Source organism: Apteryx mantelli, chromosome 5, assembly GCF_036417845.1.
Source record: "Apteryx mantelli isolate bAptMan1 chromosome 5, bAptMan1.hap1, whole genome shotgun sequence".
Taxonomy (NCBI): domain Eukaryota; kingdom Metazoa; phylum Chordata; class Aves; order Apterygiformes; family Apterygidae; genus Apteryx; species Apteryx mantelli.
In genome coordinates, this window is record NC_089982.1 from 66,879,645 (window position 1) to 67,023,823 (window position 144,179).

Sequence of the window (144,179 nt, forward strand, 5' to 3'; positions counted from 1 at the left end):
ACAAAAAAACAGGCTGTAACTCCTCATGTGTTTGGCTTCACACTAAGTGTGCACTACTGGATATCAGAAGTAAATATTCTCTGCACGCATGCTAATCCCCAAACTGGAGCCTGTACAGTTTTTTATGCTTCTGAGAAGCACGCCACACCACAGAGAAAGGTGAGCTACCTGTCCCAGTTCTGTAATCCTCATGTTCTGAAATGGCAATGTTCAGTGTAATCCTCCTGTCTTTTTCCTCTAGCCAAATAATTCCACACAATTTTCCTTTTAAACCTTTACTCTGGATTTTAACAGGATTTTATTCAGACTACCTGCATAGCTAATTGGCAAGGTTTAGAGGGAGAGATTTCTTTTTTAATCGGTAGTTCTTCATGTAGGATCAGCACCCCACACCCTCTGTTTCTTCCAAATATACCAACATTGAAGATTAGCAAGTGACCCTTTCTTTTTGCCAAAACCTCAGAAGGGATCTAATTTCTACTGTCTTCTAGAAGAGTCTGAGTCAACTGCAGTCCATTTCTGGAATGATAAAGTCATCTTTTAAATACTTTTGAAATGTAACCTGCCCCTACTGTCCCTGTTACAAACAGCAGAAATTTATCTGCTCGACCAATGTTGAATTTTTATGCGTCTTAAACCATAAGAGCTACATTTACCCACACAGATGTTTCAAGAAAATCTATAATGCTTCCTTATAATCTATTTAAATCATCAAATCTCCCTCTCTCGCTCTCACCACACCTTCTTAGCAACCAATTCTGGCCCCTTTGCTGTCTTACAACTAAACTAGTAACTTTTGCACTAGCTTAGTACAAAACTAGCAGTACTTCTACAATGGTAGGAATTTCTACCGTTCCAAATTCTCTCTCTGCTGTGTCCACTTCCCATCTCTTTTCAAGTCTCAGAAACTTTTGTTTTTTACTGTCTCACTTGTGCTTGCAAGCCAAAGATATAATTTCCTGTTAGTACTTATGGCCCTACTAGAGTATTCTCTCAAAGCAAGAAAAAAGCCAGCTTGCTCAATTTCTGTAGATCTAATTATTAACCAATCAAAAGAAATATCAGACAGTCTGCACCCAAGGAACAGGATGAAAATAAATCAGATAAACTATTTGTAATAATAAAGTTGCTAAAGTTAAACAATTAAACAGTTCATTTTTTCTTATTTAATAAATAATATCAAAAAGTGAACCGGTTCTTTTTTTTTTTTTTTTTTTTTTTTACATTATTGGAAAAAACAGTCTCTTGTCTAACTCCAGCAATTATACAAGCCATTATGAAACAGATTTAGATTTGGAGACCAGCTTTTTGGGTGGACATTCAATATCCCGTTTAATTGGAGTCCAGTGCGCATAGCCTCATAACTACTGATGACTTCTCCACTCCTGGGCTTGGTCTTCTTTTTTGTTGTTCTGGTTCCACTGATGACCTCACTGTTCTTTTGCCAAAAAAAAAAAAAAACAAAACAAAAAACCCCAACTTATTTCATATATAACATTGAAAAAAATATGCAAAAACATGGCAAATTCCAACATCTGATCAAATCATAACTACCTTTATGCTATCATCATATAGATGTTCAATTATATTTGTTGCATCAACAGTAGCATGGCATTTTATCTTTTGCATTTTAAAAAAAATGAAACCAGATATTATATGCACATACGCACAGAGAGTACACTTGACAAAAACACTTTCATGTGGTTTACATTTCACTTTTATTTATTCCTCAAAACCGCCCATATTGCAGGGTTTTTTTTCTTGATGAAATATGGAACTGAGCAATTAATTCTACAAAATTACGGTAAAAACTTGCTCAATTTTCTACCTTATTGCTAAGAAACTTTACAGGTGCACAGTTTGTAAAAATAACCCTTTTAAGACTGAATGTATACACATGCTACAGGATAAAAAAAAAAAAGAAAGCAATTAGCACAGCACCTCCATATGGGGCAAATGCAGTGCTGAACATAGAAAAACGTTAACAAAGTTAGAACTGCTCATTTATTTTACAACTTTTTTATAAAGGGAAGAAATCGTTCAGTCCTAAAAGGGTTAAGTAGAAACCCTAATATACTTCTTTTTCTAACAAAGCTGCCACTCAATCCCACAGTACAGTGCTTGAAAACAAACTCAAAAGTCTGGCACAGGAAAGTATACACATTTGTTCAGTACTCATAAACACAGCTGCTTTTGAAAGAAAGTAAATAATATGGTTAATAATTGAAGAGCATTTAGTTTCAAAATGGACACCTCTATGGAGTCATTTAGTCTACAGTGGGTAGCTTACTTATGATAGCTAATTAGTTTCACTTGGCATTAATATTATGTGTACAGGGAATTCACAGATTTATTTCTTCAGTTCATGCCTTTTCAGGTAACCATTCTGATCTTATAAGTCTGTGCAATAAAAAGGATAGAATATCATTATTAACACAGTCGTGGGAAACCTTCAGGGGCAAATAATTAGGAAAAACATCAGCAGCAGGTTATTAAAGACTATGCTAGTGTTGAATTCTGAAATGCAGTTCCAAACAAAAAGAAAACAAGAAAAGGCATAGCTAAATTTGAGCACTTAATTTGCTTTTTCATCCTAAAGTTGGAACTAGAACAACATTCTGAACACAGACTCATTTTCTATGTACATAGAATTAACAGCAGACTTAACAGCTAAAGTTGAACAGTTATAATAGTTTCATACTGAAACATTCTAAAAGTAGTTTAATCAAAATCTTTAGATATTGTTAATATCATGAAAATTGATTAACAGCTCACAAGGCCAATAAATGTAACAATATCACCCCACAGGAAAAAGTTCAGGAAGATAATATATCTGAACAACTGGACATCTTAACAACAGTAAGGACCTGGAAGACCATTTCTGTACTACAAATTACCTACTGGCAACAATGGAGCCACAAGCCCAAGGAAAAATACAGGGTTTTAAATGGTCTTGTAAGCAGAATTTAATAACCTTTTTTTCACCCACTAGGCTGTAGTGTGTAAAACAGCAGAAATTAGGCTAAGTAGTTAGATTCTTTACAAGTCAAAGAATATTATAATATACTCTATTGGGCAAACTTATTGCAAGAAAAGAAACTGAATATAAAAAGTATTGCATTTATATGTAAAAATTTTAAAATAATGAATATAAAAGCAGGTGTCAAGTTCTGAAAAGCTATTTAAAATATTCTTTGAAGGTTAAAAGGCTTGTTATGGTTTACCTACTGTGTGTATATAATGTCTTGTTTTGGAATATCCTTCTAAATCTGATACATATCACTTATGTTAATTCTCAGTCTAATTAGTGCTGAAAAACTGTGGCCCTTGAATGAAGCAGTATTGTAAGATACTTATGTGCTTCTAACAAAAACACTGTGAAATGATTCCTGCCACAAAACAATTAAAAGAAAGTTACATAGCACATACACAAGTAAACAGATTTGCAAGTAAATGCCAGTAAACAGTTTAAAACAGAGATAAGGCCACAATGAATTCTGCCCTTGGTCACTGAAACAGAGATGAGGTGAGGCAGTATTCACTAGTGCTAAGAACCAGCATTGTGACTATGTCATGGGAATAAGTATCATAATACAGAATAGCAAATATGAAGGCCTGTGGTGGAATACAAGCACATTTTAGAAGGACAGTGGCACTGACAAACTATTAGCTAAATGTGTTTTGTAACTGATTTCTTCCTTTAACCACATTGTTTTCAAGATATACAAAACATGTTCAATGGAGCACTGAAGCAAGCATCAGAATGGAGCATCGCAGCAGACAAACATGGTGCAGAGACAATGCTTTAAAATGGTGGCGGTGTTGAAACTGGAATAAGTGGTCAGAAAATAACCCTATGAAAATGGTCAACAGATAAGCCCGAAGGCAATGCACTGTAGAAAGCCACAGGTTCATGTTTACACTGCAGTTGTGGCTCTTGCTTCAGGGTATAGTAAAGGCTGAACACACCATCAAATTTGTATTTTGGCTTTTAAAGAGGAAGGTCGCTATCAGAACTTGTCCTATGAGTCTATGCCTAGTTCTGTGACTACAAATGAACTACTGGGATATATTTTCAAATACAAATGAAGCAAGCAGGTTTACAAGGAGGGATAAAACATGGCAAGGTTAAAGTGAAAAACACACACAACAACCAACAAAGTCAAAGTGCAAATGAGCCTTAAATTTATGATGGAGAGAAGACTGGAACATTGCACAAGCTGTTGGCAGGGAAAGAGAAACCCACAGGAAATAAGGATGGGAGGAGTTGACATCTTGATAGTGCTTTTACCGTTTTCTATTTGCCCATTTCTAAGTAATAAAATTTACTTCTAGTTATTATGGTATGATCACTTCACAATGAAAGCACGTTCTCAGTACAAGCCTTACACCAAAGTCTGGCCTAATTTACTCAACAGTATGAAGAAAAACATGCTTTTTGTGATTCCCGGTGATGAAGGGCATCACCTACCAATCCCATTTGTAGCACATACTTCTCATGATATTTTAGTTACATGCCAACAAGACAGAAGACATGCTGCCAAATGAAGTTATTGGGAACATTCCACTTCTGAAATAAAACATTTAACTTACACTTAATACAAATTATGTACAAGATTAGAAAACCTGAACAGATCCTGAAACATTTTCTGATGCAATATGACTGAGCAAGGAAGAGGGGGAGAAACACAGTAACAACCCTTCAAAAACACCAACGTATGCCTGTGACGTGAACAATCATTAACATGACTGCTTGAGATGCCACTTTAAAAAAACCTCACGTAATGTTAGAACCTCATGAATTATCACTATAAATACATATTTTAAAAAAAGGAAAACAGAAATAACTATTAACAATGACTGAAAACAGAGCACTAAAGTTAACATACATTGCATGTATTGCAGGCAAGGCAGAGGCATTTTTTAAAGCTTTTGCACAGACTTCATATAATCTTAAAAAAAATATGCTGGCCTTTACAAGGTTCTACTTGCTGAAATAAAAACAATTTCAGTTCATAAAAAGTCACAAGACTTCAGTTTAAAAAAAGGAACAGTTCCAGCCACAGACCAAAAATATATATATTTTTTTTAAACTGGAAGAGTATGGTAATTAGATTATACAAGCATGGTCAGGCTTGGAACCTGAATATACTTCAGAGCAAAAGCTCAGAGGAAAAAAAAATATAAACTATTTGGTAACAAAAGTGTACTATATGTTGTGATACAAAAAAGGTATGGTGAAAATGTACCTTTTATACTAAAGCTTATACAAGTTCCTTGGTCCATAAAAACTATGTGTTCATGTTTTCTAGTTTGCTCAACATGTATCCCAGCCACATTTTTATTTCTTGCCCATTAAAAAAAACAGCTGAAAAATAGATTTTCAATAAAGTTATTATGTTTCGGATGTATTTTTTTTTATTGTGGCTTCTATATTTAAGATCAGCACTTGCAGGTACAAGGTTCAAATAACATCACCTAAAATGGAAAGGTGTTTTCCCATGAAACCACAAAAATTGTTCAGTTCTCTTGAATGTAGCACTTAAAAGTCAGTTAAAGTCCAAACAAACAACGGTAGTTAGGAAACTACAGTTGCTGTAGATGATGTGACATTGGTTGGATTTGTACTGACATTTGTGTAACTTCCCTCGCTGTTTGTATTTGTTTCACTAGAAGCCATGAGGCTTGAGTTGGCTCTGAGGATTGCTCCAGCAGCGCTGCAGTGTGGTCGTGGCCCTGGTTCCGGTGTATATGTAAAGGTAAGGCTGGTGGAGTAAATTATGCCATCATTACGGACCAAAGTTACTGGAACCTGGACTGGCTGACGGACCCACCTCCAACCCTCTCGAAACGCAGAAATATCTGGAACAACACATAGCATGCTCTCTGCACATCTGGAAAACAGGAGAGTGAACTAAGAATAATACAACAGCTTCAAAAATTATTAGACGCTATTCAAAGTATTCAGTAAAATGTAAAAACCAAAAAAGCAGTAGAAAATTCTGTACCTGTACATGGTTTCAGCTTCCACATCCCCAAACCAGACACGTAAATTTGGAGTGAAGTTCTGTCCTGTAAGTTCGAGCATTGCTACATCCCCGCCACCATTCAACTGGAAAGGGAGTGATGAGAGAAGAAAACTCAACAAAACCAGATATATTAGTAAAAATAAACAACCACTCCTCAAAAAACAGAAGAAATTTCTTCACAGGGCATACAAGAATTCTACACAATGCTGTTTTTATTAGCTGGATAAAACAGAAATAAACACACCTACACAGCTGAGCTATGAAGAAAAAAAGATACTGCCAAACAATTGGAAAGCCTAAAGTAACTTGTAGTTCTTCATAGTGGCCACTTACAATAAAGCAGTCAACAAGCAAGGCTTTGAAAACAAAGATCAAAGAATCTTTCACAGAACACATTAGAACTTCATGATTTTCAGCAGCAGAAAGCAGATTTCCTTAATAAGGATTCAGTCTGGCTCTGTTTGCTGTGTAATTGGCTGTTTTAAGAGCCAAAATAAATTCTAAATAATCCAACAGAAGTATAAGTCCTAAGGATATACCTATCACAGTATTTTAAGATAAAAAAAATTCTTAACATACAAAACAGTATTAATGTTATTCCAGTGATGAATATGCTCGAGTATTTTGGAACATAATCAAGAAAAATTATAGCAATGTCATTTCCTATTTATAAAACTGGTAGGAATGTTTTTCTACAATAATCCATAAAGGTACTAGGAAGGTTAAATCAGTACCACAAAATATTTTCACATTAAAAAGTTTATTTTTTAAAAAAAAATCACTTACTTGAAGACTTTCTACAACAGGCACAGGTGTTACTGGAGCATGGACCGGTCCCATCCCCTCATAAAATGTGTATTCTGCTTTATCTGTGCTAATGATTGTCCAAGAAGCTCCATCATTAATCATTTCTTTATTTGGTTCTTTTGGGCATGGAGTGGCCTTAGTAAGAAAAAACAGTTTTGCACCTGATCTGTAGATTCGTTTGACAGTTACAGAGCTAAAAAACAACTGAGTCAGTAACAACGTCTGCTATTTCAAAAATGTTTCGTATTCTTTTTCTTCTAACAAAATGCAATAGAGAAATAGTCGCATGCTGCTCAGCAAAACTGGTAAAAAACTAAAACCTCTGAAGACATTGTAACTCTTACCTATGATGATATAGCCCACTCTCCAACCTTCTGTTTATTATTTTAATTTTAGTTCTGCTTTCAAAGTATTAACATTATACAATAACCATTAACAAACACAAACTATAGCAAAAGGAGGAGCTACTTTGTCATTGATACAAAAAACCCTACTCTAAAGTGATCAAAACTGCTGCAGACTGAAGTGGACATATTTTATTAATTACGTTTTACATCTGCCCAAGTACCTAGATTTTTTTTTTAAAAGGAGTTCTTCATCATCCACAAAACGATGGAAAATACAAACTTATATTTCAGTGTTTGTACAAGGCCATGGGCAGAAACTGAAATGGCAAATGAGTCAGAAATTTTCCTTGTTTCCTTGAAAATATATTACCAAATTAGTCCAAAAAGATATAAAATACATTGACAGCTATATTCTTCTGGCAACTAAAGCTTCTCTGAACAATTCCATAGTCTAACAGTCAATAAGGAAATTCTGCATATAAGGTTTAAAAACAGGTACAGGAAAGAATGTACTCAGAAATTCAAATTTTAATACCTAAATTCTGTTTGTTTTCTTTCATAAAGCTCAGGATATCTAGGCATCTTTTCACTCTTTTTAATTGTTAGATAAACTTCAATTAGCACAAATTGCCCAGTTCAGATGAAAGGAAGTTGAGACCAAAGCTGAATTCAGGTGCACTCTTCATTCTGATATGATCAGGTGAAAAAACGCAGAAAACAGCTTGCAAGATAAGTGTGCAACTAGGATAGTGCCTAGAGATCTTTGCCAGGTCAGGACCCAATTGATATTCTTATTAGAAATAGAACCTTATGAGGCTTCTAAACTACTAGCTTAACTCTAAAAAGAGAAACTGTTATCTACTATTTTGAGGTATGACATTTCTCCTACATGTTATCAGAGAGACTACAATTCCTGAAGCTGAATGGACCAACATGCTTCAACTCAAAACAGATAAAAACTTGGGTATCAAAAATGAATGAGTTGAACTGGTAGTTACAACTCAGGTTCCTGGAGTCACCACTGACCGTCTTCTGAAATCACCAGCTCAATGTGCAGTGGCAGCCTAAAAAGTCAACACAATGTTGGGCACCATCAGAAAAGGAGAATAAGATATCAGATATTAGTTAGCCATTGTAGGACCTTGGTTAACCCACATCTGCAACAGTGTGCAGTTCTGGGTACAGAGAAGGGCAACTAAAATCGTCAAGGGGTTGGAGCTGCTGGTCTTAGGAGAAGAAATTAAAAAGACTGGGACTCCAATTTGGAGAGAAGAAATTAAGATGATGATGGGCAAGGTGAATGCAGAACTATTATTCACCAAATACTGCAAAACTGCAACTAGGAATCACACAGAGAAACTATTAGATTATTCAAAACACATACAACAAAAGCTCTCTACACAGAAGATAGGAAACCTCTGGAACTTACTGCCACATGAGGCTCCAGAGAAAGACAGCATCAGCACATTCAAAAGGAATCAGACAAGCTAATGGACTGCACATCTACAAACTGATACTAAAAGGTAGAGCAAAGCCAGGAATGTATCCTCCTACGTCCCTATGTGGATGCAGGTGAGGACAAGGGGAATTGACTGCAGAAAGTGACCAGGGTTTGCCTGCTCTCTCTAGACAGCATCTCTTATCGCTGTTATTAGAAATAGATGCTGGGCTCAAAATGGGCTATTGCTCTGAACCAGTAAGGCACTATTTATATTATTTCTGTATTCTCCAGAATATATGACCATCTTTAAAAACAGATCTGTCTGGTACTTCAAAAACTGAAGTTCAATTTTCAAGTAGGTTCATGTTGACCTTCTGACTTTTTACAGCCTCTCTGCTTTAATCTTCTAATTTCTCTATACTCAGCTGTTTCCATTCACCCAAGAAAAAACTGTCACCCTAAAGCAAAGCTTTTTACTCTGATCACAGTTCAGTTAGGCTCTTGTCCTAGGACTTATATTCAGCAGTGAGTGTGGAGCAGTGGGCAGGTGAAAGATGATACACATGTCCGTTTCCCTGGTTTTGGTCTTATAGTTCAAAGGAAGAAACAGATAAAATGGGACCTCTCTCCTGACACTGGCAGACAATGCTTATTTTTCATAGTGATTTCACTTACCAGACAGTGATAACAGCCCTATGTGCAAGTTTGGCAGATTTTATTCAGCAAGGAAGCAAGTGGTAGCCTTGCTTTTCCTACTCTACTAAAGAAATTCAGAAGAGAGGGTGGCCTTGTCCTTTTATCCTAGCCCTAGCCCTGTAAAACTCATAGCTCTTATCAGACTGAGCTCTATGAGTGCACAAACTGAGGAGTGTGAGGATGCCCCTGTACTCCCACATGCATTTCCAGGATACTGAACAGGCAGCTGTTAGAGAAGCAGGAGTTGCTTCTTCATGCAGCTCTCCCCCACAAAGTAGTCTGAGAAAGATCAAAGGGCAAGGCTGATCCTCAGTCACTGCAATTCCTGTTTCTTTGCTTTCTGTTCTGACAAGAGTCCATTGTCCATTATGAGAAAGTATGCTGCTAGGTATCTCTGCTATCTGTGGGCAGAACCGAGAGATCTGCTCTCTTCTGAGCCACAGGTCATGAATATGTTTCCTGAAATATGAACAAGGCCTCTGGTATTTTCTTTCCACAGTCTCAATTCAGGATAGAGGTCAGCTCAGCCCTCACCAGTCTTCTTGTCTCTTCCCTTAAATTACAAAAAATCTTTAAAAGGTTAGCTTCCCCCTTTTCCTACATCTACCTTTCCTACCCTTCTACCCCTAGAAGCTAGAGCTGTTCTCCTAGAAAGTCCTGAGTCTTTTCCAAGTGTGGCCATCTTCATAGATCACAGTGTCATCTCCCAATACCCTTTGCTATTTGAGCTGCCCTGGAGGTTTAAAGAGAAGATGGAGCAATACTCATGTAGGCCTGAACTTAGTCCCTGTCTTGTTACCCTGACGGGAATTATCACACTGAAAATCTGCTACAAACATGCTAACCTACACATGAGACTGAAAGAAGAGTTTGTTAGCACATTGTATAAGCTGCCAAAGCAGCTGCACACCATGACATTTTTTACAGCTCTTCCTTGGGGTTCATTCCTGTCACAGTAACTTGCTAGGGATATTGTTCTCCCCCTGCTGGAAAAACAAATAATTGAAGACAGAGATGGCTACATACTTTAAAGACACAAGATTTCATGAAAAGGTTAATTTTCCAAATCAAATTTCTTTGGCTTTATAAGTTACCATGGCCAACTACAGTAACTTCCTATGCTTATGTTCTTAGGCAGGAGCAAGACAGTGCAACTCTGCTAAGTTTCTAAAGAAGTAAGATCACGATGAGTTGCATCATTTCCTATTTTCTGTAAGCTAAGAGCAGACACATACATAATTAGTACAACTCTGTTGGCATATGTCAACTTGTTAAGCCAAGCATGCACGAGTTCATAGTTGATAAAATATAAATTCATTGTCTATACAGATCTGGAAGAGGGATATGAGAAAAGAAAAACAGATTTGAAACAGGACAGGTATTACTTTTCATCCTCTGTGTTTTCAAAACAAAATTAGACTCACATTCAAAAAAACCTGCAAAAGTGACATTTATACACATTTTGGGACAATTTGGAAAGACTCTGCAACCATACTTCTCATCTGGTAGAACAGGTTTAAACAACTTACTTGAAATTGTATGATTCTCTCCTGGGAAAGGCACAAATACATTCTCTCAGTGTCCTTAAGGTAGAATGCACATTTATGGAGCTGTGATACTGGATCATCTGCATCCAGTAATGCTGTTTGTTTATCCACTTTTCGAATTATCTGTGAATGAGAATTGCACATACATAGTTAGGACAATTTCTGTATTCCATTACACTGGAGATTACATAAGTAATGTTAGCAAAGGAAGTGAAAGGTCATATTTTTTTAATTCCAATACCTCACTGTTCTAATACTAACATTTGTTCCATAATTTCTAATACTTTTGACAACAAAGATACAATATTAAAGTGATGTTTGGTACTACAGCTTCAACGTAACAGGTGCTGCATGCATATATATTTTATCTTGTTTGCTATAAGAGTGGGGAAAAAAGTCCACGCTTCACAAAACAGCAAAATCTACTTTTGTTCCATTTCCTGATACAAAAGAGCAGGAGGTCAAGTACTAACATACTTTTACAGAAGCATGTGCTTCCACTACTGATAGCATTAAGAACAGACTGTGGCAGACTGGTTGCTGAACTAAAGTAGTTGAAAATAAAGAATTACATTATAAGTATTCAGATGTCCTTAAGTACAATTTTGCAAACACAACGATCATAGTGCATCTAATGATAGTTGGTCATTAAATGTTACTTAAAGACAACTGCAAAGAACAATCATTCCTTACATCTGGAAGTTTAATGCAAAAATCTGCTGTCTTAATTCAAAGCTGTTACAGTATTTTATTTTTTAAAAATTAAAAAAGTTATTCCCTTACAGACAGTGGAAATCTGTAGCTTGGAATTTTAACTCAACTTCTAGAAAAAAGTTAATACTTCATTTTATGCAACATCAGCAGAAGCAGCAGCCATAGTGCTTGAAGATTTCTAAGCCGACAATCAGAAAGCCAACCATGTCCTCTGGGATTTCTAATGATAATAAATGGCATTATTAGCAATATAATTTTCAAGGTTAACTTGTTTCTTCAAAGTTCTTCACATCAACCTATAAAAAGTCTGCAAGTTACCTTTAAATCACGTCACCTTCAATCAGTCTTGAAGGCAGCATGACACATGTTCCAAATAGCAAACACAACAGGAACCTTTAGCTTGACTTCTTTTAATCTATTTCTACCTATACATATGGTTTCTGGAGTCATAAATGACGGCATCTCCTTTAGGCAGTAAGCAATGTTTACATGAAGCCCATGAATAAAGTGGAATCCTCCTACTGAATTTCATGCTGAACCAGATCAGTAGCAAACAAGTCTGGATTTTCCTGTCAAGTAACATGATCTAATAAAAATTGAGATCTATTTAAATCATCATTTTATTCCATTTACTCTGAGCAGACTTATCTTCTAGCAGAGTCTGATAATAGGAGAAAAGTTCTCAGTACAGTCATAGTAAAATACCTCTGGGAAGGTGAAACAAAAGTCTGCCTGCAGGGAAGTTTGGTTTTACCTTGGCATGTTCTAAGAAAAACATTTCAAATTGAAAGTGGAATTAGCAAACCCTCATGTAGAATTCATAACAGGCTGACAAACCACAATTTCACCAAAGATCTCATGTGAAATATGGTTTATTATCAGCCATACAAAATTCCATTTAGGCTGGCATTTAAGTGCATAAAACAGGAAAAAAAAACCCTATAATTCCACTTAAATTTGTTTTAAAAATACACATGACCCAATGGTATCCACCAATGTTTATTTTTTTGGTTCATGAACCATAAGTGCTTCTAATCAGTTTTGTATCTGTGACAAAGACCAGGGTTGAAATTGTTTTTTTTTTTAATTGTTATTCAAAATGCATTTACAACGTTACATATTTAAAACAGCATTAGTAAAGGTCCAAAATGTTTCTGCACAATGATATTGGTATAATTATGTATCCTTAGAAGCACACAGAAGTGCTTTTAGATTCAAATCAGTAAAGCACTTAAAATGGTGCTAAACTCTTAACAAGTAGAGTAGTCCTATTGTCTGCAAAGAAATTACTCATCTATTTAATATCAGTATTTAAAGTATTTTGCTACACTAGGAAATACGTTACCATTTCTAAACTTGACTTACTTTTTCTTAAGAAGAGCCTGCAGAGTAATTTACTTTTGCAAGTTTGACTTTAGAAAATTTATCTGTGCTTACTTTACAAGCTGTTCGTCACTTACAGAATTAATTTGCAGATATAAAGCAAAAAATAAGATCATGTTAAAATGAATACGTGCTTTATATGGAAAACAGCATTATCAAAAGGAAACACATGAAACCAAAAATTATAAAGAATGCAAACTCAACTATGTAATTACACTAAGTAGCAAGCTACAAATTAATTACAGCATTGGAGAAATTAAACTGTACCAGTCTTGGGAGTGCCATGCCAGTAACTGAGCATACAAGTTTGACAGTCTGCCCGTAATGAATGTAGCCATCTCTCACTGTGAATTCTTCTCCTTCTGATTCATCATCGTCCACTGCATGAAACAGGAATTCCACATTATTTGTTTTAAAACATGTCTCTCTTGCTAGGAGGAATATTTAATATCACTCTATTACATCAAACATGCACTCAGCAACAAAACAAATCTGTACTTAGGCAATTAATAAGGAGGGAAAATGCAAGACTTTTTTGTGGGGATGGAAGGAGGGAGGTGAGAAAGAATATATTGCTTCATTTTTTACTTACAGAGGTGAATGTAAAATGCTCCCCACTGTTGCGAACTGGCATGGAAATTACCACCTTCTACATGCAAATATCTGGTGCTAACTGTTTGGGATCGAAGTCTATTAAATAGTGCCACTTTTGTCCCTGATGCAATACATACTGCAAGGAATACATACAGACTTGAGATTATAAAACACTTTAGTATTACATAGAGAAGCAATAAAAAGTGACAAATACAGTGAAATGACAAATAGAGGAAATCAAGAAATAATTCTTGTGAAGTACTTAGGCTACTTTTAGTGATCATTTTATTTGAAGTATAAGGAAAAATTATTCTTAGAAATCACAATCAATTGAAAGGAAGACAGACACAACTACATAAAATTGTAACCATGCAATGTGAAATTTTCTCAGATCTGAACTTATTTTATTAATAAGTTCATTCAAGAGGGAGAAAGGCTAAGTCTGCTCCCCTAAAAAAATTCAGCTTACCTATTATTTTGTCATCAAAACGGGCATGTTTCTTCTACTTGGTTCATATTTACTGCCCATCAAAATTGTCTGAATACAAAGTCAACAGTGCACAGTCTGAGCCCACGGGCACGAGCTGCACAGCAACAGACTGCCTTTAGTCATGCTGCAAGTTAGCAGCCCTGAGTCCACATTCCACAGGTGCACGGGTTCCAGCCCAACACAGACGGAAGAGCCTTTTAAAGCACTAGTGAAGTTAAAAAACAAAAGAGGGCAACTCTTGAAGTGCTCCAGTGGTAGGCAGGCAAAAACTTTGGAGGAAAAGTAAAAATGCTCCCAATTGTACATTAGCACCAGAAATATCTTTAGTTGAAAAACAGGGTAAGCAAAGAAATCTGCATGAAATAGCACTCTACAGATTTCTTAACCAAGTACTTAAAAGCAAACATGCAAGATATATTAAAAATAAAACCAACATGAAAATGGCATGAGACAGTAAGAAGCTGGCTGTGATGTGAAAAAGTGAGTTTGGTAACATGGTGCTACTCATTTATCACAATCTGAAAGCTATCCCTTTGCTACCAGTCAAGACATTCTAAGCACCAGACCACAGCAGCTTAAGAGATCCAGCAACTCAGACAGTGGAGATGGAACATTCTTGACGCATTTGTCTACACAGATTCACTCCTGAGAATAAAGATTTTTGATGGACCTTTTACATTTACTACATAAGACTGACTGCAAAAAACTCATTTACAGTATAATCTATTTAAACTGAAACACTAAAATACACTGATGTGCAGAGTTCTGAAGTACATTAGGAAAAACTAGAAAGTGATAATTTTATTGCATTTACTTCGACTTGTAGTTAAACCTCAGAGCATGTAAGAAAAAATGAATAGGAGGCAAAATGAATTGCTACATAAAGAAAAGAACTGCAAAACAAATACTTACAGTCTGCATTTTTCAGGGACTGTTTCTTTTTAGAAGGTTTGGAGATGACTTTGATCCGTTTGCTGAGGAACACACCAATGTCGTCACTATTGCCATAGAACATTTTTACTGATAACATGAAGTGCTTTCTCTTGTCTGAGTCAGATATGTACAATGTTTTGGCTGTGCAATAGTTCTGTAGGTAAAAACATACTATTGTTTCTTTTTTCAAATCAACTAAGTTCAAGAGCCTATATACATTTAATTATGAACAAAACAAGACAATTTCCTAAATCACGTCAAAAATTGCTTTCTCCATCTCTTACCACTAACAATAACACTTGAATTCTTTTTTCTAATTGATATGGAACACTTTCATATGGACTACTATTTAGTTTTGTGAATGACTTCAGTACTTTAAATTCTTTCTACAGACCCTGCTAAGACTGGAAACCAGATAATTAGAGACTACAGGCATAGCAAAGCCATGCCTGAGTGGATGAGAGCACTACTAAAAATATATTAAGTATAGCTATATAAGCAGTACAGTGGGTACACACAAGAGGCTGCCTGCACAGAAACTGTGTTTGAGTCAAACCTTTCAAGAAAGAAGGAGAGAGGATTGGGTTTTGAAACACTAGAAAGTTACTAATGGCCAAATGTTTAAGCTAGGTGACAACAGGAGCTTAGATATCTCAAAAGGAACTTTTCTCATCCTTCATTTTAAGAACTGAGCATTCAGAAATTGCACAAAATCAGTGTTTATCTTGGTATTACACCAAGCATGCTTCTGAGAAGTTATACTATAAATGTTAAAGCCTTACCATCTTCAGTAGGATCCTGTGAAATCACGTGTTTAAGCTAAAAGGTATATATGGCATGGGTATTTTGAGAAAACCACTTGAGATAGTAATGGCTCTTGGAAATAACCAGCCAGATTGCAGGACAGTGCAACAAATTTGTTCAGACCAAAATCATCTAATCTGTGGTGACCGAGTCACTAGCTTCCATGGCAGCACTATGATGAGGGGCCAAGACAGGGAACTCAGATTCTATTATATACTTGAAAAAAAACCTTCAGCAACATATGAAACATTTCTAAGGAGACTGTGCTACAAAAACTACAGTTATATAGCACTGCTTAATACAACACCAGCCAAAATAGGCATCTACAGGCTGTCAGTTTTATTCCAACTATTTACGTCATCAGAAATACCTTTAAAAAATTGTAGCAATTTATAGCACTGTAAAAAAAAACCCCTACTAAATCTATTAAAATGTTAACTTTATTTTTAATATTCTGATGCAAAGCAACTTAAAGCCTACCTCTAGCAACAGATGTTGTTCAGATACTTCCTTGGTAAGATTACCCATTCACACAAGCCAGTGATATGGACACATGACAAATGAAAACAGTTTGAGCTAACAACCTTACTTCAGTTAACTTTTGATGCCTACCAAATAAACTAACAGTTTACTGACTCAGACTTTGAATCAGCAATGCCGAAATGAAAAGTTAATATCCTATTATGATCCTATGACCCATCAGGTCCACTGATTCACACTGTCCCATGTATTTCTGAGGGATTTTTTTCTAACCACTTATGTAATATCTGCCACAGTATACCAGAGGTTGTCAATAATAAGCAAGCACATTCCTTGAAAGATGCACCACGTAGTTTTAATATCCTTTGCAGTAGTTTGACTGTTTCATTACACTTGCTCTACCTTTCCTTCCAAGTTCAGCTGCTGCATTTCTTGGTCACTGTTTCCTATTCCAATGAAGGCGCAAGGTTGTGATTCTTGCTCAGTGCAACCATCTCTTTCCATCTGCTCTTTTTTTTTCTTCCATCCGCTGCCCATAAGATACACACATGGAGGGGGACAAAAGAACCTGAAAATGAAAAATGTACGATAAGATTACATACAGCTTTTAAGAAAAAAAATATTTAGACACAAACTGTTGTGTACCCAAAGCTTTCTTAGTCAATTTATATTTTGCATTCCAGTTTATACATGCATACCCTTCACCTGCCTTGAAGATTTTCTAAAATGCAAGTCAAAAGGGGGAAAAAGTAAGAAAAATTAGCATTAGGTGCATTGTCACAGAGCACCTTTCCCATTCAATACGATAGCTAACACTCTGTATCTCTATAAAATGAAAATGCTTTATACCCTTGGAAAGAAAAGATTCTTAAAAAAAGAAAAAAAAGGCACCTTAGAAGTGATGATAGTATTGTGCTTTCATAGGTGGTTAATATGATGCAGTTCCTACTGCAGCAGCAGCAGCAGTTCCACAACCTAATTTAATGGGCGACTGTTGACTACAGTTTCTAAACATTTAGTGTATAATCATTAGCAAGGAGGAAGTCTCTATTCTACCCAAACATAAATCTTTTTTACAGTTTATAAATGGAATAAATGATTTTACATCTTCACTAATAACTGCAAAAGACATGATTTGCTCTCTAACAGTACTGAGTGAAATCAGTCTACTGATTAGGTACCATTTACATCAACCCGTTTAAAATTAAACACAACATTGTAATACCATATCTTGCTCCTTAAAGTTTCTGCAAACTATTAAAATGTAAATCCTGACTGCTTTTGGTTTTAGTCACAGCTAAACCATTAGCCAACAGCTTCAGTGTATTTTTCTTCATTTAGTTAAGATCAAAGTTGAAAAAGCAGTAGAACTATGAGTACATGCCAGTTTTGAGGTAGCTAAAGAGGTGTGAAGGGAAAGGATAACAAAAAAGTTTCTAATCATTCTGTTTATTTCAAATCAGAGTATAGCATTTAACTTGGCAAATCTGAAGTCCAAAGAGGACTCCTACGTTATTCCTGTAGGTAGGTAAAATTTTTTTGAAAATTTGGCCTGGGACGACCGAATTAGTGGATTGTTCATATTATTAAACACTATATAAACTTTGATTAGTATAAGTCAGCTTTAGTATCAAAACCAAGTTTAATATATTTCTTTATCTCATCTATTCAGTACAACTAATTTTATTTAACACATATAAAATACTTTTTTAAATAACAGAATTCTAAACAGGTGAACCCAGCTAATAATCACATAACAACACGTGTAAATACTAGGAATCTGAATAAATGCAAAGATTTGTAGTCATTTCAGTTAATTACACAGAATTAATGTATATTCCTTGTTAGCTAAACAAAGAACCAAATTTTAAAAGTTTTATTGCAATTGAAAATGTTTCAATGGTTATGATAACTATTCAGAATAAACCACTTCAGTCAAAAAAAAAAAAATCAAGTTTTCAGTCTTGCCAAATGAATTCACAGTGAAAATTTTTCACTTAATTTCACTCTTTTGAAAACACAGCACAACTGATAATACACACACACACATATATATATATACACACACACACAAATATATATTTTTATATATATATATATAAAAAACTTAAATATCTATGGAAGTTTTTCAAAAGCATCATTCTCTGGTTTGAAAAAATACCACCTACAGAAGAGAATTAGTAGAAATTTTAAGTCATGAGGTCAAAAGATATGCATGTTTGAGAAGCCCATCAAATTAGTTTGTGAAACTGCTCCTACAAATTGTTTTTTAAACTTAATAAATCTAAAGTGATAGAGAAAAAAAAGCTAGTTTGTCCCCATTATGGTAAGTCCTTTCAGCAAAGATGTATGTACCATAAAAATTACTTGCTCCTTCTGTTGCTGTCACGAGCATAGAAATTTTGATAAATACATAATTGTGAATTAATGGAAGCTACTTGTAGAAGTGAACTATTCAAAGTTCAACTACAAATATTTTCCACATTCTTATTTCACCAGCTTTAACTATTTGTATTTTATTCTTTGAGGGAATTATGGGTCATAGGAAGGTCTGGAAGTTTTTCTTGCAGTTGTAAAATGCAGAACACAGAGAACCAAGGCACCAGGTAGAAACATGCCAATTTGCAAAGCAGATGTTTCCTTATGGAACTGTCAGCTTGAGAAACTACCCAGTAAAGTATCTCAGAGACAATATTTTACACTTTCTGAGTAGCAGTGTAAGAGTATTGCACATTCACAAGCTAGGCCACAAATTACAAAGCTGAAAATTATCGTTATCTGACATAGGATGGATTATTTTAATCTTACTGCTGTAGGAATTGAGGTTCTGAAGTTTGAAAGTCACAGACAGGAAGAGTAAGCATTAATAAAAAAATTACATTATCAAACAGCACACATGGTATATTACCGTTCTGTTTACTATTTCTGCCTTTTGCTCCTCATCTTTTGCTACTTGACATCTGTTTCAGTTTTCTTCATAAAGATGCAGAACGTTGCAATAGGGGCATATTTAAGATCATCATGTATTTCTTTTACATATCATCTAAGTCCTTCCCATCCTGCTGTAAAGTTTTGATCTCAGAAACAGGAATGTATTTTCTAGTTCTCAACTGCATTTATTTCAAACATCAGATCAGTGCAGATTGCATGACCTAATTATGCTCAAATGCTTCTCTGCCGTAAAGGAAAGATGATCTTAAGATGACTTAAGTTTGTGAGAAAGACAATGCAATGAGAAAGGTCAAAGTCATAAAAATACATCAAAGTACAAGGAGTTTACTTTCTACATGTTCAATCTGATTTATTTTCCGTGTATCACCCAACATCTAGATGTGAATATTATAATTGAGTTAAAAATCTATTCTGAGGCTCATCTACTGCTTGCTGTAACTTCTGGCATGTTTCAGGAAAACAAACACAAAACAAAGCAAGAAATAATAGCTTTAGCATTACACTGAGGAAATTTTGGTTGTAGATAATTTTGACCTACACATAAAAAAAAAAAATTATGGACATACACAGATGGGAAGAAGAAAAAGTCACATTTTTGTTAGATCGGCAAGGGAGGGCAATGAACCTGCCCAAGTAATGTTTAGGAGACCTACTCTACCTTGACATCCTAGGGAGAGGGCCATTGTCATGTTTGCGACAACATGCAAAATACATTGAAAGGGGGGTTATGAGCTAAAACTACAGCTAGAATTTTTTTTTTTTTTAAAAGACTGAAGTAACAGATACATTTATTCAATTGACTAGCTTCTGGAAACACACCTGGACCACCAGAAAAAACACATCACACATCTAATCAACTTCTGAACTCTCAAACTCAAAAGACAGTGCCAGATCCCTTCATGCAGAACAGTTTTAATTGAAGCATTCGATAATTTCCTTATCAACAATTATAAGCTATTTCCAATTAAGGAATTATATAGAGATTAAAAATTAATATCAATGTTTATTAACTGAGCAATGCTTCGCAAAAAAACCCAACAAACTAAACCAAAACAAAAAACAAACACCTCAAGCTCTGCATTTCAATTAGGTATAATACAGTAAAGCCAATCACGCATTCAGTTTACTTTTCTCCCTCATGTACTCTTTTGTATTTATCTTACTGGCTAGAACACAATAAAAAAAATTCCAAGCCTTTTTCATACCCACTTTCATTTCAGCTTTGTTATAAGTCTAGCCCTTTGAATAACTACAACCTCTAGATGGCAATACAGACCTATAAGAAACAAATTTTAACCCATTGCCAAAGAGAAAAAAAGCCACAAGTTAAAATGCTCTTTTAAAATTAAAATACAGAGAAAAGCACTGGAAAACTACAAATTATGAACAAAGAAAGAAATTCTTGCAGCTTAGAGAATTTTAAGTTTGGTTAAAACTGTCAAACAAGGAAACTGTCTGGATGGTAACAATTGTGATGGGTTTTCTGAAGTGCCAGCCTCTTACTCAGTCTTCAGATATAGACAAGTATAGTCTGGTGGCTTTTTACTTCATATTTACAATCCCAGGAACTAATGTACAAGCGGTTAACTATAACTTTCCTATCCAATATAGTGCGAATAAGCAATGAGGATTCACAGACTTCTAATTTTCACAGAGGATTAAAGAATCTGATCAGTAAAACAATAACCGTTGGAAATAGTTTTTCTAATTAATAAATAATTTCCATATAAACAGGAATGTATATGTTTATGTGAGAGGCTGGCTTTCAGATAACTATGAAAAAAAAAAAAAGAAGAAAGACTCTTTCCCCCCCTGCAAAAAAAAAAGCTAAAGTAATTTCCAGTGTTACTGACTGAAAATACGGTAGGACAAGGTTTGGTGGAACAAATGAAAATACTCTTCCTTCAACCTTTGATTTACAGGGCCTACCTCTTTTTTCTTCAACCACAAAACTAAACTAAGACTGAGTGGGAGATAAAAATTTCTCTGAAGTATTAATCTGACCTGTAGAAAAAACAAAGTGATGGGTGTTGGAGGGACAAACAGCTCCCTCTGGTTCTTCTGAGCTTGGTCAGAATTTTCAGTACAAAAAGCAATGGTGGAAAATCATGTAGGGCATAATTTCCCCATCGGATTGATAACATATTCCCTTAATACCTCTTCTCAATGCCATGAGTAGACTGGCAAATCTTTGTTAAATGAGCAGTAAAACAACATGGAGGGGATGCATTTTTCTGCAAGATCTGTTGGGGATCAACTCTGTGAGTTCATTCACTCCTGGAAGTATAGCAACCAGGAATGTCTTCTTGAACAAAACCCATTCCACACCTGTTAGAGCTTCATTGACAAGATGCATGTTCAGTGCCTCCTATTTGTTGATGTAAAGCATAGTGACGGGTTGACTGGCCAAACTTGGATATTATTTTGGGATATCAGATCTCAGAAAACACTTCATGTATTTATTACTACTTATCTCCACAACATTTAGTTGTGGTTCTTCTGGACTCCCAGTTTCTCAGAGGAAGCTACTCTCTCTGTGATACTCCTCACATGCAGCTTCCAACTGGTGTAATTAAAATAGTGGGCAGCTTTAAATGAAGCTAACATTGGGACTGACATTAGCCAGGAAAGGGCAGAAGTTCTATCTCCAAATGTAAAGGGCATCCCCATAATGCCTTCTCCCACTGATCCTCTCAGATTCACAAAACAGTAACTCAGTACAATAAATGGAACCAAGCTGTTAATCTGTCTGTTCTGACAAGTCTTTCCATCAGACCGACTGGAAACTGAACACTTTTCCATGGCAAGAACATCAAGCTCAGGTTTGTCTAAAGATGCTCCCCTTCATTCCAAATGACTTCAGGGGAAGAGTAACAAAATTTACCACGAGTTCTAGTGATTCCAGCATCCTGACTGCAACAAAAGAAGGTGGAATAGGTTGAGTCTTCAGCATCATCTGGAGTATTGTTTCTAATCAGACAAAAAAACAAGGAGAGAACAATGCGTCCCCTCAGCCCCTTTAGTCAACTAAGGCCTATCAATACAGAGAAAATATGGTACTTCAGGTAGAGAAGGACTTGCCAGGGAGGAAGAGGTGGAATATAAAATAAACTAAGCTCATGTCACTGCTACCTAGTTCTGATACACTCAGTGTTCTTTTAAAACCACAGGCTTCTGCTCTCAAAGGTATGCTTTTTTAAACTGTCCAAGTCAGCCCTGCATTCATCTTACAGAAGTCTTTGCCTTGAGGAGGATTTAGAGGCATCTACCACCTTGTTTTCTTTATTTTCAGGGTGACATTAGCAGGTAAGTTGTTTTCCTTTGTACCTGTTGGTCAATTCGGAGTCAGTCAAGGCAGGAGATATGTTTGTCAATTACCCACACTGTTCTGAGCATGAACCCACTCAGCAGTCTTCTTTCCTTCTGAGGAGCTGAAGGAACTGACAACATCCACTAAAGAATATAATACAACAAGAGACAAATGAAAAATAATTAGGTGCTAGAGTGCGAAGGGTAAGGCAGGGGAGCCATGTGGCAAGCCTTGGAAAAGGCAATGCACTCAACAAGAATGTTAACAAGACAGCAGGCACACTCAGTGGGGCGAAGAGAAGTATTTGAGCAGAAACTACAGAAGCTCCTTCACTAACAGCTCTAAAACAAGATGCAGCTAGAACATCCAGTAGGGACAATGTTTAAACTCAGAATAGCTTATACCCCACAAGTGCCAATCTGGCTCACATTCTTTCACTAATCACATCCTGGGATCCAAAACACTTCAGCCCTTCAAACTGTTGAATGTTCATACTGTTCAAACTGTGTCCCTTCCACTAAGAACGCGAGATTCTGAAGAGACAAATCTCTGTGAATGGTAACTATGGAAAAAACACACAAGCACAAGCCTAACACCCATGCTCGTTAGGGCTAAACATCACCTGAGCCTCTAGTCTCCTGTCAGCTGAATGCCTTTGAAAGATGACAGCCATCCAACAGGAAACATTAGGCAAAAAGATTTAAACTCAAGTCCAAAACACAGTGTATTGTTTCTTACCTCCTGACTTCTTCTTCTTCTTCTTCTTCTGTTAAATTAAAGAGCACTGACTTTGAGAAAAGCAAGGCTAATAAGAAGGGCCCACTCAAAGAAGAAAGAAATCTCCCATCATTACTATACTGGTATTTAGGGTTTCAGAAAGACTATCAAACTAACACAGAAAGTCTCCCTCTACCTGGCAACAACCTGGAGCTCTATTTCTATGAAGCATATTTAAACCAGACCATAACACACAAGACCTGCACATTCTACAGTGAGTTTTTGACAGAGTATTTCACCACCTATTAAGCTTCATCAAAACACTAAAAGGTAGTTTTTGTACTTAACTTTCAATTTTGCTATGCAAAGTTTATTAATGATGAATATTTTCCATGACCTTACAACAAAGTTTAAAGAGTGGAATAGAAGGTGGACTTTTTTTTAGCTTCTAGATTTAACTGAAAGATACATCAAATTTAAGAAACAAGTCCTTTTGTCATTTGAATTTTCATTTATAAAGATAGTGTAATATAACTTATTCTTTATGTATCAAAAGTAAACTAGATTATATCCATGTTATACTGAAGCCCTATAAAAAAATATGAAGAGATATTCTTCCATAAAAATAAGTATGAAATAGACTGGTCTATAAAGCAGTAATGATGTATGCAAAACATTTCACTTCAGAAAAGCTATTAAATATAAAAAAAGGGTGAGAACTTAGCTGACCAATTGCGTAAGATAGCCTTAAACCTTTACTAACTTTGTTCAGTCCAGCAATGTGAAAGATCAAAGGCATGTTTTGGTATGAATAAAGCAGCAGTAATTTTTTTAAAAAACTGGATATACTTTATGAGGAGAAGCCGAGATAAGTTTCATGAAGCTACGCTGAGTTAGGCAAGTGAACTTCACCTCACAAACCCTACAGTGACAGAAGAATGCCTAATACTAGTTAGCAATCTTTCCATGCAGGGAGAAACCGCTTATAGAATATTACCAATACTTGAGAATTCAATAATGCATATGCTAAAGTGGTTTTAAAAGGATCAAGTAAAGTCTACATGTACATTCAAGGCAGTAAGAATTTATGGCAATGCTGACTATGAAGTGCACACAGGAGCTTTCAGAAACTGTTAACAAATAACAATTTAAAGCATTGATCTGTATTCTTCACAACACTTCTGTAAGTCTTCTCAACAGTAATAGAAATTTTAATAATCAAAACAACATAAGTTATTTTTGTATTTTCTTCCTTCTTTTGATGCAAACTATTCTCCAAAACAATGAGATACAGGGCAGATTTGTAAAATGTTCCTGTCCTCATGAACTGCTGTGGCCCTAGGAGAAAAAACTTACTGAAGTTACACTCAAGCTTTTTAGAAATTCACTTTCTTGTCTGCAGGCACACACCTCATTTTTTCAGAGGTAATATGCTTAATTCATCTGCAGTGAGCCTTAACTATGCTACTTTTGCAAGAAAACACAATCTGTGAAGATAACAATTGGAGGTTCCTGTAGAGTCATGATAAATCTTTTTGGCTGCGGAGCTTGCTGAAAAGGGTTAAAGGTGTTATTTATTGCTAGTAAGGCTTTGCATTGCAACTCCTTTGCATTACTTGTTGCAGTAAGCGACAGAGGGCTGTAGAGGTGTATTAATGCACACACAGTACACTACTTTGCTTTCGTGTCCTTCCTTCTTCCTCTTTCATTGATTTCACATTTGATTATCATCAAGAATTTCACAGAGATCTAAAAAGCACTCTTGAGTAAACAATTCAATGGAGCTGCAGAATGTGGACACTGCCCAAAAGAAAAGGCTTTAGACACTGGCTATCATGGAAGAAGACACATACTGAAAGACCAATATCCAGAGAGAGAATCCTGAAGAACAGTTAAAAATATAGTCTGCATCTCCATGATTCAGAAACATTAAAAAGTTATTTGATTGGTAGCATCAAACTAAGAATTTTGCAGGTTATTTCTGATGGATTCCCGTTTTCTAACTGTTTCAAGATAAAAATGCTAACATCTCCAATCTCTGAAAATTGTAGAAAGCATAATGATCCAGTAGGATATACATAAGAGTGAAGGACATTAAAATAATGATCAAACATTAATAGTAAATATTAATAATATTGATTTTTACAAGATGTTTGTCATAACTGTATTTATAAATAACTGACCTGTTGCTGTTTTTAAAGTTATCACAGATCTGATTCGGAAATCTATCTTTCTGAGGTTAGCAGTTTTCCTCTCACATCAATTTGAAGTGACTCTGGAAAAATGGTATCTCCTCTGTAAACAGCCACTATTAATCACCTTCTTTTCCTCCAGAATTGAAATGAAGGATTTAAAATTAAATGTTTTAAATATTTAATTTTACCATGAAAGATTGAATTATTAGGAAAGGTGAAAACACTTAAAGTTCCTCCCCTTTTTTCAATATTTGATTTTAAGATAGTCAATAAACTGAGGTCATCATCAAGCTAATTTGCAAAAAATGTGCTGTCTTTGCTCGATCATCATGATGAGTTCTTTTTACTTTTCAAGATGACACACAAAACTAAGAAGTTTAACTAGCAAAAAACTAGAGAAACAGCTGCAGTATGTACAATTCTACTACTACTATGGGATGTAAAGAAGGGCGACTAGCTTAAGTTCCCTATTCTTCCTTTAGGAAAGCAACAGTACAGGAAGAACCTACTTGGGCATCACAACATCCATAAGAGCTGTTTGAGTTCAGTGGAAGAAAAACTCCACCCATAGATAAAGAACCTGTTGGCAGAAGCAGGCATCACTATGTTGAATGCCACAGGTTTGTAACATTCATTATATAATTAAATGATTTACGAGGACACATTTCATTTTATGTATCTTCAGACTATAATATAGTTGGAGGAATTCTGCTCAGTATTACGCACCAGAATATACACTATATATTATTTCCCCCAGCTGGGATCGGTGGAGGGAAGACAGGAGAAGAAACTTACCTTTTTTCATTTCCATACGATTTCTGCGCAACTTTCGCATGGAGTATTAGCACTGTTTGATCACCTCGCTCCTTTAAGTAATTTCGCATTGCTTCCCTAAAAATTAAAAGACAAAGTAAACTTCGAAAGCTCTTTTTGTTTGGTTTATAATTATAATAATCCAGAGAGCTTTAGGAAAAATAAATATAACTGAAATTGGCAGGGGGGAAGGGCAACTGTCAGCAGACTAATAGGGTCAAAATAAGCTTGCATTATTTTCTAAGACAAGTGCACAGTGAAAAGAAGAAACTATCTTGTATTGAATTTGCAGTGGTCTTTTGCCATTTACCATTATTAGTACATTTTCCAGAAAAAAAAGATGATCGTTATGTAAAAATCATGCTGATGTTCATTTCAATGCCCATCCTCACACCATGTTCAAAGCCTGATTTTATAAAATACCATGCTAAAAATATTTGATTAGAACACACTTCATTAATTCAATGCCATCTCCTTAATCAATAATTCAGTCTCCCATAATAACGAAGACAAACGGTTCAGAATTTTTTCCTATGCTATTAACTGAATTAGTGTCATGTTTTTAGCAGTTTTCTTTTGATTGTGAAGATGCTGAAAAATGTTTAAATTTTTCAGAAGCCTATTGGTCTATTTTTCTGCACGTAATCAGGCAAAAGAATTTTAGATTTTCTAACATTCACCACTGTAATGACGGAAGACAGATAAAAGCTGTGATCACCTCAGACACACCAACAGCCATTCCTTGAGAGAAATAAGGGAATGATACATCCTATCATTCTTAGGTATAATAATCTAACTGTCCATTGAGCAGCTTGCCAAATTCAGCATGCGGGGGCTGAGCTGCCTTTGAGTGCTGGCAAGCACACCTGTAAGTCCCAGGCAGAGCTTTTGCAGGTTGAATGCCTATATTACACCAATGAGCTCGTCTTTAAAGTCATCAACCAGAGAAACAAATTATGAATTTAACAGGAAGTTATATGAAGTGTTGAAACTACAGAAGAGGAATTTTTGGTGAACTACACGCAGCTGTTGAATTCCCTTCAGAGAGACCTCGAACACCAAAATAAACTGATGCCTTGGCTTCCTAAAGAAATGTTTCCAGTGAGAAAAGATGCAAGATATAAGCAACACTTTGTTGACTCAAAATCCCCCAGATATATGTTCACAGAGCAAGTAGATGGGGGGGGAAAAAAAACACTTTGTTAACATTGCTTTGTAAATTCTTGCATTTGCCATGCCTGTGTAAGGGTGTGATCAGTGCGCTACGCATTCTATGGAAATAAGCAGGATATAACAGCAGAGAAAGAAGACCTGAATTGCTGTTTTAAATTTGGATTAACCCAATATATTTACACCTGGCTAATAACTGGTAACATGTATGTCTATACATGAAAGCACAGATGGTAAGAACTCTCTCAAAGTACATATACATACTTTCCTCAGAATCATTATTTAAGAATATATTTTAAATGACAAAAATCTAAGCACAATTCACTCTGAAATTATTATAGTGCATTTCATTATGACATGCATTAGCTGTTTTTAACTAGGTTTAAAAACTTTTTATATCCAAGCTCATAACTTGAAATACTCTATTAAGACCTGTTATACTAAATGCTTTTTCAGTTTGACTAACATTAAAAAAACAAAAACCAACCCCCCCCCCCAAAAAAAAAAAAAAAAACCAGCAACCTCTCCACCCATAATAATGCCAAGGTGCTATCTAATATATCACGAAGAAATTCTGCCCTTTCTCCCGGTCTGTTGCTACAGTGGACTCACACAGTTTGAGCTCTTAGGAGAACTGGGTATGTGTCCCCCCAGCCCCTCCCACTGATAAAGAAAACATAAAACTATTGCGATTCTTATATGGCATTTTTCATTATTAAATCTCAAAGGTTTTTTCAAAGGTAGTAATATTATAATTTACATTTTACTGCAAAAATAAGTGACACTATAAACAAAGTTGTGAATAGTTTTATTCTTTCAAGGACATTGTACAACAAAGAAAAAAAGAAAGTTTTAGTATTTTCTCAGGAAAACACATATGGGAAAGTTTTCCTGTTACACCGGAGCTTGCATGAGGATGAACACATTATTAGACACACAGGAGTGCCTTTAAAAATTCCGAGTAATTTTCCAATAATTTAACTACATGCCTTTAAAAGGATAGAGATATATTTTTGAGTGTTACATAAATGAATTAAAGATTTGCATGATAGTTTTTCATTTTTAGCATTGCCTCTTCAAAGGAAAAGTTAGGTTGCTTGTTTCCAGTCTCTCTCGCTTGGTATAGAAAACGTTTACAAGCTACTGCATTGAAGAATGACTAGCAGTTCCCAGGTGCCTACTCAGTACTCACAGGAAAAAGTACCTTACAAATCTAGTAGCTAAAACCTTGTACATGAAATGTAGACTCATTATACTTAGTAGTAAACTCTTGGCGTGAACAATTTTGTCTAAATAATCTTTAATTTTGTAGCTGCTGTCTTTAAATCGGAGAAGGTAAATTAGCAATTTTAGGGTGATACTAACAGCTGTTACTACTCAAAAAAGAAAACCGTCCCCGACTTAAAACTTAATTTCTTGAAATATCCCAGAAAATAAGCAAGTCAATAGGAAAGCGTTATGTTTGTTTAATTACTTATAAGTCAGTATGGATCAATTCCGCATTTAAATGCAAGTGTCGTACTTATCCAGAAATGCAGTGAGACAAATATCCCTGACATGAAACATAGGTGCTTTTTCCCTGGTGGTTTCCATAAAGTATCACAAATGCATTCAGAAGAGAAGTAGGCCAGAGCAACAACGGGCACCTGCGCCTTTATACACTGTTATCGCCACACAACTGTAAAAAAGATTGGAGACCTTGTGTGCTTCCAGCAAACAGAGGATTTAAATGCAATAGTTGCTTCTAATCGGCACACAGGCTGTGATATAGAACAATAAACATTTGCACTGACTTGTCACGACAATTTGCAAACGGCAATTACTTAAGAGCATCTATTACAAACCCTCTGCAGACGACACAGGACCAGTTCAGGCACAGTACTCCACACTCAACCTACACCCTTTTCAGAATGAACTGCCTTCATGGTACTATTTGACATTATCTCTGACTGTTCAGACTTCATCAAAATTTGATTAAGATAATTCTTTGACAGCACCATTTAATTTTGCTCTTAACTGCAGCACAATAGCACTAACAAAACAGTTGAAATTTGCCAGTAAAGACTGTTATTTTATATGACTTCACAAGTCACTTTTGCCGAAGAAAAGAAATTCGGCTCATCTCTGGGGATTTAAACCTAACCAGATAACCTAACTCTATTGAATAATACACAACAACTGATACATGAAATCAATACAATTTCTAAAAAGGCATTTGGAATTTCATATTAAAAACAAATAAGCCACTTACTCTTCAGCATTTACTTCTTGCTGACTGCTTACAAGAATCGCATTTTTGAAAAGCTTTGACATTTAAAATTCTAGGATTAGCAGCCCACAATTTGTTATCTATCTTTGAAATTCTTTTTGAGATGAAAAGGGTAAGTTTATAAAATTGATAAAAATGGAAATACTTTAATCTTACCTAGTGAGCCGCTTAGGTTGAGGTCGCTCTCCAAATTTCCTGGAAAAAAAAAGTGTTAATTTAAACAAAAACATTTAGTCATAGTTTTACAGCAAAATATAATCCCAATTCTACAATTTCTGAACATGTATTATAAATTGGTATATTTTCTTTGTAATTTCCTAGATAAAATACTATTAAAATACCAACCACCTCCTTGCAACAGCTTTTCCCACAATAGCAGAGGCATTTTTTATTCAAAACACCAGATAACTTTCTTTCCCAAGCATCTACAAAAACCAAGTGCTTCATTTATATAAGTTATTTTAATGCTAAACAAGTCTTCCATTTATTTCAAGCTTATAAACCAACAAAAAAATGCCCCCACCAGCTATTCTTTTTTTATTACACTTTCAGCTAGATTCGCATTTAGGTTCTCTCTGAATTGCTTTTGGAAAGTTCAGATATTACAGCTAAAACCAGTTATTATCAACATACAGAAATTAGCAGACTCTTCCCTGATTCTGAGTTGGCAAAACACAGCGAACGCTTCCCATTGGGACAATTTCTCAGAAATCGGTTTCTCCTCAGTGATTTCTTACGGAAAGGATGACAACATATTTCATACATGCTGGTTCAGACATAAGAAAACAGTATCTCCTATGAAACATAGCCAAGGATGATCTAAAAATATCTTGCTATACATTTAATGTTATTTACCCATAAAGTGTTTTCAGACAGCTGTATTTCCTCCAGTCCTTGAACATTGCCCTTGAGAGAATACCCTCTTTAAACTAAAACTTTTCATAAAAGTCTTAGCTTTCGTAAGACAATGAATTCACACAGCACAGAAACATTTTCACTAACAAAGACACCCCCCAAACAGATTAAACCAAAATGGTCAGGTAAAAGACCTGACAAAAGTCCGTACCCAGCAAATGCGTATCTGCTTCTCTGTTCAACCTGGTAAGGAAGTATAACCACAAACTAAAATGAGGACAAAAAAAGAAATGCACATCAGCTTTAAGACAAGCATCTAGCAGGCTTAGCTTAACACCTTTCTACCTAAAAATAAACTGAGGCACAAGAGACAGTACATCTGCTGACAGTGTTCATAAATACCTCTACGACTTGCCAAGCTCTTTGATAAGCTGGTATATTTTTCCCTTTATGCTTCCTGGACAATGAAATAAATTCTCCTCTAATATATCCCTACAACAGTGACGGAAGGTCCCTGGAAGAAGCAGCCCCCACAAAAAGGATAGTTAAAGGAAGTCACAAGAAATTCCCCTATTTATGCAGCAGATCTGTCCTGAACCCTATGGCAACTGGTTGCGGAATTATTTAATACATTCCAACTTCATCTCAGTACTTCTAGAAATGTAGAAAGTAAAAATACATAGTTAATGCAATTTGCATAGTTCGAATAGCACTCTCCTGATAAGACAAGAACATTCAGCAAGTTTTAAAGTTATTTTTAAAGACTTAAGAAAATTTTCTTCTTAAGTCCTATGGTCCAGTCTATGCAGAGGAATTAAATAGTTTTAATCTATATGAAGATAATGAAATTAAAATGTATTTTTGCTACCAGTCTTAAGTTCCTTTCGTGACTTCCTCTGTTGGTGTTAGTGTACTGCCTACTTGTTTGGCCTTTGTATTTTAGAAACCATTCAAAAGACTGTATTTTAAGTTTAAATGAAATTAAAATTCTTGCAGAAAGGTTTGTTTTTATATATTTTAAATTTCAAGGCCTACTGAACATGTATTTCATTTATATTTTTCTTTGTGGTATGCATATGCTGCATTGTTATAACGTAACTTAGGAACATAACTAAAAAAACTCAAACAATTGTGCAGTTTGGAAGTAATACCAGTTACATGCATAGGCAGCCACTACAAAGAGGAAGGTTGTAGCCCAGAACCTTTCTGCTTCCAGCACGTATGTCTTCAGAATCTGCCCAACTTCATTTCCCCAGCAGGTCATGTACCTTTGACTTTCCTTGAATAACAGTGTGAGTGGGCTCCGCCTGCAGTACTATCTCTTTAGTTATTGCTCTCCCCTGAAGACCAAGGATCATACCTGGCAAAGGATTCATCTGTCTGTGATTCACCTTGACTAGACAACAGATTATCTTTAATCAAGACTATGGACAAACAAAAGAAACTGAAGATTAGCTGCACAGTTTTACGCAGAACTACATTCTTTGTTTCAATCCCTCTGCACAATTTAATTCACAAAGACAAAAAAAAGAGGTAGTCATATTTGGAGCAAAGGAGGTATTACACATCCACTACACTTACTTGCAGTGTGGCCTACAGACCCAATCCAAGATGAGGACACTAGTATGCCAGAAGCTGCATAACACAAAGTCCCAGACGAAACCTTACGTTCTACTCAAGTATAACTCCGAGTTCAGCAGATTTATTCCCTTGCAGGTACACTTATTACTGCCTAAAAAGAGCTCTAAAAACAAGGTATCCATATAAAACAGTTGCAATTATTTAATGGAATGAATTAAATCTTTTTCTTTAGTTAAATCCTGAATATCCAGTTCAGAAAAAAAGTACTCACACCTCCATTCTTCAGATGCAGAACTAAAGCACTGCGTCATCCTCGGGATGCACAAGGTCTCGTTGCAGGTTCAGAAATTGAATCCTAACCATCTGACGCTCAATGTAGTACCCTTATAAACCACATGACAGCTTTCCCTAGTCTCCTCCATTCAAAATAACATCAACAATTTCACTGTAATCGATTTATGAACATGCATAATTGTTACTCTTAGCTACAGGAACTTTCTGAAGAGATGATGCCACAACTGGATTTGATAGATCTTATATTATTCTTTAAATAAACATGTAGGGTGAAGTAGAAGAGAAGGAAGTTACCTGCTCATATTAACTTAAAGCCTGATTTTTGATCATGTCTATTTAAATTCAACTTCTTTTTCCTCAACAATCTCAACTGTACTGATGACTGGTGGTTGCGTATCATATTCTTCAGTATCAATAAACAGCACATTCCCCTACTACCTCAAAATCTTTACAAGGATCCCATAAATGGTCTTCAGAAGCAAGACCTCTAAGTTTTGACTTACAAGGCACTTAATTTAAGAGAAATTTTGGCAGTGATAACAATATTTTAGGAAAAGTTAATGCGACTTTTCTAAAGGAATGTCATGTATCATAAAGAATTACTTAAATAAGTGACCAACACTTACATGGATAAGGTTGACTGGCAAAGCATTTTTAGGCATTCAGGAGAAAAAAATCTCACTTGTTCAAAGACAGCAACAGTCAAAGAAGTTAGAATTCAAGAATTAAGAATGGAATAGAAAAGACAGCAAATAAACATTACTATGTCACAGCATTATTCCATCACACATCCACAGTTCTAAATGCTCCCTGAAGTTCATGGAAAACCATAATGAAGGAGGTTATCTCAGAATAAGAAAGGATACCAAGAAAGTAAATAAAGATGATCAATAGTTTTCATATGCAATAGGCTAAGACCCCTTAGCCTTTCACAAGTGAGAGAGTGTGAGAGAGAAGTGACAAATGGATGTAAAGGCCTATAAGAATCATTAATGGTATGCAGAAGGCGAAAAGCAGGTGGCTAGTCACTAGTTCTCAGAAACACAAGAATTACAAAATAAACCTGATATCTGAAAGTTTCATTCTAAAACAAAAAGAGACTTCTCACCCTAAAACAAACAAACAAACAAAAAAACCAATACAAGTGGTGGAGCATATTGCTAAAGGATATTACTAAGGTAAAAAAATGGATTAAAAAAAATCATACAAAAATTTTGTACAGAACTCCATCAGTTTCCATTAAGTGTAATGATTATTTACAATCTTATTCTCAGGAAGACCTACACCATGATCTACCAGCAGCAAGAAAGTTACCAGAAAGAACAAACTGTCTAGATTTACCCCATCTTTCATCTTCTTTCCCTAACTGGCCATTACTGATAGCTAGTGGGCATGGTCCAGTAAGTATGCATTTACAAACACCCGATATTGCACAGCAGTCTGCTTTCTGCAGCACTTGCATCCTGGAGGTCAGAATTACTGCCAAATTTTCAGTCACACTGCAGAAATCAAGATACACAAACAGGATATGAAAATAAAAAAGAATTTAGTATTATATGTATTCTGTTTAACAGTTCATTTGGTTTATTATGTCCATACATTTTCAATTTGATGTAGATACTTGTATTGACAATGCAAACTGAAGTGCAGAAACTATCAGTGGAGAAACCACATTTTTTCTGATCACAGAGAGGAAAAGAGTAAGAGGCTTTTTAATTTTTGTGACATCAAGACAGCCAGTTTGAGAGTGCAAGCACATTATCTACAGTTTTGTACTAAATGACATTGAAACATCCACAATCATAGATTGTACAAACTTCTCTATTTGTCTGGCATATTGATGAATGAGCTAGTTCAGGCATTTCAAGATTACCTCTCAGAGTTGACAGAGCCTGCAATATTTTCCTTGAGTAGCTTTTCCTGGATTTTGCTGGAATTTCTTTTTATATTCAGCTTTTATTTCTCTTCCACCTCTTCATTTACATCTTGAAAGTATGCAGATTTACAGATTAAAAAAAATGTATATATACAGGAACGGAAACTAAATATGTGTCACAGTTTTATTCCTATAGTGGTTATTAAGCAAGCTAAATATATATAATTTCAAGTCCTAATTACAAGCCCATTCTTAAAGTCTTATTTGAATGCTCTCCACCATTTCCCTTCCTCTTTTTTTATTGTACTATTCAAGACTAAGCACTGTTTCAGGTGTACTATATTGGAATGCTGGACATACAGGCAAGTTGCCATTTCAGTTCACAAAACTAATTCAGACGAACAGTGTTTTTATTAGTATTTCCTTAATACACTGCTCTGCAAACTAGAGCGTGAGCATTAGTCAAACCATCATGACTTGCTGTTGTATCTAGTTGTATTCGTTTCAATAATTCTTTTCCCAGTCCTGTATTTTCTCCAGCCACAAGTTTATATCCTATTAGTTCATGAATTTTATCTGTCTTCTGATACCTTGCAGAAATTAATTTCACTTCCACATTTTTCACTGTAGAAATAACTTTACTGATACATCACATCCCAAATCATTCTTCTGGTCCAAAGACCATCCTTTTCATGTAGCAAGGGCCAGTTTACCATTCAGACTTCTACTGAAACAGAATGGGAAATTAATTTTCTTTATTTCTTTTTATCTTATTATAAAATTATAACTGACTGCTCCTCAAGTAACATTAGTTTTGTTAAAACTTTTAATATTCGTGGGTTATTTAAAAAAAAAAACACAAGATATAGGATAAGTTCCAAATATTTTCAGAAAATGTCAGAATTCCAGGTCTTTTTTGAAATTCTGAGATCAGGTACACTACATACTATGCTAACTTTTGTACTGCCGCAGGAGCGTGAATTTTCACTGTTTTTTTCCCAGCATCTACACAGGAGCACAAACACAAATCGAATCTATCAGTTATTATATGCCACTAATAAAAGTACTTAACTTTTTTCTGTTATACAATATTGCTTTCTGCTGCTAAACTTAACAGTTTGGGCTGAAACTTTCTTTGACAGTGTTACACCTCAAGCCAGCTTTGGAAGGAAAAATATCAGCCAGGATAGTTTTGCCATTTGCAAGAACAACAACAACAACAACCACCATATAATATATATATATAAAAGAAAAAAAAAACCCTCAACACCGTACCATTCCTCAACTTCCACTGAAAATCTGGAGTCACTCCAAACTGCTCTAGCATCCTCATGCCTTGAGAATGAACTTCAAATTTTTCTAGTATTGGCCTTGAGCCAAGAACATCTCTTTTGCAATCCCTGAGAAAGTCCATTCACCTTTTTTTACCCAGCTCAGAAGCCTTAAAAATATTTCCAAAACATTCTAATAAAGGTGAACTTTAGCAATTTGCCTTAATAATTCTATCTTCACTTGGCCTATAGCCTGACACAACTTTTGGCCTATAATAGGAATAGCACACCTCTTGCTGTAAATAATGCTCTCCAGAGAAGCAAAAAGCAAAATGGAGCTGTTGAATTTGAATACAGAAGGAATAACAGCTGAGAGGAATGAGAATATGTGGGTGATGCCAACATGTGGGGGAACATCAGGAAGACAGAGAACTGGGAATGGGAAGACATATTTGAGTGGCAAACTTGGACTTGCTAGCTAAGAAGAGTGGGCCTCAGAAGAACAGTATGGGAGATGATGCAACTAAAAAAGTCTGTGGCAAAGCAAAACATTCACTTTTAATGCTAGAATATAGAAAGACTAACAAAAACATACTACAGTTACCCTTTTTTTTTTTCTTAAGCTTTTGCATGGTGATCTAAAAATTTCAACAATGTTGAAAATAAAGTAAACCATTAGTCTTACCATGAAGAATACAAAAACATAGCAGAAACCATGTGTTGAGATCTTAATAATCTCCTCTTTTTTCCTTTTAGCCTTACACAAGTGTGAAGAGCTCTCAATGGGAAAACTACAGGAAAATAATATGCTTTCTACATGGGAAGCAAGCACCAGATTTTCAAAAGGCACAGACAGCCTGTTCCATTGATAAAGTCTTGCCCACAAATATCACACTGTCAAATCATTTTGAACAGGAGCTCCAAAACTGTCAGTGCTTTTGACTGACCTAGCAAGGGGCTAACGCTTTTCCATATCACAGAAGTTACTGAATAGCAAAATCAATTGCTTACTTATTCAAATCTCAAAGAAAATAGACCAGTAATAACACAGTAAATATCAGAGTCTTTGTTGCAGAATGTTTTAGAGGAACTTTTTCATAAGCTACAGGAGATGGTTGCAATACCTCAGTATGGATTGTGGAAACGGTCCCTAGAGAAGTGCTCAGCAGGAAACCTTCCTGGAGGAAGTTATCCACAGCTGTTTAATGCAACAGTTCCAGCTGCTTCTCCTGAAGCACAAACCTCCAGCAATAAGATACCGTCCGTCCTAGGTTGGTGATTGCCATGCAGGACCCAACAGCTGATTAAGTGGCAAGTCCCACTCCCATTAAACAAAGCTGTCAAATTAATGGGTTTTGAGACATGTGCAGTGTACTTAGAAGAAAAAGCCTACGGGAAGCATAGGCTTATTATGGGATAGATGGGATAATTAAGAATACTAAATTAAATACCGAACAGAGTGACTAAAAGTTTTACTTCCTCAGAGGTCTGAGGGAAATAATACAGAAACAGAAATCTAATGGAAAGAACTTCCGATTTTTATAACATCTCTCGAGAAGTTTTAGAACACACTATGCAATTCAATGAGACAGAACTTCAGAAATTCCACCTGCCGCTCTCCAACAACATAACGTGACAAGGAAGTTTGACAAGAGGTTAAAAATACATAAAGTTTCGCATTTCTAATTTCTACCAAATAGGTGGCACACAAAGCCATCAAAATGCAGGTTGTGGATGAAGAAATACTGCCGTTTCAGCTACTGCAGGTAAATTTTGATTAGAACTATAGCACACAAGAAAAATTCTGTGCTTTGCTTAATTCCAGTTCTAAAAACACTGTCAATTGTCAGGTTCAATGCCCGCCTAGATCCCTCTGAAGAGTCGCGAAATTTATGAAAGCATGTGAAAAGAGGTGAAAAGTTTGGGATCGGACAATGAGACAAATGCCTTTTAAAGAAATATATTAAAATATGACAAATTATTTATGTGCATTTTTTGATCATTTTTACTCAACTTTAAATCAACAACTGTTAGATATTTGGAAAGGCAGAGAGTCTTTCAAATGTGTGTTGAGCCTTTAGCATGAAAAGACCCTAGTCATAACATGGCCTACTACTTCCACCAAAATAAACAAAAATACTTTTTGAAGAATTCATTTCAAGTTACTATGTGGCCAGTTACCATAAACCTATTGATAGCTGTGTACTACGAGCTCACCAGTAACATTCGCTTTACAAAGCTATTTATAAATTTACTCAGCTTACTGAGGTTATCAAAGAACAGGGAAAGTGAAATGCTAGGTTTTCTAGTCAATTTTACATTTAAAGCTTGTATAGAGGATTAATATAAAATTACTCATTTCAGCAGTTAACTGAAATACGACTTGAAGAAAAGCAGAGGGAAAGATTTCAAATACCACATTGGGATTCTATTTTCTTTGTCTTTTTTTTTTTAAATCCTCTTTATCCTCTGTCCATTTCCAGCTTCAATTTACCTATTACAGACAAATTACTGAGGTATTGAAGCGACACTGAGGAAAATTCATACTCACAGTTTTTAAACACGTTTAAAATTATCAAAGCCAATATATACAATAGTGTGCACACATAGGACAAACTGAACAGATCCCCAGAGTTCTCTCTTAACCCTCCATTTTTTAAAAACGTATCATACAGGTTAAACAGTATACTACAATTTAGGTAATGGCAAGGCTCAGCACTGTGTTGTTTTTGCAGATATCTACATTTAGAATAACAAAAGTTACGTTCACAGTAAAACAAAAGCAGCAGATACAGGTTTTACAACACAGAGATTTTCTCTTAATGCAAATATATTTCCCTGTGCATAGATTTCTGTGAGGAAAAGATGCAAATACTGGCAGAGTTTCTGTGCACTTCGCTTACACAACCATACTCTCTCAAAAATGTTTTAGAAAACAACTCCTAAAAGAAAAGATCATCCATCACTAGGAAGCATTATCCCATCTGGTGGCTTCACACACACAAAGAGAATTCCTATGTATTAAAAAAATGACCATTTATGATCCTGCATGACCTGGCATATAAAAAAAGACCACAAAATATCATCCAGTAGTTTCTGCTATGATTGGTCTATGAAATACACAATAAATGTAGCTGCTGATTTATGTCACTTTTAACATTTGTTCACTGTTGGGGATAACTGAAGCATTTGATTTATTCACTTTATCCTACACTGATTTCCTTTATTTTTAAGGAAGCTGAAAATAGGGCATTGTTGATTTGCCAATGGTAAAAATGCACAACTCAAAGCGATGTTCTGCAGGTTTAACACACACAATTAAAAAAAACCCTGAAGAACATTTAAGAGAACAACGCAAAAGACAGGTACCATTGGATACCTGAAGTCAGTGAAGATGCAAATAAACACAACTAGTTAATATTATTCATGCCCCCATGCACAGATAAAACATTTCATACTTACCTTTTCCATGGATGAGGGTACTGAATAAACAGACAATACCAAAGGCTAAAACAGAAAGACTTTCAGAAGGAAAATTTTATCTTCTCCAAGGCAAGCATGGGTTCAAAATCCACAGGTCAGATAATTAAGGGAAACACAGAAAGCTGTACTAGTAGGAACATCCAGTGCTAAAAAGAACCACATACTAGAAACACAAACTAACAAGAAAGAACCAAAATAAACAAAACTATATTGTCAGAAGAAAGGCTAGATGATGGAAAAAGTCTTCTCTCAGCCACCGCTATAATGTGAAACAGTCTTAATTCTCCATAAAGTTTTGGATAGATTCATTTTCTCAGACTAACTCCCCACTCTCCCATATATATTTTTCCTCCTCTGCCGTCCACTGATCTTTGCTGTTTGTCAGAACTTAAAGCCATGCAGCCTAATATGACCCAACCTATACTGTGAATCTTCCTAACCACTGTGGCTTTATCTGGGTAATGTCTGAGAAAAGAAGTTTTTAAATTCTTAGACTACACATCTCCTAAACATTTTAGGGTCTTCTGCTATATCCTTTCACTTAGCAAAACCACAGAAGTTGCCTCTGCTATTTCCTCAATAAAAATACTGATATAGCAAATATTCAGCTCTATGGGAGATGCAGAAGACACTGAAGATGTAGATCCACTACTTCACAGTAATACATGTATCTTAAGTGTTCTTCTTTGTTATAAAATCTACTTAGATTTATGTATGCATATATGTATACCTATATAACTAAAACCACAAAGAAATAATGCATTTCAGAGGCTCTTACTCTTTCCATAACCATCATACATCTGAGGCATGGAAACTGCTGAACAAACAACAACTATCTCCCTTCTTGCTCCCTGCAGGTGCAACTGTGTTCATAAGCACAATCCTTTAGAGTTGATGAAGTCGGCAAAATAACACTTTCCAGAATCACCCATCCAGCCCCAGGCTGGTTCATCATTCAGTGTGAACACATGCACTAACAGAATCACATGTAATCATCAACTCACTCTCGCTTTTGCCTGCTAGCAGCACTTAGGCCCTGATCCAGAGTGTCTACGGGTTAGTAGTCGTAATAAATGTTGTTATAAAGACTTTGTTCTCAAAAGCTTAGCGTTTAATTAGATAATGCAAGCAATGCTGAAGGCATACTCAAAAGTTAACCTCTTTTTAAAATAAACTATAATTTCCACATCTACACACAATGCACACATACCCTCAGCCAACCTGCTTTGAAATCCTACTGACCCAACGTGCCCTCCTTCCTATGCACCTTACAAAAGGAGATAAAATTAATTAAAACCTCAGCGAGGGACAGGCACAATGGCAGCACTTCTCCTACCCCCAAAGTTCTTTTCTGCCTGTACAGGGCAAATGCCTGTACTGTGGCTCTTTGGAAGTAGAGGGCACAGCAGCTGCTGAAGTCATAAAATCAGAGGTTTTGATCGATACACAAAACATTCCCTCACTTCAAGAAAAAAAAGAAAGTACTTAAAACCCACCTGCTCCAGGGTGAATGCCACTGACCATGCACTATCACATCTTTGTATTGCATGATCCTGTACTGCTCCAGCCTATACTTACAGAATGGAAGTCCTCCAGAACAGGGAACATGTTATTTGTTTGAAACAAGTCTTCTACTGTACAGCACTATATACACTTTTGGCACTATATCAAATAATACTGACAAAAATACAATAGAAAAAGTTCTGGTTCATTTAGTCACGCCCTCTCACTAGAAGTCACTGGTTCAATTAGAAACTCCCTCTCCCTTTTGTGACCCTCTTTCATCCTCCCACATTGCTTTCATTATTGTCCTCTCCCTTTTCCAATCCCCATAAAAACAAAATCACGGAAGCACAACTGCAATTTAAATACAATTTGCACTATATCAGTAGATAGGCTCACTTTTAAACAACTTGCATGAGTAAACAGATTTGCTTGTTTATAATAGTCAACCTACATTTGGAAAAAACACAGTAAATCACTATACTTTTACATGATTCCAAGAATCAAAGGATCAGTCCAAAATGAAGTAATGACAGCTTATTTAAGAACAAGAAAGTGCCTGAATGTATATCTGGAGGTATATTTCCCTGCTTTTAATTTTTGCTGTAGGTATGCTGCAAGAAGCTAAAATAGCCCAAAGATCTCAAGTATACTAAAGAATTTAGAAATTTTTGACTTAAAGCACACTATTAAAAAGGTAGAACCATGTGGAATTTGAGAAACACTATCAAAGAATTGCTCCATTTATTAAGATCCCTTTAAATTTTGACTGAATCCCTAATAATGTTGGCTCAAGTGTTCAGTGGAAACTGCAGATTTTTCACACACTTACCTTAGCAACTGAAAGAGATATCAGCTTGAAAATCAGCATGCCAACAGAATCTCAGTCCCTAAAACACAATATAATTTGGCTCAGCTATTGTAACTGCATAGGGAATGTGCAATGTAAGGCTCATTAGTTTTATCTTCCATCCACTAGTTTTTCATCCATCCATTCAAAACAAAAGAAAAAAGAGAATGTTAGGAAAAGGTAAAAATTAATGCACATAGTTCACAAAATTAGCCACTAAAATAATGGTAAACTGCTAATACATAAAAACAGTCTGAAGCATGGTTATAAAATGTAAGGTTCCACATTTACAGCTTTCGATGACAACTACTTTGCTCAGCATACAGTTATTAGAATTTTTCTTTTACATCTAGCCCTGCAGATTTCCTCTTGGATCTCAAAGCACCATATTTCTAACCTTAGACATCACCTATGAATGGATATGAACATGAATTTGATTATTTAGTTTTAAGAAAGTGATTCTATGTCCCTACTACTAAACTGTAACTGAAGTGCCAATCAGAAAACAAACAGCCTCCCTGTCTTTAAGGAATTAAATTTCTAAATATGGTAAGAACACAGATAGTGAGTTATAAAGCAATGCTTTTCACAGTTTATCTGCCTAAAATTGCCAGTAAGACTTACTCTGAACCAGGAAATTCTTAGATACATGAGGAACCAAAGTTAATAAACCCATTAATTGTTGCCTCTGTTGCCTGATTACTTGACAAAAGTCACAAATTAGACAAGAGAAAAGACATGTTAGGCCACTTTCCTACCAATATAGGAACCTCCTCTATATTCTAGTATCAGAGGTTTTGCTCAACCTTGCTTTCAATGTTCAAATCTCTGCAATGTTCAAAGAACAGTTTCCTCTCTTTAAATATACCTTCCGGAATAAATACCTAACTGGAAGATAAACATTAATGTTCTATACAGAAGTCAACTTACAAAAAAATCACAAAATCTTAAGGTTCAGGGATTTCTTAGAATCGCCAGTGTTCACTGCAATGCCAAAAATACATAATAGAAGCAGAAATCGTGAATGACTTTGCAAGGAAGTGGTAAAGAACAGTACAGAACTTGCAGAGGAAGAAGGTTCTCAAAAAAACAGCTGAACCTCACTAACCATACAAGTAAATACCCATTTCTTTCCAACATCTCTTAAAGAGTGTTACAAGTTCTCAACAGTGATAGTAATAGGTCAGTTAGAAATTTCTAACCACTGTTCAAATAAGGTAATAGGTAATCACTCTTCTGTGCACTTTTCCTTACCCTATGTCCACACAAACAAGGGATTTTCATTACTACAGCAACTACTTCCTATCAATGTAAAAACAAGGAGAACATACTAATCCAAGATGTCTAAAAAGCTGCCACTGAATGGCAGTCCCAGTCCTATCCCCTCAACTGCCTTCCACTGCACCAGCTCCAGAGCTTCTTAGGGAACCAATTCAGCCCATGAACCTGTCAAAACACTTAACACACTGCGAAGCAGAGAAGAGAAGGGAAAACAGTGCTTTTGGTTGCAGAAAGCTGTTAATTTAATAACCTCAGCAAACTCACCTTTACCAGAAGCCAAAAGAGGTTATATATAAGAGGAAGCTAAGCTTGTTTTCCCTCAGATTCTAGCAAGCCTGTAAACTCTCACAGAAGAGAGTTTAGCAAATAAAGCACAGCAGAATATTACCTATAAAGTTAGAAAAGGGCACACTATAAAATTTTATAGTGACTTGAATCAGTTGTTAAAAATTAGGGAAGAAAATTAATCTTTATGTTCTAGGGCAAGTGACTTCTTTGTTTTTTACATTAAGCATAATTAAGAGATTGTACTGTCAGACTAACATCAGTAGTCAAAGTTTAGGTTAGAATAGTTTTTAGACTACTTATCAGAGTAAATATCAGGCTACTGTCACCCCAACTGCAGACAGACAGAACTTAATGCAAAACAACAGCTAAGTATTCTAACATCTGTAAGGTTTAAGCAAACCATTCTCTGACAAGTCTAGCTATGAAAGTTTAAGACACCATGGTCTTACATGTCTCTCCCACCTATCCTGCTAGGTCAGGATAAGCAAACATATCTGTGTCCCAGTCTCTTCAGCTCACAGTTAGACTGAGGTTTCACAAACGGCTGAGCTGTAATGATTTGTGACCACCAAGCAACAGAGGCCTGGCCCGCCAGCATGCTCCTGGCTATCCTGTCCTGCCCTCACACCAAGCTCCTGCACTTTTCAGATCCTTCTACAAACTGATTCAAATCAGTAACTCAGTAAAATAAATAAATAAATAAATAAATAAATAAAAATCTTTTAGGGGAGTAGGGGGAGTGAATTTCATTGACACAATCAGCAATCCAATGAGTATCGGTGCCACCGCAATGCAGACAACAGGAACACCCAGAGGAGAGCATGACCTCCCATTTTGGCAGCAGTGTACTATTAGAAAAGTGGGCTTTCATGCCTTCTTCATCTAATGCCTTCTTTGCCTCAGTCTTCACTGACAAGATCAGCCTACAGGAATCCCAAGCTCCTGTGCACAGAGGGAAATTCTGGAGCAAGGAAGACATCCTTGGTGGAAGAGGATCAGGTTAGAGAACACTTAAACTGGACATACACCACAAGTCCATGAACCCTGATGGGATGCACCTAAGTGCTGAGGGAGGTGGCCAACATCATTGCAAAGCCACTCTCAACTATCTTTGAATCATGACAATTGGGAGAGGTTCCAGAGCAGTGGAAGAGAGCAAATGTCACCCCTATCTTCACAAGGGACCCAGGGAACTACGGGCCAGTCAGCCTCACCTCGATCCCTGGGAAGGTGATGGAGCAACTAATCCTGGATAGTATTTTCAGACACGTGTTGACTGGGAGTAGTCAGCATGGATTTATGAAGGGGAAATCATACTTAACCAACCTGGCAGCCTTCTATGACGAGATGGCTGGCTTGGTGGATGAGGGGAGAGCAGCGGATGTTGTCTACCTTGACGTTAGTAATGGCTTTGACACAGTCTCCCACAACACTGATATACAAGCTGAAGAAGTACGAGCTAGATAAGCGGTCAGTGAGGTGGACCGAAAACTTGCTGTACTGCTGGACTCTGAGGGTTGTGATCAGAGGCACAAAGTCCAGCTGGAGACCAGTCAGTAGTGGTGCCCCCAAGGGTCAACACTGGGGACAACACTGTTTAACATCTTCATTAATGACCTGGATGACAGGACAAAATGCACCCTCAGCAAGTTCACAGATGATATAAAACTGGGAGGAATGGCTGATACACCAAATTGTAGTGCTGCTATTCAGAGGGACTGTGACAGGCTGAAGAAATAGGCATAGGAACCTCATGAAGCTCAACAAAGGGAAGTGCAAAGTCCTGCCTCTGGGGAGGAATAACCCCAGGCACCAGTACAGGTTGGGGGCAGATCAGCTGGGAAGCAGCTTTGCAGAGAAGGACCTAGGGGTCCTGGTGGACAACAAGCTGAACATGAGCCAGCAATGTGCCCTTGTGGCCAAGAAGGCCAATGGTATCCTGGGGTGCATCAGGAAGAGTGTTGCCAGCATGTCGAGGGAGGTGATCCTTCCCCTCTACTCAGCCCTGGTGAGGCCACATCCGGAGTGCTGGGTCCAGCTCTGGACTCCCCAGTACAAGAGAGACATCGACCTGCTGAAGCAAGTCCAGCAAAGGGCCCCAAAGACGATTAAGGGACTGGAGCATCTCTCACATGAGGAGAGGCTGAGAGAGCTGGGACTGTTTAGCCTGATGGAGAGAAGGCTTGGGGGGTGGGAGGGGATCTTATCAGTGTTTATAGACATCTGATGGGAGGGTGTCAAGAGGATGGGGCCAGATCCTTCTCACTGATGGCAAGTGACAGGACAAGAGAACATAAATTGACACACAGGAAATTCCATGTAAACATTAAAAAAACCACCTCCTTCACTGTGAGGGTGGTTGAACACTGGAACACTTTGCCCAGAGAGGTTGTGGAGTCTCTATCCTTTGAGATATTCACAACCCAACTGAACATGGTCCTGGGCAACCTGCTCTAGCTGATCCTTCTTGAACTGGTGGTTTGGACCAGATAATCTCCAGAGGTCCCTTCCAACCCCAACTATTCAGTGATTCTGTGGTGCTCCACAGATACAGTTTAGTCACGTTTTTACTGTATTTTAAATTACTTAATAAAAAACAGAATTTGTACATTCCCTCTGCCGATCTTATTTCAGGAACTATAAGCTCTGACAGAAATAGAATATACAGTGCAGAGGGTTCTTAACAGCTTAGACCACCAAAGTAAAAGTTTCAAGAGACATATATAGAAATCTTTACAGCAATATTTTTACACTTCTAAACAACACCTTTAGGAAATGGGGACTATTTCGTATCAACTCCTTTCCTCCAGCAACTCAATTAGTTGAATCAACTTTTTATATTTTAGAACCTTTCTTTTTGAAACACACTATTACTACAGAGTCTGTAACCTTGCCTTTCACTTTCCTCCTCCAACTTCCACAGTGCAGTAATCCTTCAAAATGTAAAATAGAAGCAACTCCTGTTACTCATTAAAAGAAAATTACTAGAGTTATAGAAGCTTACTTCTGTGCAACAGTGTTTCACCCACTGATTCCACATTTGTAAAACAGCAATTCATAAATGACATCAGTATTTAATTAGCAGAGAATAGGTATCAACTCATTATAAGTGGGTTTTCATTCACAGAATATTTTCCAAATTCTCAAATAAAATTTGTTTCTTAAACACACAAAAAATGATGGAACAAACCCTACGAAAACATATACTTTTTAACAAAGCTGTATTTGGCAACAACCTGTTTTACAAAATTGCAGGCTTTCCTAGATTTTGGGGGGAGGGGAGGGAAGGATTATTGCATCACCCAGGAATTAGTGGTTACACTAACATTAACTGTGTGCAGTTGCAAAATGACCTGTCAGTATCCTAGAATTAATCAATCTCAAGTATATTGTTTCATAATTAAGCTTATGAACACATCATCCCATGAATACATCATTCCATGGATATAAAAACAGCAGCAATAAACACATATCCCAAAAAACCTGGAGAATGCGAAGGCTCTTTTTCACGTTCTAGGACAGCTAAATAATTTGGAGGCCATTTTTTGTCATCAACCTCTTTCACTGTAGTTGTGCTAACAGCTTCCTGCTGAGGAGCATTTTGTATAAGCAGAGTATTCTTAAAACTTGAAGGTCACATAACTAGACAGTAAAATTAGATAATACTTAGAAAATTGCATTTTAATGAAAAAAATCTAAAAGATTTAACAGCTTTGGATTTTTTTTTGTTAAATTGATTCATAGGTAAAGTCATTACTTTTTATTTCAGCTGCATCCCTGCAGCTGAAATAAATAATTCAGAGGGTGCCCTCATAAGAAAGACATAGAAATTCAAATTCCCATTTAATAAATGCAACTAATTTACTAGATTTTGTGAAAGGAAAAAGGGGATACATATAACAACAAATTTATGTTTAAATAATCTAAGTTAGAAGTTTATTTCTGTCACTGCTATTTTTAATTGTAAAACTTTACTTTTTAAAAATGCAAACTGCCAGAGAAATAAGCCCTACAAAGTCTATCATCAAATATGCAATGTTTTTAAAAACTGTTACAGTAAATGGGTCAACGATCTCTGAACAAGACAATTAAATGGACACTCCAAAATACACTTCTACTCTACATCACAGTGTAGTTATAATAACCATATGAAAAGTTTAGATTTAGTGTTTGAGATGTCAGCAGGCAAACATCCCTTCTTCTGGTACTATAGTATTAGAGTTCTTTTATGCAGTCATACATGTTCCTCTTGTGCCAAAGTAGTTTATATTGGGAAGTTTTCAGAAGAAAAGGGTTCTGCAGAGCACAAATGCAAAGCAGTTATATTGTCCATTTTTTAAAATGGAAATTGTGTGAATCATACTTAATTCAAGTAGGCTTGCTTTTCAGGTTTGTCAAATTTAAACTCCACATAGATGCAAATTACAGTTAAAACTTCTCCCTGCACCTTAATAAGGTACATTATAAACTATGAAGCCAACTTGAAAACAAGAACGTTTTTGCTGAAAATTTTACTAGACCTAGATATATTAAGTCTTTAAAGAACTAACATTTTCAATTAAAGTTTTACCCAGCAGAGTTTAACTTCTGCTTGATCTTGAGCATGTGTCTACTACAACACTGGTTTCCCAGAATAATGCTTGTGCTGGCATAAATTTTTGTGTAAGGATTTTACTGCATGATAAGCATGCCTAAGCAGTATTGTGAAGACTCCAACTGCTCAGCTCTGAACCCAACCTCTTTTCAAAACATTGTCTCATCCTTTCAAGTACATTCAAGCCAGACGGGAAAGTGAATTCTCAAAACTGTTAAGAAGAGCTAAACAACCAAATTTAAGCAAGAATTTTAGTCAGCAGCCACCACTGCCTCACTCATATCTTGACTGGTTTAAAAACAATAGCTAGCAAGGAATGGCTGAGTGTGTAGTATGTGCAATGCTCTAATCAATAATGAGATTTCCTTTCTGCAAATCCTGCCTACCACTGCTTCAAACAGGGCAAACTGAGTTCTCCAAGAAAAACAGGAAAATTGTGGACAAATGCAATCGATAAGGGTTAAAAATCATATGGGGAAGTCCAATTCATGAATTAAAACATGCAGATGCCTGTGCAGCCAAGATAAATGAAAAAAAAAGTCTCAATCTAAACAGAATCAGGGGATGGTCTATATTAGAAGTTACAGCTTATAATTCAGCCTTTTGAGAGAGAGTATCTTCTTCCAAGGCATCAACGCGTTCTGGAAAATATGGGCAACGTGATGTGTCCAGACAGTGGGATTAGTATTCTATTAACAGCTAAGTGTCCTTCATTCTTTTTGTTTCCCAGTTTACTAAAAAATGAAGCTTATGGTATAAAACTGATTCCTTCCAATAATTTTGGAACCCACAAATCAATAACTGAATTTAAAAGAAGAGCAGAATTTTCAAAGATAATTAAGTTGTTTCAAGTTTTGTGAAAACTGGGTGCTGGATAGATATATCCAAAATACTGATGGGATTGAAGACAGACAAGCAGAACTTGGAATTACATACTGTTTGACAGCTGGAAAGTCAGTTTGCATATGCCATTTGGCTGGACAGTAAGCATATGCTTAGCTAAACTACAAGTTACACTTTGCCCACTAGGGATGAAAGAGCTCATGTTATTTTCCCTATACTTTCCTCACCATAAAGGATACATACATAGGAAACATAGGTCTACTAGTGCTGCTGCTTGTAGAACAACTTGGGGAAAATATATCTGTTACTTGACAAAAGCATATGCAAAACAGTCAAAACAAATAAGGGAAATTCAGAGTGTCAATTTAAAGTGTTTAAATTATCTTATATGGCTACGGGAAGCTTTAAATACTGTCATAATAGCATACATGTATATCGAATATAATATCAGTATTTGATCTTGCAAGTCTTTTCAGTTTGTTGTCTACATGCTGGTCACCCAGGCATAAGTAAAAAGAAAAAGAAAAACCACTGTTTGTTCAACTGTCAGATTACAAGCAGAGGGTCTCTAGAATTCTAATGACAACTTATAAATTCCGAAACACAACTTAAATGTAGAGTTACACACACTTTTAGGGCCCCTGGCTTAAATGTATTTTTAAATACAAAAAGCATGGGATGTATACTAATTTTATTTATGACTATAAACCTCTTGGAACAGGTATCAAATTATGTTATGTTTACTAGCCTGAAGAAAGCCTAATAAAACATTCTGGCAATTTAAAGATAAACACCAGAAAAGTATTTCACTGTGTAATTTACATTTCTTATTTCTTCAGTGGTTCACAGGTTGTTGCAATAATTTGTGTGCCAAGTTACCACATTATCTATAAAGTTGTCTAATTCTTTAAATAGTATTACTGTGGGGACAGAGGAAGAACTGCAGACTGTTTTTATGATGAGGAGGGTAGTGGGAGAAGTGAAATGTGAGGGGCAGGTTTGGAAGCCTGAGGTATTTTTCACTTCTGTTTTGTATTTTTTTCCATTTACACCAGAAACTCCCTCTGGGGGGGAAGACCAACTTCCCTACAGCTAAATACAAGAACATATATATGACACAAAAGCCATCAAGTCTTCAATGTTTCCATACCTTAACAAAAAAGTGAAAGAAGCAGACCAAAACTGCAACAGTGAGGTAGCAAAAGTTAATTTTCCTACCCCTAGAATTTCTCCAAGCAACAAAAGTCAACTTTGCAGTAGTAGAAGATTCAAGAAAGCAGGAGGGAAGAGACTAGGATGCCTCCAAACACGCATGCGTACGTGTACACACACACACATCATTACCTACCTTAATACTGACACAGTCCAGCCTCTTCCCCAGCCCCAGACTACTGTCCATCCACTCCCCCACATCCCCCTTGGCTGCTGCAAAGTGAGACGCAAAGACGAGGAAGAAGGGCAGAGCTCGAACAGCACACCCAGAGGTGCAGGGTGGATATAGGGGTCGTACTGATTGGGGCCAGGGGCCAGCTAGCCAGCCACCTCTCTCCAGCAGTAGGAATAATGAACAGCTGGAGAAGAGGAAGAACCAGACAAGGCTAAATGGTACTTCCCCTGAACTTTCTCCTAGCTTATGACTATTTTCAGTTCAGGGGATTTCTGAGCCTAATGATGATGCCAGGAATGAACACAGCCTTTATTAGTAGCTGTCCCCTCACACAGTCCAAGCACACTTTAGATAGTAAAAGACACATTCTGGAGATCAGTGGTGTGGACAAGACACCAGGGAGAGTCCTACTATAGAACAGGGCTAGACTAGATGTGCAGGAGAATCCCAAAGCAACGTGACATTAACAGTATGATCAGCCTTGCAGGGTCACCCCATCCCTGTACTAAAATTCAGCTTAAACACACCAACAAAGCCAGCTTCATATTGGAGTGGCACCTGAACAGCCTGCAAGTCACATGGCTCAGAAGCCACAGATATTTACTTCTGACCTGAACACGGCAATAAAATGCCATAGTCGACTGAAGATACATATAGAAGCCAGTTGTCATCTGTGGTACAATAATTCAAATGTTTCATTAACTGCAATCTGTAACCAAAACAGAAAGCAAAATGAAGTTCCACTAGTCACGCATTTGCTTTTCAAAAGGAAAATTTAAATAAATAAGAAAACAGAGCTTCTACATTTGAGGGTCCTAAGCAGTTCTGCTTTGGCCCCATATGCAAAACAGCCCTGCTGCCAGATGTTTCCAATTTTTAAGAACAGAATAAGACATTCTTATAAAGGAAGCTGCAGGCCCAGCTCGAACTTTTTAAGTTCTTCCCCAAAGGAAGGATTTTTCAGCTTTTCACAGAATTTGCCAGCTAAAAGCACAACGTGCTTTAGGAAACATATCTTTCATTTAACTACATAGACAATGCCATGATGGGCACCCAACAGCTGCTCACCTACACTACTAAAAATATCCTTACAAGAAGATCAGGTCAACTATGCCAGCACACCTTGGGGCAAATCTAAGACATACTCAGTAACAGGGCACCACTCTTTAGAACACACAAGGAACGCAGAGAGGTCCTGAGAGCTCCAGTTATCCCAATTGTCCTTGTAATGAGAACAGACATGGTCTGTCCTTTCAAGCATGCTAGGGTCCCTGTTAAAAGGGCTCCAAATCTGCATGCCACCCAACAGAAAAGAGTCTGTAAGCAGTTTAAGTTCCAGGTGAATACTGGCTACCTACAGGAATGACATGGTGCCAAGACATAGTGCGCTATGAATTTAGAGTCCTCAGGAAGATGTTTCTAACAGATACAGTTAGTTGTAGACACTGCAGAGAGAACACACACAGACTAAGGAAATGAGAGGACTGAGACAGAAACAGAAAAAGCAAGTGGACAGTGCAATAAACAGCCTCAGCCAGAAGAAAACTTGGTGGATTCCATTACAGATATTTGACAAAGGAGAAGCTGATAAATGACTCAGTTCTTAGGAGAACAGCATGAAGTTACTTTTGGCTTCCAAGACAGAAATTAAGAAACCAGCTGAAAAAAGCAAGAGGCCACAGACAGAGGGAGCAATGAAGATCTGGGATGAAGCTTAAGTGTATGCTTCCTGTTTCTACAATAATGGTCCAGTGTTGCAAGACCGAATTTTCAAAGCTTCCTTTCATCAAAAAAGAAAAGTTGTCCACATCAAGGCTGGCTGGTGGGATCTCTTATTTGACTCTGATATCCACAGGACATGCCTTTTTTTATTTTATTTTATTTTATCCCAAAACTCAGGGGGCATTGCTTTAGCCAATGGGTTATATGAGCTGCTTAATCACAGAGAATAAACTGAGGCAGCAGACTCAGTATTGAAAGAAAAAGTGCACCATTGCTACATATTTACCACAGGAATACCTCGATGTTAATCTTTAAAATAAGTATTTTTTGTGATACAACAACGGTATACAAGTTCATGGCAAGTGTATACCAGATCGACAAACTATTAAAGATTCATTCTCTGAGGAGAAAAACAAATGTAGGAGAGAAATATTTCAATCAAAACAGTAGTTTTTAACCTACATTAAAAGGACCCCAGCGTGTATACTATTTCTATAAGGTCCTCAAAGGTATTATGAAAAGCAAATCTAATGTTCACATTCAACCACTGAACCAGGCAAAAGGAAAAGTTACAATTTAATACAGAAAGTTATCTATGCTGTTTTAAACCATCCTAGTTTTGGAGAAACTTTCTGTACAGCAAATATTAACGCAAGTGGTATAACATAAAGCTGTATAATAAACAACCTGAAGTTTATCTGCACACACACACAAGTTTTAGGCAATGTTTATTTACAGAGTTTAGCTTTCAGAAGCTGATCTAAGATCTCCTTGTTTACTTTCATCACTTCAAAAACAATCCTTTCACCCAGTTTTGTTGCTTTAGAAATACACTATATTAGTAAGAACAAAGTGTCCTGTTTCTTCACAGCTTTCAATATATTCCCTACAAAGCCACGAGCAACAAATTGCAGTAATAACTCTGAACTCATTCAAAGTTCTATTTTATCTGTCCCTCTTGGATTAGCAGGAGGATAACAAAATAGTAATAGCTTCCCACACACTTCTAAAATCATGAAAAGGAGCATGACATTTCAAAAGAGAGAAGGCTAGAGAAAAGAAATAATGAAACTCCTCCAAAATAAAGCAATCTTCCACTATTTCTTCTTTCTCCCCCTTCTGGAGCACATTTCCTGCCTTCATATTGTTAATGCTTACGATCTTTTTTGGCTTCCCCCATATGCTTAATTTTCTTCATCTCTCTGTGTCAATGTTTTGTCTTTTGTTACAGAGGATATTAGAGGTTCTTGAATCCTTTAATTTTTTTCCCATATCCTCACAAGTTCTGTAAAGTATGGCAATGAGCACAGCTAGGAAACAAGCAGAGTTCCAGTGCTCAGTAGAAACACCGTCTCTCAAGGTTAGACACTCATTTGACCAAGTTCCAAGTCCCAAAAGCAAGGATCAGGGTTTGGACCTGACTTGCAACATGCGGCTGTTAATTTATCAGGTTGGTTGAGGAGAAACAGCGACTTCCCCATTCTGCAGATAATGGAGATGATGCTCTGTTTAGTACCTCATAAGCCTTACGCAGCCAGCAGTGGCAAAAACTGGGGAGAAAAAGGAACATGACAGATCCAGAGTAAGCAACAACTCTGTTAAGAAATACTGCACTAAAGAAAGATAACTGAACACAGCTTGCCCAAGGACAAAGAGAAGAGGGCTTATATAGAAACTCCACAGAAAGAAAAGGGGAGAAAAACTATTCTGTGCATTAGACCATAAAAAAGAGATGTAGGAGTAAAGCTCCTGGTCACAAAATTCAGGGGAGAACAAGACTGAGAGCAATTAAGTTTAAAAAAAAAAAAAGTCATTTCAATATGCTGTAAATATAACAAGAGGAAGCAGAATTGACTGGATCTAAATTGGAATTAAAGGAAAGGAATGTCAGGCAGTGGCTATAAACATTCTTCAAATAATTTCAAAACAAAAAGGAGAAAATATAAGAAAAACTATTTGGGGAGTGCAAGGATAGTATCTTCCATCTTTAAAAAAAAAAAAAAAAAAAAAAAAGACCAAACGTGACAAGACCTTCATGACCGAAGGAAGAAGCCTAAAATCAGGACATTAAGCAGGAAAAAACTGAAGACAACAGAGAAGTATCAAGTAACCAATATAATCTATGTTAAGAAAGTACCTTAAACAACAGTAACCAGAACTTGAATCCTATACAACAGAAGCATATAGGAAACTTCTCCTGGTAGGTGAAGAAGTCTCTTATCTCCACACATGTAAAACTCATCGCTGCCTAATAACTCCCGGCAAATGTAGGTCTCTTTTTTTTTTTTTTTTTTGGGGGGGGGGCTTTAAGAATTGTTCCAACTGAAAAGGATAAACCTTCAAATCTGAACTGATGCAGTATTATCTTAATGACTCTGCAAACTGACAAGTCTAACTAGTCTACTGCTAGCTCTAAGTGCCATACAGCAATAAGGTGAAACAGGTAAGATTCAGTTCAGTTTTTCTGATTGTTCTCTAAGTACTGTAAAGCACAGAGAATAAAGAGTTTGTCCAGAAAAATGTCTGGATGAAATATTGGAAAACAACTGGATACGTCCAAAGAGTTTTTTCTTATATATTTTATTTATGTACGGAAATTCACCCAAGATTCAGGGAACACTCACACAAGGACTTGCTTCAATCTAGGCCTCAATAAGTGCCTTCAGTATATCTCCTGAGGTCAGTTTTCATCTACTGCTATCTCAAAAGTTAGATGTAGATGCTGAAGCTAGTCAGAAGAACAATTTTCCCTACAACTCAAGAGATCCAATAAAAATAGCATCCTGTATATGCTAGCAGCCTGCAGCACTTGGAAATGACTGTAAGAGACAGGGCCACGTTTTCTTTGCTACCATTTGAAGTACGCCTTATCACTTCAACAGGTTAATTGCGAGCAAAAGTTCTCAGTAAGTCTTTTTTCAAACACTGTTTCATAATAACATCTTTGTTTTGCCTGTTAACTATTGTGTAAAACATGTAATTTGCCCACTGCAAATAAAAATCCCAAAGTTCGGATGTTTGTTTTAATGCAGTTCTCAGTATTACGGTAGTGTTACTATCTAAATGGAAGCACGGCAGACATGAACTTTATTTACTGTATTACCAAAACTGAACCTGGCTAACATCTGTATTAAAATAATTAAAATAGATAATAAAATAAGTTTTTATGCTTTAACTTTCCCATTGCCCATGACCTTTATGGATAGAAGTTACTTCAAATATGGAAAACTCCGTCTTCTATTTCTGTACAATCTGTTCTTTTATCACACTTACAGACACATTCACCTTCCTAATCAGCAGCAAAAGAATTAATATTGTAAGTTTAGTACTTACATGAAGGTATCTCCAAAGAGCTAACTCCAACATGATTACTGGGATTCAGAGTTAGTATCACCTGTACTAACTGAACCATTTGCCAGTGTGTCAAAAGTGTCCCAAGCCTCTTCCAAAGAGGAAGCCTGATCCCAAATACTTATTTTGATTGACTGCTCTGCAAGAGATTTATTAGCAAGAGATTTGTAATGCAGATGTTAATTTTTTTTAAAAAAAAGTCAGACTTATACCAACGTCACAATGTTAAGAAAAACATGGAATGCAAAACCCCCCAGGATTCAGTGCTAGCAAAGAAATACTCAACAGTAGAAGAAAAAAAGTTTGGCCAGAAAAATACTTGGACAGAAAAGACATGTCCAAAATAGTTCTGCTATATCCCCCTCATTTCTGGAAGATATTACAATATTAAGGTTTTTACTAGTCATCACTGTATATCTACTACAAAACTAAGAGAGCGTGAAAAGAAACACACATGCAGAAGAATACCAGTCTTCCAATAAAACTTTTTTTTTTCCTTTCTGAATTCTTACACTCACTACTGATGCCAGGGCTGGCTGGCTGAACTGGAAAGTAGCAAAGTATTTTGAATTTAAAAAACAAATATCTATACAGAAGGAATACAAAGAAATAGCCACAGCACACTGCAGCACAGTGTGTAACTTCATTTTTTGTGAAGTCACATTTATCCACTGGCCATGCCCTATCCATTGCTTACATCTCAATTTCTGTAAGAGCAGCATCTTTCTACTGTCCATTCTAATATCCTTCACTATTACAAAAACATTAATTAGGAATATGGTTACTTTTAGTCCTCCTTACTGTATCTTTTTGTTATACAGATCAAAAATCTAAGCACCTCTGATGTCTTCTACTCATCTTTCACTTTTACACAGTCCTAGTAGGGAGAGAAGACACTATTCGACCTGTGAAAACCCAGCAAACCCTGAACAGGATTTCGGCCTACAACTACACAGCACAATGATAACAGAACCAAGAGACACTAATTCTATTCCGATCTCTGCATGGACTCTGCATTTGACCTTGGCAAGTCACTGTTTTTTTCTGATTTTTTGTTGTTTTTTCATGTACAGGACATGAAGAGTTTTTACACAAATGGCTGGAACAACAACAACAAAACAAGTGAGTAAGTTTAATTATTTATTTTATTAGGCCAGGCCTTAAAACTCTTCCACAATGCCATAAATTCAGAGTGAGCACAAACACCTCTCTGATTCTCTAGCCCTTCATTTTAAAGTTCCTTTTATATGAAAACATCGGTGAAAGCAGTAACCCACTAATGAGGCGCCCTACTGTATCAAAAACTGATAAAAGCTTGGTTTCATGAATTCCTCTGCTGAGCAAACAACTTTAACCTTATTCTCTACACCAGCAGTCCCTAATCCACAGCTTGCAAACCAAACCCTGCTGCAAGATCCTCTGCCACTGCTCCCAGCCAAAATTAAATTACAGAGTTAAAATAAGAGCTGCCAGGAAAAGGAAAGTAGGATATTGCCTACAGAGTATTTTTTACTCTGTGCTGTTACTATGGGCCAGCAAAAATTAGGGTCTAGTATTTTACACAATTCAGTTCCCTTTCTCCAGCTTAGAAAAGCCTGAATTTCATGGCTGCCTGCTCAAGTTTCATTCTGATACCAAGCTTCCTGGTAATCTCCCAAAGCACCACACATTGGAAACATGCCACAAGTGTAACTTAGAAAAAAAGGTGCAGATGAAGTGTTCCACAGACCAAGCAGTGTTATCAAAAATACCAGGAGAGAGACTGTTTTCTGGCAGATACGGAAAAATGTAGGTACTCAGAATGAAAATTTTAAATAAGTTTGATACTCTCATAACAACCATAAATAATTAGATTAGCAATGAAAAGGCTTTAATGAGGACCCATTGTAACACACACGCTTGAATCTCACCCACCAGAAGCAGAAAAATTAAATGAAGCAACAGGTGTAATCTCAAGCTGGGCAGTCAAAAGTGATCAGCTGCCAATACAGCCAGCCTGTTGTGTATTATAACAAGTGTTCTGGATTTTGAATATACTGATTAAATGCCACTTCATACAAGTTAGCCAAACAATTACATTGAAAATGAGATAGTTCTTGCTCTTGACTAGCAAACAAATGAGGAAAAGTTATACTTTAATACAACCACCTTAATGTCTTCATGCTTTCCAAGTGAAACAATGACATTACTTTTATTTAAACTGTTCATTACAGAAATATACATTTAAATTCAACAAGGAAGTTTTCAAGGCTTATCTACATTTAAAGATGTGTTCAAAAAAGAGCTGAACAAACTTACTGAAGAAATATGCTGTTGACTGAAATGTTCAGATCACTTTAAGAATAAATCATGTCCCAGCATCATGTTATTCATCAAATAATCTGAATAACTGAAACAGTAAAACACTGTAATGATTACATCTCATGTTAAAATTTTGTAGCTAGAACAAGCTTTTCAAAAATTAGAAAAAATATGAAATGGGACATTAAAATAGTGTTTATTTTTATGAAGTTATAGCCTGTCTGTTGTAAGGATGTAAAAATACTACCTTAGTCAAGAGATTTCTCACACAGTATATAGCAAAACCCCTTATCTTCTTTCTTTCTTGGTAAAAAGTTTACCGCTGCAAATATATAGTTTGCACCTTTACAAGCACAAGAGCATGAAGATACATGGCCATATATCACTATCTGGCTAACTGAACTCCAGTTAACAAGTATGAAGTATTTTTCAAAAAATTATATCATTTTAAATTATTATATTCAAGCTCTGAAAATTTGTCCAATTCTATGATGTTGCACGCAAGAACCAATAGGCAATGAGAGTTTCTTTAGGTTGTAAAGGGTACTTATTTAAAAAAAAAAAAAGGTAGCAACCATTAAAAAATACATACATACACACACACACAATATATATGAATTATTAATAAAGAGCACCACAACATAAGTAGAACCCCAGGAAATGAGATAATGTCAAACTCTGAGTTGAAAGTTTACTTTTCCAAGACTCAGTAAGAGTATAATGATATGAAAATTGCTACTTTCTGTTAATAGTTTCTTCTTCAAATAAATTTTCAAGCTGTTTCATTTTCTAAGTTTCTACACTGGAAAGAAGAGATGACCATAATTTCATATTATTTCTTTGCCTCATATAATCTGTTAATTACTGCAGTTATGTTCAAAGCAAATATGAAAAGTTTACAATATTAAAACATTACATGTATTCCTACATAAAAATAATGACAGTTCATTAAGAATTCAATTTTATATCTATAATTGTAAACTTTTCTTAAAATATTATAGACTAAAATGCATATCCAGTTTTGTGAACAGAATTAGGTTTCATCTGACAATATAGCTAGTGACATTTATTTTTTCCCCCTCTTCACCTAAGTACACAGGAAAAAACAAGCAATTATTTTAAAGCAAACAGACATTACAATTGCTTCATTATTTCAAATAATGCAGTAAATGCAAATTAAAAAAAAAAAAATCCACTTAAAAGTACATCTTCACTGTGAAATGCTCTTGGGAAGCAGTGATTCAGCATATTAACAGTGCCATGGAGCCCAGCTAATGAAGTGTTCACAATTAACGTTCAAAGAATTTAGGGCGATAATTTTTACAGAGAAAGGATGTCCTGAAGTCTTAAAATTCTGCTGACATAATCTGCCCTCCAAACGTGAAACTGATAAACTACATTTTTAATTCCCAACAGATGTTTAAATGTATTGCATAAGATACAATATTTGTTTATATTAAATATGTATTTTATAATCCAGAATTACAGTTTCTCTGCTCAATTATAACAAAAACAAATGTAGCATAGGATAGGTATGCAATGCACCTTAACTGTACTCTTCATTAAAAAAAAAAAAAAAAAAAAGAGTTACTGACTATAAATCTTGTTTCCAAACCTTTGATCATGAAGATACTACAGCTTTTTTAGGCAGTCGTTGTAAGTTATGGCTGCTATAGGCCACTTTAGCTTTTTTCGGTCTTCTTTTAAATGCACAAATTGCTTAAATTTATAATAATGACTATAAAAGAAACTGTAATTAATTATTATTGCAAAAAGCAAACCAGAAGAAAGAGCACTCCCTCCTTTCACTCACAAACTCATGATCATTTAAATAATCCATAGTACAGAATATCATACTTAAGAAAAAAAAATTACTGCAAAGAGATATTGGTACTGGACTTTTATTTAAAAAAAAGTGGAGAAACCACATAAGCCTAATGGAACAGTCTACACATTATTCTATTTCTACAGTAATCAAGCTATAAAAAGATTATTTTTGAAGTTTATGTTCCATATCAATCACCGTAAATGAGAAATGATTGAGCTACCTAATATAATGAATAAACAATTAAAGCAAGTAAAATCCAACTCAAGAGCATAACTTCATAAAATTGCTCTTACTGAAACTACAAAAGGTTCAAAATATATTTGTAAGCATCTCAGAAGAATATTCTTTTAAGAATACACTGTTCACAAAAGATTTCCCAATAGCCAGACTTAAGACACTGACTTGCTCCTTGATAATGATTTAAAAGTTTAGTCACACAAAACTATCTACTCATTTGATTGTAAATGAGTTTTTCCAAACAGCTTTTAACACTCATCATGTGCCCATACACAATACAATAGCAGTAGTTATGCTATTACTCAAATCTTAATAAGCACTGTTTAAACCTACAGTGACAGTAAAAACTGTAGCCTGAAGTTCCTATCCTCAGACTCTGTTCCTACAGTCTATGTAATCCAGTTACCATTCCTTGAGCTCCACTGAAACTACTCTAGTATCTTTTAGCCAAACCTTATCATGAAGGTCATAATCAATATTTAATCTTTATCTTCCTTGATCTGTCAATTACCCGAGACTATCAGCAATGCTTCCTTTCCAGAAATATTCCCCCTGGTTTCCTTGGCACTGTTTTCTCCTGGTTCATCGCTTATCATTCTAATTGTTCCCTCAGTGTAGCCTTCTGAAGGAGCCTCCTCATTCACCCTTTTATTTTATGAACTATTTCATAGCTTTCTGTCCTGCATCTCTTGTCATTCTCCTTCACTTTATCTAGGTCTAGGATACAAATCCACTTTTAACTGCCTTCTCCCTGCCAACAAATCAGAAATACACTTTCTACTTCACACCTGCTGTGTTTGTCCAAACTACCACCTCAGCTTGTGCCTCTGACATCTCCATACAGATGCCTCACTATCAGCTCAGTCTCAACACAGACAAACTACGGGTCTTACTCTTTGTATGATTGCTTCAATCTCCCTTCCACCACTGCAAGTCATTATCGCCCAGGACCATTAACTAAGCATCAGCCCTCAAGCCATGACTCTTTATAGATCCTAGAAATAACCTGGTTTTGAGATCTTTGCAATGCCCACTACATCACTAAGATACGCTTAGTACCTTAAACTCTTATCCCATGATCACAGCAGTCTGCTTCTGAACTACTGCAGCACCTTTCTCAATCTTTTGAAACCCAGGCTTGCCCTTGCTCTATTTATTCTGCACAGTCCTCTCTACAGAGCTTTTTTAGCCTAACACCAGATCACACAAGTCTCCCCCCGTCTCTTCAGCAGCATCCCTTTCACTTCCCATCCTAGCCTGATACTAGTCTGATACTTTGACAAGTGTTACTAAAACACATGCATACATTTTCTATATTACTGAGTCTACGGAAAACATCATACCAGTGATAAACCCATTTAGCTGTTTTTGTCTTTTTCAGGGCTTCTCAATCTGTTTGAAAAACAATCCAAATACTATCTTGTATACTGCTATTACAAAGACTTTCACTGGTAACCAAAATTCCCATCCCAAAATTATTAATCCAGATGCAGAACTGTATCTTCAAGGAGGTGCAAGCTTTGATAACCTGTTTGTTATGTCTTCACCATCGTACTTCTCGTGTGCTGCCCTCATAACTGGGAGAGCTCCATGCAAGCATCCACAAAGCAGTACCATCTTCTCTCAAAAACCTCGTAACAGTTTTTCCAAAGTTCTCATTAAAACCAAAGAAACAAAACAACCAGATGGCTGGCATGCCTAGATCACTATCACTATGATAAAATTCACTGCACTGGTACCAAATATACTCCTCTGTCATCATAGATCTGATGCGTTTTTGCTTGCCCTTAAAGTGTAAGCTCTCTGGATCAGGAAACACCTCTTAACCACAGAACTTTGGCATGACTAATTCAGACATATAGCTTAAAAAGTCTGATACTTTGACAAGTGTTACTAAAACACATGCATATATTTTCTACCTTACTGAGCCTATAGAAAACACCATACCAGTGATAAGACCATTTAGTTGTTTTTGTCTTTTTCAGGGCTTCTCAACCCATTTGAAAAATAATCCAAATAATATCTTGTATACTGCTATTACAAAGACTTTCACTGGTAACCAAACACTCAAAGTTATGTCTAGCATTTACCATTTTTATTTACACTTTCTAAATTTTGTTTACTTGTTCACTGGCATAGGAATCTTTGCAAGGATTTTACATAATTGCTTCCTGCCCCATTTTCTAGTATTGTCCAAGACTACAGAGTGTCTCAACCCATTGAGGTTGTCTGAGACTACCGAGTGAGACACAGAAGACACCATTCTGCATTTTATCTCATTTTAAATAACTAAGTTCTTAGGAGTGGAAATTCTTTCTATTGTATGGTTGTATTAGGCCTAGCATAATGATTCTCAATGTAACTGAGGCCCATAGGTATTTCCATAGTATTAGCAATTATTTAAAACAAAATGTTCCATACTGAAAATATGCATCTCTAGTTAAATAACATCTTCATTAATTCTGTAGTCTTAAAATTATGGGTTTCCCTAAGCCATTCACAAGCAAAAACAAAAATACTCCACAACAACCCAAAATACTATCCTATTATTCCAGGCATAAATTACCACTTCCTTTTAAAAAAAATGTCAAATAGTTCATTTCCAGTGACTTGTTTCATGTTTCTGTGCAGTTTCTCATTATATCTAGTTCTGACACTGGAAAAACCTAGGTTCAGTCATAATACTGTACATGTAAACAATTTTGATGAAAATGTTCTTTGTGATACGAGCAGAAGTGTATAACATGCTGCAAATATGAAACTGGTAATGAACTTTGACTCCCCCAGGAAGACAATTCATGTAGTGAATCCTTACTATTCCATTCCAACATAGTGTAACCCTATATATCATAATTTATTTTTAGGCATACAATTTTCACAGGAAAAATTTGTTTTTACATTCAACTTACATTGCCTACAGAAAAGCCATATGCTTTACCTCAAAGTTTCAGGACCTATAAGATTTGGAAGCCATTCATTAAAATACAATGCAGTATTTGGATACTATGTTCTTCAGTTACAGCTTTTTAATTTCAAATTAAATTTCAAATTTCTTCTTATGCAATTGACAGCTTTTACAGAAAGAAAAAAAGACTAGAAGTCTTCTAGCCTTTTCTAGAAAAAGTCTAGGAAAAAGACCTGTCTTTACTGACTACTATATTTTGTGAAAAAATTCATTACTGAACTAACATCAAATTTTAATCCCAATGTACACAAACAACTCAATATCAGAGCTGTACTCCAAAAATGGAGCATAAATAAAAAACTCCAGCTCCCTGATGCAATAAAACTATAACATTAATCAATCTTAACAGACTTCTGCTTTTACCAAAGATTAAAATACTTAACCATAAGAAAGCAACGTGACTTTTTCAGAGAATTACTCAACTTACAATTTTGAGCAATAACATCAGCATTTAAATCCTAAACTATAGACAATTTTTTCATTCCTGTTAAATGCTGTATTTTTCTACCATTCAAATTACTTGATCCTTCATAAAAAAAAAAACAAACAACAACACTAGAGTTGTCATTCTTAACACTTTAACATATCTCCAAGAAGGACAAAAGTAGCATCATAGACCTGACATCACTTTTAACAAACCTCTTATAATCAATAAATGAAAGCCCAAATATTCAGATGAGTAAACAAACAGAAATGTGGAAAAATTTAATCCCTAGCTGGAGCACAGACTAACACTTAGAGCAAACTTTAAAAGCATTTGTTTCATTCTTTCAACTCTAACCTCTAAAACTGTACACTCCAGGAATCATAACAAACAAGACCCACTTCCCTAAAGAACATATAATTAGGAAAATGTGTAGGAGCCACAAGATGCCTTTATCAGGACAGAAATCAAGCAAAAGCTTGAATTTAGTTTTTGACAAACAAGAGAAAAGATTTGGAAACACTACTGTGGCCAAATAAAACAACAAAATACCATAACGCTACCTTCTCCATGAGAACAAAAGCATCAACCACCAACTTCACCCCACCCCCAAGCAGGCTGTTGCTCTCTCTAACCACATAGCCAATGCTGGAGACAATGTAATCCCACAGGGAAGACGGAAGGTCACAGATACACTGTGAAATCATCAAATTAGGTCCACATTTTAGAGATACACAGCAATACTTTCACCAACCAGGATTTTGTTTAGAACAAACAGGTGAAGTGTAGACATGTCCTGCTCTTCTCCTGAGTGCCCCTTCCCTGAATACATAGAGGGAGATCACAAGCATTCACTGTATCCCCAAATTAAGGACATGGCACTTATAACATGCAGCAGAATTCAAAACATGGCAAGGATGGCAACACTCAATGTAACACAGCAGGTGAGATTGTGTACTGTATACCAGTAGTAAATCTGTTATTATTCATCAGCTGTAGGTGGCTAGGAGGGTGTTATTTATTACAGTGACACACTTTGCAGCTGGCTAGCCACAATTAAGTATTATCCAGTGTGGTTGAAAGGGATGGCAACTATCATTCGTTATGATCCAGTGTAGCTTAGTGGGGCAAGGAGGCTGCTACCCAACAGTGCAACGCAATACTAGTAGGAAGGCAACTAACAAAACTCATCAAAGCTCAGGGAATGGTGAACAGAGTGGGGGCAGGAGAGAAGAGGAACTTCATCCCCTACCCTGAGGGATCGGGGGTCTTGCTAGCAAGATTGCAAAGCCTGCTTGCACCAAGCGCGACCTAGAGCGCTTCACGGCGACCCGGGACGGGAGACGGAGCCGCTCCGCTCCGGCTCCCGGCGCGGTGAGGGCAAGGGGCCTCCAGACGGCCTCGCTACGCGAAGGGCGCCGAGGTAGCGCAAGAAGACAGCGCTCAACTTCTCGCAACCGCAAGAGCAGAAGCCTTTGTCCGACCGCTCCCGGTCTGTGGCCGAGGGGACCCGGGGTCCGCGCCCGCGGCAGGATAAGCCGCGGCGGGGGAGAAGAAGGCAGGAGAGGGGCCTGTGCCCGCCGCAGGCCCCTCTCCCCGCCGGGCTCCGCTGCTCGCCAGCCCGCAGAGAGGGACTCCCGCGGGGCGGAGGGGACGAGCACTGACCCAGCACGGAGTCCCGACCGGTGCGCCCGAGCCGGAGAGAAGGGGAGGCGGGGGAGCGCCCAGCCCCGCCGGGCCGCCCGCCGCGGGGGTCCGCCGGGGCGCGGGGCCGCCCGCGGCGCGGGTCAGGGGGCCTCCTCCTGGGAGCCCACCTGGGGGGACCCCAGCCCCCCGGGGCTGGCGCCTCAGGGCCCTCCCCGGGCTGCCCGGGGAGGAGCCCTCGCTTCCCCGGAGCGGCGGCAGCGGGGCCGAGGGAGCGGGGCAGCGCGGCCGGCGCGCCGGCACCCCCAGAAACAGATCGCTCCCGGCGCGCCGCCGCGAACCCCCCGCACTTACCCTGTCACAACAGGCGCCATCTTCCACAAACTCTCGCCAAAACTCCTACTCTCGCGAGAGCGCCCCCTCTCCGCGCGAAGAGCGCGCGTGCGCGAGCCCGTGAGACACACGCGGAGCCGGGGGGCGCGGCGCGCGCCGCCCACTCACCGCCTGGGCTCTCCCCTCAGACACAACAGTGGCAGGCGTGGGAACCGGGCAGATCTCGCGAGAGCACGGCGGCAGCCCCGCCGCCTGACCGGCAGGTCTCGCGAGAGTCAAGCGAGGGGAGGGAAGGGGGATTCCCTCTGCCCGGCGTCTGCCTGTGAGTCTCGCTTCTGAGTCTTCCGAGGCGGCGGGGGAGGACTAGACCAATGCGGCGGGTTGGGGGGGAGGCCGGGCAGCGTTCCCAGGGAGCGGGGGAAGAAACCATTCGGGGCGGGGAGGGGAGAGGTCGTTGCCCGAGCGCGGCGCAGGGCCGCTGGCGGGCCCGCCCGGGGGGGGGGCTGCCTCGCCGGCCCGGGCCCCCGCGCCGGAGCTGCCGGTGGGGGAAGTGGCGGCCGCTTCCTCCTGCCCCGCGAGGAGCGGGCGAGGCGCCCGCGCGGGAAGCCCATGTCAGCCAGCCCGGGGGCCGCCCGCCTTGTGGTTTCCGTGGGCCGAACGCATGGGCAGCCCCGCAGGTTCCCCGGGGGCCGCGCGGCCGCCCCGCGCCGGCCGTTACAACCGCCCCGCCCCCTGCCGCGCGCCGCGGCCCCGAGGAGCCGCCGGGTTCCCCCCGGCTCCCGGGCCTGGCGCAGCCCGGGCGCCGCGTGTCACAAGCCTCGGCCGCCCCCGCCTGCCCCAGCTGGGCCCCGGCCCCAGGGACGGAGGGCCGCGGCCGCCCTCAGAGAGGGCGAGGGGCTGAGGGTGGTGGCTAGGGTCTGCAAGGCAGAACGTTTTCTCCCATATAGAATGAGTATTCTCTAAAAAACGTCAAGTTACTGTGAAAGTTTGGCCAATAACGTTTAACGCCGGCTCTGGCCAAAATCATTTAAATGATATGAAAACAAACGCACCTTGATAACTGTTGAGCAACGAGTTTTTCCTACCAAAGTTTTAAAGGAAGTCAAAACCACTGACTGGGGGGAACCCATATCATTGCTTTTGATAGCTGTATCCTCTACAAGTGCAGACCAAATATTTTTTTCGTTCCTGTTAGTTTAGTTTAAAAACTAGTTCATACAAAGCTCAAAAACCAATGGGAATTGGAAAAGCAGAAATTCTTTTCCAAACTGAATAAAAGTAACTCTAGGAGGCTGAGATCCAAAGGCACCATAATTAGAAAGATCTACTAGTTTTTTTTTAAATAAATAATATTTCACTTTTTTGAGAAATAAAGTGGCTTTAAATGAAAAGCATATTTTCATAATTTTGTTGTCTTTCACACCCAAAATGCCTAAGATATATTTGTTTAGTAAATACAAATTTTTGAGTCCACTAGACTCTGTTCGACCGATAAAATGACCCTTGTAATGACCTCTCAAATAGAATTCCTAAGATAGACATGGTAATGAGAAAGTATAAAATTATCTGGATATGGTCCAACATTTGACATTAAAGGAAAATCCGGATTTTGGATCCATTTCATAACATGACCATTTCAAGGTCAGGGTCTGATTGTCCAATAGAGCGCTATGTTTGAAAATTAACCCTTTTACATCAAGGATTCGATCCTGTCTCTTTATTCAGCTTCCTCTTCCTGTGTCCACTGTCATCAATCTAACTTCATATACAAAGACAATATTGTTTTGACAATTCACAAAGATTCCCGAAAGCTATGTCATTTTTATTACTTCACCTTAGTACCTCTGCTGTCTCCCAAATTAAGAAAAAAGATAACATTTTCTATAATTCCATTAATATGATTTGGGGGTTCTTTCTTAAATACTCTCCACTGCTAATATTAATTCACTGAAGAATAATGTCTCAGATGAGTAAACTCATGTTTTAAGAGATTGCTTGGCCACAAAGTTTGCTGTAACTCTGCTAACTGTACAAGCAACTATTGTTTGATATCATTAAGGGCATTTTTCCCATCATGATTTCCCCCTCCTCATCAGTTATAAAAGGATTTTGATTGGTTCCTCCGTAGGTGCACTTCTCATCGAAAGCACAATGCATACTGGAAATCCTCTGTATTGTTTGTGGAGAGCAAATCATAATCCCTTTGGAAATCTCTTCCTAAAAACATCTTTTTTTTTTTTTTTTTCCAAGGCTAAAGAATGATCTCAGCTCATGCTAATTCCATTCCATTAAGAATGGTTTCTGGATTTTTGCCATAGACTGTCTCTAGATGGTCATTTTCTGAGGCGCCTCTTTTAGTGTGTTTTGAATCAAACTGGAAAATCTAAAAATATAGCACACAATAAAATGCAGTGTCTAGACTTCTTTTAATATTTTACCAAGAAGACATTTTGATTAATAACAAAATTAATTGGATCCTGGAGAAAGTATATTATTTCGAAGAATTAATAATTACAAAAACTATTGTACTTCCTTCCATCTCTGACAGAGGCACATTATAAAACAAATAGCTATTGAATTTTTTTTTTCATTTTAATTATAAACAATCTGCAGTGCAAAAGGTCAGGAGTACTATTCAAGTCAAAGACAATAGCCTGAAATTATGTGAGTGTCTGGCAGAAGGAAAGATTAAAAAAACACTGTTTTTAACAGTGTTCGTGCACTGAATTTTCTTCTTGTTGCTTAAAGGGTTTATATCACATAGTACAGAGTGCTCAATTTCTGTTGACTTCAGTGGCAACCAAAAGCATCTAGTAACTCAAGGAACCAGGCCCCACTTACTGATCTGTAGTGAATGGTAAACACTACCAGAGTTGAGACATAAGAACAAATTTAAATACAAGGTCTGCATAATTTAAAATTTTGTATTTATTACACAAATCAGTGGTTGAACTGTTTAAAACTAAGTTATTTAAGCCCTGCCAAAGCCAGGGGAAGCGTTCTGAGTCAGGCTTATCATTTCCAAAATGATTTAGAGAAACACAGCTTGGAGGCACCTTTGAAGGACCTGATTTCAGCAAGTATTGAGTCTGTCCCATCTTTAAAGCTGATGCTTTGCTAAGTAACTCTGGTTGGGTACTCAGAATCATTAGTTGCCTTTGAAAACTGAAGGTGATTAAATAAGGAAATCTATTTTACTTTCATTTTGTAGACTCTGTGGGATGGGGTCACTTCCTCCTTTTTGGGGTTCACTAACACATACAGGTATGGACAGACCCAGGTCCTTCATATGGTTACCTCATTCTCTCAAGATCTGAAGGTGGAAGGAGGAGGAAAGACAGAAGGCATAGCAACTGACCCTCTATATGGCCAGGGAGGAGGTCTTTTGGCCCTGAGTTTTGCATATCAGATGGTAGAGAAGGAGCTGCCTGGCTGAGCCCAAGCAGCACAGCTCTGGAAAGAAAGGGCAGATGGGAACAGGGAACACTGGACACAGGCTGTAATAAAAGGATTCAAGATTTCAACAGCTTGTTCAATCAGTTTGGACCAAACTTTCTCCAGCTCGGTGCTGGCTCTGGGCTTGACCTAAGCTCATTCCTTTGGGCACAGCACTAGTTAACACTGCTATCTGGCTTCTAGTTTGGCAACTGCCTCATGTCTAGCTGACTTGGAGAAAGATTAGAGGACAACAGATCTGTCTGCATCCATTTGTATAACGTACCCTGTACCTATTATGTGCACAATGAGTCCCATCCCTAGCTGAGTCTTATAAAAGATGACTCATAATATGTCTTCTAAAATCCTAGCTATTTATAAAAGATAGTGACCTTAAAAAGCAACATAGGTAGTGGAACCACAGTTATCTGAATCTTTAGTTCATTTTAAGTAGTAGGTTTATCTCTAGATGTAGCAGTTTATATCTGGTGATATAAATCACACATTCTAGTAGTATGCATTATGATATAACCCTTCTGGAATTTTATAAGCACAGGATGTACAATGTGGTTTAACCGCGTCTAGGAAAGAAAATAAACAGGCAGTTGCCCACAGAGCGTATCTTACATCTGAACTTCTGTGTACGTGCCAACAAAAGTTATCACTTTACGTGCTAACTGGACAACTAGATGTCAGAAGTGCCTCTGCTGTTTGAAATGGAAGCTATTATTCAGCATAGCTCAGAGGATTTACAACATTGTCCTTAACATGATAATAATAAAGAGTAGGATAGTTAGCAGTCTTAAACAGGAGTGTTGTTAAATAGTTTTCACTTGTCTGGCATAATCTCAAAGAGGACAGTAGCACAAAGAAAAACCTTAATTTGTATCTTACTGCCTGTTAAGGCTTAATAATAATACGGTAGTTCCCAAAACCTACAGTCAGGTTTGTGGCTTACTCTGCTATACCTTGCACACAAGTACAATCCCTGCATAAAGAGTTTTTATAATCTAAAGGCAAGATGCAAGAAGTGAGTATAACAAACAATAGGAAGGAAGAGGGGGAGGGAAGATGAGGTTAACAGTAATAACATCATGTGGTTATGTAGGTTAACAATGCGAACAGCTTGATGACTGACTTCTGTAACCTTTTATTTTTAAATACTTTTTAAAGACACTCTACATTAGATTACATTTTGTTCTTCACCCTATCCCCCAAAAAGTATCTTCAATTATCTTCCATTAGATGAAGTTTTCTATGTTTGCATATAAACTACCCTGCATATCTCTTCTTAGCTTTCCTGGGCTCTTAAAAGAAACAGCTCTCCATCCCTGAACCTCTCTCATGCAGTGCTCCTCTCCACTGAGGCACAGAGGGATGCCTGTCCGACAGTTTTTGTGGTGCCGGACTGTTCTCCTAGCCCATCTCACTACACACAGCTCTCTTGCAGTGGTAGTCTGCAGTGGTGGCTGCTGCCCTCTGCTTCCTCATCCCCAGGGTGCTCCTACAGATATCAGGTATGAGAAGTCTTCAGTGAATCCATGAATCAGAGAGTAAGCGCGGATGCCTTCCAGGCTAGCAGGACCTGCCCACTACCCTACAGCGCTCCCAGGTGCCTCCGGCTCCCACGCCCTGGTGGGTGTTCACAAGCACAAACATTGGCAGAGCTGAAATTTGTAAGGCCCCACCTTCATGCTGCCGGGAGCACGGCTCCCGCATCGTTCTGACCTCGTGCCATGCTTAACGTGCATACCCGCCAAACCAGTTCTAAGATTAAACCACAACATACTGGATTACAAAGTGATTACTGAAAAGGACTACAGCAGGATAATCTATGTAAAAATCTCCTCCACTCTTCCAAAATGGACTAGAGAACATACTGTTTCTTTTTGATCGGTCTTCTCCACATAGAACTGACTTTGACGTAGCAGTAGAGTACAACAAAGGTAAATTCATCTGAGCTCACTGAAATCAAGAGAACAGGGAAGACTGAGCTGATCAGTTAAACTATGAATTGTTACAAATAATTAACAAAGCAAAAGGAAGAATTAAGGATTATAATATGGCTACAGATGTTTTATAGCTTTTATTCATATCTAAAAATGAATTGAATTTGCAATCGTTACCATTCTGAACCAATATGAAAACAGATGTCTTTATGCAGAAAAAGTATTTAACCAGAGGCACTGTCTCAGCTCTAATGCTTTCATGATGTATTTTAGTACACCGTTTACACTGACAGAAATTCTTACACCCAAGCCTGTAAGTCAATGACTTAGAGCGCATTTTTTCAGATAGTCTGCTCTCCTGTTCATTAGGCTCTTTGAAAAAATGCATGCGGACAAACTTCACCTTATTGGCTCTGCAAGTAAAATGTGCTTTTGGAAAAAGCCCCCAAATAATGAAAATTCATTTGATTTTACAAACACAAAAGAAACCCACACTCTTGATTATACCTATTTTTCTCCTGTATTTGGTGCTTAAGGGAATTTCAGACTAACTATAAAACGGTGCAAAAAAAGACCTCAGCAGCCTACTCTAAAAGAAAACCACAAACTGCACGTAATCCCTTGATAAAACTACCACTAAAAAACTATTTGACATTATAATCCAGCCCATTTTACTATGTACTAGGAAAGTCTAGGTCTCACTCATAACCACATCATGTAGAATGGGAGGAAACGTTGATTGAAACCCTTAACCTGTAATTCTACATATAAATATGCACACAGGAATTTTTCCAGTCGTGGCTTCAGAGTAGAGTTGGGAAATTAATTTTTTTCACAAAGAGTATAAAACTAGGTGCCCCTTAAACACTATTTTGAGGATTTAGTGATATTTAAACCTTGTGCTAGTCCTGTGAAGAAGTTAAACTAATTTTGTGTGTTTAGTGGCTTACAGAAACTGCTCATGTCCTCAAGCAGTGAAAATAATACTTGATTTTGATCTGTTTCTTTATTAAAAAAAAAAATTGAGAAAGTTATATGTTCCGTGAAGCTGTAGATTTTTTAGGGTACTCTAAACATATGGTCAAAGAACGTTTAATCCTAAAAAATAATTATCTTGTAATACTGCCAGCTTGGTGTCTATTTGGATTATTTATTTTGTCACGTGACAAATTTTAATTGTTGTGGGCTTACTCTCACTTTCATTTCATTCTCCCTCAGAACATCATTTTGAACCTTAGCTCTTCTGTAGCCCATTTTCCTTAATCCTCATCCTGAAAAAAGATTATTTCTGGTAGTAATTAATGAAAAGAAATTTCATACAAATTGCCTGGGAAAATTTCATTGCTCAGATCCAGGACATCTGACACTTGTGAATAAAATAACCTTTTGAATTTTTTTCCTTTCAGGGGATTGCAAGTGACTTTTTAATGCTAAAATTCATTAGTGCTTGGTTATCATATTGATGAGCTTTGTATAAATGAATGACTGACCAGATAAGTCATAACTAAGGTAATGAGCTTATAGTTGTTGTGGAGGTTACTGAAGACATGTCATTGATGCTAATTAATTAATTTTCAGTATAATTTCATTTATTGTCATACTTGCTTCAGAATTCAGTAAGAATCATCTCTTCTTTAGTCTTAACTATTGGTGTTTCATTTCTAATGGTGTAGACAGCTGTATCCTTTTCTAGAATTCTAGTTAGCCAACCACTCTTGTACTCATGGCTTCATTATCAGTTTGTTTTTCTGCTCATTACTGGCATTGACCTTGCCAAGAGCTAAGCACATGCATAATTTTACTCATGCGATTAGGCTCATTAAAGCTAATGGGATTAGTCAAGAAAGTAAAGCTACCTCTGTTTAAGTGTTTGTAGTTCGGGGCAGTGCTACTAGAAACAAGATCAGGAAACTCTGGGAGGAATTCAGACTAAACAATAATTTTCATTAAAACTCACATAAAGAGAAATTCAAACAATTTATGCCTGATGCTGCTGTGATAGGTGATGAACAATAGTTGCCATTGTTTTCAAGCAGGTTTCCAGGTACTTGGCTTTCGAGATCAGAGCTACAGATCCCCACAGAAAGGTTTTGTCTTCTGAATTTCCTTGATCTCTCATGCCTTTCAACTGTGTATTCCCCTTTCCCAGTTCCAAAGTGTGAAAGAGGTTTTTTATATTTTTTTTGTCAGGCCTGGCAAAATTCAGAGGTGGACAGGAATTTTCTAACATTGCTTTTTCTTCAGAAAATGATGGCTTGTCAAAACTGAAACTGGTTTCAGCAAACTTTACCAGGTCATTTCTCAAGTGCAGGGTGAAATTTCTGATGAAGGATAGTGAGAAATATACATTCCAGCCAAGAGCCTAGTGGCAGGGGCTGACTGTAAGGTGAGAGCTATGTCACGATGCTGGGAACTGGGAGACTTCAGTCCCTCCAGTAATATTTCATTAATGTGGAGAGTTTGCGAGAGACGCACCCACAACAGGTTTCATTCACACAGAATGAGGGAGGTTGCTCAAAATTAAACAAAGTAAAGATATCCATGGTCTCGGAGAAATGGCCAGACAGTTTTGGCATGGGCTTATCTGTTTAAGTTTTTATTTGGGGGGGGGGGGGGAACCTTCAAGAAATAATGCTTTTATTTCAATATAGAGTGGGGAAAAAATCTCAAAACATTGTGTGGAGAAGGAAATCCATTGCCTTCCCAGTCACTTCTGTCCTGCCTTTGTACCTTCCATAATTTTACGTCTGAGCACTGCAAGCCTGCCTTCTGAAAGCCTCACAAAAGCGTTACGGCAGGCAGAAACACAATACTTAGAGTGCAGCTGTTTTCCAGCCCCCTTTCTTTGGTACCCGTCTCCGCTAAGAGAGGGGTGGCAGGGAGCTGTTATTCCATCTCTGCTTCCTTCTCCAAGGAAGTTAGGGAACTGGACCTTCATGACAATTTTATGGGCGTTTGTACCACGGGCAAAACATACAGTGGATGTGTATAGATCCAATTTTGAACAAGCTATTATTTCGATTAGTCACTTTGACCCCTGATGAGATGCCTCATATACGCAAATTATAAAAAGGCTGGCCTCTCACTTATAAAACCAAATACCAACTGCTTTGCTATCATTCTGAAGCAATAAATCTCCCATAGCCTTGGAAAAAACATCAGTTGTGGACTTTCACCCATTTTATACCTTTCTTTCAAAACAAACATTTATTTTGATCCCTGATAAAAATGTATAAATGACAATGAAAAGGCATGGTAGCTGCTCTTTGTAGTTAATACTGACTCCTCTGCCTTGTTTTTTTCAGGGTAGAGGTTAAAAAAACAGAAAATCCACCACTACCAATTCCAATATTTGGGGGTGGGGGATATTTTCGAGTATTACTCATTGTACTCGCTCATTTTTTTTTCTAGGAAAGTAACTGAACTATGCCCCAAGGCACACAATTTTATTAACGTTGGAAAGAGCCATGTGGTGTTCATACAGTGTTTAATCTTGATGAAATCTCAGCAGCCAAGGTTTTATGATTAATGGCAGAGGAGGAACACTCAAGTGACAGTTAGGGTTTTGCCAGTTTGTACTGTATATACAGCTGTTGCTGCATAGGGGAGGGAAATGTAGGGTCTGGCTGTCTGTTCCAGACAAAAAGAAATGGCACATGCTATTACTTCCAGATCATTGCAGCCCCTGCACCACCATCTGCTGGGGGTCAGAGCAGTTGTCCGAGTCGGCGTCAGTCATGCACAAACTCAATGCTGTCCGCGGTGCAGCACCCAGCAGTACATATTTACGAGAACAATAACGCAGACCTGCTCCCTGGACAGGGGCCTCACAATGCTCCGCCACGGTCCCGACAAAGGGACGCAACGAGAGGGGTATGCATTACAAAGGCAGTTCTTGGGGATCACAGCTTTGCGATTTCAGGCCCTAACACAAACTGAAGGGAAGAAAAACTGTCACCAGTAAGCTCAAACCTCACGATCGTTGTGTTTGTATTTGGTGTAGCATCTCAAAAAGGGGTGCCTGTGTCTCCAGGCTTCCCCTTTTCCTATTTACAAAGTCCTGCAAAGTTCTATTTACAAAGACAGTTAAATAGGAAAAGCTTTGATAATAAACGTTAAACACTGATATATTATTCTGTAGCAGCAGCAAGACAATCTCTGCCACTTACCCCAACTTCCCTCTGCGTCTTTTTACTGGGCTCAGGCCACATGCTGGAGCATGGTGCTGAGACCCCTGAGCTAACATAAACTGAACCGTTCCTGGAAACAGAACTGGTACAATTGTGTCAGCATGATGTTGAAACGGAACTAGCAGTTTTAGCGTCTCTTCAGCCCCAACAGCTAGTGAGTAATTCATTTATACTGCTAAAAATATCTGATTCAGTAAGAGCAGTGTGACATACCACACAAGGTTGCTTGCAGGGTGTTGCAAACCCTTTGCATAGTGCTTTCCTGTACCCGTGACTGAACACAGTTACACAGACATGAGACCTTTGGTTCCTAGAACCAGAGGTGGGCCTCATTGCTGTGCATCGGTGTAACGCACGGTGCAGAGGCACAGAGGCAAAGCATAGCTTTTCTTTTAGATCTGGACTAGCTTGCTGAAGGGCTAAGTCAAGTGTTTCTGCACTGCATCAAAATAGAAGCATTTGGGGGGCTTCGTGCGAAGACATCTGCATTGCTTGTGACAAACTCAGCAGTATTCAACTGAGTTTATCAGTTTGGTCTCAGCATCGGCACTGTCAGAAGAGGCACCAGTGCCAGCATGGGGTGAGAGGAATGGGCAGCAGCCCTGGGAAGCTGCAAGGAGGGCAGGTGGGGCTGGACACAGAACATTTTTTAAGTGAGACTTATTGCCAAATAACTAGAAACCATTCTGTTGTAGCAAAAATACACTGAGGACTGCTGTACTCTCAGCCTTGCATAGCTGCAGTATCTGTTACAGCACTACCACATACATAATCTTTGACATTTCATCTGATAATTAGTGGTTTTGGCTCAAGCAAACCAGGTCTTGTTAGATCCCATCCTCAGCTGTTTTCATCTGTTTTACTAAGCTCCACTCTGGATATTTTCACATAAAGCCTCTTGAGTCCGCATAACATTTGACAGCGTTCTTGGATGCACCCTGGAACATAGTACAGAGTGCCGCACCTACATGCCTCCCAAAACTCCACCTCCTTGGCTCTGCTGGCACCAGTTCACCCCAGCTGCCAGAGCAGCAAAGCTGGTTCTGGAGCCTGCAGGGGAATATGGGGCACCACTTACTGTGTTCCTGGGAAACATCACAAGACTCAGTTACGCATTTGTACTTGGAGGGCATTTAGCTTGTGCTGCTCAGCTCTGAGCTAAACTGTGCAAGTTTGTACTCTCAGCAGTCTTTCAGCATAGGACAAGAACTAAGAGAAGGATTTTTTTTTTTTTTTAATCTGATGTTGTGGAACTGAGTTTGAAGCAAAAAGTTGCAGAACAATAGTCAATATTTACTTTAGATGTTGTATTATAATGCAATGCAAAGTGTAAATAACTTGATGTCTCTTTAATTTTGGAGAGGGGAAAGCAGGGGATGGGAAGCTAGCAGACTGGCTCTCTCAGGAGACTAGTAATAAAATGAAAGGATAAAGAGCCTTTAACCTCTAGATGATTGATCTAAGTCTGGCCCAAATGTGTAGAGACTGAAAGTCATTCCTATCTGATGCTGCTCAGCAGTCTAAGAGATGATTTGTTGTCCTGTGTGTCTAGTTCCCAACAGACAGCAGTTATGTCATCGAAAACATCCCTGTTGGCACTTGCTTAAACCTTTGTTGGCAGCTTTATTCTAGCAGCCAATGGCTAAATTAGCACGGAGAATAGATAGGTTCCTCGACCTGCAAGTCACTCTTCTGGGCAGGGTTAAGACATATTCTTTAAACATTGCTGGGAGAACGTAGGACTCGTTTTGTGTGTTCTGCAGATAAATAAGGGACTTCACAGGAGCTTTGTCGCAGGCCATATGTTTACTGACAAATTCAGAACACAAGAATAGATACATTCTGGCCTAATATATAACATTTCTTGTAAAAATAAAGTTGTTACCAAACAAACAATTGAACAAACCTTGGTACTCTCATTCTAAGGCAAATTCCTGCTAATCCATGTTCTTTTATGAGGAAATTGGTGAAATACTCCCTCCCCCTTGACTATTCTTAAAACCAACCATATTATGGCATACTTAAAAGACATGGTGCTCTGAATAAATCCTATTCTTAGCTTCTATTTGGTAAATCTGTCATTGTGTTTCAAAACAGTTCTGTTTAATTGTTTTAATTGTCTAGATGAAATAGATTTATACAATGCCTGGCCCATTGGGAACCCAATTAGGCACTGCAGCTAAGGAGTCTAATGCAAAAAACACTCAGCATCCACAAATTACACTGGAAACTTTTCATTTAGATACTTAAGTGGGAAATGAGCTGTTAGGAAAATCTGGGCCAAAATAACATTTTCATTTTTTATATTGCCCCTTCACTTCATCAACATCAGCCTTCATCACTGAGGATGTAGATTTGTTAAAATAAATACCAGTTCTGTGAGTTACCAGATCACCAGGCAATATAAATTCAATCCAAATCAGGTGCAATGAAATGTCTGTTGAATTAACCAGAGCACACAACACAGTGTTTATACCAGCTTCTTTATGCTGGCTAAATGACAACTGTGGGAAAAAAGGTGATATTTGAGTAAACCAGAAGTGCACAGGGCAAAGTTTTGCCTTTTTGAACAAATTTAATCTAGTACAGTAAGCTGTACCAGGTGAGCATGTTGCATCAAGAGGCTGTGACATTTCTGATCTGGGATTAACTGCCCTAATTTTGGATTTATTGCCTGATGGAGCCTTGGCCTGATTTTTTCCCTGGAACCACTTGTATGCTGTTTCCTACATATGGGCATCGAACTCATTTAAAAATCTGCTAACCCATCTCCCAAACCTTTTCTCTGAACTGCTTCTGCCATAATGTCTGCAAGAAGCTTCTAATGCCTAATGGCTATATAAATTACAATTAGGAAATAATGGATTCATAAAATATAATTGCATAGTTTTATAAAAGCAATGTTTTAGGGATATGGTTTAGGGCACACACTGACTATAGAATATAGTTAGAGAGGACTTCTGTTGCTTTTGTCCTCCATCCCTTCTAACTGAGTGCTGTGCCCACTTACAGCACTGTATTTTAGCCGCTTGAATTTTCTGCTTTGAAAAAATCTTTGCAGTGATATTTGTATAATACAGGAAGTTCAACAAGCGTATTGGAGATGCTTACAACTTTAGGAGGGAGAAATATATATTCAAAGTTTTTAATATTTTAATATCTACTTTTAAGTATTTTTGTTCCCATTGTTTATATTTTTACTTTCATAGTTGTAGAAATCTTTTGAAAAGATTGTTGAAAGGGTTGTCTTGCTTTAATCAACTTAGTAAACTTTTGTTTTGTCCTTTATGTTGATTACAAAGGAAGCTGACATTGCTCCATTTTACTTGCATTTTTTAAGCCCTTGCGCTGTTAATGGCTGAGCACAACCCTACAGAGTTACAGGATTTTGCTTGCTCATCAACTGTTTCAATACTGCTGCAAAAGGTGCATAAGAGAAAAACGTTTTTGTGATCCTACAGAAACTCTGGCTGGGCTGGAGTAGTGGCTGGAAAGAGACATGGTAGAGAGGGAAATAATAGGAAAGAAGTGAAGGAAAAAGAAAGAAAAAGTGGTAGAAAGGCAAAGGGAGAGACTTGCTTCAATAAATAGAGGGAGGGATAGCTGAGCAGAAAGCATCAAATTGCTCCCAATCTCTGTTCTGGCACTTGCAGATCTATTGAAAATAGGCCAGAAGGACATGCTGAATTTGTTGCTCCTGTGTGCCAGTCTTTTCTGCAGCAGTGAGAGAAACCAATCAGTGCTGCTTCAAAAGCAGCTGGAAGCTGAGAAAACCCTGGTCCCCTGCTGCCTGGCAAGCAGCAGTACAGGGTCTTCTCAGTTTCCAGCCACTACAGAGGCTCCATTGACAAACTGCGTGCTGCATTTGGAGGAGCACAATGTGACCGTGAAAGAACCTGCGAGACAAAACACGGGAGGGGGAGGAAAGGGGGAGGAGGGAGAATTAAATGGGAACGCAGGAGCAAGCCATAGGCAGGCAGACAAAATCAAAAGAAAAATATGCTAATCACTGCAAAAGGGGTGATGAACGTAAATCATAATCATATTCCGCACCTCCAAACTGCGTTATGGAAGAACAGAATTGTGGTAGCAAGACTCAAGAAAACAAAGTAACACTGTGCTAATATTCATTCTCGCCGCCTCTCTGAGATACAGCCAAGTTTTTTTAGCCCCCCATTTTTACAAATGCAGTTATGAAGTACAGAGCGACCAAAAGACTTGCATCAGGTCCCGCAGTGGATTAGCAAGGGCACTGTGAACAGTTCGCATCCTCATCCTCAGTTTCAGAGAGAAGTAAAAACAGTTGAAGACTGAAGTCAGGAGTCCTGTACGTACTCACTGTTGTACAGAACAACATGGAGAGAGAAAACCAAAACAAAGCCACGTAGTTGGCTCATTTTCTCCTTTCTTTTCTACTTCAGTAGGTCAGCTAAGAGAGCAGACCGCAGTGTAAAAACCAGGGCATCACTGAGAGTTCAAATCAAAGCAGTAGGGCTAAATTTCTAATTCTGTTACCGCTGTCTGCCTGGATGTGTCGGGAGACATCGATGAGGGGCATCCAAAAGCTCGCTGGATGTGTCCACGTTAGGGTTTTTTGCTTGGATCAGGCATGCGCTTTTGAAGCTGTCCCTTGGCCATGCTTGTTCAGCATGCAGATCAGTCGCAGGACGCAAGAACTGAATTTTGGTGCAGTGCAACGAAACTGGAAGAAGCCCCCCAAATGCGCTCAAACTGCCAATGATCCTTGAGTTCCTGGGCCCAGCTCTAGCTAGGCCAGAGCAAAATCCACTGAACTGCACATGGGGTGAACACAGGGTCCTCAGCATCAACAGCTTCACTCTACATATCTGCTCTTCTGGGGCCAAGTAACTTGTTAAGGCAGACACAGCAAAAAAGAGGTTAACATTGCCTGAGAAAGCGCTGATGTCTATGGATTTTCTGGAGATTCTTGGTACTTTTTGAAAGGTCTGAGAAATGCGCCGTAGAAACTGAGACAGAATAATACAAATGGTAGTGTTAATTTCAAAACGAATTCCAGTCAGGAAATGAGAAGAAGGTAAATTCAGTGTTGCCCCAATTGGAAATGGATAAACTCAGTTTACCTGCATTTACCTTTGAGCACCCTGCTGTCATCATCTTAAATGAGGAGTTTTTCTTTTTAACCAAAAGCAGGCTCCTGTCCTAATTACAGGAGTTTTGAAGCTCTTAATAAAGCATTCTTAAATAATTTTCAATTATCATTCAGATTTAAAATAAACCGTTTCCTTCTGCTTTACTAAGTTGGCAGTTATTTTCAGTCTTGGGAAATTACTCCTGTAAAGTAGGTTACTGGTTAGGTCAAAGAAATTGTTTCCACAAAGTATATTTAATTCAAGCATGACCTGTGGCATCTACCCAATCCTCACTTTTAACATCAGTGATCAATTAATTTTTCTTGGTAGGCATGATGGCTAGTGTAGAATGAAACTGATCCGACTGTGATTTTTTATTAGAGAACTACTGTTTTGAAAGAATCCACAGAGAGCTTTAGCAGTGGCAGAGTTAAAGCACCATCATGTGTATCTCATGAAAAATCCTCCATTCTATAGTAATTTAAGAATGGGATGGCATTTACTTTATTATTTCGTCAGATTGGCTTATGTATAGTAGATCAAAATTAGTACCATATTTTCAAATTTACTATTTCAGGAGTTTTCTATCTGAACTATAAGTTAATTTAAAGTAAAGATATCTTGCTTTATCTTTAAAATCTTAACTGTACTGCTTATGTCGTAGGAGGAGGTGGTAGCAAGGGTTGTAGAAGAACTCTCAGCATGACAAAAAGATCTATGGAGATACCTCTCAAAATGTGTGTGCTAAAACCTATTTGCTACTTCAAGGGGGGTTGTTTTCTCTTTTGGTTGAGTCTCATTGGCTGGCTATGGCTACGTTAATGAGTAATTCAGCATAACAGGAATAGATCAACGTACTGAAGCAGTCGGTGCTGAGGATCAGCATGTTTGTTATATGCAGTTCAAGGATATGAACGTCAGACTACATTTAACTCGATCTCTTGGATTGACTGTTCTCACCATGCAAGTGGTTTAGAGCTGTCCAAAAGATCACTTTTTGGTTAGGGCTCTTACATCCCCGTTGGAGGTTGCAGTGCATTTCACATGCACTGGACAGAGCTTCCCATTTAGTTTTCTTTGAAGGGAATCTAAGTTTTTGTGCACCAAAACTGCTCTGTGAGCCAAACAAATGTGCAGCAAACAGGGATGATAAGGGGATAGGTTTTGTTTTGAAACAGCACCACTGCTCTAAACCAAAATTCTAATGTAGATGCAACCATATATATCTCTGTGGCTTTGGAAAGGTATTCCGTTTTTTTCTGTTGTATGCAAACCCAGCAATTTTGCATGATAATGCTCTTATATTGGCTTGTATTTTTTTCCAGCCAGCAAACTCTGATAAGTTCTTCATGTGTAATGATGCAAAGATGTAAGCAAGCTGCACTGAATCATTATACAGGTACAGAAATCTGTACATATGTGCTTTATATGCAACTCAGAAGAGCAGATTTTATCTTATCAAGCAGTAACAACTGTGGTCCTCACATAAGCAGTATGAAAAGCTCTTTTCCAAGCTGCATGATGAAATAACTGCAGTGTAGGTTGAGGAAGTTTTACTCCCATCCTCCAAAAAAGAGAAAGTGATGGGTTTGCCAAATCAGGAAAAGAGAATAACTGTCTGTGATTTAAGAAGGTATTGCTCTACACAGGATTTCATGAAGGTGCTTAAAGGCAGAAGAAAAAAAACCTGGAATTGTGAAGGCTTCATTTAAAGCAATGTGTTTGAAAATACATTCAGTTAAATTTTGCATATTAAGAAAAGTCAATAACACACACTTCCCCTCTGCCTTCTCGGTTGGGAAGCAGAACAATACTGATTGCTTCCCCCAGCTGACAAACAAACTTTCCCTGTTACTGTGCTTTGGGCAGTCTTAATGAAAAAGGACGCAGATCTAGGAACTTGGGATTTCTCAGCAGTTGATATTTAAAACTTCAGCTGCATGAAAAGTTTTTTTTGCTGCTAGGATCAACCTTTCTGTTTCATATCCTAGCTTGTATCATAAACTTCTGGTTTTATTATGTTTTAAGTAACATGTACAGCACATAAGTATATTTCAGTGTCTGAACAGAAGAGACCCTTGTCCTTCCAACTTGCTTATTTTGATATTTAATCTTGAAAAGCAGGCTGATACATTCTAAAGCTCCACAAAAAGTAAAGTGTGTCTTCTCTTTCTAAATTTGTCAAGGCAAAAGTTCACCAAAAGCATCAGTCAAAACCTGAAATGAACCAGATATGAAGTCTGAAAAAAGTAGTTAACTTTCATTTGTTCTTACTTCTCTCTACCAAAGGCAAATTCAAGTAACATTAGAAATGCAGATACAATATACTAAATCAATGTATTGATCATGAGATCAGAAGTCGGGAACTCCCAAATGCTAATTCTGACTTTGTCAATGATTGTCAGCCTTTGACAAGTCATGTTACTATTCTAAGTTTCCCCTCTGGGAAATTAAGGAATATTAGTGCTTCATTTCTTCATGCTCCTCATAGAGCAGAAATAACACTTAAACACTTAATAATTTACCTTTTTGTTTTCTAGTTTATTTATTTGAACAAATCATTACTTTGCTCTTAAAACTTTTGTCTAAATTTCATTTAGTTACTGGATCACTTTTTGCCCTGAATGCCTTAATTTTCATTAGTCACATTCGTTTGTGTAATTTCAGTTCCCTGGTTAGATTGCTGTAACTCAGGCGAGTCTCTAGTGCAGCTGCTTATACAAGTACAAAATCTAGTTTCAGTTAATTCTTGTGTATACAACTTTTACATTTGCTCTCTACAAATGATCAGGCACATTTTGAGTGAATACATGTTTCCAGAAAGCCGAGAGAAAGCAATGTAAAATGAATAGCGAAAATGCATTTATTTGTTAAAAAAGAGAATTCCCTAAGGAGTGTGCTGTATTGGCTCAGCACTAATAGTCTTGAATTTCTTCCACTAAGATCTGATCCATTAAGGTACTTAGTCATTTAAAATAGCTATTAGGTCCTAAAGTTCAAAGTATGGATTGTTAGAACTTCAGCTCAGCTTCTATTTAAGCTTAATAGAGGGCACCCACATTTATGCTACTGAATATATCCACAGGCTGCCTTCCAGGTTGCTTTGCCAGCTGCAAAAAGGAATGCAAGCCCCTAACATCATAGGCGCTGCAGGCAATTAAGGAAAACCCACTCAGCTATTGTGGAGGTGCCTAAACTCACTAAGAACGTCCTTTTTTGACCTGAAAGGAGCCTTTTGGCATCTGCAGTTTTGCCTCTGTACGTGTTCAGATCTGTCTCTGCCAACTTGCAGCTTACTCCTGTCTTGGCCTCACTGATACACTGAACTTCAGTGCAGCGTCACCTGGGATCTCAGGAGGGCTCAGCACAGTATGAGTGACAGGAGCAGGAATGGGTCTTCTTTTTAGAAGGCAGAAGTAGGAATAGGTGCCATTCACTTTTGTGCAATATCCAGTTTGGTCCAGATTCCTGCCAATAATATTCTGAGGAAAGTGTCGCAAACTGTAATTTTCCTATCCCTAGATTAGAGGCTGAATTCGCCCAGAGAGCTGGGAGATGCTATCTGCTAAGGTGCTAAGATGCTGTCAGTCAACTGTGGCTCCAAACTCCTGGCAGGCTGTCCACACACTAATCAGAACCTGCTTCTAGAACATCTTTCACACTTACAAAGTGCCATCCCTAGGTTAGGAAACTCGCACAGACACCCATGTGCAGCTCCTTTCGGAGTGTGAGAGGACTCAGACCTACATTTTCCACCTCCTGGGCTTCCTCTGCCTCACTACACTTTATGCCCCTTTCTGTTTCTGGTTTTAAAACAAAAAAAAGTCTATTTGTTTCCCAGTCAGAGAACTTTTTGTAAAATTTGCCACCTCATTTTTGCAAAACTAGAACTTTCCTCATATTCAGACACTACAAATAGCCTCAAATTTAGTTTTTAACCTGGACTGCAGGTAGTCCATAGGGGTGTTCAGATATAAGAACTCAGTTCAGTCTGATAAAAGACTAGGAGCTGCTTTCGAAACCGACATCCAGATTTGAACATCTCCTAGGTGTTTCTGATTTTCTTCTCACACTCCAGCACAAAAATGTAAAGTATCTTCCCTTTCGTCTCTGGATTATAATAGTGAGTTTAGAGTTGCAGGAGTTACAGGAGTTACAACAGCTGCATGTCTCAAACAGATTTCAGTCTTTTTAAATTTGATCTCAGAAGAGAGCTTACAGAACTCCTGAGCAATTGTTAGTGGGTGATCTGATAAGCCACTGGGATTGATACTTCTTATCCACAACCATTGCATGCCCTATTATGAGTGAGTACACAGAGACAGATGGGGCTGGCTTTTACTTTAGCATAGTCCATACAGATTAATTAAAAAACAGGCCCAGTACAGTTGTTGCCAAAAGAAAAAGTCCAAAGCTTGAAAAAAAAAAAAGATTACATCATTTCCTTGTATCTTCCCTAAGGAAAAGGGATTGGAGAGTATGAGTCAGTCTGAAGAAATGAAATAAAAACAGCCCAGCTTTTAGTGACTGTTCTTACCTTACAGAGCAGAGCAAGCCATTGAGAATGAACAACAGGAGTCTTACAGCACGCTAGCTTTTAAAACAGGAGTGAAGGTGTGCATGTGGGTAGCTTGGTTTTACAGTTTGCTACAAGTGAACAGGAAAACTGAACTTGAATATGGGGCAGCCTGGCCTTGTGGACATAACATTTCTGTGGGAATCTGCTGCCTACTCTCAATTACAGTATAGGTGTGCCCACAACTACTGCGGGAAATATTTTCAAAGCTACTTAGAGAGAACGCATCTTCCGTATCCTTTTGCGTACTTGTAATGTCTCAAGCCTCTTCTTTATACCCCTGCTTTTCGATCTACAGTGCAGATGTGTTGGGAGGATGAAGCAGTGGATGACATATACACTACTTTTTTGGGACAGGGACGGTACATTTTGACCATGTCTTGTGACTTGTGTATCACTTTGCCATTTACTTACCCTGCTCTCCATCTGACATCACAGAGTCAAATGTGATGGCAAATGACATTTGATAATACAAGACATTTTTCTTCCTAATAATTCAGTGAGTGAGAATTATCTGGATAGCAGTGAACTTCCTACCATGTCAAAATGGTATTTTTCACTTCTGTTTAAATGTTGTCCAAGGCAATGAGGGATCAGGCCTTTGAGCCAGGGGTTCATTTGACAGTCTCATTTGCATTTCCTTTAGTATCAAGGCAATTTGTCAGGTCAGTGTGGCTAAGAAAATAGTTACATGTGTGACTAGAGAATGTTGCTTGTTGTACTCTCAGAAAAAATACATAGGTTTGTCTGTGGCTAACAGCTTCATTAGGCCCTTTTCTTCACATGGAAACTTATCTTTTGGAGTTAGAAAACTATGTGTCTTCCTCCAGCTTTATGGGTTAGGATAGGGAAGTGGTAGTTGTGAGGCCGATTTTAACATCCACAGTATGTTCAGGGAAAAAAAAGTCACATTTTTCTATTAAATATCATAGTTTTTCAAAGAATTGGGCTTTTAAAATACATACTTTTGCACAAGTAAACTTTTTAATTTTCCATGTGAAAAAGCTAAATTTCTATTTTATCCCTTATAAGTTCCCAAGTTTATCTTGCTTACAGGCTGCTTGGGCAGTGTTTGCCTATCACCATGCTGTGATACACGTTCCGCTGCTGGCAGAGGTACACTGTCTGGGAGCCTTTGCAGCACAAGAGTTAAGACATTAATGTTTCAGTGTTGCTTTATGCAGGGTACCACTTTCAGTCACAGAAAGAGCAAACTAAGAGATTACTGTGAAATGGACATAATTTGATGTCATTTACACTGGCGGAAAAACAAGAAAGGCAGCACAAAGTATGTTTTTTAACATTCTCCATTACCAGTGAGGTCTTTTTCAATCAAACCTAGTAATTTCCAATACTGTGCTGGAACTTCATAGATCAGAGTTTATAGGATAGAAGGCTTAATTAGCATCTTGCATCTTTAAGTTTTGATGTCCTCTGGTTCCTGAAATATCATTTCAGAAGGAAAGGATTTGGGATTGTTTTTCCCAGATTTTTACCATTTTTTCTTTCTTTTCTCTTTTTCACCAATAATTTCTACAGTCTCTACCCTCTTTTTACACCATAATGTCCTTTTCTACTCCGCATAGATACTCTGATAAGCACAAAAACATATAAAGGACTTCAGCCAAGTCAAGAGTGTATGTGAAACTGGGGATTTAAGATGAGAAGGTGGGAAGGAACTACCTGGTAGTGTATGTGTAATTTCTTTTAACAGTTTAGAACCAAAGACACCTGAGCTTCATGTGATTGTATCACAATCTCAGTTTTCATTTAAAAATAAGTCCCTATGAAGAAATATTTACACTCATACAGATGCCTGAGTCTGAAACAATAGCTGCAAGTAATGCTGATCTGCATCCTGAAGTCAATAAAAAGTGTTCAATAGCTTCAAGGCACACTGACACCTTTATCAAATGTCTCCATGTGCCAGGAGGAGAACTATCTGAAGACCTGTCAAATCCACCAACAGCTTGGCTTTTGGAGTAATTGCTAAGGCCTCTTTGCCTCCATGAGCCTATGACTGGCAAATGGGAATGAATCATAGGACGGGAGAGAGAAGCCAGAATCATGCAGTCTTCATGTCACACTGTGCCTTGGGCAGAGGCTTACAATAATCTGACCCTGTCCTCGGCACCTGTTTCCACGAATTGCAAATAGTTCCATTACCATCATGCTGTTTTACCCTCATACGAATGCAAATTTGCCCTGTGACAGAACAAGTCATGCCTCTGATGGAATGGATTTCGCCATCCCAGGTGGTGTGTGTGCTTTACGCTCCTGGTCCTGCGTAAGCCTAAGAAAAACCTTCTGATGTGTACTACGGATTGTTTACCTATGTTATCAGAGAAGAAAAAAAAAAAAGGAAAGGAAAGCTGGCAGCTAACGCTGCCAAGAGACCTGGCAGTGGCTAGAATCACATTCAGATCATTTCCAGTCAATAGGCTTTGTTTTCATTTTAAAAAGCCCCTTCCTAGAAAGTTGCTGCACCGTCATTTTTTTCTCCATTATAGTCAGTTCAGACGAATGCTTGCAAAGTCTCCTGTCCTTAGAACCAAAGCAGGCAATACTGTGAGAGACTTCCAGACACAAAATGCAAGGTGTGGCTTGTCAATAGGTGTGGTAAGATACTGTGGTTTATACAAGTTCAAAATAAGCAGTGCTGCTTGGAGCTGTGATCACAGTTCTGTGTGATAAAGGCCCTTTAATGATATTGAAATCTGGGCCTTGTGATGCAAATAGAAATCAATGCCAAAATAAGAAGGAACAATCTATGAAAGATGTGGTAAACGTTGGGACCTAGGCATGTTTCTCCTCTTCAGGTCAGGCTCTGCAGTGGGGCTAAAAACCACCAGTGCTGGAGCACTGGGGCTCCAGCTGCCTGCCTCTGAGAATGGTCTAGAACAGAGGGAAGGTTTCACTGGCCTCATGGCTCTTCTCAGACCAAAATAGTAGAGGGAACAGATACCAGTGCAAGTTTAATTACAGTCTAGCCCAAATTCTGCCAGACAACAGAGATGCATTCTAATTAAACCTGTGTTGTATCAACTCATCGGTGCCAATTCACACATAGAGACAATACAGAAAGCTTTATTAAGGTGACATTAAATTTGCAAACTCTCATCAGCATCTCAGGTACTACAATGCCAGCTAATCCAGGCTCAAGCATCAATAAAGTCATTGGCTTTCAGTATAAAACTGTTTCCATAGGGTTAAACATTTTGGGACTCAAGACTGCAATTTTTGAAAGTGCTGACTCATTTTCCAGTAACAGCCATAACACTAACTCTGTCCAAAAAAGATACAACATTAGCAAAAATCTGATTTAAACTTTAGTGTCAGCCTAAGTATTAGACATCTGTTTTGGCATTATCCAGAGAGAAAAAAAAGGGAAAGAAGCTCAGGTGCAAGCAATCACAATGATAAATGGCTCAAACATGAATGCTGCGTGAGAAGATGCAGTGCTACTGGCATCACCATTCCTTTCGACAACTTAGTCATCCTGAGTACACGGATGGCAGTTGTAATGCTGCAGTAGAAGTAGGGCAGTGATAAATTCACTTCATGTTCTGTTACAGTGTCAGATTCCAGATGCAAAACCAAAACACAAGGATTATCTTCTGTCATTGTAGGCATGTAAAAAAGTGACTATTTCCCTTTCAACTATAAGGAAGCTAATGACAGAAGCGTTGCAGGGTTTCTGTTCAATTCTACTTACTCTTATCAAGTACAGATTTTTTACTGAAATAAAGATAAAAAAATAAAGTTCCCTTTGAAAAAGAACTGCTTATTTTAAGATAATTTTCTAATCTCAAAGGAAGAAAAACAAACGTAAGAAAGACAGTCTTCAGAAACTGTGGACATACAGGAGGATATCATGCTATCTGCTTTTAACATCTAAAGGAGATACACTTAGGCAACTAATGTTAGGATCCTAGCTTTACTGTGTCACCTCTAAATAAGGGAAGGCCACAGAGCTGATGCAGAGCATCTGTTAGATACCTGAAGCTGCCTACAGAGTACATTGTATGCTATTTCCCTCTGCCCTCCAAGGGAACTAGAGATATGGTCATGTCAGAGAGACGGGCTGTTAGATCATAAATACACCACTATAAGACATAAAAAGTGATGATATAGGAAATGATATAGGAAAAACAAAGTAATGCTTGTAGGCTGAGATGCCAGAGAGATCACCAAAACCATAGGTGAAAAGGGAACCAAAAAGAGTGACGTTAATCAGTCAGAACTTGGTGGGGAACTGCCAGCTTCTGTTTTATTTTTCTTGCCAGAGGGACAAAGGTATTTTGTCGTAAAGATTGACAATGGAAGAACACAGGCATGTCGAAATTTTGTTTCTGGAGGTGTATCATGCCAACAGAAGTGGAAAATAAAATAACATTGAAATAAGTGGGCATAGGTACCCAAATCTTAGTCCAGAAGACCTAATGCAGATCTGAGCTACTTCAGATGGCAACAGTCACTTGTACTAGACTCCCAAACATACCCCCATCTTACACATTTGGGGGGAGGGGGGAGCATTGGATGAGCTAATTTTGGCTGAGGATATCTGGTTTCCTGTTGCAAGCCAGCTAGGAATATTTTTGAGTTTAGCTCTTCTGTGAGAACTGACTTGTTTCTATGAAAAGACTAAACCAGGATCAGTGCTGTTAATCGTTCTACAGAGAAGCAATCACCCATCTTCATTTCACACTTGTGACTCCTGCAGATATTAGACAGAATCTGGCTCATAACCAGCAGTGCCATGGCAGTGGCAGCAAAAACTTGTTTCCATTAGTTTCTTTAATTCACTATTTCTCTAACAGACCTGAAGAGAGTTGAATCAAAAATAATTGCCTGTTTAAAAAGTAATATTGATTTGTTCATTAAACCCTGTTGGGGCACTGGGTGCAGGCACTTGAATGATCTGGAAAATATGAAAAGAACTTGGCTGGGGAACAAAAACAGCTGATATGTGATAATGGCAAAAACAGAAGTAGGAGCTATATAATACAGGCAAATTCCTATTGAATGCTGCTTTCTCTTGCTTTAAAGAAATACAGAGAAGCACTCAAAATATAAAGATAACTAGACAATGTTCCTCACAGCAGAGCTCAAGGAAAGAAGGAAATGCTTCAAGAGTTAGGGCCTGGCTATATGGAATATTGCTGGGTTGGAAGCTGTCAGCAAGAGTTCATCGTGATAGTCCCCCAAACCATTTTATCACAAAAATGTACAGTAATCAGTAAAAAAGAGTCACAGTGTATTTCCCACCACTTCATGCTTTTTAAGCATTTGGGGGGGGGGGGGGGAGAACGACACATGGACTACAATACAGGGTTTCACACCAATAAAGAATACTGCATATAAATAGTGAGCTTAGCCCATGTCTGAAAAAATGTATCTTGTGGAAAGGCAAAAAAAGGAACTATGATTGCATGCGAACTTGCATGCAAGCTGTTCCTCTTGCCTACTAATTATTTGTTCTGCTGAGCATTAAGCAGAACGTTTCTTGCATATTTGTTCATGTACAGGATCAAAGGAGTACAGATGAGCCAATAAACTAATGGATGTTATATTCTGAAATTTCTTTGCATCTGCCTCCACTGTTACTCAACCAGCCGGGGAGAGACTCTAGAAGCATCAGTCCTGCTTCATAGGTTGATCAGTAGATTGGGCGAAGGGAAAATTTCTCCTGGTTACAGAAGTATGAAATTAGAAGCAACAGAGTATTTTACCTTCAGAGAATCTGATACCAGTTACTTTCAGAAATAAGAGTATTGTCTTAGTCTTCAACCAAGATCAACAAGAGTGCAGTTTGGGCATCTATTTTCTATTTATACCAGTTTATGGATCTGGGTCTTAATTTCAGTGTTTTTGATACACAGCTTTTGTAGTCTCAGTACAGCTGCATCATCTTAAGAAATAAGATGTGTTGTGCGCCAACATACTTTGCAGTATAGATTCAGGAATTCAGTCATTTTTCAGGTATTACTCAGTTCCTTGGTCAAATTACAGACCTGCTTTAATTGGGCTCTTTGAACACTAAAGTTGAAAAAAAATAATTTTAGTAGTAGTAGTAAAGTCAGTGGCAAAATCACCCAGTGAGGTTTCTGATTCAGGCAAGTTGTTACATCATATTAAGAGTCTTGAGTCCTCCTACTAGTAATGTGCTATGACCCAGTTATGATAGAAAAAGTCTCAATCTTGGCCAGAAAGAGATAACTAAGATAAGCAGGAGAAGTCTTTCTCTTATTTTGTAGGGTTAAAAGCGACAGGACTGATGGTAAGACACTTGCAGTTTAGGACCTTGGACTTTGCTTCTCTCTGTGGTGTTTTAGAGACACATTTACTAATTCTAGGGAATTATGATACAGTCGTCATTCAGTCTGAGGCACTTGCGTTTTCCTCTTACACATCACACCCAGAGTGGAGGCACAGGTTCAGAGGTCAGCTGGTCAGTGCCCCCCAAAATGTTATACAATTTTCTGCGAAGTCATCAAAGCTGAAGCGCTCCCTTCTGCTTCTGATGTGCTGCCGTCACGTTGCCGTGAGGCTTCTGTCCCGGCGCCCGGGGCCTCGAGGAGCCCTCCTGCGCAGGCTGGCAGTCCTGCAGCCAGGGGCATGGGGGTTTCTAGGCTCCTGCCGTGGAGCCAAGAGCAAGGAAGCGTTGGGAGCACTGGCTTTAAATTTATTTTGGCCTCCATCTCTATAGCAGTCTGTTTGCAACCCCAGCTCAAGCCAAACTTCGCCTGCCCGCCCGCCTCCCTGCCGCAGAGAAGGCTGCAGAGACTCCTCGCTAACTCAGCCTGGCCTGGGCCACGGGGCAACCGGTTTCCAGGCTCCCAGTCCAGCTGGCTTTCGAGGCTGCCCGAGGCCGCCTGGCCTCTAGAAGCCGTGGCAGGTGCTGACATGATTCCCGGTGATTTCACTACTGCTTACCCCTGATGAGCAGCAACTTTCTCAAAACAGCTGCTGTGATCCTTGGAGAGCACCTTTCATTCTGGAAATTGTATGTGTTGGTATTTCCAAATTTTTCTTTTTTTCACTTTGTCTGCTCAGTAGGAAATTTCAAAAATGTTTTTTTTCTCTAATTTGGACTTAAACACATTTCAAAATGCCAAAATTTCATCCCTTTAGAAATTCTGGAGTTTGGCCATCTCTAGAATAAATGTTGGCATTTAAATCCCAACAAAGATTTAATAGATTCAGATGAAGACACTCTCCCAAAATGTAGCAGGTTGCACGGGTTTACCCTAACAGATGGAAAGGTAGCACTCAACTGACAAGATCCACCTTCTTTATGTTTAAAATTTAAGAAAGATCGTCCCGTGAAGGGAGTGTAGCCAGGTCTTTTCTTCTTCTGTATTCTTTAAGCTGAACAAAGCTGAACAAGAACTGGAATTCAGAGAGGTGTTTTTTGCTCTCCCTGAAAATCTGCTAAGGGCTCTATCCAGTTGCAAAATGATTGTTAACCTTTGTGAAGACAGCAATTATAATTTTTAATGCTCTCCATTGTGGGTTGTTTCATAAAATGTCTCCTTTTAAGGCTGAAAAACAACCTCATAAAAAAAGCTCGGTGTTGATCCATAAGGAAAAGTCCGTAGCTTCCTAATTCTTAAACTTCCCGTGCTCCTGCAGCTGAACAATATAGAATTGTGTTGAGAAGGAAAGAACATTCCCAGTGGTACCTGTCTGAGTTTGGGATTACACTGTCATTTAAGGATACACCTAAATACAGTTTTAGCAGGATCAAGTCTTAGAAAGCTGGCATTTGCCTGAACCTTTAGCATTGCATAGGTTAGTACTCTTTTCAGCTACATTTTCCAGTTAAAAAATGTATATTTTTAGAATTTTTGATTCTTGAGTACTATGGTTTCTAAACCAGGAAGCCCCTGTAGTCATTGTGCTGGGTCAGACGCCTACAAGGAAAAGAGCAAAGCATCACTGTTTTATAATTACCGTATCTCTGTGCAGTGGTTCTGACAAATTTTAAAAATAGCTTCCTGCTTTAGGAGGAAACTTCCTGTTATTTATATAGTCCTTTCTGTCACCTAATGTAAGGTGTCAAGCTTTTAACTGAAATGTACTGTATCAAGTTTTATACCCCCATAAAGCTGAACCAATTCTGCTTTCAATTCCTTGATCCTCATGGGCACTGCTAGGAGTGGCATGAACAGAAAAGCAGAATGAAGAAGTTTCGGGATGAGTATTTTCTGCAAGAAGTCTCTTACTTTCCATTTTAAAAGGAATTTTGTGAAGGGAGAAAGTCTCTTACATAATACACCTTTGACATGCTGAATGTGCTTTCAGGTCTCTGTATTTTGCCTCCAAAAGAGCCTTAATGAATAGGGCCTTTAACCCTGCAGATATTTAAAGCTTCAAGGCTATAAACAAGAGGCAGCAGAATATGTTTTCTTTTGTGTGTGTTAAGGTAGAACAGAACAGTGTCTTATAACAGAAGGGTATTTGGCACCAGGAAAGTATGGGGCTAAAACTCTGCAGACTGTTATTTTTATTCCCCCTTTACAGTTCTATTTTCTTAGCAACTGTGTCCTCATTACATACGACACCTCCCATCCCTGTATCATCAGCAAATAAAACCCTATTACGGAGTGTTTTGAGTAACTGGATGGGAAGTATAATGTGGGCCAAATCCCCTCCTGTTGTGCAAAGCAATTCTGCTGCTATGGCTTTTCTGTGAGGAATGAAGGTATGAACCCCAAAATAGGTATTTTTCTTGGTCTGTACTACCACCATACAAGGTTTGCTCCCGTCAGTAACAGCTGCGTGCAGATTCCTAGCATTTTATGGGATGAACAGCAAGAACAGGATCAGAAAAGCCCTGAATGAGTGTGTATTTCCTGCAAAACTCACTATATCCTCCCTTCCCTCCCTCTTGGCGGTAGGAACAAATCTTTCCAGCTTACAGTGGTGCCGTCGGCCTTGCCGCTCACGGCCACTCCCAGCCTCTTCTGGCTTTTGAGGTGACTGGTGTAATTTTTCAGATCTACTAGAATTTGGCCTGCATGTTTTGCTTTCCTTTCGTGGGTTATTGCAGATAGGTGTCCTTTTGGCTTACTTACTGATTGGCAGCCAGATAATGATGCTCAAGAACTGATTTTTGCCAGGGACTTTTTTAGGATTTTTTTTTTTTTAATCCATGGTAGAAAAGCCAAAGGCACTGAAATTGAGTTTTCAAAGTTAAGCATTAATGAGCATTGGTTTTGTTCCGAATAACTTTCAATTTTCTCACTTTAAAAGACAAACAACCAGAACTGTTACAACAATGATGCCGTAACAGCTCCCAGATTTGTCCATTGTTATCCAGCCTGCTTTTAATTGTCAGAGTGTTGTAAAAGTAAATTCAAAAGTTTTGAATTAGCAGCATTTAAAAATCTGTGTAAATCTGGAACTAATAAGGCTCATGCTGAATATTAGTTCTAACAAGAAAGGCCATTTTAAAATATATTCATCTGTGATCAAATTCAAATGGACCACTGCAATATATTAGCTTAAATTTTGACCTGAGTTGGCTTTGTACAGAACTGAGGAAAATTAAGTATGATATTAAGAGAGAAGCTAAGACTAGAACTCAAGAGGACAGGCAGTGCCAGATGTGATTAGTCAGATAGAAAAGCCTGATAATGTAAGAGTGGTGAAGAAGTTACAACTGTACTGCTGTAAAACAACGTGTAAACAAAGGCACCAAAGACATGGCGTAGATGCACTCTCAAGAATGTGTGTGAATGGAAGTATCACTAAATCAGACAGCGAAAGAGATGGAAAAAATATTAACCAGCATATGAATTTGTGCAGCCACCTGACATTAACTAACCTAAAGTCAAGTGAAAGTTATTGTGTGGCTAGACAAACAGACAGAAAGGAAGATTATTGTATTAAAATGGAACAGCTGAGCTTTTCAAAAAAAAAAAAAAAAGAGATTGCCTTCTTACTACAGCTACAGAAATAAGGCATAAAACGAAAGAATAATCAGGGAAAATTTGAACCTAGTAATCATTAGATCAATAAAAAAGAATTCATCTAGGACAACTGGGAACTTAAGAATGTAAAAGTAAGCACAAAAGTGATGTTTTGGCCAGGAACGTCTGGACAGGGAAAATAATTTTTTTTTTAATGTCAGCAGAAAACTTTGTCTAAATGTCAGCAGCAAAAAGAAAATGTGAAATCGTCAGCAAAAAAGGAACATTTATTATTCCTGAACTTCCATGTCACCTATGGTAACTTCTGGGAACAAGCTTTTCCACAGGGAGTATTATGAATATTTACTGGCAATAGATTTCAAATATTTTTAAACATCTCCCTGAAAACAAAATAAGTCATTGAATGTCCACTCCAGAATGGCTTTCTGTTTCTGAGAGGAGAAAAAATAGACAGTACACCTACTCTTCAGCAAGAACCAGGAAGATTTTTCAAGAAAGCAAAGGCTGAGGAGGGTGGCGTTTTGGTTTTGCTGCACTGAAACAGTTGATCCTAAAATGTTGAACAAATTAATCCAATGCGTGCTTATAAATCATTGTTCATCACAGAGAAGCAGTTACGCAAGAGCCCTTAGAAAATCCTGGATCAAATAAGAACAAGTAGACAAAACTCATAATAGCATATTAGCATATAAAATGCTAAACTCTTTCCACTAATAAATATAGCTAACCCTGTGATAGGTACCCAACACATCACTGCTTCCCAGGTCTCACAGGGCTTAAGTAGCTTATAGCACCTTAGTAGCAGAAGGGCTGAAAAATGGCAGCAATGTCTCCTCATAGCTTTTTCACCTGTCTACCTTTCAGATGAGGCCATTGTTATGCTTATTGTTATGGTTATTGTGATTATGGTAAGTTGTTCCAGCTCCTCCTGCTGAGCTCTTCCACACTCTATGAACAATTGTGTATCTAGTGGGTAGTAGAAAACAAGAGACTTCCTGCGTAGCATAATGGTTTGGGCTCTTTTCCCTGTCCAGATTACTGTAGCTTAGTAGAACCAGGTAACAGCCTCACTCCAAGGAAGATTTAATCATTTATACAATGGAAGATAGCTTCAATAATACAGATGAAGAGACATCCTCTGCTCCCCAGACTACTTAGGGCCCAATGCAATGTTGGCTGCATTATAGAGTCTCAAGTGCGAGTCAGCAGCCAGCAGTGGAGAGGTAACTCAGGAGCAGTGAGAGCTTCCAGTGCCTCTCCATGAAGAGTCTAAAATTCAGTTTCAGCTATCTCCAAGTTCTGGATACCAGCTGAGATGCTGTATCTGTGTTTACAGGCTTATAATTTGCTAATGCATCAAATAGATTCACAATTTCAGGATATGAACCAAAAACTGAGAGCATAACTTTCTAACAGCACGTAACCTGAGATGCCTAAATCTGTTTGGAAGGAGCTTAGTTGGACTTTCTCCTCAGCTGTTTCAGATACCCTCTTTAGCTTTCTGTTTCATCTCCTGATGCTGTTACACTCTAAACTTCCCTCATATATTGTATAGGGAACCTAGCTACTCAAGTCTTCACCTGTTCTTCCAGATGGAGAGGTGACTGAAAATCAGGTGAGCAATGATATGGCTCCAGTTCTTGGTGCTTTGAAGAGCATCTGGAAAACAGCTGGTATATCCAGGGCAGGGTACACTGCTGAGAGCTTTTCGGGTTAGTACACTGAACTCCAAACTGGCTAGTGTTTGTTCATTTTGTGTGACCAATTACGACTGGAGTTCTGAGATAAGATTGATGAAAAGTACCTAAATTCTTGGATGGAGAGCTGACTCTTCTGCCTGGGTGGAGAAGGAGGTAACACTAGCAGCAAAATATCCTTATCTTTGTTTGCCATAAAACCAAAACAAGTTACTCCTAATAGGAGTAATTTGTAAATAACTTTATGAAACACGTCTTGCCACAGAGTCCATGCAGGACTATTAAACCAAAAAGTTAAAGCATGGCATACTTTAAGACCACAGTAATGCACAACTTATGGAAAACTAGAACTATTTTCTGTGAATGTTCATCAGTAAACAGAACACATTATTTTTGTACTTAGAAGACCGAAAGGACTCTCAGAATATCTTAAAAGACAACACCCTTTTTGCACTTTTTTACCAAATTCGCACTGTAATATGCCAGTTTTTTTCATTTTACATCCTGATTACCAAATACCTGACTATACAATCAATCACATCATGTTTTAGGTAGAAGACATGAGAGAGCTGTAGGGCATCTGGTAAAAGGTGAAACTAATATAAGTGCAGTCATTTTGCCATGGTTGAAGGCATATCTGTTTACCTCACCCCCCCCAAAAAAAAAAAACCACCCAAGTTTTGAGAAGGTAGTAAGAACATGGCATAATCCCCTGTCATATCCAGAATTATCACATAACACTCAGTAAGGGGGGGATTTCAACCACTGCTGTCTACTGTGTCACAAGATAGAAAGTCTAAGTCCCACGTGTGCGCAGACACAAAGAGGAAGTGCTACAATTCTTTACAGGATATCTTGGGCCAGTGAAATAGTAAAAGTGAGGAGAAGGAAGTACTGTCTCCACTCAGCACAATAAATAATCATAGTACTTAGCAAATATGCATGTACCTTTTTTTTAGACGTTAACATTGGAAATAATAATCAGTTCCAGCAACCTCACCCTCAGGCTAGGAAAGGAAAAATCCAAACCTAGGGAAAAAGCAAAGCAGGAGCCTCAGCATACCATGTAAATCTTTAAAAATCAGATGACTACCCTATGGCTCCAGGAAGTTTAAAGGCTATGAGAATAAATCCAATTTGACCATTTAATAGCTCTACAAGAGTCTTCATCATTACCTAAATAGCCTGCCAAAGCCAGATAACAGTACACATTAATATTTCAAAAACACCTTGATAGTGCTATTTAGAACACAGAATATTACTCAAAACTATAGAAAGTTCAGCTCCCACTTACCGAGGTTATTGAAGATCAGTGAAAAAACAGTGGCTTTTTGCCATATTGCCTACCTGTCTATATGTTATCTAAAGATCCTGTAGTGTCTCTCACAAAATGAAGCCCAGATTCTGGAATATTGTCCTTGATTTGAACTGTGAAAACATCTCACTAAGAGAGATAAACATTTTCATTACATCTTCTGTGTTTGTATAGTTCTAGACATGCTATTGCAATAGATAAAATATAAGAACATTTGACTGATTCTGTTGGAGAAGCATCTTAAGGAAAAGGTTAAATAAATCTTATGCCTCTGCAGTGATTCAGTGGATTTACAATTATAAAACCCAAGCTCATGGAATTTTGAATCTAACACAATTTTTATTTTGCTGGATTGGAAGAGCAGACATTTTAATAAAACATAGGAGATCCTGCAAATTTCATTTTATCATACTGCATAATCCTCTTTTCTTAGTCTCAAACTAAATCTTGATGATCCAGATAATCTAAAGTACCATTTTTTGGATATAAGATTTGTAAAGTACCTTCTTATTTACACATATATCATACATATATGCACATGTGCACACACCCACACTCCTTTTGCTGTTGTTTCAACATTAGGTTCTATATAAAAACTGAAGAGGTTCTTTGGATAATTTTCTAATGGCTTGGAATACCCACTGAGGCTGAAAGCAAGCCAGAGTTTTTGGAAACCTAAATCCTCTTGTTTTAATAGTTTTGAAAATCCTTGGCGTTTAGCTTTGAACTTTAACCAAGAAAAGTTGTATCTTATAAACAATGGCATTTGTTGATTGGATGAAGGACTAGATCAATATTGGTTTTGGCAACTTGTTTTGGCTGTATTTGCCTGAAGAAATATGTTGGTTGTGGTGTTAAAAAGTTATGTCAGTTCCTCAACATGTGCCTCTTTTTCTTGGAGCAATGCCTGAAAATTAGTTTCCAAAGTTACTTCCAGAAGTTAACCTGGAGTCTGGCCTCCTCAGCAAAGGAAGTTACACAAAAAATACTGGAATATAGTCTGCTATTGTGAGCTAACAACATCCTTCTTTTGAGATATCACCATGTATGAAATCAAACAATTCAAGAAGAAAGATTACAGAGATATCATAAAACAAGGGATTTTTTGTTTCAGAGAAGACCTAAAGTATAGGACCCAATTCTCATTTCCACTGAGTTTCATTTACACTGCTTTTGCAATTTAAGAGGAGCTGTAAAGTAAATAAGTAGAATTAAAGCAACAAGATTTTAGGCCAGAAGGCACTACTGGGATAAGGTAGTCTGACACTCAGCTAAATAAACACAAACCTTGTGATTTCCAGGAATCAGTCCCTGATTCAAGACCAGTACTATGAATGAACAGTAATATGTCTTTTAGCAAAAATGAGACATTTTGATTTCAAAGTTTCCACCAAGAGAGAATCTACTGCAAACTGATAAATTGCTACAGTGACTAATTACCATCACAGTTAAAATTTTCATCTTGTTTTGATTTGGATTTGTCTCATTTCAGCATGCAGCCATTTGAGCTTCTGATACAAATGCTAGAGAAAGGAGTCGCTTTGAATGAAAATTTCTGTCCTGCAAGCCAATCTGGATGGTTTATCTCTCAAGTAGTCTCTATTTTTCAACATACTGGCTGAAGTGTGGCTGAACTGGCTGAACTCCAGAGCCAGATACGTTAGTCCTGTAACTGTTACTCAAGTACCAATATTGTATTAATACAATGTCCCATTGTCTTGCATAACATGCCCATATAGACATCCAGTGTGGCACTGGAAGGTCATGTTGAGTTAATTATACATTATGACCTCAACATTTTTTTCAGTCCTTTCAAGGACACAGATCTCCACTCTTTTAATATAACTTCTGTTTTGTCTTATCAGATACATATCACTTACCTTTGGCCATCCATCCTGGATGGCAAGGATTCCCCGTGTACAGTTATTTCTTGAAACCCGACCATTCTTAATCCCTTTAACAGTAACCATGCTGACTGTTTGCTATTCTTGACGCTTAATCAAAATGTCACACTTTGATAGGTCAGAGGAAGTCTGGAAATAGGAGTCATCCCACCTAATTTTAGACATCTACAGGGCAGACATCTACATTTGAGCTCCTCAAGTTCAGCTTCTCTTACAGCCAATGAAGAGAAATGGACCCTTTTAGGGTGAGAGTCATCTGAGCTGTGCCAGACATTTATGATGGAATTAATAATGTACTACAAGAGCTTCTCTTCCCCCATTGGCTATAAGAGAAGCTAAAAGAAATAGCCCAGAGAAATCCTGAGCAGAATGTCTACCTCGACTTTGATACCTTTATCAACCAAACACACACTGGATCAGCTCAACAAATCTGTTTTCTGCATGTATGTATCAAAAAATATTAGCAATAACATCATCTTCTAATTTTTTTATTAACTGAGTCCCATACCAATTGTTTCATTATTTTGAAGGGCAGGCTGATGGTCCTGTTTACCCTTTTGAAATGATAGCATAACATTAGCTTTCTTCCAGTCCTCTGGAAATTTCCTAGTAGTTCAAGACATTTAAAATCAACACACTAATCAATACAGCATACTGGCCAGTATTTTTAAACCTTACTGATACGTGATACAGAAGATTTCAAAAGACCTCCTTGCTTACTGAATTCAGACCTTTGTTATCTAAAAATCCCATTATTCAGTTTATCAAATTCCATCTTTAAATTATTTTGTTTGCTTCTCTCCTTCCCCTAGTTCTCCCTGGCAAAGAACTTTGATAATTAAAAACATTCTTCTAATTACCAGGCTAAATTTCATAGTGGCCAGCATATCTAGCTAGCTAGCTAGCTAGCTACTAGCTAGCTACCTATCTATCTATCCATCCATCCATCTATCTATCTACCTCTGTTTCATTTCTTGTATATGGTATTAGTTCAAATAGCTTTCCTCCTTTCATGGTGCTTAGCCCTCTGATGTATTTCCAGAAAGCAATCATACCTCGTCCCAGCCTTTGTTTTGCTGTGATAAACCAGACAAGCTCCTTCATGTCTGTTCTGTAAGACTGATTTCCCCCATTTTATCCACGTATCTGCTCTACCCATGTGCAAGTCTGAACTCTCCAACATGAGTGAACAGAGTTTCCAGATAACATCTTACCAATAGTCTTGGCCAGTAGCATTAATATTTTCCTATTTCTAAAAAGAAATTCCCTCACCTGATTCATCCTGAGAATACTTATGCCTTTTTTGCATTCACGTCACTTTGTTCCTCTATTTGCATCCTACAACTGACTAGCATTTTCCTCTTTTTTTGTTGTGCCCTGATGAGGAACTCCACTTTGCAACAGAAATTCTTGTTGTTTGACCCCCAGAGCAGAATTCATCTTCTCTGTCTTTAGGCACTTTTAGAAGGTGATTTAGTCCATCCTGAGATAGGAGCTGGGAACAGGTGGGATAAATGAGCAGAAAAAACACCCATTTCCATATGTTTAGAAAAGATGTCTTTTGATAACTGCCCTGGTGGAAAGTATTTCATCAACAGTTTATAGGAATATGGTATTATATTTCCCCCCAAAAAGAACAAAAACATTTATTGAACATTTTTGGATTTTCTACATTTTCTAAGTTTTCTCTAATAATGGAAAATATCATTGTTTATGGCTGTCTCTGATCATTACTCTTTGCCCTTAATTTTACGTATATATATATATATATATATACGTAAAATTATAATTACTATATTTATGATGAGAACCATCTCTGCCCCCCATCCTACTCAGAATCTAGGATATTTTCTTAGTTTTTAACATCCAAAATAAAGTAGTTATTTCTTAATACAATACAAAGAAGCAAAACAGCCCTTACTACCAAGAGTATACAAAGCAACATACACCTTTTGGTAATATGTATGGAAAAGTTTTCTTAATAAACTGTCCTTTAATAAATGGCTCAGGTTTCACTTTAGTTTCAAGTTTATTTTTTTTATGAAAAAATATGCTGTTTCAAGTTTTTTAATGTTGTAAATTATGTCTAATGAAAAAACATGTTATGAATCACATTATAAATATTATGTTAAAGATGTGAACCCATAGTAAGTTAAGGGTCTTGCACTTGTAATAAACTACTGCAATTGTAATAAATGATGAAGTGATATATTATTTCCATAGATTTTATCTTTTTCCCCAGTATCATGATGATACAATAGTTTGATATAATGTGATTAGTATATTACTAAGCCGGACTTGCATCAAACTAAATCTGAGGAGTTTTTGTGATGTAAGTTTAACACTACCTTATGATTTTCATTGAGCAACTTTTTTCTTAAAGAATTCAAAACTATTTTGCAGGCAATTAAATATTCAAGCTATACATCAGAATTATTTTATTCAATAAAGGAGCACAGTTAGTGCTGAGGTGTGAAACAGTTTGATACTGTATGTCAGCTTCGGCAAGAAATGTTCTCTGTAAATGTAAGAGAAGTATTCAGGTGGAATTTAATTGTGTTGGAATTTGACCATTTAAATATTACTCTGATCACGCCCCCAAAACAGTTTTTTCTCCAAGGGCAGAAATAAGATTTTTTTCCCTTTTGGGCCTCATTTCTTTTGCCCCAGTCTGCTCAATCCTAATATACATTAAAAAGACTTTTACCAGACCAGACTGTTTACCAGTGACACCAAAATCAATTCACACCTCTTGGGAATCTCTCTGCAAATCACAGGTGACCTGTCAGTTATACAGCTGTCATCTTTCCTGGCTTGTCTTCTAAAGCAAAGCATATGTCTCCCTGAGTGTGTTTATACCTTCTGACGCAATAGGGTGTCATCACCACAGAGGCCGAACCAGCGACGTGGCCAGGGCTGGCCTTGCACAGGCAGTGTCCATACTGGATTCAGCAGAGGGAACAGTTCCCTCCACTACAACCTCGGTTGTACCTAAGTGGAGTTTTTGGACTTTCTAGAGCTTTTAGGGGAGGCCTCAAATCTCAGCTGCTGTATCTTGACCTTTTGCTTATTGGATTAGAATGCCCTTTATTATCAAGTTTTTCTTCCTCAAAGAGTGTGACTTGCAGACTCTCCCCTAACTTTATCATCTATGTAATACATAGCTTGAGCTCCTTCAGTCTTTCTCTGTTCTCCAGTTCTTTACTCATTGTTGGGGACCCTCTTTGAATTCTCTCTAACTTTTTGAGGTCATTCTTGAACTGTAAGAACAAGAACTGCAGTTTCTAGAATTCTAGAAGCTGTTAAACCCATGCCAAATACAGAAACACTTAGTTGACTCACTTGTTACTCTTCTTAGGCTGATGTTTTACATACTGAATCCCACTATTTAGCTCCACCCTCCTGCTAAGAGGGAGAGAATAATCACTCAGATTATCAGTGATCTTCGAGGTCCTTATTGAAGACCCACAGATATGAGACCTAGGTTCCTCAGCCATGCAGAAGGAAGGGTAAGTCAAGCCACAAACCCACATGGCAGGCTACAATTCAGTCAGATTGAGATTTCACTGTCTCCCCACCAGCCTCTGGGAGGGACTTGGGCAGAAGGGAGCCAGCACACATTTCAGCCATGCTCTTGAACCAGACAACTGGAGAATTGACACCTTGAGGTGCCTCACAGTGTGTACCTGCCACATAGTTTAAACATGTCCAGAGAGACATTCAGACTCTATTTAGAGGCCCCCAACTGTAGCCATATGGCTCAGAGAGAGAAATAAACTAGAAGTACAGATTAAAAATAGTCTCTGCCTCCCAGTATGAGACCCGTGACTTGACCTTCAGAAATCTCACTGTACTACGGATTTTTTTTTAAAAACAGAGAATTTTTTAACAAGACTTACTTTGTCTCAAATAGCAGTCCAGCGCACAGCACTGAAACTTATTAATTCCTACTTCAAATCCAAAAATACTTTGCTTCCAATCCACTGTAAAGTATATTCAGTATGTCCAGTATTCAGTAAATATATAATGGTAACGTCTAGAAAAACAGGTTTTATGTTTTAAATGTAATACTGTTCCTCATTAAATGAAGTGCCACTGCTCTCTCAGGAACAAGAGTCAATGTATCATACCATCTCGGTGCTCTGTCTCAAAACTAGGCTTGAAGGGCAGTCAAAATGTAACTGACTTCAATAAAAATGATAGAGTCATGCTTCTTTACAGCACCAGGCTGTAATCATTTAATTAACAGTTCAATTCTTATGCCAAGTCCTCTTTTTTTGGAAAATGGATTGTTACAAAAGAGTTAATATAAAGTGGGACAGAGACAGAGTAACAGTGCAGATAGGTTTAAGAGTATGTAGCATAGTATGGTTAGCACAGTAGAAAGAAATGGCTTGCAAGTGGGTCTGGTTTACCGTGTCAATGTGAGATGTTTGTTCTTGCAGGGCTTTGACTTCCTGAGCCAGGTGACTGACAGTCTCCTACTTTATCCCCATCCCTCTATAACGCTCAAGCAGATAGGCTTCTTGGTTGGGCTATGTTTTTTTTAGTTTAAAATGAAAAGGGAGGTTATTCAGACCTTTCATCCAAAATTCACTAACTCTGCATAGAAGAGTAGACTTCCTGGTTCATATATGGAGCAGGTTATATTCCTCTTTCACTATGACTGTCAGATCTGTAATATAACCTACACAAACCCACTGCAGAGAAATGCAGACAGACTTTAGAGAAGTCATTTACTTTTACTAAACTTAAAATGCCAGGGGCTTGCTTTTAAAGACTGAAATTTGGCTTTAAAAGTGATCTTAGTAAGAGGAGGAAAATGAGTCAGTGACATGTGGAACATATATTATGTGAGACGTCTTAACCACGAAGCGGGGTGGGGGGATACAGAGAGGCATTTTGCCTGCACTTTTAACAATCTCAGAAGGCTTTTGTTCTCCTTACCTTGCAGGACAGCATATTTCTTTATTCATACACAAAACAATCATTATGTGGATCCAATATTCTAACTGAGCAGGATTCTCAACTACATCCTTCCATCTAGTATGACTACTTTAAGTGGCATTGCCAGTGCAATCTACTAATGGAAACATATTAAGTGGTCAAGGGAGAATCATCTGAGTTTCAGGATAGGTCTCAACCTAGGGTGCCTCCCATCTCACATCCTGCTGTGGTAGCAGCAGAAAAAGGAAGTGGCAGGAATGCTTCTGACCAAACCTTCTGCCGCATTTTAAGTCTTTTGTAACTCGTAGAGCCCCAAGCACCAACTCTCATAACTCTCTCTCTCCCCTTTCTTCCCATTCCTCTGGACTGATGCAGAGAATTTTCTCTCCAAACGTGGATGTGACTGATAGGAGGGAGACAGGACAAAAGAAGGACTATGGATAAAATTATGAAATCACGTGGCCGCTTGATATGGATCAGGTTCCAAGTCACAAAGTGGTCAGAAAGACAGATCTGAGATACTAGACAGGTCTAGTATCCATTACAAGGAGCAATCACATGCTTCTCTGTGTGCTAATGTTTTGTCCTGGATATCCCAGCAAGGCATGAAGGAGCTATTATGGCTCTTTCTCATTTTACAGCTGAAGAGCTGAGGCCCAGTCACTATAACTAAACAGCTCAGTACAGGGACACATAGAGCTACCTAACTTAATCATGTAAAGGCAAGGCAGGCACTGAAAAAAACAACAGCCATGTTTGCATGACTGGTCAGCCCTGTTGGAGAGCAACCTATGCCTTGTTAATGAGGCTATCCTGCTTCCAGAAACCAGGATTGCTCATAGAGGGACTTCCTTTTAGTGACTGAAACTTGGCTTTAAAAATTATCTTTGAGTAAAAAGATTCAGAGTTGATTTGGTCATCTCTGCATGTAGTAGTACCCAAAGGAACTAAATAGCTCATCTTAAAAGTCCTGAAGACTTTCAGAGGAAGTCTTGAAAGAGCAAGCTGTTGTCCCCAGATCCATGCTCCAAACTAACTCCCAAACTGTTGAACTATATGTTGCTCTGTCAGTGGCTGTTGAGACACTCACTCACATGAAAAAGCTTTGTCTTGGGCTCTTGGGTATGTCAACGGCTCCAGTGAAATTATACTGCTGTTTTCATAAGCTATTTATTTCCTGTGAATACCTTGGAAAAAGTCATAGAAGAGACTTAAATAAAGACAGTATTGAAACTTGGCAAGATCGCTTCAAAATTTGTTACTGCTCTTTTTCTGTTTTCCTTTGCAGAGCTCTGGTGCCTGTTGTCAATAGTCGAGGGGAGAGATGGAGGGGAGGCTGTTTTATTCTGATTCTATAGAGGAAAATCCTATTGGCTTCAGTGTTTGGCCCTAAAAATTATTAAATTTCCCCTAGGAAGCTGCAACTTTAAGATATTCTGTGCTGATGCATTTTTAAGTCTGCCCAGATGTAAAATGCTTACATGAATTAACTTCATTTTTTGAGTACCTGGGACAAAAAGATTTCCTAATTAAAGAAGATATATTTTGTAGTAATCTTTTCTATCTATTGTGATTCAATCCATATGATCAATGTATTTTGCTTATGTCATGGGTTTCAGAGATCATTCAACCATGGTGATTTAACATAGTACCATGCTGTGTTTGTATAGAAACATCGCACAGGGGAGATTCCAAAGGGGTTTTAGCAACCTTCTTTTAACATAGGATTTTTGAATAACATTACTTGGCCATAGGCAAAAGAATTTCCTTTTGGCAGTTTTTCTCTCCAAAGAAAACAGAGAAAGTGGAAGTTAGATAGTACTGTTATTAGAGCTTTGTTGCAACAAGAGAAAAAGTGGTGTTCACAACAGCACAGATATAGCAGTATATATACAGATACTGCAGCTGACAGATAGCTCCTCTGCTGGACCTTCCATTTACTCAGCCCCTTTCCTGAATTTTCAGGCCTTCACAGAGCTCATCCTTCCTCTGGACTGTCCCTGCGTATCCCACTTCCTGGTCTTAGAATCTTCTATAATATTAGGAGTTTTGGGGGGGAGAGAACACGCAGTGAAGTCAATGCTAAGATTTTTCTATTTTAAGTGTTAGTTACTAAGGAAATGCTTGAAAATATTAAGGTTTGCCTTGTGTGAAGTTCTAATGGAAAGAAAAAGATGAAGACTGAACAATTTTGACAGGAAAACTGCAAAAAAGCCCACATACCCCTGCTGGCTCCCATCTGAATGGTGTAGGAGGAACATAGCATGTCTGTTTCATGCACTGGAGCTAGGCAAAAGCGTTGTTTTCTTAGACAACATTTCAAAATAATCTCCCTTCTGCAACAGTTTCTGTGTTCTCAGTTTTCCTGATTTGCTTTCTTTTCCTGTGTTCTCCTCCCATTACACCTTTACTTTTATCCCACAGACAGGAGAAAAGAGAGTACAAAGGAGGAATATTTTTTCTCTCTTCAGAAGAAACTCTACAAAATGAATTTTTCCAAGAATTGCACATTTTCCCACTGAGAAACAGACCTTTACAAAAACTACCCAGCAGTTCCATCTAATATCTTCATTCATGACTACTGATGCAGCCCTGAATGTGACTTCACTGTCTGCAGCGTCTGATCAACATCATGTTAGTTAATGACTCCTCAACATTATGTTCTGACTTGGTCCAAGTTTTTTCAGAAGACAAACTGTAAGGTCTCCCTCTTTGTCTGCTGGGCTGAGTTCTCTCAACTGAGACAGACGACTGTCTGAGCCCCACCGGAGAAGAATCCCCGGCAGGATAGACTTTGGCCATCTTCCTTTCACCACTATTCTTAAGTCTTCTCTAAACTTTCATATAAAATAAGCTTTAACCAGGCAACGTTTCTGACAGCCACCTCTATGGAACTGTTGAGAAATGATTCTCTGAAAACTCAAATTATTTATGGGAAATAGCTTTATTGCATCCTGTATTTCACTGATGTTGCCAAGATATTTAAATTGATGAGGAGACTTCTTCACCATTCAGGTGTCATTTTTTACCTCTGTTAGCAAAGATTTTATACCCTCAGAGCAACTATCAGCAAGCATGTTATAACACAGTAGCCTAACATACCTGTAATCCTGTGAGAAAACCCGCGGTAGAAAGCTCATTTTGTCAAAGAAGCTACAAAACCACATTGACTGAAATTAACCATAATTTTATCCTTAAATCCTTCACTGATAGAAATTTGAATTATATTTATCAAGAATTCATCTCAGGTCTGTTTCAAATGAATTTTTACTTCCTTGGGTATGGAAGCTCTTAAGCTTTTAAAATAGTGGACAGCACTGGCAATCCCACCACACTTTGGAAACTTCCCTATTTTCCAAGACTTGTCAAAAATTTACTAAAATAATGCACCTAGTAGAGACATGTTGACCTGTTCTTCCTCTTACGCCACTTCTTTCTGACTTCTCTTTCATTTCCAGTTCTTAGCTACCTATTTCTTTTTCTATTGCACAGGGATAAAGTCTGTCACTTCTCACTTGCTAACACCCACCTCATCTGTACAGGAATGAGCTGCCCCTTTCCTTCAAGTTGTCTGAGTAATATAATTAAGTTAAACTGACTGTGTAGTTTTATCAGCAACTAACCCAGTTTAAGAGAACCCACTCCTCAAACACTGGCCCTTTCCTCCCTTTGCACCACTCTGCTGTTTCCTTCACTTGTGCCAGTATTGGGCTACAGTGTGAAGTGGGTAGTAAAACGATCCAAGGTAAAAATAACTTAGCTGTTTCATGATCTAGTTAGGCAGGTACACAGGTAGGTATCTTGCTGTGACTGGGCAGTAAGTATACCCTAAGTTATTCAGGGCTGTTGATCTGAAATTTAATTTTTAATGATTTGTTCCCATACACACATCATGTGACAGATTAATACTTCAGTTCTAGTGAGTGACATGTCATACTGAAGGCATTTATACAGTTGTGCATGACGTAGCTAATGATGCAGTGTGATATTGTTTATTGTCTATCTGAGAGAATATATATTCCTGCTCCATTCCAAATACAGAACAAAATTGTCTTTAAATATTCCATTTATTCCTTTGACTTCCCCTTATCACCCATATATGTTGACTTGTAACTTACTCTTGTTTTCATTTACTTCTCCCTTATGCTGGGCATAGACAAAACAGCAGTAGATCCTTGAACAGTTCCCAACTGTAATTAACTATTCTCATCTTATGTTTATGATCCTAATTAACTATGCCAAGAACTGCTTTAGGCTTTTGAGAACTGGCTCGTGCTTTTCCTTTAATGATTTCATGCCATATTCTGCTTATATAAGGCAAGTGTAACCAAATCATAGAAATCATAGAAGCTTTTTCCTCTGCCAGACTGAGCTCCTATTTTAAGTTATTCTCTCTTGCACGCAAGGCTTTCTGCATTAAAAAGTTAGTCCTTATTTTTAGAATCTCTTCTAGAGTTCTGAATTAGATACCCACCAAATACAAGTTGAAGTCACACAAGATAATCTTTTTTCTGACTTAAATATTATCAGATGGGTGTCCAAGGCAGTTCCATAAAAAGACTTGGCAGTCTGTAAAAGATAGTAACTAATCTTTTAGGATTTTGCAGCTCTGCACTTGCGTGAGTAGGTAAGGTTCAGAGACTGCAAGTCCTCCTTGGTTTGAGAGCCAGCGCTGTCCCTGCTACAAAGTGCCCTCCACACCCACTGCCTGTGCAGACCAAGCTGCTACCACACATGCTCTTGGTCTAGTCATAAGACCCATCTCCTGGCATTTCAGTCGTATTAATCAGATTTCGTTAGCAGTACACATGCTAGCACTCAGTAGAGGAAGAAAGAGGATTTTTGAAATGTGATTTAATATGACTAACTGAACCAGAGAAAGATGCAGAGAACTGGAGCTAGCAGGGAAGCCAACATATTTCAGAGAAGACCAGCAGGACTCAGAAGCACAGTGTTCTGAGCACTTGAGGTTCTAGCATGTAAAACCAAATAGGAAAGACTACAAGTGTTTTCACTAATCGCTTTATTTTCTCTCCTTTGAGCCACTTTTTATGATAGGTTTTCCATCAACCAGATGGAACACTGATGAACTGAAAAAAAGGCATGGCTTGTGAAATACTAGTTTTCTGCCTGTCAGAGTGAAATGTCATTTATAACAAAATAGTTCTTTGCACTTTGAAGAGGTAATACACACTGGAGGGTGACTATTTCCATTTCAGAGTTCATTGTGTTACTAAAGCAAGCAGTGTAATAAAACCCAACATTAAACTTTGAAGAACTTGAGAGAACTTTGAGAAAAATCACTTCAGAACAGAAGACTTTCTAGTCTATGGACTGATTACCACGTAAATGGCTAATAACAATCCAGCCATAAGGCTGTTTCCCTCCTTCTCCCTTCCCCCCTTCTCCTAGTGCTGCAATTTATAGAAGCAAAAACAGGAAATCTCATGGTGACACTTTTCCAAACATAGAGCAATTTTTGCTTAGTGTTCTCTACAATGTTCTCTGCATAATGTTCTTCTTTCTTACTCTGTTTGTACATGACAATAGGAAGAGATGATTGTTACAAGACTGGCATGTGCATGGTAGCTCTAATCCATCAGTAAGGCTGATGTGAAAAGTGAGGACCCGGCTGCATGGCTTTTAGCCAGGGTCCCAGGAGGTTCCTGCAGCCCAGGCTGACACCTGTGCTACCATACTACCACTTATGTGAATACTGGATACACTGCCTAGGGTATAGCTAGCATCTTATGACTGCATGGATATATCCTTAAGTTATTTCTGGTTACTATGATTCCTAAAGGAGAAAGGCACATAGCACAAAAACACTTCTACAGTGATTTCCATCAGATGGTCTGAAGATATTTTGCAAGGCACATTTGTGGGGAAAATACAGCTTTAGGAACTGGAAATCCACTATACCAGAAGCCCTTAGAGTGCTGGTATATCAACATTCAGCAGTCCTTTCTGATGGTAAGCAATACAAGAGATTTTAGAAGACAATGAAGAAATCTTGTAAAATAATTATTTATTAATTTAAAAGGAAACTAATAGTGGCTAAGTCACTGGACAAAACAAACAATCTAAACCTAACAAGATATGTTATATGGACACATAGAAGTCCAAATAACAGAAATCCACATCTGCCTGTTGTATAAAAGAGTTTACAAACTCAGGAAAGGTTGTATACAAAAAGGCTGAAGAAATTCAGCTAAAATAATCCTGCTAATTCAAGTGAAGATTGAATTAGATTACACCTGAGAAATGAGAGGAATGACCCCAAACTGATGAACAGGAAATTTGGCCTACATAGTGAAAAACAGAAGGATAATCTTTTTTTGCCTATTGCCATTTGGACCCTTTTGGATCCATAATTTGATGCGAACCGGACTGAAAGGAGTAAGATTTACTTTCATGGCACAAGATGCCCATTGTCTCCCGGGACCTGAGGACCTGTCTCCTGGGACTTAATGGATCTATTATGGCATTGTTGCAAATTAATTATCCTAATCTTAAGAGATTACAGAGGCAGACCAAGTCAATGGGCATGATCCAAAAGATAACCCCATTTCTACAAGTTTCTGCTAACTTCTGAATGACATCTGGCATGTGAGGCTTAGGTTCCTGTTCTCAGCCTCTCCCTTCTATCTCCTTTTCCTTCCCCAGTTTATTTAATCTTTCTCTATTTTTTGCCATCTGTTTAGTTAGTCTGTCTCAGACTGTTTCTTTTGCAACATTACTGTGAGCCTGCAACCAGTAAGATAACTGGGAGTAGTCTTTGACAGCCCAACACTAGTGTAAACTTGTCAGCTCTCAGAGTGGCTGATAAGACTTTTTGCTATGTTTGTCTTTCTCTCACAGTGAGCTCAGAAGAAACAGAATGAGAGAAGGACACTGCTTTTGCTTTGCGGGCCTTTTCTTTCTCCCCTCTTACGTGTTTTTGCCTTGTGTTGTCCTCAAGGAACTAGGAGTCAGTTTTAAATAAAAATAACAAAAGTAACTTCTTTTTTTTCTTTCTACCAAATGGACAGCTAACACCATCAGAAAGATTCAGAACACGGGAATGAAGCTGCAGAGCTTTCTCAGGGTTGGAAAGTTGGTTTTCCACAACTGGGAGAAAGCCCAGGCCATTCTCTTAGACAGATCTCTCCTTTCCTCCATCCTTCATCAGGAGAAGCTATTTTGTCAAATCTTGGCAAACTAATATTTCAGTGATCGACTGATACAACAAAATGACATTTTCTGAAAGGAGATTTGTCAAAAGACTCCTAATGGACTGTAGTAGGAGTGCCCAAATAATGCTCTCTGTATAATTCATTACTGTACAATCTTCTTTAAAAACAAACAGCCCTCTAATTTTTATATCTCATCAGATGCACTGAAGACAGCCTTACACTCTTGGTGCTTAAGAATCAAGGCTTTTATCCCACAACTTCAAAAACAATGCAACAGTAGAAAAAATAAATCGACAGTACAACATTTAAGAAACCTGCACTTACAACAAACCAAACATGTAGAGGAATACTGGACTCTTTTCTGAACATTTGTATTTTTCTGTAGTGCTACTTGCAGGATATAGCATGCATTTCTCAGCATGGAAAAGATTAAAAAAAAAAAAATTGCAAACAGCTAGCTATATACAAAGCTTGAACCAGAGGCAATACAATAAGTTCTTATTGTAACTCAACTAGCAAAGTGGCCAGTTCACCTCTGAGAACTGAAAACCCACCCTCAGGATGCACTTTGGTATAGCTTAAACCAACAGAAGATGGAACTGCCACCAAAAGTATGCAACTCACCCTTGATGCAGCTTATACTTCTCTTTCCCACCTTAATGTCTTGTCTATATAGTCCTTTCCCATACAGGCAAACAAAAGGATAGCTTTAGCCGAGTTTGATTCTTGATCTTGTTCACCATGAGGCCTCCCAGACATGTGTGCCAGGGATAAAGGATGGAGCAGAACTGGGAAAGCAATGAGCAGCTGGAGACAGAGCAGGATTTCTTATTTTGGTGGCAATGCCAGTTTAAGCAGGAGTACAGCATTTGCTGCTATCTAGAAGTTTCTCCATGAGAAGCTGCAAATTTCCCTAGAAAAACTGGGCTACGGGGAGACCTGCTTTTTATGTCAATTATCCCTCTGCATTTTTACTACAACAGAGAGGAAGCATATCTGGACCATCCTTAGAAAACCCATTTTCCTGAAATGTATCAGACAGCTATGAACTCTTTAACAGGTGCTTGACATCTCACAGGCCTGGGCTGTATTATATCAAAAGTAACCTGTCTGGCACACACAACAGCAGCGTGTGGTGTGCGGCACGGCACTGACTTCCACTGTCCCATCACACTTTGGAAGATTCACATACCTATTATTTCTCCAGTTATTGCGAGCGGGAGTTACATGCTTAAATTCCTCAGTTGAAAAAGCAGACTATTTTATTGACTAAACAGTATTGTTCCTCCAAAAAACCCACACAAAATAATTAAATGAAGATGATCTGTTAAGTAATTTTCAATAGTTTCATATATTTATGTTCATACTATGCTTGTACACTTTTTTCATTGGAATACATTTTACACTCATTAACAAAGATGCTATCCCATTTAAGTCAAATGAGGCTTCTCTGGTCTATCTTAGATCAGCATCTGAGCCAAGGTATGTATCTTACTCAGTTCATTAGCCTCTCCAATACTGTAGATTAAATAAGCAAGTATGTCACTAAATCTGTTCAGCATTAAGATGATACAAAATGTATTTTTCTTCTTCCAACTAAATAGTTTTCTTCAAATCTGAAACAGATGGAAACACAGTGAGTTATCTTACATGAGCTCATCTGGACTTCTGAATGGAATGTCCGACATTTGGTCACACATCTTGAGATGTGAGTTAGAGTCTGAACAGGGAAAGTTTTATCATCTTATGTTTACACGTGTGGATAGGCTCATTAAGTTCAATGGACAACAAGTAAAGTAAATTTACACACACACACAGAGCAAGACCCTGCAGGATAGGTTTCTATATAAAATATCTGATATGTAGTTCACATTCCCAAAGATAATTGTCCCCTAAAAGTCCATAATAAATGGAAACTCAGCAACAAAGTTACTTAAGAAATCTGGAGCAGCTCCTTTCTTCTGTATCTCTCATTAAGCCTGTTTTTTTCTATGTTTGTCTTGGAGGCTAATATTTCTGGGGACACACTGACTTATATGTCTTTTATGGAACCCAGCATACTGTTGACATTTGACTAATAAAAAACCCCAGGAATCTAAATTATTCTTTTTTATACTTATGGAAAAATTATGAGGGGAGTTTACACATGTAGAGTGGCAGATATTAAATTCCCTTATTTACAAGATTAGCAACACATAGTTCCAATGAGAACTCACTCCCACATGACAATCCTACCAGGAACTACACATACTTCACATGTAGAGTCATATTGTATTGTCAGCTATGCTGAATGCTGCAGTGAAACTGCGCTTGTGGTAAAGAAGTACCTAGTCTTTATCAGCATTTAATCTTGCCTTATTGCAGTTCAGGAGAGCTTCACTATTGTCTTCACTGATGCTAAAACTTTGCCTTTAGTGAAGGGCCTGAATATGAAATGTGTTGAGTTCCCACAGCTTTAGTAAAATAAAAGAGACTTGAGAGTACTTAGTATCTTCTCTACAGTACGCATATCAGATGTATTTTTAGACAGTCTGGTGAAGGCTGCTTCAGACTAATTTACCAGGCTTCTTGATAAGATAAATTAGCAAATGTGTAACTTCACTCCATGAGAATTAAGTTGCTTCTACTATTTTGACTGCACAGGTTTGGTTCTCTACACTACATTGAAGTGGGTCCAGCAAATTTTTAATGTGCAGTTCTCCTGACTACCTTGAACAAGTCAAAAGAGCCTATTTCATGGTTGTGAAGAACAGACAATTTGTATATGTAAGAGAGGTTTAACACCCATCTGCCTAAAAAGTATCTCCAAACTTTATTAAAATACAATTGGGGTTTTTTACACTTCTTATCACAGTCCTATCATAGGGACTCACTTCATTACACAGATACAACAGAAATTCAAACAAAAAGATTTCTAATCAAAATGAGCCAACTTTATTCCTCCTATGACTCCACAGTTCAAAAGGTGTTTTGTGTTTACTCATTCCCTCTTTTGGAAAGAGGACAGTGCAAATAGCTGCATTTAAACAAACTTCAGACTCAGTGTGTTCTTAAGACAGCTTTCTTTTCTGCGGAGGTCAGAGTTTTTTGTGGTTTGCTTTTTAACCAAAATCAGAGACCTGAGACCTGATTCATTTTGCCTAATTCTACCTTTCTCCACTTGCCTAATGTTTCCTCCTGGATGGTCCTGTACCTTCAGCCATGTATACCCAATAGGAATCACAAGGCATGGGGACTTTAGTAGAATTTAAACTCTCTAAATCTGGTCCTTGGTGTCTTCATTTTATAGCTTTCTTTTTTGATATCCCTGAAATGCTTGACATAGTCTTAAGACTTCATAGACCAAGATCTAGATTATTACATGAACAGTAAAATATGGAACAGAATATTCTGAAACAAAAATGAATTTGCACATGAACTCAAAGTGGAATTTACCTAGCAGAAATTTCTCTGTAGGACTTAATGGACACCAGAAAGAATGAAAAATAGCTGAATTTAAAAAAAGAATCATACACTGGAGTTGTGGACATTCTCAGGATAATTAGTTACATATGTTTTGGTTGTGCCCTAGGGTAAAATAAGTTCTGGGATGAGGTAATAAATAAATTAAATGTGGTTTTGGAAATAGTTATCCCTAACTACCCAAAATGTTCACTGCTACAAGAATTTGGATGCAGGCAACTTTGGAAATATGAAAGGACCACAGAAACAATTTTTATAAGAGCAACAATATTGCAAAGAAGATACCACAAAAACTGAAGTCAGCACAAACTTGAATGCTGCTGATTGATGCACTGAGCTAATCTAATTGATACATTTTGGAAAGACTTGTTTGAATAAGCTAGGTAATTTGGAAATGAGGTATATAATAATGCACCCCCACATAAAGTCATCAATTACTATAGCACTAACTGAAATACTAGCTGCATCTTTTGTACACATGGCTGAATTCTATAAGTACTGTATTGCTTTCCTTCTATCCCACCTTTTTTTTTTCTTTTTCACTTTTCAGGGTGGGAGATGTAAGTACAATTTAGCTTCACTTCTCATGGCATATGCTTATGCACTACTGGGTCTTGTTATTCAACCTTGTTTGCTGTACCTCCAGAGTAATCTTTTAAAATGCTATGGGTCAGATCCACATCAGATTCTGTCCTGTCCTCATGATGAAATATAAAATCTGATTGACCCAGCCACTCTGAGAAGACAGATTTTAAATCCTTCACTAATCACTAGTCTTGTGCTTAGTGCTTATTTCCATATTTGGTGGAGAGGACAGATTTCAGGGATTTGACAACAAACTGGGGCTTTACTTGGGCTTGTAGAGGCAAGGAGCTATCAGTAAATTGTCCCATGTCTCCTGAGGTTTTGGTAAATTGCATAATAATTTTCTCTTTCTTACAGCATGACTGTTTAACCTTATAATCTGTTCATGAAACCTTCCAGAGGACTTTATACAGACCTCACCACTTTAATAATATTCTTGGTTGGATAACAAACATGAATAGTCTTCAGGATCAAACTCATTTCTGCACATCTTTGCTGTAAAATCAGTTGTTTATTCAGATGCTTGGTTCCATACTAGCTCTTTTCATTCCTCCTGCATTAGATGTAGGACAATTCTGGGCTGGCAGCTCTGTAAGGAAGTACAAATATAGATAGTCTGAGGGACTTCCCCAATGGGCAATAGGAATCAGCCAGTCCTGATTCCAGTGAACGTTCCCAATGCCTCTATAGCATTTTATTAAGCAAATGGACAAATCAAGGGCAGGTCAGCTTACCATTCCTGCCCCTTTGTGCCAGTTTAGGCCTCAGCCCACACAGAGGTAGCAGAAAACTCACAACAACCCCAAGGGCTGTACTCAAGGGCTAGACCTGGGTCTCTTCCTATTTAGGAGTTCCCTAATCTTTGCGTTCTTCCAACAGAAAAATTTAAAAACATATTGAAAAGAGAACAGCAAAAGTTAACTTTCACATTCTGTCTTGGTGTTCTCTAACTTTTTCTACTTAGAATAAAAGGTGTGAACATTTTTCATTTCTCTGTTTCTTACTTTGAACAAAATAAAGGTATGGTAACATCTTACACCGCTATACCATTGTCAAGTGCTGGGGAGTAAACAAAAATATTCTGGAATGTTTTAAACTGTTTTTTCTCATTCTGAAAAATTTGAAACAACCACAAGACTGCCAGAAATTACTTTTGTTGTTTTAGAACTATTTGCATAAAAGAATTAATTCCAGAAAGATGTTGGAATCTTCCTATACAAGGCAACTAACAGAATCTAGCTGAAGTATTTTATTCCAAGGTCAGGTCTGCACTGATCTGGGTAACTCGCATGAAAGCTGGAAACTCTCTTCTAAGTAAACAGAGATGTGTAAGAAATGAAGGAAATAATACCCAAGCAACACAAGAAATTAGGTACTTAACTGAAATCTTTAAGGCGAGAAGTATCTATACAGATACAAAGATATCATGGGAATGCTCAAAAGAGAGATTCAGAACTGTCAAAATGACAAAGGAAAAGAAGAATATTATTTCACAAGAGTATCAGAGAGAGACCAATGGGAGACAAAAGGCCTGTGTTCCGAATGGAAGAAAAGGCTTAGACAGCGTTCGCTCAGCTACTCACCTCATCTGAAAACTGTTTCAACTGTGGTAGGATTTTACTTCAAGCTAACTAACTCTAAACCACGCCTTTTCCTCTCCTCTTGTCATGAAATAAAACACTAAGATTTCACCTTGAATTATTTGCCAAGGTTAGTCAAACCTCATGAACACACACCCTAAAGAGGAGAAGGAGAAGATGGGATTTGTAGATAGCTGATAAGAACATATTTCTGATGCTAATTATCAACAACTGATAGGAACTCCATCACGGATTAGGAAACCCAGTGTTGAATCATTTCTTACCAACATGTTTTTCTAGAACCTCCTTAAGAGCACAGGTTACAGCTGGAAGATATCTTTTTTTTTTTTTTTTAATGTTACCAGAGCTTCCAATGCAAATCTGATAGTTTGCAAGTTCTAGTTTCGTTTCCCTCCTGCCAGTGTTGCAAATACTTTATTAGTCAGCTCTCTAGCAGAGCTTGGAAGGAACAGGGTCTCCCCCAGCACTGGCTCAGAACAACAACATAGCATGAAGAAGTTGCTCCAGGACCCAGGTTCGTTCCTCATCCTTTCTTATGTGCACTGAGCACCCCTGCAGCCATGCTGTTAACCATTTAAGCACTGACCACTATTTACTCATTTGGTATTTGTTCCACATACCTCCATACCACTTGTCTTGCAATGTCTCTTTGCTAACAGGCTCACTTTTCAAACTTCCAGTCCTTTTTCCTTTTTTCACTGGTCTTTTATTCCTTTCTATTCAACTACACACAGTAAGAATTCTGCATGCAGATAACTAATGAATAGAACTGAAAAGAGGAAGAAATTGTCCACTTAACATCACTCACATTGGATACCTCACTGCTACATTCCTCAGCTTTTTTTTCCTAGAAGTGAAACTATATGGGATGGTTAATGGATTTTAAAAATCTGTAGGAATATTTGCTTTGGACATGAAAACTAACACAGGAGGACTGTGCAAGTACCTTAATCCCAAGTTATGTGGACAGTCTGTACAGAATATTAGCTGAGGATTTATTAACAAATAAACACAGTCACGGCTTCCAAAGAAAAAGCCATTTTCATTTTCTATTGGAAAGGTTCTTCCAAAAGCTTTTTGGTTGCTTTTGTCCAGAAACTTACACTAACAGCCATACGTCAAACCACATGCCCCTAAATACCTTCAGAATGCCCTTTACCTGAAAGGAGTATTAAGCAAATTCATCAGATTCAGAGGAGAACAAAGACCACAACTACTTCAGAAAGGCTACAGATCAGTGAGTGTGCAGGAAAGTATTCTAGGAAATATTGCTGGTTGCCTGCCCTGTTCTTATACTCTTACCTGGGTGCGTGGAGTTGGTGTTCTTTGTGGATATTCCCCCAAGAGTAATGGGCCTCAACCGGTCCCTAACAAAACTGAACACCCTCACCCCACCAACTCCCAGCAAAGTGCGTGAGCAAAAAAAAAGAAACCAGAGAGAAAACTAATAATGATGGAAGACAACAAATGAAAGAAAGGGCGAGAGTTCATGGTCATAGGTCAGAAGGAAATAGCAGTATTTGGAGATGGAAGGGGACACCAAGCAGAGCACCTTTGCAAGGATCCCTGAAACCAAACAAGGAGCTGGTGGATGCTGTGCAGTGGTGCTCTGTGCGGTCATGATGGAATGAGAGAATGAAAATAGGCTCCAGTCCCTGGGACCCCCTTTCCGGTATCCCCCCTCCTGAGGCTGCAACACAGCAGCAGAAGCACACCACACGAAACTGGAGATATCCTGCAATTTGGTGAGCTTTGGGTGGGGGGATATTAAAAAAAGACAAGGAGAAAATTGAACCCAAAAACTCAACGAGAGGGTTTGGAGGAGCAATAAGAGGGACTGCCACCTGATGAACTTAATATGCTTGTACAACATGGTCTCTCTGTTGCCACAGAAGTGACCTGAGTCAAGGGACCCCCGTGATTTGCGCTGAGAATATGCCCATACTCATACCTCTGGAGAAGATTTTCTGAAATATGTCCCCAGTGGGTCATGGATTGGGCTCAGTACAACCCGGTGGAGACAAGACTTTGGGCTAGACAGAACCTCAAGCTGAGCTGGCATAGCCATTTTGATGTTGCTTACAGTTCCCTGTGTCCTTATTATATGAGCACTTCCATATATTATCAAAGAAACATGCTAGCATCTAAAAAAAGGTTGTATGAGAAACCATATTTTCAGCTGAATTTAGCAACACGTTCTGTCCAAAGCTGTTGAAAATATTCTGCTAATAGCAGTCACTCTCTCTGTTTTTCAGTATATTTCTGAAACATATTAAAGGGTGAATATGGGATTTTGTGGGTAAGGTCATCTGGACACTGCACATAAGTGTGAAGTCACAAAGCATGTATTAACTATAGTTTGCATTTGGAGTTAGGAGAAGCTTCTTATTTAGCCTTTCTTTATTAAGCTTAAAGAAGTTTTAACAGCTTCTTTATAAAGTAGTTGCCTGCAGGATTGCACTTTACATTAATGTAAGGAGGAAATATCTTAATCACATACTGTGAGAAAAAAATAGAACAATATAGGGCTTTGCAATGTGTCTTTCTTAATATGTAGAAAGTTAATATCCGCCTTGATTTTTGATGTTACAATATCTAACATAGGGCTTTAGTACAATTTATACTTATTTTATTGGCAAGCAGAAAGCTGCTGTTGCAGTTACACCACCAGATTGGCATTCAAGAGATGTAGATTTAGCCACACATTTCCTGTGTGACTTTGTATAAATTGCTTAATCTCTGTTTCTCAACTCCATCCATGAAACAAAACTATTTCCTTGTGCCACAGGAATAGGCTTTAAAACAAATGTACTAATGAGCATGTACAATAGTGATATAAACTACATAAAATGGCACTTAGGAAAATATCAGCATTAGCTGAAAATAACAGTAAAAGATCTCTGTGTTCTCTGTGTTCATAACAGTATTCCTAACTTCAGCCCAGACATCTGTACAATTTCTGCAGACCTATGCCAATGCCTCACTGGGGATTTGATTAATTTTCCGAATAATTCTCTAGAGAGCATTGCAAAAATACAGTGTTTATCTAGATAGTATTCTATCAGAATAATGTTGTTACTATTTCTTTCAGCGTGCTGTGGCTAAAATGCATGAAAAAATCCAAAGTAAAGGATCATCAGAGACAATTTACATGAGAAATGAAGAATCGTATGAGGAAAGAAATGAATAAAACTTTGTCTCCTTCAACAGTTGTTGCCACTAATAAAAGAATTGTTGAAGATTTGTCCAGTGTGAAATTCAGATATGTTAGAATTGAAACTGTAGGCCCTTTGATTGGTAAGGAACATGCAAATAGATTGTAGTAATGTCTACTTTAGGGCTTTTGATTAAAAACAGGCTCTGGTTAAGTCTTGAATATATTGGAGCAACTGTGTTTTCATGAAGGGTAGGGAAAGGGGGAGGAGAAGAGTGAGGGATGATGTAAGATTGCACAATTGCTCCGTGTGGAGTGAATCTACCCCGGCACCGAGGAACTGTTTGAGGAAGCTGGGAAAAGGAGAAGGGTGTGCCTGGTGAAACCATGCCTACGAGAGCCATAACCACATATTTAAAATAGCATTGAAAAATACACTCTGGATCATTTCTGTTGGGTTTTAGTGCAATAAGCTTTTTATACAACTCCTTTAAATCAAACAAGCATACAAAAGGAAAAATAAGAGCCGCTGGTGACATAAAGCACATCCCGCATTTCCACACTCCCCTCTGCTCTAGATGACATGGAGCTCCCAAAGACAAGACTCTATCCAGGTTATTGTCTAACTGAAGAATCTTCCCTAGTGATGCACAATGACAGAAACTGTTTCTGATTCCGTAGAAAATGAAAGAACAGGCACACGGGAAAAACACTCATTCTCATTCAAAATAAAAAGAACTGTGTGGGCATATGCATCATGAGTAGAGATAGGTCAGAGTCAGGAGTAACACAGTATTCTGGTAAAATGAGGTTCCACTTTCTGCATGAAGAATATGAAAATATTTCATTCGGACAGGGTGAGAGTTCTTCCAATGCTAAAGAAATGAAGAGTGGAGAAGGCCATGCAACTAAAAGTAGCAGCCTGACTAAAGGTCTCTTTCTAAGCAGTTATATAAAGGGAGGGGAAGCAGACACAGAACTGCTGCAACCACAGCTACCGTTTGAACTTGACAACATGCTTAAGGGTGCAGTAAAACGACAGAATGAAAATAAAGGAGAGCCTCAGAGTGATTCATTTCAAAACAGGGCGAAAAGCCCTTACATAGCTTCATGTTAGCCCCTATTCCCAAATGGCTCAGAAGGCCCTTTCCTTGGGGCTCTAGTCCCACACATTACCCAAGCTGAGTCAGTTCTGACTAGCAAGAGCCTCCCTTTCTCCTTGCATGGCTTCTTCCTCTTTTGCACATCTGGACAAAGTCTTGCTTGGGGAACAGCACCTGCTTATAATCCCAGAGTTGTAGCAACAGACTCTGGACTGCTCCTAACGTGAGGAGCATATTTCCTAACCCTGTCCCCCATTTGAATGGTCTTACTAGTGCACTTACTCAGTGTCCTACCTCAGGACTATTTTTGGTTTCATTTAAGCTGAGAGGTGACACGAGGCAAGTACCCTGAGGCAACACTGGAATCTGAGGTTTTCACTGTATGGAGTCAGTGCAGTCATCTGAACAATTGCTGAGTTAAATTGAGCCCTGAATAAACAGCACATAAGGCAGCACATCAGACAACTGAACCAAATACACACGCAAATGCTCTGTCTCTATGTTGTAGAGCTTCCTGTGTAGGGTATGATGTTTACATCCTTAAAATTGCTAGGACAGGGCTGTTTCTAGACCTCTCATTGAGGTTTCACAGACTGTCAGTCTTTTAAGTTATGGACTGTACTTACCAGGTTTATTGCAGATAATTTGTCTGCTGAATGCTGGCTCACAGTGAAATGAGCAGGTAATTTCCTGAAAAGCTGCTCTTTTGTCAAGGCGTGTAAAGTAAAATTTAGAATAAACCTCTTCTAATAATTGACCAAGCTGCAAAAGGACTGCTTTTATTTCTTGCTTTCCAAGAAAGGAGCATTGGCCAACACCAGCCTTCTCTCAGATGTCATAACTTTGCTCTTATAACATACAACACTCTCGCAGTCTCCTGACTTCCAGCTTTGCACACTCCAAAATTTTTTGTAGAGCCAAAGCGAGCTCCATTTCAGAGCTGCATGGACTTCAGTTTGATCAACTAAGACTATCTGAGTGAATAAGCCTTTCCAAAGTTTCAAAGATTTTGGCAAACTTCAGTGACAAGTTGACCTTGCATTCACCTGAGGCAACAGCGTCCGGCACAGCAGCAGGGTAGATCCTGGCTTGGTAGAGTTACTTAGAACCTGTCTGCTGCCTCCGTGCATCACTGAGCCCAAGCTATGAAGCACAGGTTCCTGTTAGAGATGTGAAATACTGTGACAAACTCCTGGAAAAGCTGCAAAATCTCCTTCACTGGAGGTTTATACTGACAAGTTAAAAAAACACCAGTCAGGGAAGGTGTATGGATACCTGATCCGCATCAGTGCTGGGCCATTTCAGGTCCAGGTTTCTTCCAGCCCACCATTTCTAGCTTGCCAAGAGCTTCCTTTCTCTCCCAGGAATCAATCTTTTAGGCTGAAATTCTCCACCTTAGTTTCCTTATTGCACTACTATGCATAAGCCAGTTGAACCTCAATAAAATTACTTCTAGCATTAGCGCTTCTAGTTACTTCTGACTCGTCTCATATGGGCAGCATACATCAGGACAGTGTCACATCTGTGCCCTCACACAGTAACCGTGGCCCACCGACACCCCCTCAGTGCCTCTGCGAGAACCTGTCCTTCTCATACAGTGGGCGACCCTAAAGAGGCCATTTCACCCCTCTTATCCCTATTTCCCATCTGCCTTGATTTATTAATTACACACAGAACTACAGGAAGAAATGTCATCAAACTATTTTGGGTTTTTTTTGTGTCATTTTTAAAGTTTCTATGTGTATTGGTGCATTATTACAGAAAACATCATTCTTGTTGGGGAGCTCACAACTGCTTTTGACCGGTTAATCAGCCTGAAAGATAAGAACGTTACAGGAGGGTAAATCTACCAGATGCTCCAGAATACTTCTGAAGATTGATTGCAAATATTTTTGTTGTTTAGATTGAGCTGACTTTAGATTAATTAGAACTGCTGGTAATAAACAGTGAGTGACTTTATGCTCAGTGTTGCTGCCAGTTACTTCATTTAACTGTGTTCATAGTGATCGTATTAAAAAAAGATCTTATGGGAATCATTACATTCCCTCACTGTGAAAGGATTTTTTCTTGTTTATCTTATATACTCCTGCTGCCAGTTCAAGCATTCAGCTTTTGAATAGCTCCCAGTCATTTTCTTGGCCTGACACTGCCAATTCCCAACCACTGTCATCACCCCATTACCTAAAATGTGTACAAAAGCTGCCATTCAGATCTCTAGAATTCTGCCTTTTCATTAATTAACTGTAATACTACTGTTACTACTATAATACTATATTGTAGTAGTCCCACTGTGTATCATGACAGTAACATTTCTGATATGCAAATATCACTAAATTAATATCACAGCTTACAGTGGTTGCAGTATTTTCCCATGATCTGTTGGTTAGAACAGAAATCCAGGAGCAATGATATCTATATTCTAACACTTGCTCACTACCCGCTCTGCTACCTTGGGCCTGCCTTCAAACATCGATGTCCTTCAGCTTCCTCAGTTGTGAAACAGGGACCCTGAGGTCCTTGTATACCTTCTTTACAAGGTTTGTGAAAAGCTTTGAAATACTAGGATGAAAGATACTAGCAAAATCCAAAGTAAAGTCAGGAATTTTATTTGTTTGATTGTGTCTTATCTGGAATCTATGAGATCAGAAGGTCCAAATCTTAATGGCTTGGTAACAGGAGAAAAAAACAAACCCAAACCATAGGTACTGTAAAAGATTAGAAACAAGAAAAATTTAAAACAGGCTTGCTATCCAGCACTTGCTGGATGTTTGTTTAGCTGTCCCAGAGATCTGCGATACTCATGACCTGGAAGGAGTAGCTGATACACCAGAAGGCTGTGCTGCCATTCAGAGAGACCTGGACAGGCTGGAGAGTTGGGCAGAGAGGAACCTCATGAAGTTCAACAAAGGCAAGTGCAGGGTCCTGCACCTAGGGAGGAATAACCCCAGTCACCAGTACAGGTTGGGGGTTGACCTGCTGGAAAGCAGCTCTGCTGAGAAGGACTTGGGAGTGCTGGTGGACACCAAGTTAAGCATGAGGCAGCAATGTGCCCTTGAGGTCAAGAAGGCCAATGGTCTCCTGGGGTGCATCAGGAAGAGTGTTGCCAGCAGGTCGAGGGAGGTGATACTCCCCTTCTACTCAGCCCTGGTAAGGCCCCATCCGGAGTACTGCGTCCAGTTCTGGGCTCCCCAGTACAAGAGAGACATGGCACTACTGGAGAGAGTCCAGCATAGGGCTGTGAAGATGATTAGGGGACTGGAGCATTTCCCCTATGAGGAAAGACTGAGAGAGCTGGACCTGTTCAGCCTGGAGAAGAGAAGGCTGAGAGGGGATCTCAGCAATGTATACAAATATCTTAAAGGAGGGTGTCAAGAGGATGGGGCCAAACTCTTTTCAGTGGTGCCCAGCGACAGGACGCAAGGCAACGGGCACAAACTGAAACACAGGCAGTTCCATCTGAACATGAGGAAAAACTTCTTCACTGTGAGGGTGACAGAGCACTGGAACAGGTTGCCCAGAGAGGTTGTGGAGTCTCCTTCTCTGGAGATATTCAAAACCCTCCTGGACACGATCCTGTGCAACGTGCTCTAGGTGACCCTGCTTGAGCAGGGGGGTCAGACGAGATGATCTCCAGAGGTCCCTTCCAACCTCAACCATTCTGTGATTCTGTGATCTGTCAGTGCAGCTCGGATTGCCCTGAGCCCATCTTGCTCATACCCCGAGGCAGCCAGCCGTGAGCCTGCTCTGGTGTGCAAGCCAGCTCTCCATACCAGCACCAATAAATATGGCCATATTCACTATATTCCCCATCTCCAGAGTGGTATGATTAATGTTAAATCTGTCACTGTAATAATTTTGCATCTTACAAATACTGCTTTACTACCCTAGGCCCCCATCTACCTCAGTTCACGAACTCACTTCCCCACAGTCCCTGTTCTTCAGGAAACTCAGTATTGACTACTGCATCAGAAGGGACTCATGGTTTCTCAACAAAGCAGAAGAAATTTTATAGCTGAGCAAAAAAAAACGCATTTTGATGCCCTGAAGAAGACAGGCTGGGCTATTTCTGCTATTGGAGGGTAGGGGACAGGCAGACGGAGGACAGAGGCTGAGGGCAGAGCCCTGCAGAGCCAAGCGGGCTAGCTGGAACATTACTCATGCTGCCGCTGGAAGAGGTCCTGAGCTCAACATACCTCCTGCCCTCCCACTCATTCTGCCAAAGACCGTGATGGCCAGCCCAGGTGCAGAGCCCCAACGGACTGGGCAGGCTGCAGAGCCACAGGTGTTTTGCTGTCGCCAGGCATCTGCTGCCTTTGGTAACTCTCTGCTTCACCTATGCCAGGAGATGACCCCAACCAAAGTGTACCTCTGTAAAGAGCGCTATCCTGGCCTAGTCCCCCCCACAGCACTTCACAGCTCTCATTGTGAATATGGATCCCCCAGGGCACTGACAGCCCCAGGAATACAGAAGTCGCCCTTGTCCATGTAGTCTAAGCCTTTGTCTCCGACAGCACGTAATGCCAACTTTATCTGAGAAAAGCTTTAGAAAATCTGTGCAAGCAATTAGGGGATGAACCACCTCCAAGAAAACTTTCTCTCTAACCTTCTCTTATTAGTAGTTAGAGGTTGGCCGCAAAGCAAGTAGTTTTACATTCTCAGACTTGCAGACACCATTATGATGGACACCATAACAGAAGCCAATTCAAAACAGATACACAGCGCTTTGTTCAGCAGCTTGGGTGCACTGATTCAATGAGGTACTAGCACTGCAACTCAGGACTAGATTGACATGGCTTTATCTTTTCTGAGCATTGTACTTTAAGGGATTTTAAAAAAGGGATTTTCTTCCATCTAAAGCCAAAATAGCTTGATTTGAACAAGATTGCCTTTAAAATCAAAAGCATTTTCAAACAATCTATGAATATTTAAAATGAAATCCATTATGAAAGGTCATGCATTTTTAGGAGTTTTAAAAATATTATTATTGACATCTCATTCAGTAGTGTAACAATACTGTCTGACAGGACATGTAATGTCATTCAATACCCTCAAAATTCTATTGATTAATTCTCATATTTTATTTTATTTAAGGGCAGCTGCATCCTAGTGAAGGCAGAAAACTCTTATTTTATGGATTGAAAGGTCTTCTGTTTGTACTGTGACACATTTTTTACAGAATTTTTCAACAGAATTTCCATTCCACAGGAAGTTTTGGACTGTTTTCCTTCTGAAGGAGAGCAATTTGTGAAATGACAATATTTTCCATAAAATGAAAATCATGGCTTTTAACTGTTTCCTGTCCTGAAGCAAGGAAGAATGTGGCTGACACCTTCCTTCGGTGTCACTCCCAGCTCTGTTGCCAATTCTGTCCCTTCCTGTGTTACTTACTGTCTTTCAGCTAAGGATTTATGTCTCTGAGGTTAGCAGATATGATTCTGAGTATGGTTAGGAAGAAGATTTCAGGAAATAAGGATGTCATTTTTGGAGGTGTCTCTCTTCAGATCAGAATCACACTTGGAAACCAAAGTTGCAGCCCCAAATTAAATATATATTGTTGATGACCAAGCCCTTAATTTTCCAGGTCATAAAGGTTATTATGATCAGGTCTTGAAAGGAGTTAGGTCCTGAGTTCTGCAATTAGTTTGCAGATCCTTTTATTTGTATGTACAGCCTCATCTGTAATCATACTTGCACCATATGCAAAGTCCTGTTTGCAATTCATATAAATTATTAATTCACAGCTTAAGCTGCACATTTCCTCTATTAGTCACATTTCTTAGAGGCTTTTCATTACTGCAGCATATGGAAGTTCTCCTTTCCTATAGTGCTGTGCAGTGATTAATTGTGGGAATCAAAAGGCATGTAAAAGATGTAATTTAGGATCAAACTCAACATGGAAATTTCCCTAGCACAAATGTGAAGCAAGCAGTAGAGTTAATGAATGTTTATATTACTGCTAGCTTTTCACTGTGTGAAGACAATGTATTTTCAGCTTGTTTCATACCAAATGGACAACAGGAGTTTCAGAATTGTTTGTAGGGATTAATGACTAGCAGGGAGGAGCTGACGGCTCAAACGCAGTTGAGGGCCATCAGTCATGGACAGTCATTAATTCTCAGGCAACACCCAGTGTCAGAGTTATTACTGTTATGAACTGTTGTTTAAAATCTTGCACATAAATGTTTTTAGGGATAGGCAGTTATAGTCAGCACGTATGGAGCATTTCTAGAAAATTAATGCCTTGTATGTTGGGCAGACTGCTTATGTCAGCTCTCACTATTGCTCTCATCTGCTAATATAATTTATTTTTGATCATGGCTGTGGTTTGTGTGCCCATACACTTCCAGTACAGGACATTTAAATCACATCTGTTGACTTTTCAAAAAGTGTGTCCCCCCACTTTAAGACAGCACATTGCAGAAGACAAATTCCATTTTCATACATCTGACATGACCCATGTTAAAAACAAAGGAAAGAATTTTAGGTGAATCAGAAATTAAATGAAAATGTCTCCAGAATGTTGCAGGTTGTGTGAGTATGGAAGAAAGGACGCAGGAAAGTAGAGCAAACTGTTGACAACAGGCTTACCCAAACATGCAGACATATGCCTCTTGGACACACTGCAAACTTCTCTAAAATGGGTTCAGGACTGGTAAAATGTGCAATTAACTAAAATATTACAAGTGATAACATATGCATTTTCATGAGTTATATGAAATTAAGGTGTAGTTTCAGTTCCATTCTCAGCAAAGTCCTATATGTATCACATAAGCCATCATCAGAAAAGATGTTAATTTGACCTCCTTGTTGGAGAAGCCAAAACCTAGAGGACTGTAGAAAATTAAGCTTCCTTTTTCTATCAGACTTGCTTGTCCCGGGTTGCACAAGAGAGATGTTGGTAGTGAAACACAAAAAAGCTGTTCTACACCATATATGTCTCTCAGGTGTCTCAGGGTGCCTCTTTTGCACATTTCAGAAGGGCAATATTCATTAGCTTTTAAGGAATGGAAAATCCATAGTTTTTTTTAAGTACAACTACTGAAGCTAGCAATCAGACATATAAAACAGTGCACATGAGCATCTGCAGAGGTAGCCAAAATACTAGTGCAAGAATATTCTTCTAGACCTCAAAGTCTGCCAAAGAACATCCATCCTTCCCTCTTCTCCCTTTCAAAACTTCTCTTTGCCATGTTCCAAATCTGTTTATTTTCCCTATAAATCCCAATAGCAATAGGAACTTAGAAGTCCTATTGAGATCAAGGTCATATATGAACCTACCAGTCTCTGGTATAAGGTTTTTACTAATCTTGCTTCACATGTGCTGTCTCTGAGGGCAGGGCATTTTAGAAGTGTTTAATTGCTCTGCAGGGAGAACTTATGTCTTATTCAAACAGAAAATAAAAGGGTCAGGAAAAGAAGTAAGGAAAGAGTTAAATTCTCAGATAAAACTGAGTATTTAAGCTGCTGTTATAAAACATACAGGCATCCATGCAAATTCAAGAGTTGTATATTTCAAGTGATAGGAAAAATGCCTCATCTGTAGATGCAACAGTGTATTTTATGCACACCTGTTTGGGTGCACAACAGCTTACATTCTTGATCTTGCAATGAACTCTTTGTCAGTAGGTCCCTGTGCGTAGGTGCTTATTTTTTGATAACGTTGCCTCTAAGTCTGTCTTCAGAATAGTTTTAAGATTTCCATGAACTTTGCTCAAAAATGTGCCAAAAGACTTCCAAGTAACAAACATGCTTTTGCAATTTACTGAAAACTTTCCCCTTGTGTTCCAGAGAAGCAACCTCCCCATTACTCACCAGAGAGACACACGAGCCAAGGAGGAAGGAAAGGGAATCAGCTAATAAAAACAGGCAATTCCCTTCTTTAGTGTCTACACTTAGTCATCAAATAAAAAATAGAAGTGAAATCCAAACTTTTTTTTTCCAAATGGGTCATTGCCTCAGTGAGGGCTGAACCAGGTTATTTGTATCTTGGTTTTGATCAGAACTTTTTGTAATTAGTTGCTTGGTCAAAAGAGTACTACTGTACTTCATACCATAGCGGGGCTGTTGTGCCTATGAGGTACTCTGAATTCTTCCAAAGAAATCCAGTCTCCTAAGTATATCTTTTTACACTTCTTCAAATGACTAATGAACTATATTACCCAATAAGCAAGGGGCTTGGGGGTATTTTTGCCAGATACTAATTTTACTTGGAAAAAATTAAGTCAAGGCCAAGGCACAAAGTTCAGATCTAAATCAAATTCACTTTCCCCTAAAGTTTGAGCATGTTGCAGCCTGAGGTTTTCAACTGACTCTTCTCAAAAATGGGCTTTTGCAAATTTTCAGTGTTCAGCTTGCTTGGGGTTCAAGGCTTGGTTCATCAACTGGGAATTGTAAAATGAGATTTTACAAGCTATGTAATGCAGGACAAGCGTAGATGATCATAATGTCCCTTCTAACCTTAAGAATACAGCAGTCACGTAGAAGTAGAATTTTTCAAAGGAAAATGTCAGTTGATACATGATGAAATGGTAATTTCTGTTCACTTCACACTAAAATGTATTCAAGTCACAAGAGTGATATTCAAACCTTACTCTTTGCAAGACAGTACCATACTTAGCAATGCACCAAGTACTATGAATTGTAACTCAGGAATCCCCCCTGCAAGTTTTCAAGAGGTAAAGTAAGAAAATAGGAGGTAGCAAAAGCCAAGCACGTAATTATTTTTTCTTGAGTTATTCTCTGAAATCTTTCTCCACAAGATTGCTGGAAAGATTTTGGGGGGTACCTCCTATATGCTTGCTACATTGAAGTGGCCACAACATGCATATCCATAAGCTAATCAATGTTACATAGTCAAGGAAGCAATCTTTCCATGCATCCTGGCCAGAGCAAATTCTGAAAGGCTTTTTAGTGCCAAAGCAGTTGAATTAAAATATAAATTGGCTATATTTAGCCATCCCTCAAGATTTCTGTTTCTGAGGATCATTTGGCTGCAGATGAAGATGCAAAAGGACTCACACTCACAGGTCGGGTTATCATATATCAGTCGAGCCCGAGGAAACACCTGCCTGTACACTTCCAATCTGGCCAAACGCAGGGTAGCATGGCTTAGTTTAGCCATCTTTCCCCACAGGCAAGGCTATGTCAAATTGCCTTACATTTTCCATGGGCTAAAAGCATTCATACTGGAATTACCACATCTCAGCTGACAGATCGTAACTTCTTAAACATCAGTATGCTGAAGAAGAGTTCAACCGCTCAAGACATCTGAGGTTTTGAAAAGAAAGAAGTTATGAAGTACACCATACAGCTTCCACCTACACTGCTAGGTATACATTTGCAAGTGCTTTTTGGATATAAGGTGCCATATTTGAAAAGTCAAGCAGACGTGGCACTTCAGCTCCTCTCCTCCCTCCCTCCCGCTCTCAGGAATTATCATCCTATTGAAACAAGCAGGCTATTTGGCACAGTTGTAAGTGTGGTTACATAACAAAGCCAAAGAAAGCAGCTCCCACAAATCCAAGCCACAGATTAAGTCCAGTTTTAGAAGATAATATGTATGATAATGACAATGAGAATTATTCTATAAGAAGGAACAACTCTCTGGCTCCATATGCTCACAGTAATTATATGTTTAAAAGGCTTGTATGTGAATATTCCAAAATACAATAAAAAGCAAGTATTGTAGTCAGGATGGCATTTTCCATTCATACTTTTTACCCGCATCTCCAAGCCTGAGCTGGAGGTGAGCAAACTAGTTTATATGGGGCATTCCTAAGAGCTGTCTCTGGAAACAGTACTAACAGTATTCTGTACCTGTATATGCAGGAAGGTGACAGAAGGAGAAAAGGAAGAAAGGAGGTAGACTTAAGAACTAAAGTGTCTTGAACTTCTTCCGGAAGTCAGAAATGCACCTATAGATTCTTAAAAACTCTTCACTGACCTAGAATACTGTTTGACTCCTTTATAAGGCATACATATTTTAGGGACAGATGCACAGCCACATTCTTCTGTTTGCAGGTACTCAGTAACAAGTCTTTGGAGATTCTTGGTACATGAAAGATTATTTTTCTCACATCATTTGCGAAATGTGTCTCCTTACTACCTTTTCCAGAAGTTTAAAATGAGTCATAAAAGAACTGGTTGCTTGTCAGATATGCTACCTATGTGTTTTGGGGTTCATGAAGCATGTGTCCTCCAGCAGAACTTGACAATCAGCTAGAGCTTCTTCAGTGTTTATTTACTTTGTGACTTTGTATTATCATCATTAATGAGGACAAGAATGAAAATGAAAAGCTATGTGCTTCATTAATAGGAACTAGAATACGAATGACATGATTTTGGCTAAACTCAAATAGAACAGTAGTTGAGGGGCAATCAGTGAAAAGAACAAGAACTTTCAGATGCTGTAATTCACAATATTCACAAGTCTAAAAGTGCTACATGTGGCTTGGGGTTCTAGCCCTACTATTTGCATTTATCTTTCACTCCCTATGGTTGATGTAGGAAAAAATTCATGGCTACAATTTCATAAAATATTTGATAGAACTGGAGGTTTTTATGAATGACAAGAAACAGAAGTGAATTTCAGACATTCCAGAACTAGAGTCACAGCTGTCATAAAACAGGACAAAAAACAAGCAAAACCCCCCACCCCAATCCTAAAGCTAAGTTGTAGCATATGAAGAACAAGAACTAATTCATCATTATAGCATGAACAGTTGTCTCAGATATGTTGGCTTGTTGAGTGTTGAGCGAGGACTAGCTAGCCTTGTCCAGGACAAAATTTCTCATGTTTCTTCAGTCAACAGATCTCCTTGTCTGTGGAAACAAGTCACAAAATGAAGAAACAGAAAATAGAGAATAGCAGCATTGCATCTGCTTAGCCATTTAAAACCAGAATCTTCTACTGGAGAGGTGGCCAATAGGGAAAAAAAAAAAGTAAGCTTTTCACTGAAAGCAGTACCAGTGAAAGCACACTGGCTGAACAAGGTACATGCCCTACAGATCTTATGCATATCACTTTTATTGTTTGATCAGGACCTTATCAAGCCCAACTTCCTTCTTTTACCACTGCTTTCCCAGTGCTTTGGAGCTTTCTCACCAAACAGGTCTGCTCCTAGAATGAACCGGCTCTCCAGAAAGTTTACTCGTCTTAAGAGAACAGAACTGCTCATTCACTAAGGCACCAGCAGCCCAGCTATCTGATATTAATTATTATCAAAATGTAAATTCCAAACTGCACACACCAATAGGAAGTTCACCATGTTTCAGAGATGGCTCAAATCAATGAATCAGACAGACAGAAATCACTCTTAAAAAAGTGTAGCACAATAACCAGAATAAATAGTTCATTATGTAAAATAGCTCATCAAGCCAGAAGATTTAATTGAAATGTTAGACTGAAGCACTGGGTTCTATGAAGAATCATCAATATATGGGACTGGTAAGATCAAGTGAACTTGCATAGGAAAAGATGTTCCACTCTTCAACAGATTTTATTACCTGTTTCACAACTGCTGGATGATCCCATCCCATATATGTACATCAAAGCTCAAGAAAAGTGGAGAAAAATTAGAGCCATAAACTATGAAACAGTTCCGTGGCTTTCCTTATTGGTAACAGTTAGTGAAGAACAAGTTTGCCTGCTAAAGATGGAAATAGCCAGCACCTCATTCAGAGAGGCTACCAAGCTTGAAAAATAAATAGTTTTTCCACTCTTCAGGAAGGAAACACTAAACCCTGAAGATCTCTGCAATTGCCATCTCATTCCTGGGCAAAACTATTAAACAAGCAGTAACCATAAAGTGCCAACAGCTTGCAACTGCCAGCGTCTACAGGCCTCACAGTCAGGGTTCAGATCAGGACACAGAATAGAGACTATCTTTATTGACACTCAGATTACCACTAACAGAAAGAAAAGCCTGATACTCCCTTATATAGCCATATGCAGGGATGCAATAAGCCATCAAAGAGTGGATACAGAACGATACCTGCAATGTCTTGTTTGAAGCAGAGTTCAGACTGACATTAATTATATCTTCTGTCCAGGCCTTCACCTATAGGGTCACACATACTATCCTTCTTCTTTAACAGCTACACAAGATTATTGGTGGATACTCTAAGGTGGCAGAGGCATAGCGGATAACTCTGCAGGACACACTTATTCTCAACAGCTACAGCTACTGCTATTATATAATAATAACAGAATGCCTACAGGAAGTCAGTTCTTTGATAAAGCATGGCTAGCTTAAGCTGAATTAAGGCAAAACCTAGTCAGTGTTGGTCAGACTGAGTAAAAAGCTTTGAGCTGCCTGAAAATACACCAGCAACCTTCAGAGCCTAGGTATCAGAGTCATGTGGTGCATCAGGGCCTTCACTGACACCCCACCAGGTGTGGGTAGCCAGACACTATCACTTCCCTCCTCTACTCTGCGAGAAAGCTTGTTGCTTACTCCTCAGTAAAGATCAACCCATGCCTTGGTCAGCTCCAGCCTTAGGATTTGCTGTAGCAAAGTAATCTCTAAGCACTAGCAAGACTTCATCTGTCCTCTTTCTCATTGACTCAGACCACCATCTGAATATGCCCATCCATAAGCTTTGGAAGGTCGTTTAAAAACTTGTTCCTAATTTCTTAAGCACTCAATGGGCCAAACCTCAGAAACTAAAATGAAGCAAGCCTCTGCAGCTGCTTTATCCTCTGGGACAACACAATCACAATATAGCAAAGTGTGTTACAAAAACCTTCCACCACAAGGTTAACAGAACCATCATGGCTCATCTCCAATAAACCTTAAACAACCCTCCTGCCCTGCAAAGAACTCTACCCAAAGCACATTTTTTAAATGAATATGAGAAAAGTACCAGAAACAACATGAAGTCTATTAGGGATTTAGCTAATTTTTGGAGAAAGCATTTACACACCATAGTGATAGATAATGATACCAATCCCAAAAATAGATTAGTTCAACACTGAGGAGGGAGAAACAAAAACAAGAATATGGGCAGTCAGAGAAGAGAGTTACAGTAACCGGAACTGGAAGATAAACAAAAGGGAAAACTGAAGGAGAAGGAATGCTTCTTTTAATCTTGTGGAAAGAAGAAGGTCAAGGAAAGAAAGGCAGAAGCACAAGATTATGAAGGTGGTTTTCTCAGCTGAGTACCCAAGATACTGCTCAGTTGTATGGTGGATATAATGAAAGGTAAAGTTTCCTAGTTTTGGGTAATACCCTATCCTTCTCAGAAAAACATGAACCATCCTCAGTTCCGAATAAAAATACATGACTAACACGCATATCCAGGCGAGACTGAATGAGACAATTTTGTGCCATTCTGGTGATATAGAACAGCTGGGATGGACCTTCAACATGTTTCCATGTTTTGGCAAAATGGAATCTAAACTGGTTTCTCCCCTTTCCCCTTGTATTTTCTTTTGAACAGTCCCCCTGGCAATTATGAAGAGGTACTCCTTGTGCATACTGTACAGTAATCTCTATTTTCGTGCTCCTTGGAATTAAGCACTGACTTCATTGTGTGGAAAGTCTTAAAAAAATGTGGAGGTGTGTGTGGGGGAAATCATTTCCAAGTGACATTCCAAGCCCCTCCCTCTCATTGGCTCCGAAGAGTAATTACTCAGCTGGAAAATGAAACAACGCTGCTATTTTAGTGTGGCTTAGGACCTTGGGCCTGGTTTCATGTTTCAGATTAATGCTTTCTGTGCCTTTTGGAAATCCAGAAGAGCAGAAAAGCCACTCTTCAGATAGAGCTGCATCCTGTAGTTGCAAAGAGTTCTGAAGAAATGTATAACTTGCTGCCCCTTTCCTATTTTGCTGTGTCCCACTGAGACAGAAATAGTTATTTTCCCTCCCACTTGAATGAACTTCTAACCTGTATCTACAAAGTCACATCTGTTCTTCCTGACCCTCTATCCTGGGTCTCTGGTTGTTCTGTGATGAACACTTATTATACTTTGTTGCAACAAACCAATAAAGTCAAACAGACTAAAACAAGCCATTTAAATATGAACCAACATAAGCCACTTAATGGCATCTGAAAAAATATAATCTTATGATCCCACATAATTCTAGTCCTAGCAGAAAGTGGCTGGCTAGAATCCCAAGATCTTTAAAAAAGGAGCTGAAATTATTTCTTCAGCTTATTCTTTAATATTTCAGTAAATAAAGCAAAAATATTCCAGTTACAATTCTACCATTTCTTACATTCCAGCATGGTGGTCACTCCAAGAATACAGACACACCGGGACAGTGGTGAAATGACATGCAAGGGGAACTTTGACATAACATATCAGTTCGAGGAACAAATCAAAACAAGGTACCACTTTGCAACGACAAGACAGGCTAAGACCAAACTCTGGAAACAGAGAACTGTTTCCAGATTGTGAGAGTAAAGTAGAGAATAAGAGCTTCCAAAGGCAACACAATCAAGGAATAATCAATAGCTAAGGAAAAAATAACTAGAGCATTGACTCAATAACTTGCCCTTCCAATATAATCATAAATCAGAATGGAATAATCTATGGACTCTGTGAGTATCTGTAGCTTACTTAGGTCTACACTTTTAAAGGAGCATGGTAGGAAACGCATTGTTTTAATAGCATTCTATAATCTACTTGCTCATTTATTTGTATATTCTAGTAATGTCATAGCTTTTAATACAGGAATTGCCACGCCTGCTCAGACACAAGGTCCATCTAGACCAGGATACTTCCTTTTAAAAAGGTCAACAGCAAATGTTCCAACAAAGGGCACAAGAAGCCCCACAAAAAAGCCAGATGTGGTATACTCTACAGCCTTACTTTCTACCCCAGCTCTCCATACACTCTCTTCTTCATCACTTAATAAAAGACCAGTGCCCTTTTCAAAAGTCTGCATGTTCTTCAATGTACCTACAATAACAATCCATACTTCCATAAATTCTATCAAGAAAAGCAAGACAGTTCATGAGCAAAGCAGAACGAGAAGAATAAATTCTCAAAACTGTATGAGATTGACCTATAAATCCCACATACACAGTTGCCAGCAATAACAGTTAATAGTAACTACACTGTACAGCGTCAGATCCCACTGTCTGCCCTCCATGAGAACATTAGCGACAGGGTGATTCTCTGTCTTTGTGAAGTCTGGGAATGTTTTCAATAGACAGTGCAAAAGCTGACACACAGTCACACCTCAGATTTGCCATATGTGTAAAGGTGGAACTAATACCTGGTTGATTCTGTAAAGTCTAGAGCTCTTAAAAATTCTGGCAACATGCACTTCGCTCATGCTTTACTAAGATAAGCATACGTTTAATGGAGTAAGTGCAAAAGTGAAATCTCATTACTTCAAATGATTTCTTCGGACTTTGGGAAACATAATCACTTAAAATGATTCACTGATTTCTAGCATGATGCCTAGAGATCATCAAACAGACTCCTACAAAGCTTTGCATATTGTCACATTATTTCTCCTGGTGATAACATACACAATGTTGGAAATTGCCATCCCTTGGCTCTAACATTGAACAGAAATCAGTCACCAAAAAACAAACTTTCACTCTCTTTTCCTTATGCAAATCCACGGTAATTCACTCTGTCAAATCAATAAAAGGACTAGACTACCACATGTCTCACATCCAAGTCATTCTTTAAAATCTGTGAATTCAGCCCTATCTGATAGCAGTCATAAGAGAAAGCAAAAGAGTTGTGCTCCATCAGGTGAGCTTTTCTTTCTTCTCTTCTCCCAAGTGTCCTAAGAGTACTCTGATTCTGCAAATGGGATAGGACATAATGCCATCAAAGCAGTGCCATCACTTCCTTCTGTGTGTTGCTGAGTCTCTACAAGCACAAAAGCGTCTTTTAATCACAGCTATCTTGCAAAAGCATCAACAGGAACTCCTTTTGTCAGCATTGAACATGGGTTTTGGCCTTTACTTAGCGAAAAAAATCAGGAAATATTATTGCACTCAGTCTCTCTCCAGAAAACTGTGGGATTTTGAACTTCACTCTATTTCCCTAAGTCTTCCAGTACCTGTCATAAGTTGCTGCTTCAGGAAGCTGTTTCAAGAACTGTGAAACAGGTTTGTAGAGGACAATGCAATCTAGTGGCAAAGTGTCTGGTGCAAGGACATAAGGTACAGTGACATGTGAATAAAGGTGGCTGCTGTTCACTCTTGTTCCTTGTACCAATATTATGAGTTCATTTCTCTAGGCAAAGCCACAATGGTCAATATGTCTCTTTTTTCATCACAGATAAGTTGACTTAGAGAATATACACACATACATATATATATACATTATCAAACACAGAAATTTACTCCAGAAAAAAAGCACTTCCTTCCTTGAAGCCCAAGAGATTTCATGAGATATTCCAATACCATGCCCTAGGCTAGCAAACTAAGACAAACACATATCCTTAGAACAAATAAAGCAAGAGACACCAAGTTACATAATTATTTAATAAAACACTTAAATAAAAGTTCAGAATCTTAGGGACAATTTTGTAATAACTCAGTCAGTTAACTATAACTTTGGACTGAACATCTCTTACTTCATATTTTCCTGTTTTTCACATCATGCCAGTAAAATGATTTTTATTCAAGATTGCTGAAATTAGAGACAATTTATGATGCAATATGTGAAAAAAAAGGAAATAAATTCTGTCCCTCAGTTTCTGAATGACAGGGCAGCATTTTAAGCCTTCTTCTAGGGGACTAGAAGGGGACTAGAAGCATACCCAATTGTTTCTCTGGCATTATGGCTGACACAGGTGAACCAAACCTTCTGAAGAAACCAAGCCTGAATTTCTCTAATACCAACCAAACATTATGGCCAGCACAAGGTCTGGATTCTGAAAAACTGAGCTTTATCCAAAACAAATTTAGGGATTAAAAAAAAATCAGTTGAAACTTTCCACAGAAAGGTTTGAAACGAAATCAAATAAAAGATTTCAGATTTAATTTTGTAGGTTATTTTGCCCTCTTCTCCTTGCTATGGAATGTAACAAGTTCAGTAGAGTCTAAGGGATTTTCCTTCCTTTACTATTGTCCTGTCTATTGTTTCACTTACTCTACGAACTTCCTTCTAAGTGGGAAACTTAGAGAGCAACAAAGTGTCACGACTGTGGTGCCCTTATGAATCCTGAAGGGCAGGAAAAAAAGCTCGTTTTTGCATGTGGAGATGGAATACAGCTGGACATTATAAAATTTGGTGGCACTCACTCTTAAAAGGAGGGGAAAATTGAGAATATAAAAGTACCAATTTTCCCCTTGTTTCTAAGCGAAAATTCATTTCATTTCAAACCCAGTGGTGAAATGACAACAGCAACATTCTGACATTCATTTTTAATTGGTTTTCCATTTATTCACCTGCTGTATTCACTGTTATATCAGAGCTAGTTGTAACCATTTTTATTGATAGTCACAGCACTTGCAAGAACTTGGACATAGCGACAAAAGACATCTAAGAATCAGGACAGACTTTACCTTTTAAAAGTGAACTAGCAGAAGCTGGGAGGTAGTTATCTAAGCAGAGTAGAGCCCATTCACACGTGAAACCCTGACAGATTTTTAGTGTTGGGGTTGTCCCCAGATATGTTCTCTAACAACTGCTTTGTCTGCTTTTCTCCCACATTTGCGTCACTTCTTCTGTCACCTGTATCTCATTCCCCTTTTTGATTGTTCTTTGTCTCTCTTTACCACGTCCCAAGCCTATGGTCTCAGATGTGTATTCCTCCCTCTTTATCGGTGCACTTTCTTCAAAGTAAGGAGCTTTACTGGTGCAAGCATTAGTTATCTGCATTTAAAACACCTACAGAAAAGATAGAGTTTCTCCTCCTCTGCTGACTGTGAAGTACAAAATATTCCTCCTGAGGAACATAGCCCTGGGTCTCAGCACTACCACTTTTTCACTTCCATTTCAATTTCTTGCTGCAGGAATTCTACCTAGAAATTTATTAATCCCTTGCTTGTGTCTACTTATTTCTCTCCAAAAAAGGAAATAACCTATTTCTAGAGACCAAAGATTCCTCACCATCCAGGAGTCATGACAAATTCAGCCCTGGGGAGGAGTGGTGGCTCCACATTAGCCAAAGTATACACTGAAATGCTGTTCTGGTGCTTATGGTTTCCAAAGAAGTGTCATAGGGCGAGGATGTCACTTGGTACTTGATAGTTTAATCAAACCCTCAGGGTTAGCAGACATTAATTATCTTGTAGTCCAAAAGCATTAATCCCTTCCCAAAGTGACATCATTTAAGTATGACAAATGCATATCCTTTCACTTCCCTGACTGGAAAGCCAACACAAAATAATTCATCAACAGCATCGTTTTATCAGCATTGTCACTCGGGCGGAAAGCGTCGCATGAACAATGAATATTGCTGTGCCCACAGGGACAAAAATCAGGCCTCCGAAGCAGACTGAATCCTCTCCCATCGTGCCGTATTTTCCCTAATGGCTGTTAATCCACAGGTTAGTCTCCGTGCCTATTTATCTGTTGGATAAAGTAACTTTGACACGGGGAGCCTTTCACCAGTTTGCAGGTGTTTGTTCCCCTGTGAGGTAGGTGAGGTTACTCAGGGCTTTGCTTTGCAGATGCTGAGGATTTGCAGGGCCTGGATGTTGGCGAGAGGCTTCCCCGCTCCTTCCCCGCTCCGCGGGACCAGCGCGGAGAGCCCTCTGCCCACGGGTCCCTCACCTGTAACCCCTATCCAGGGCTGTGTCCATTGGCTCTTCCTGATGTCCTCTTAGCAAATATAATTTTCCATTTAAAAGCACTCTGCTGAGGCCTAAACTCATTCCAGTCCACAGGGAGAATTTCATTCAAATGGGTATAAACACGTTGATTTTAAAGCTAATTAAGTGCCAAGTGTCAAATTAAGTGCCGAGCTGGCGCTTCTGTTTTGCACTCACCTTTAACAAACGGCTTTGTTTACTGTCTGGCCAGATGATAATTTTGTCTGGCTACACCCAAGAGACATCAGCACTTCTAAAGCATCTTTAGCTATCAGGGAAAACAGCCAGACCACAGCAATCACCTTCTTCTGGCAGAAGCATTAAAATCTGGTATTTGATCAAGTTTCAGGTTTATGAACTGGAGGAAACACTGGGGGAACGTTTCAGCTTCGAGCAAGACCTGCACTGAGCAAACAGGTGCGCGGACAAGTCCCTCCGCAGCTTGGTGTCCCGCTGCTTTCGGAGGGCCCCGCCAGGCCCCGCTGTCCCGGCCCCGGCCCCAGCCGCCATTTCAGCGCCGCCGGGGCCCTCAGCCCCTGCCCTGCTGCAGCGGTGCCGGTGCCGGCCCCGGCCCTGAGCCCGGCCCCGCCGAGCCCATCCCCGTCCCCGCAGCGGTGCCCGACGCCCGGGGCTGGGGCCGGGACCGTCCCTGGCCGCGCTGCTCCCCGGCGGGGCGGTGGGACGGGCCCTGGCGGCGAGGCCCGGCCCGGCCCGGCCCGGCGGGAGCCCCGGCCCCACTGCGCCCCAGCGGTGGTGAGCGCTGCCCCGATACGCAACGTCCAGGCTGCAGTGGAGTCCTCACCAGCACCTTGTGAGGCTGCATAAGCGTCCCGACACCATTTTAGCTGAGCAAAATGGAGACCTCGTGGAGCTATGCTGAAGCAGAGACAGCTGCCAGCACGGCTTTCTTTTATTTCTGTGCATGTCCTTAAATGCTGTAATTACTACACAGGTGGAACGCTTCAGTGTAGTCAGCTCAGGTTTTCCTTTTAGCCTGATGTTTGTTTAATGGCAAGAGCGATTTCAGAGTGGCTGGCAAGCTCGTTCTGCCCAGATGGCTGGTCCGGAGCCCTGGGCGAGGGCACACAGGCCAGCACCCCACACACCATCAGCAGGCGTCATCCCATGGGGGACACTGCGGTGAGGGGTCAAATTAGGAGTAACATCTCCCGGGATCACTGTCTCCTGACTTGTAGTGAGAGTGTGAGAGCTTGTTGGACTCCCAGGAGCAAAACAAAATGGTCACACAAGCTCCCCTGGAAAACCAGGCCCTTAGCAAATGCTCAGGCATTCAAGGCAGATGCAGGAGTGGGGTTAGATGGTATTTCCAGATGGCTGTTCATAAAGCAGCCAGGCAAGAGAGACGCAGGAATTAGGGCTAGCTTCGAACTGCTGCTTCCGACACCATCCCCTCTCCACCCACAGCATCCGCTACCAAGGGATATTGCAGTTGCTGATGCAAGTTTGGAAATTCTGTAAGACTCCCGAGTGGTGTGTTTGGGAACAAGGAACAACGTATGAGACAGAGGAAGCAGGAGACAGAGTAGAGAGAAACCCTTAGTCATTAAGTTAGCAAGGAGTGAATGAAAGCAGGGTCAAAATGACAGATTTTTGTCTTGATGTATGAACACAGGGATTTCCCCTTTTCCCCTGGGAGCGAGAGCTCAGCCGTGCATGGCCAGAAATTGGCATGTAGTTTTATATCTCCCAGATCCACCCCCACATAAGAGCAGGCTTTGCACCACAAACCTGTGTCCTTCTCCAGCATGCTGGCTTTTCTCCACATGGCTGGCAGATAATATCATATCTTGGGTGCTGCTTACTTTCACAGTACTGTAGTTCCCCTCTGCCTTTCAGAATCTGAGTGACAACACACAGTCACGGGCAGCAGAAAGGGCAAATACCATGAACTGCAGCATCCTCCAGCAATTCTGCTTTTCCCATCAGCTCAGGGGGCTAGCGAGAGAATATCCTCTCCCACACTGTGTCATTTTCTTCTCATCCATACCTGAAGATTTGTCCCAACTTTCAATCCTACAGTCTCACAATATGCAGATTTACCTTCACTTGTGCCTTATTGTTCAATATGTCAAACAAGATGTTGTTCACTTTGCCTGCATACATGACTTACCAACATCATACGTCATTTAATTCTACAGGATTTCTAACTCCAGCCTCTACTGTCCATGGCATAAACAGGCTATTTCCATGTGCTACTTAACTGCATGCTGATAATCTTCTGTCTAGGAAGCCACTACACTGACTCATGCGGGTTTATTTACAAGGTACATTGCAGACAGATGTCCCGGCACCCGGGGCTGCCTGGAAGCTTTGTAGCCATGTTGGAGAAGTGTTAAGCCACAGCTGCAGGTTTATTAGTTGGGCTCTGCACCCTGCTCTGCACAGCTCAGAGCACAAGCAGAGGGAGCTCATATCTGCTGGTGAGCTACCATGTAGCCATACACAAAGGGATAGGGAAATTAATAATAAAAAAAAATCCACATACAAAACAATTGCTGGAATGAAGATGTCTGATATGTTTTACTCTGTTGAATAGTATAAAGTTCAAAGACGGTAAGCTTAACTTTACAAAATCCAGCAATGAAGAAGTTAACATTTATCGCGGTAATAAGCTCATTAATCATAGCTGGATCAAAGGTCCTGTTTAAAATGAATAAGATAAGCTAATAAAGACTATCTGTGGAAACTGAAACATCACAAAGAAACAAATGGATTATCAAAATGAGTGATTTTGAGGTGATGACTTGACTTGATCTGCAATCATAAAAAAAAAAAGTCTATAATGGTAGAACCGATAGGTCAAAACATAGGCTGAAGTTTATCCTCTGTTTTATGAAAATGAGTCAAATTACATGCAACAAGCCTCAGGCATGGAGGAAAATCTACTGTCAGAGAATACCAGAGCAAGGTATCCTGTTGGTCCTCAGGCTCTCCCTGTCTACTGCCATGATCAGAAGTCCTCGGAGCAACACCAGTGCTTCATCTCTCCCCACCCCTCTCCCCACTCATGCTTCCCCAAAAGTCCCAGTAGGGTTATACCTTGCTTGGACACTTCCCTTCAGGATTTACCATAAGGATTGGGCTCTGTCATTATTGATTAGGGTATGTTTACTGTTCAAGTAACCTAAGTTCCCCCTCCCTGGCTGGTAGCCACCTCCTTCACACCCGCAGCTAAGATGAAATAGTTTACAACAGATCCATTGTTCAATATTTTAAACAAGCTGTTCACTTTACCTTCATACATGACTTACTGACATCATACACCATTTAGTTCCGCTGGATTTCTAACACAAGCACAGTGTGCACAGAGTGTGCATGTGTCATCTGGACTATGAGGTTTACTTACACCCCTCCAAAGGTGTTTCAGAGTAAGCTATTTTACTTTGCAATGAAGTAGCACAGGAGCATGCATGTGTTTAGATACAGAGTTTTTCCATTCCTTCTTAGGGAAATGAAGAACAGAGGGACAGGATAACAGAAAACTAATGTGTGCAACATCTTATCTGTGCTTGGCATTGCCTTAAGATTTAGCTAGTCCTAAACTTTTCCAGGTCCCTCATCACCTGGGAAAGGAGTGTGGTCTGCCTTCTTCCATGTCCTGCCTCTGCCTTGTAGCTTCAAGGCTGATGCTTTTAAATCTTAAAGTTCTTTGCTCCTAGTTTTCTTTTCCAGGGTCTCCTTTCGCTTGCAGGCTCACCTGTAATGCACAGCAGGAAGTAACGGTAAGCCCACAAGTCTTGATACCTGAATTACTTGTCAGGCATTATGAGTAGCTGCCCACACAACTACACATCTGCAGGAAGGAAGAGGTAAAACCATCTCAGACTGAAATCACCACCTGTCCAGCTGTAGCTCACAGTGTGGTGTAAGTCAAAAGGTACTTATAACACTTAAAAAGAAAAAAAAAAATCTCTTACCACTTAGTTGTACATGGCAACTAGGGGAGCCCAAACATGGTAAAAAGTAGCTTAGTGTAGGGAGGCTCTTATGTGAGCAGGAAGCTATAAGGTAATGCATTATCTTAAAATTTTCCTATGTACTTGAAGCACATGCATCTAGAATGGTTCCATGTTTTCAGTGTGTAAAGATTTCATTCTTTGTTTGGTTATCAGCAGACGCCAAATTAACTCAGTGTCCGGGATCAACAACAGAGCTTGATAATCAAATAACATATTTAGTAGTGCACAGAATGATCTCTGGCAGGTCCTGATCCAGCTTCCCCACTCAGTCCCCGGTGCAGTCCACAGTCTCATTCAGCTTTGGATCAGACTTCAGGAACTGCATATAGTAAAATGGTGCCTGCAGAGAGAGGCAGGAGAGCTGCGCCTATGCACTGGAGCATGTTGTGAGAGCAACTAAGGACTATTGCAGGCACAACGTTGAAATGCCCTGAAGGCGTTATAAAGTGATACCATGTTAAGTAAGGCCACTAACTGGGTATCACCCACTTTAACAGTCTCCTCCGTTCTCCATGGCTAGAGGGAGGGACACAAAGAATCACAGGTCTGGAAGGGAACTCTAGACACCATCCAGGCTATTTACCCACCTCATGTCAGGATTGTCTAGACTTGCATCTTTCCTTCTAGACATTTCTCTAACCTGTCCTTAGAGGCTTTGAGTGCTGGAGACTCCACATTCTCCACCTCTTCATGGCCCTCTCTCTCTGTGCTCCGTTTTCCTTA

General features: G+C 38.6%; 1 protein-coding gene and 1 long non-coding RNA gene across 6 annotated transcripts; one reads left to right on the forward strand and one right to left on the reverse strand.

Annotated features, from left to right (window-relative positions):
• Positions 1 to 1,135: 1,135 nt before the first annotated feature.
• On the reverse strand, positions 1,136 to 64,644 carry RBPJ (recombination signal binding protein for immunoglobulin kappa J region). 5 transcript variants are annotated; one of them, XM_067298158.1, is made up of 11 exons: positions 64,624 to 64,644; positions 29,848 to 29,886; positions 26,235 to 26,330; positions 16,668 to 16,833; positions 14,961 to 15,135; positions 13,557 to 13,694; positions 13,232 to 13,344; positions 10,850 to 10,990; positions 6,816 to 6,971; positions 6,009 to 6,112; positions 1,136 to 5,894 (listed from the first exon to the last, which is right to left on the reverse strand). In XM_067298158.1, the coding sequence occupies exons 1-11, from the start codon at positions 64,641 to 64,643 to the stop codon at positions 5,579 to 5,581; spliced, it is 1,464 nt and encodes a 487-aa protein (XP_067154259.1). In that variant the 5' UTR covers position 64,644; the 3' UTR covers positions 1,136 to 5,578. The 5 variants fall into 5 exon arrangements, with proteins under 5 accessions (XP_067154259.1, XP_067154260.1, XP_013815480.1 ...); XM_067298159.1 differs by lacking the exon at positions 64,624 to 64,644 and adding an exon at positions 41,387 to 41,405; XM_013960026.2 differs by lacking the exons at positions 29,848 to 29,886; positions 64,624 to 64,644 and adding an exon at positions 22,545 to 22,670 and having other exon boundaries at positions 26,235 to 26,252.
• A 170-nt stretch (positions 64,645 to 64,814) lies between these two features.
• LOC136992202 (uncharacterized) lies at positions 64,815 to 119,702 on the forward strand. Its single transcript, XR_010884286.1, has 3 exons — positions 64,815 to 64,924; positions 80,613 to 80,686; positions 119,579 to 119,702. It is a non-coding gene; the product is annotated as an uncharacterized lncRNA (long non-coding RNA).
• Positions 119,703 to 144,179: the final 24,477 nt, after the last annotated feature.

Excerpts from the sequence above, each read along its gene's own strand:
- RBPJ (XM_067298158.1), bottom strand. The coding sequence starts at position 64,643 with ATGGCGCCTGTTGTGACAGG. Across the intron at positions 10,991-13,231 it reads GCATGGCACTCCCAAGACTG|ATAATTCGAAAAGTGGATAA; the intron begins GTACAGTTTAAT and ends TCTCATTCACAG. Across the intron at positions 6,972-10,849 it reads AGAGAATCATACAATTTCAA|GCCACTCCATGCCCAAAAGA; the intron begins GTAAGTTGTTTA and ends TTTCTTACTAAG.